Here is a 144,179-nt window from a genome sequence, read left to right on the forward strand (position 1 = left end):
GGCAGTAGGAAATAGACCATCCAGAAACAGTAATGGAGCTGATGGCCAGAGATAATGCATAGGCTGTCTGTAGGCACTGGCAAAAGAACATCATTGGAGCCTGATACAGCATTCATAGTAAATGTAGGCTCTAGTGGTTTCCATACTATGGAAGGATTATACCCCAATTTCTTCTTTTTAATGCTCTTTGGGGTTTCTGTTGAGGGTCTCTGCAGGAATACAGCCATCCTTCTCCCTGAGCTCCCAGAGCTTTTCCTATGTAGCATATACTGGCTCTGGAGTAGTTTGCCTTTCTCAAAAGGCAGGAAAAGCCAAACAGTTCCTAGGTGGTATTTTCTGGCTGTAAAAGGCCCTTGGACTGCAATTCTGGCTGAGCTGAGCAGAAGTCACTGGGCTGTGGCTCCTGAGGAGGCTGAGGAGCCCTGGTCCTTGGCAGCTGTGTGTGTCCATGAGCTTTCACTCGGCACTGAGGGGCAGCACTGCTGAGTGATGGCATTCTGCAACATCTGGCAGCCCTGTCCTCTGGGGTCACAGCCATGAGGGGCAGCACTGCCCAGCCCCCATGCAGTGCACAGCCAGCACACCCTGTGTCCCACTGGAACAAGGCACCCTTGGTTCTGCTGCAGCAGAACCAAAACCTCCACTGGACCCAAAATATCCACTGGAGCTGGCAGCCTGGCCCCACACATGCTCCTGGGCCCCACCGCAGGCATGGGACCTCAGAGGTGGGGCATCACTGTCCAGGGCAGCTTCTCCTGTGTCCATGAATGATGAACATTTTTCAACATAAGACAGGCAGGAATAATTTTTACCATGCTCTGATCTCATTTGAGAGTGAATAAATTATAAAGTTCCCAGTGTACAACATCCCAAAAAGTGTATGTGAAGACAGGCTTAGGGTCTATGCTCGAATAGTTCATATTGGCCCACATTAAAAGGTCTTTCAATTAATCATTCTGAATATTAATATGTGGTTTAGTAGTAATAATTGTCTTTAGCTGGTGACTAATGTCCCATTTCTCAATAGACAAACCTTTTCCCATGATTTCTTTTCCCCAGAGCTCACCTTGACTCTCCACAAGGCATCTTCCTCAACTCAACCCTAGGGTGTTCCAGCAGACAGGAAGAGATGAGAATAATATATAATATAAAATCCATTTATAATCTGAAAGGATTTTTCAACGACCCTTTTAACTATCTGGAGATTCCAACAGTTGTTTCATAAAATGAAGCAGGGCACCATCATTGCTAGTTCTGGGATATTTTTTCTCTTATATTTACATGCACACAAACAACAGGTCAGGACTGCTGGAGCAGCTGACTCGAAGCTTTATTCCGTCACAATCACTCTCATTTTAGGGAGCCAAGCACAGGAGATGGAAAAGCTTCAGCTGCTAACAACAGCAGATGAAGTTATCTTGTTACAAAGTCTTTTAACAACTTTCTAGCCAATAGCAAAATATTAAGAGCTGACCAGCAATTGCTCAGGCCAATTAATAAAGCTGCACGTACCTCTTGCTTTGAACAATGCTTGCTGTAATAGCTTAGAAACAATGGATAAAGCTTCATTATTAAGCTTACATATTTCCACTATCTTGCTTCGCATATTTTCCTGAGGCCTATCTCTACACAGCTCATAGCCCTATTGTTTCTTGTCCTTGCATCTGCAGCATTCTTGCATTTCTCCATCCCGAGATTTGCTTTCACACAGCTTTCTGAGAGTTTTATACCTTTCCTACTTCCCACATGTGAGGTGCTTGGAGATGGGACAGCAGAAGGAAGGGCTGGAAGAAGCGAACAGCTCAGCACAGATCTGAAAGGGGAACACAGTGACCTGTGGGTGAGTAAAGGGCTGTGGTGGTGGGGAAAGTGTTCAATTCTCCCCATCCTCAGGGACAGGACAAAATGAAGTGGGTTCCTCTGGGCTGGAAGTAAGAATGAAATTCTTGGTGAGGAAAGAAGGTGGAGCTTGAGAACAGAGCACCTGGGACCTGGTGGTGTTTCAGCTGCTGGAGGTTTCGAAGGAGTGCCTAAAACACGAGTCTGTCAAATCTGACACACGTGTGATGGGCTCCTCTCTTCCAGCAGGCACACGGGCCAGGCTGGCTCTTGAGAGGAATGATGGATTTGTCTTTACAGACAAGCTGTGAGTCTGCTGGTAGATAAAACTAGCACTGAGAGATAAAACAAACAATGGGAAGGATTCCACTGATTGATGAATAGAAAAAAGATACTTGCCTTTACAAACAAACTGTTGGTTTGCTGATAAATGAAACTGGATATTGAAAGATGCAAGAAACTATGGGGGAAAACCATGAATTCCATAAGAATTAAAAACTAAAAGGGAGGGTTATACATTAGCGGGAAATCTTAGGTATCAGATGTTCCAGGAAGTTTGTACCTCTCAAGTACCTCAGCCAATGGGGAAAGAGAGAGGGAAATGCGACCAGGAAATTAGGATAAAAAGGAGGCTGCGTCCTCCAAAAATTTGAGGAAACTCAGGGGAATGCCCCATGGCCTCTCCCTTTATTTGAATAAAGTAAAAGGACTCCTCTGTCTCCTTTGTAGACACAAACCTCTGGTGTTTGTGGATTAATTTTCCTGACACTCTTAATTCTCTTTCCCCTCTGCTCTCTGTCCATGGAAGTGCAAGCCAGAGGGAACAGAAATGCTGGGATTTGCACATGCATCTCCCCTAAAGATCAAAAATAAAAAAACACAGAATAAAGGTTTTGACACACACAAAAAAGAATAAAATCCGAAGACATCAATCATTTATGAAAAGAAGGATCAGTCAATAATTGCTTGTGGAAAATAAGATATTTACTTATATTTTAAATGACATCTTACAGATTTCTATTTTCTTTGCTTTATAGTTGTTTGTTGGGGAAACCATTAGTTTACTTTTTCCTAGCATTCCTTCAACCATTTTGGGATAAACTTTTTCATTAATGACAATGACTGTCTGCATTTCTTTTAGCATCTTGTCTGTGCCTTATTTTATCTTGTCAGAGGAAAATAGCACATAGATAGCAATTCTTTGGGTTTTCCTTGTCTACATGATTATCCAGACAGGATTTTGACAATTTCAGTACAATAGCTTCCTCTCAGGAAGTCTTTGCATGAAAGCATACACTGAAGTGCTAATTTCTTAACCTTCTAGAGTTCATCATTTGGACAGATAAAAATTGAGTTTAAAATGACCTATACAGGTCACCTTGCCAAGGTATAATCTAGTTAAAAATTTCTCAAATTAAATTAAGTGGGCTGTATACCATGTATTGATTTAAAAAAATCTTCTTAATGTAGTCATATTATAAGACTCCTGACATGATTTTTTTTTTCCTGCTTTGACACAGCTGTTTTTTACAGAAACTTCAGCATTTTGGTTTGTAAAACTGTCACCATCTTGATGGCTTCTCACTTGTATAAGAATTTGACCTCTGGACCAATCCTGTGCTTGGAGAAAACACAACTGCAAAATTATCTACTGCTTTGCCACTTGTGAATAAGTTTCTCATATTACATTGATATGAAGAAGCTGAAGGCTGCTTTGGATTATCTTCTGAAAGGCTGATGTTGTGGCCTTAATTCAAATGCATAATTTGCACTTTCAAAACAAAAATTTCTGTAAGTTCTGCTTCCAAATGTTCTTTTTGCCTAATAATTATTATTCTTAGCTCAGTTCTTTTTTAGCCTGGAACAAAACCAAAGAAAGAAATAGTTAAATACATGAGGAGACAACTTCAGCTGTGACTCATATTTCTGGAAGGTGGACAAAAGTCAGACAAGTTAAATTCAAGAGCTGCTCTGTGGTGTGGGATAAGGAGGAGGATCCCAATTTTATCATTATCTTATCCATTCCCATCTATGGCTTTCCTCTGCAAAATCCTTCTTTTGTGGATTTGGGAACTCTGCATCTGTAGCCTCCTGTTGGCCTTTATGTCCCTGGGCTGTTCAGTGACTTCTCATGGGAGAATAAGGAAAGGTCTGATTCCTCATCGATTAATTGCCAAAATATGTGGCAAAAGAGAAACAAAAGGAAAGTGGACTCTGGAAGTCTCTGCAGGGACAGTGTTTTAAGTCTTCCTGTGGACCTTAAAATGAAATTTGAATGTCCACAAGCATGGTGAGTATTTGAACTTTAACCTCCTCCAACTGGTTTGCTTTCAAAGAAGGTAATTTCAATAGTGATGCTGGTTTTCTGGTGGTGTTTGGCTCTTCTACAAAAACTGCTCATCTGAGTTGGTTGAGGAAGAAGGGAAAAGGTTGTTCGGGGGAGAGGGAGGGCTGTTAAAAAACACAAAAAAATTATTTAGTTTCATATCTTAAGTGTTGAAAATACCATACAAAAAGGCTTTTCTGGTATGCAGATTCTGGTCTTTTAAACAAGACAAAGATTTGGTTAAAAAAAAATAAATAAAAATACAGTTGTCCTTTCTTTAGAAAAATATATTTTGTGGCAAACCTGAAGTTGACAGTATTTGTTCAATTCACTGTAATTACTAGAAATGCTTCATCTATTCAAAAGTTTTCATGACACCCTCAGGGACTATTAGGCTTTAATATAAGCTGGTTTTCTCTCTAATTTTTCTCTCAGATGATTTCCCCTTTTGTTTTTTCAACATGTCTAGATTTTGTTATTATAGTGTTAATTTTTTGACTTGAAAAGCTAGCAGCAAAGCAACGGCGTTTCAGATCTTTTATCTAAATTCCTAGGGTCCAGTTCTTATGTAGAGCTAAGCTATTTCTTGCTAAAATAATGTTGCAGGTTTGCTAATGAACAAGCTCATTCAATCAATAGTTCCTGTTTGATAGACTAAATAAATGATGTTGTGCTATGTGATAATCTCTGAGTTTTCCCACCACCTGACAGAAGGCTCATACTGAAGTGGGAGTGCAGAAATGGAGGAATTGACAGGCCCAGACAAATGAACAATTAAGTTGGTGTACTGAGGTCTGTGGCAAGGCAATGGAATAAGATAGAATACGTGTCTGGAATATCAAAATCTCACACACTAGTTTAAAGTGTCCCAGGAGAGCTGCTGGACGGATACTGCATGAAAAGCAGATGATATTCCTGTTACAGCAGATTAGGTGCCTTATCAGCAGCCTAAAACTTGGAAATGTGGGAAAAAGAGGCCAGAACACTTTGGAAGAAGGACCCTATGTGTATCTATTTCTAAAGTAACAATCTGTTTATTTTCAGCAAATATGTTTTGAAGCAACCTCTGGTCAAAGAGGAAGAGGCCGAAGGTGTTGCATGGAGTGAAATGTGTGAGTTTTCAGCAGCAGGTCCCTTGTTCCCAGGCTGCAGCCTGGCTGGTGGTGCCAACAATCACACAAGTCACAGATTTCAAATGTCACCATTATCCAGTCACATCTGCAGTGTCACAAGTGGCAAAGTGACAATGAGAAGTGAGTATATTCAAGGTATCACTTGCTTCTGTCTTACATCCATACTGTAAAACGTTTGATATCCCACTTCAGAAAATGAAAATGTGTTACCAACAAAGTGCACTGCCTTGCACCTTTAGTTGGGACAGAAGAGATGCGTCAGCCGATGCCTGAGCAGATGTAAAAGCATTGCTAAAGAAATGGGTCCTTATGAGGATCTCATTTCAATTTGGGGATAAGTAAATGTGTTTGCTTTGGCATTACTTTTTTTCTTCTGCATGTATTTTTTCCCGTAAGTGCCAATAAACTGCAAATAGGATGATAGAAAAGAAACTGCATTGTGAGTCATAAATAGGATTATTGACTAAATAGCAGTTGTAGGATCTACAGTGTGCCAATGTGCAAGCCAGAAAGCATATCTTGACTGTACAATTTTATTTCTATTTTCATAGAAGCAGCAGTTAAAAAAATCATTATCGCATGCGTCTGAGCTAATCATGTTTGATTTGGATGTTACTGGGATGCAATAAACAGGAAGCCCCAGGGTGCCATTTTACTAAGACAGTTTTCAGAGAGGAACCACAGTTTCTGCAGCAAAGCACCGCTGATTTACATGGATTTTCTTGTCACATGTTTTGGCAAAATGTATCAGCTTGTGCTTCTTAGCATCAACAAATAATACTTGACTTGCAAACGAGCTCCTTGGCAAGTACCCAGCCACAGGAGGCTTGGAGACTTGACTGTATGAAAAAGACTTTCATTTCACCAATTTCCGAGCTGGCACTGTCACTGCCATGGCTGTCTGCAGCCGCTTGCTGATCCTTGCTCTTGATTCTTGGAATATTGAAGCTATTCAGCCTGTTAGCTTTTACCAAATTCCCAGCAATGAAAATTAAACATTTATTCTTTCAATTTCCATGTAAATGCCTTAAAGGGCTCTCAAGCTCATTTGTGCCCTCGTGTTTGAAATTAATCTTTTCTACCTTGTGACATTGGTATCTTTACCCTCACAATGTAGACCTTTCAAAATATTCACCTTTTAAAGAAAAGAGGCAGCTTACTTTGTATTTTTCTTGTGCAGCCTTCTTGTTCATAATGAGCTTAAATATAAGGAGCATAAACCCATCTGAAAATAAAATTATGCACTAGGTTCACTAAAAAAAGTAATTACATTATAATCAAACTGTCACTTTATGAGATAGTGGGAGATGAAATACACTACATGCTGACAAAAGAAGAGGATGGCTCGCTCTTTTAAACATCATCCACGGCACAAAGCAGTGAAGAAAATCTGAATTACATACAGTGTAACCAGGAAAGCACTTGGAGCCAGACAGGAAAACCTCAGCATTGGACCAGGGAGGCAGATGTTCTTTCTTCTGGTGGGATGGGGGAACCTTCAGATGATGCAGCCCAGTGCAGGTGCAGGCTACTCCTGCCAACAGACTGACAGCCCATAATGGCACTGACCTGTGATTAGGAAATGCACTCTATTCCTGTGTCATGTTTTGCACAGAACTTCAGCCTGTGCTGCTGTGGCAGCTCTTGCATTACCTCCCTTGTTTTCTTCACCCGAAGCAGCTGTGCCCCATCAGGCAGCCTGTACTCAGCAGAGACTGACCCTTGTCTCAGGTTAAACACCCGAGGGAATTGGGGCAGTCTGAATGTGTGAGGAGTTGTCTTTGTTCACGTTTTTCTGTATCTTATGGCCCTTTCTTCCTGCCCTACTGCGACTGGAAATGCCTTGGTTTAGGTGAAATCCATGGTCCTGTGTAGCCCCTAGGCAGACAGCATCATCCAGGAGTGATTTTCTTCAGATTCTTGTCATATGAGCTGTTGTTGAATTAAGTCCTTTTTCCCTTCTGCCTCAATTTCTTTAAGATCTGTTCCCTGCTTTCTGTTCTCTGCCAGCAATGGATCCTTTTCACGGGCACACCCTTCTCTGACTCTTGACAATGGGTAAGTGGCAAGAGGCGGGCATGGGAGTGGGGCACAGGAGAGACAGAGGAGCTAGTGATGGGGGTCTGGATGCCAGCCTTGTCATTCCTTCAGGAACCAGGGAGGGGACAGGTGGGGGCTGCAACTTTATCCTCCTGGATGGACCAAAGCTGGTGAAAGATTGGTGCACAGGAGAACTGCTCTTGCTGCCAGTAATGAGTCTAATAAAAGAGAAATTTGTTCTCAGATTGGGGCTTTCTGGCTTTCTTCTGGTAACTAAAAAAAAAAAAAAAAAAGCTTCAGAAATATGAGCAGGTTGAAATTCATGTTTTGTAGCCTGGGTTTTTTTCAGTTCTAGAGATAGAAATGGTGACACACTCAGAGGTCCGTGCTGTGTAAGTGGCACAGCTGATACCTTTATTCACTATCTTGCTTTTCATGCTATGAATACAGTGACAGAGCAGCACAGCTTGCTGTGCTGGCCGAGCATGGAATTACTTTCTCTACACAGTGGATAAAACCCACTTTGTATATTCATGGCACATCTACCTGGCAAGGTCATGAGAGCCTCAGGAAAACAGAATGTGGGGGAGCTCACTGGAGACTTCCTGATACTACACCTTGCTCTTTCAAATTTAAATCTCTAAATTGTTTAAGCACAATTAATTTTTATTTATTTTCTAAGAAAACTGGAAAGATTTCAGTTCCAAGAATAGGAACATGAAATAAAGCTTCATCAAAGAGAAATAATAATAAAACCTTGTCCCAATGCCTAGGTAACTGTGTAGCCTCTGTTTTGACAGAAATAGCAGCTTTTGTCAGAAACAGCTTTTGACAGCAGCTGTCCCCAGATAAAAGCAACTGTTTTAAAGCTACTGTTCTTAACTTAGGGCACCAAATCTCAGCACAGGCAACCCCACTTATGATCTGCCAACAAGGGTTTACTGATGAGCTGTTAACTTGTGAATTGAGGGCCTCATGGACTCAAATTTAGCATCCTCATTCCACATTTTGCTGCCGTTCCTGGCAAGTGACTTGGTTAAATTGCCACTGTCTTCTTTTCATTAAATTCATGCTTGTATAGCCACCTTTATCATGCAAGACATGTAAGAGATTTTGAATTAGAAAAAAACGAACCGAAACAAACAAAAAAACTCTAGCAAGCCTCAAACCAACTGAACAAAATAATCATTGTTCTCATGACAGAAGAGACAGGTAAGATTTTTCTCTGTCTGTGCAGATAGTTCCACAAGGCCACTGTGGCCTGTTGGGCATAACAAGGTGTTTGGAGCAGGAACTGCACTCATCCCAGTCTCAACTCTTGCTGTTTCTGTTCTGCTGCAAGGATGAAGGCAGGGGTGCTGGTTCATGCCCATGCCCATCTTGCTGCACACAGCAAGGCTCACTGTTCACCCCAAATTCCCAGCAGAGCCAAAGGTGGAATTTGTGCTCCCTGGTGGGTTTTAGTTCTTAAGAAAGTCAGAGGATTAACATCCACCACACATATTCACTATCCTTGGGACCCATTACCTTTCTGGCTCTTTCTGCTCCTATTTAAATTTACCTCAAGTTGCAACAAATGCTGCTAAAAAGGCTTCCAAATAGATTAGATGGTGTTCTTCTTTTGGTTTTTGCTGTTGTTGTTGTTGTTGTTATTATTACTAATATGGGGACATTCAGTTTGTTTGAGGGGGTTTTTTCTATAAAGCTGTTTAAACAGCTGTGGCTTGAGTTAAGCTGTAAGGGACTGTTTGTGGTACAGGTAAGCATCATTGCTTCTACAGGGAGAGCTGAATTGAAGAAGGGGTATAACCTTTTAGAAAACAAACACAACCTCTGGATCTAATCTTGCTTACCTCTAGCACAGAAATATGTAAGGCTTTTCCTTCTGCTCCTAGTCAGACACAGAGGTGTGTTGTTCAAAGCAGGCAAGCAGCTTGGGAAATGTTGTCAAAGAATTACCAATACACTGTACTCTCTGGCTTTTGATTTAACCTGAACATTAGTCATCATTAGAGTCTCATTTCTGTTACTGTATCTCCTTGCCCTGTGAAGATCATAGCAATGCAATAGTTTAGCTCAGTTAGATATAATAATTTAGACACTGTAAGGCTAAGCTCTTTGTTTTACCTGCCTGCAGTGGCTTCTGCCTAGCAATGTAAGCACCATGCATGATAAAGAAGAAAATTCAGTTTTTCTAAAAAATTAAGGTTTTAGGGTTTTTTATAAGTGAAGGCACAAAGGAAGACAAAATTACTCATTTGGGTCTGGAGTGATGTTCTTGGGATGTACCACAGCTCTGGATGGTAACAGGTGACATTGCTGACTCTTCTTCGCCTGAAAAAATAGTGGCAAAATTACTGTAGTAGGTTCATGACACTGCTGGTATTTAAGGATTCTGCACAAAAGTTATGAATTCTGGCCCTGGCTCAATGAGCTTGGTGTTAGATCTTGACAATGTTATTAGTTTCTTTTCTTTCTCTTTTTGTTCCCCCTCTGTGTTCCTTCCTTCAGCTACCATTCTGAGTGTAAAGCAGACACCTATGTATGAGCTGGTCTGTTAAGGTCTTTTCAGGGGCTGGTGATTTTTCCTGATCCTGAAAGGAAGAGAGATATTAGACCTTTTTATTCCTTCTCTGCAGGGGCCAGGGCACAAAGTCTCTGGCACAGCTTGACACCGAGGTATAGGGACTAGACGTGCTTAAAATGTACTAACAGAGCAGGATTATTTTCTAGTATCTGGATGCACTTTATCCATATTTTTGTTGGAAGTGCTATAGGTCCCTCAACTGTCACCAGAGGTCTGCACTTTTCCTTGTAAGCAGGCTTCCATGCAGTAGCCCTTTTGGGAGCTGAAACCTGCATCCTCATTTCTGAAATGGCTGAGCATCTCTGTGTCCTGAGATTATTTATGTTGGTCTCCCCTTCTCCCCCCACCCCAATGTTGAGGTGCATGGTGTGGGCAGGGCACTGTGGATCTGAAACTTTCACCATTCTCTTTACAACAGTGGTGTTGCTGATAAATAACTCACCTCACTTCTTTTTGGTTTTTCCTTCTTCAGGCATGCTGAGACTGAAGAAAATTAGTATCACACTTGTTATAAACCTGTTTTTGTGGCAGATGCAGACCCTTCTAAAAGCATGTCAAAACAACTTACTTAAGTGTGGCAATTTGCTAAAAAGTATTAGAATGGAAAACAGGACAGGATCATATGAAGATTTCGCAATTTCAAGATTTTAAATAGAATATCAGCTCAGAGGTGTGTGATGAGTCTTGATTGCAGAAAAAGCAAGGAGGTAGGTCTTAGGAATCAATCTCTGACACATTTAAAAAATCCATCTGTGCAGTGTCTGCCTGCAAGAAAGCAGCTTTCCATGTGATCCCTGCTCTTCAAGGAGAGGCAGCAAGGATTGTTGACCTGGATGAAAAAAATCACTGGCCTTAGTACAATATTGAATGAAACATCCTCTAAAATCTAACCTCCTTAGACTTAAAACAGCTTTCACTTGCTCAAGTGAGAAGCTGCTGACCTGCTTGCTTAGTTTTATGCTGTAATTATCCTTGTCTTCATAAAAATACGTTACTTCAGTTTTTACTCTGTAGACTAAAAAAATAATTGCTAATTTTAGTAAGTCAGGATTTTACCCTGATTTCTGTCTCATTATAAAATGCACATGACTTCATTAGAAACAATTTGGGCTATTTACACTCCTGATCTGACTTAAAGTGTGTGTGAAGCAAAACAAGAACAAGAGAAGGATTCTTCCACTCTCACTTAATGTGTTTGACAAAGAAGGAAAACCCATTCTTCGCAGCACGTAAAAATAAGTTCAACTAGAAACACAGAGGCTTGAAAAAGACCTTTCTTTACATGACTGCAAACTTTCTTGGTCCTTTTGGCCAGCATTGGTACCAAGTTCCCTCTAATGTAAATCCTGTAAATTACACAGCACTTCAGTTCTGGCGTTAGAGGTAAGTGGAAAGATGACCTCAAAAACATTTAATCAAATTTAGTTGGTTGGTTGTTTTTTGGGGTTTTTTGTTAGGACTAAACATACTTTTCCAATGGAGACATTGCACTGCAAGCAGGACCTAAATTTCCTAATGGAAAGAGGCACTGTCCCAGAGTTTGGCTTGTGTCTCCAACTCTATTCCGACTCCTGTGTTTACCCTGTCATTATTGCCATGCAAACTTCAGTTCTTTGTCTCCACAACCGTATCTGACCAAAGTGTGCAATTAGTTATCCATAACAATGCAAAGTCAAGAAATAAGTCCAAAATTGGAGACATAGACTAATGGCTATGTGGGTTTGTGGGGAGTTTTTTGTTTTGGATTTTCCTTCACTACAGTGCTATTAGTTTATTTGATTAACCTCACTGTTCAGTCTTGCCAAACTGCTTTCTTCAGTGCATGACACCCCCTTGTTACAAGCCTGATTTGCATTTGCATGTCCCAAGTGCAACCATTCCAAAAGGGGAAATAAGATAAATAGAAAGACAAAATCCAGGAGTAAAAAATAAAAGAGTTTATTCAGAGGCAAAGAGTCCCAAGGGAGACTTTATGTAGAGAACACAAATCCAGCAAGTCATGGTTGCTAAGACATGGATGTCAAGGCTCAGGAGGAGTGACTACCAAGACCATTAATGACAGAAGTAAATTGCACCCAGGTATGAAACTGAAAACACAGTCAGTGTTTATCCCTTAAAAATGTTTTGCACATTAGCATCATAACCTTGAAATTAATATTTCTTCCTTTAGCATTCTCTATTGCAAGTAAAGATGCTATACTTGCTGAGCCATCTTCATGCCAATGCTCTGTGGCAGCCATGCTGCAAAGATGCTGATGAAAAAAGAGAGTTCATTTTACGTGGAGCTGATGTTCCACATGAGTCTGGCTCTTGTCCAAAGGCTTGATTTTATGGAAGCTGCCAACAAACCTGGTTGAAAAAACACAGTGATGTGAAAGATAGCCTCGTCTTTCTCATGGTCTGCCTAATTAAAAAGCTAATAGAGTATCAGCTCAGCATGAGCTTTCTCCCTACAGACATGATCTTTGCTCAGACATCAAGTGATGCTTTTTCAAGCATCAGTATATGTAGCCAGTGGTCAGGGACCAAGTCTGAGAACACACAGCACCCATTTGAAGCCTCAGCAGGACACATTTGAGAATAAAAGCCTGGACTGATTTGGTCTTTATGTTTCCTAAAGGCTACTTGGAAACACAGAGCAGTTTATGACTTTTCCATCACTGAGACAGATCTGAAAGCCATTGACATGGAAATGAAATTTCAGGTTACAATAATGAGAAATATATCATGAGGACACGGTATGTACCCAGTAAAATTCATGAGCTTTTGAATGGGCCTCTGTAGGAAAGAAGCTGTCTTAGGCAAGCCATTGTGTCCTTAAGGCTCTGTACCAGTGAGGGTTCAAGCAGCAGCCAGAGAAAGGTAAGTGAGGTCAGATGGTAGAGCCAACATTTTTTATCATAAATGAGTGACAGAAGACAACCCATAAAGAAAGCAGTGTTGCTGTTGTTGCACAAATTTCCAAATGAATAATTGTGATGAAAATTACCCAAAGCCATGTCAGGCCACTTTCTGAAAGTCTCCCCAGGTTAGCAGCCTGAAGTCTGCAGTATTTCCTGTGAGCAATGTACCTTTTCACTCAGAGCTGCACCTACATGCAAAGTCTGTTTCAGAGCCACAAAAGGGATTGGGTCCAGGGCGGGGTTGGCCAAAACATCCTCATTAAAAGTTGTAGCTTATCCAGTAGGACTATGTATTTTTTTTTCTCCCAGCACAGAGCAGTGCTGCAGCATCTCCCTCATCTTTGTTCAGGATTTGAACCCTCCATCACAGACCCTACTTCAGGCAGGAGGCTGGACTGGAAACACTCAGGTTCCTCTCCAGCTTGATTTATCCTGTGGGTCTGTGTCAGATGCCACAGGAGAAATGTTGTCTTGAAGCCAGGTTGGCTTTGAAATCGGCACTTTTACTTGGTGAAGCTTAAACATGAAGCTTGTGTGGGATATCAGTAGCTAGAATAACCAGTTCTGTCAGGCTTGGTGGGTAAGAAGAAGGGATCTTGTCCTGAAGGAGAATGGAGGGGAAATAGCAACTCAGTTTTCTATGTGGAAAGTTGAAGGATGGAGAGGTGCAGCTGGTTCACCAGGCTTACCAAGCCTGCAGGAGCTGAGAACAGAGCTGGGGTATTTGGAGTCTGAAAAGTACCTCTGTGTTTCTTCTTATGTATGCAGAAAACAAAACTTCTTTCAGGAGTACAAGCTCCCTGGCTTGCTTGTGGCAGGACAAACTGTTTTCAGAAGCATGGAAAATACAACAGTGATTTGCAGCTGAACTTGCTAAAGATTGAGCTTGTTATCTGTTGGTTACCTTATTTAACATATTTTGGAAGTGCTGTCGTAATGTCTATGGAAGGAGCGATGCATAACAGTCACTCTGATTTATGCAAATTAGAAGTGGGAAAATGGGCTTAGGTAATGGGGATGTCATAAATATTGCTGAGTTATGAAGTGGTGTATTATCAGAAAGGTCAGGAGCAGGGCACAGTGATTGCTCACGACCTTATATTCATCACGAGTCCCTTCAATAATACCTTTGCATTGCTCTTTTTGTAGCTTTGAAAATCACACTGATAAGCAGATAGCAGGAAATGCTGTCTAGAGAGGATCACACCACAAGTTAAATTAACTCTACCAGAGGTGGATAACTCCAGTGGTAATTCTTCCCTGTGTGTTGGTGTTATGGTGTCAGGTACAGTGTACATTTAAATGCATTTCTCCAAGGAGAAATGAGGCCAATGAGTGATTGCTGCATCATAAAATCAAATAACTATTTTTCAGCAAGCTGCAGATTGGCTGCCAGGGGGCACTTGTACAGGGAAAGCAGCAGTGTGTGCATGAGAACCACCACAGCAAACCCGAGAGCTTACCCCAGGGTGGGGGATAAGGAGGAGGGGCTTTGTGACCAGCCCCAGCAAAAGCTTAGTGTTGTAACTTGCTTTAAGGGATTTTTGGGTTAGTCTTCTTGGGTCTGAGATCATACTCTGCCTCTCTCAGGAAAGTGGTGATGGCTGTGTTCCTTTCACTGTGTTTGGGTTAAGGTGATGGCTGTAAGGAACCAGTTATTAAAGGAGTAATTCTCACTTAAGGTGTCCCTGTAGGGAAGGAGTTCAGATGGGGAAGGTAAAGGGCAGAGATTCTGGCTGCATTTCACAAAAGGGCGCTGGGTCAGCAGAGCCCATCGGGATGTGTGCTTACACACATTCCTATCTGGAGAATGCATCTGGTATGTAAGGGCAATAGATCTGGATGCTCATAATGCCTATCACAGATGTCCAGTGATATCTGGCAAGTGTCTCAGGGTGAGAATGCATTTCTAATGTTTATAGCACAGACTGCAGAACTGGGGGGAGAAAAATACAATTATTACACACACTTAGAAATAGAAATGGCATATGATGTTTAATTGCCAATTGCGTTGTCAGTTTTTGCTGCAATGTGTTAATTAGTAGAATCTTTAATTGGAAATCCTTATATACAACAATATCTGTTCACTTCTTCTGAATTTTCCTTCATTGGCTTTTCCCAATTATTTTACAGCATAAAGTACTCAGAGAGCATCAAATAAACAAAAAAAAAATAAAATAGTGTGTGGATGGGCACATATATAAATAGCTCCGTATTTGAGAATGCATTTTGTGGACAAAATTGTTGAACTATTTAACCATGATTTCTGAATAACTTTGTTGTATTCGTGTTTTATTTTGCTCAGTTAAAATTTATCATAATTGAAAGCTATGCCTCAGATCTCACTGAGGGGCATAATGTTAATTATTAACTTTGTGTCAATGACAACTGAATCACTTCAGGAACCTCAACGTTTATTTTAGTGTTAAGAAAGGTAACAGTGTTCAGCTCAGGGATCATTTTGTTTCACATCAGTTATTAAACGATTAGGAAAGTGTAGATTGACTTCGAAAGGAAAAATTCTCTGGGCTTCTACTCAAGAAGCTGACCATGAAGATCTGGTGCCTAATGTTTAGCAGCTAATTCAATGACAAGAGTGATCTATCTTAGGCTATGGAGATTTTTTTTTAAGTTTAAATTAATAGGAAAGATTGACTCTCCAGGAAAGATTCTATTTGTGATTTTTGTCATTGTCTTGTTGACTGTAGCTTGCTCTGGAGTATGATTTATGATATGTAGATGTTGATACAGAGGTTGTGAAATAGAGGACCCTTCTGGTATGTCCCAATTCAACAAACCTGTTGCTTCACATTTCTCAGTTTTGTTTTCTAAAAAAACTGTGGTTTTCACGATCTTTTGTCCTTTTCTGACTAATAGAAAACTCTGCTTAACATAAGTTTTGTAGCACATGCACAGACTTTCTGATCCAGTGGAGGAACCACCCAGAGGAGAGCAGTTCAATCCTTTTGCACTCAGGTGATGCAGACGTGGACAGACTGCTTAAAAAGCCAGATCAAAACAAAACCAATTTTGAAAACTTATGGAATTGATAGGTGTGAAAACACTTTGGGTAAAGGTAATGGCTGAGGGGGACTCAAATCTCTTGAACAGGATGGTTGTTTGTAGTCTGGATGGCAACAGGACTCTCCACTCTCAACAGGAGATGGTAGATACTTGCCCCCAAGCTCACACATCAGGGACTCCCTCATTTCTACCATCACTAGCTAAAATAAGTCATTTGAACCACCAAACTGAAGCTCAGTATATCTGTATGCAAAATACTCTTGCACAAAGCACTGATTTCATATCCTTTGTTAATAGAAAAGACAGCTCCTTCTTAAGCTGTGGGTTGAATTTCAAGATCAATTAAGTAATAACAGCAACATGTTCCAGTTGTAGGCTTATAAACTTAATAGTAGCTACTTCACCTTTTGTGTTTTTTACTTGGGACACTTTAACTTCTGTAACATTAGTAGCTGTTTATAATAGTTAGGCTGGTGAATAAAAATAAAGTTAGAAGGGCTTTATTTCATAAGAAAACATCAGAAAGAATTATTGGAAATGTGACAATTAAAGCATCCAGCTTAAGATGCTTTGTAAAATGTGAGTAATCATTCAGTATTCTTGATCTGCACCTTCATGTGGCAAAGGAGTAAAAAGCCAAGCTAATGTTGAGCAGCCTTTGGCAAACATAAAAGAATGCATAGAAGCTACACAATTCAAATTGACATTTTCTACAAACAAAGGCAACTCTACACTGTTCAATAATTGAAAAATCCCTGTGGCATGAACATACATAATGATGGGCAGCAAAAATGCTTCATCTTCCTTGCAGTGCTTGCTGTGGGTTTCATGGCTGGAGCTCACTGAATTATTCATTGGAAAGAGTTAATAGTTCTTATTGTGGATATGGCTGCTTTTTGCATTCAGAAGTCAGGGATGCTATGGTTCAGTTAGAAGAGGATGTGATATGATACTCACTGGGTCATCTCCAGTGCTCACATGCATAACGTGGGGATGAGAGAATGAAAATGTCCTTTTGTAGAATCACAACTGGAGCTTTTCAAAACCCTATCACCCTATTTGTATGTAGTCAGTGGTTTATCACACAGTTAGGTGCCATTCTTTTTGTCCTATGTGCTGCACAGCTTCCTACCCAGATTTACTGCTCCCTGGAAGTGTGCTGTATCTGGATACACATTCATGGATCTTCACGTGCACATTTAGTGGTGTGAAGACACAAAAAAGACTGAGCCCAAGGTGTGAAGCTGCATCACCATCATGCTTTCCCAGACACCCTCCTGATTGTCAGCTATTAACAGAGACAGCGTCTCCATGGTTTGCACACATGAAGATGGTTTATTGATTCTACAAATCAGTTTCTATACTTTTCCAGCCATACCTACAAATAGCAACAATCACAGGACTGGTGTTTCTAAGTAACATTACTTAATCAGAGCCCTGCACAGAGCTTTTGCACAGACCTGCACAGGCACGTCCAGTCTTGCATGATTTATTTTAAACAAAGCATACCAAGCACACCTTTTGTTTCCTCGTTCAGGGTTCTGCCTTGACTTGCCAGGGCTTACAGCCCACAGACTTAGACTTAGACTTAGACTTAGCACATCCACTTCAGTCGTGAGTTGAGCAGTGCTCTGAGTCTTGTTCTCCAGCTGTATTCCCATACCTGACCAACTCAAGGCTTTCTTTGATAAGCTGAAAGACAGACAAATAATTCTTAAAAGTGTATAGGAAACCTGGTCTCACATAATCAGTCTCTATCTACCATGCCTGTTCCAGCTAATCATTGAGGAATTTTATTCTATCAGCCCACAGACAGTTTTGCTCAGGTTTCCAGCTGTAGAACCATAGCATCACTGAGGATGGAAATGTCTCTACATCCCTCCAGTCCAACCAGTAACCCAGTGCTGTTATGTTTACTACTAAAGCATATCTCTGTGTGCCACATCCAGACATTTTTCTGAATGCTTGTGGCGATGGAGATTCCACCATATCCCAGGACTGCCTAATCCAATGTCCCACCATATTTTAAGTGAAGAAATTTATTCTACTATCCAATCTAAAGCTTTCCTACCACAACTTGAGGTCTTTTTCTACTGTTCTGTCACTTCTTCCAGGAGAAGAGACCAACACCTTCCTCCCAGGTAGTTGTAGAGAGTGATAACGTCACCCCCAAACCTCCTTGTCTCCAGGCTGAACAACCCCAGTTCTCTCAGGTGCTCCTGACACAACCTGTGCTCCAGACCCTTCCCCAGCTCCACTGCCCTTCTCTGGACTCGCCCCAGCACCTCAATGCCCTTCTTGTAGTGATGGACCCAGGAGCGGACACAGCACACCAGGTGTGGCCTCAGCAGTGCCAAATACAGGGGGCAATCCCTGCCCTGGTCCTGCTGGCCACTGCTGCTGATACAGGCCAGGTGCCACTGCCCTTCTTGGACACCTGGGCAGATGCAGGCTCACATTCAGCTGGATGCCAACCAGCACCCCCAGGTCTGTGCTTTGGAGCACAAGTTCCTTGTGTCAAGGCAAAAGTTGCAGAAACTCCTCTAAAGAACATTGGCAGTGTTCTGCTGGTCATCAGGCAAGCTATCCCTGTCAACTACTGCACAGGCTCCAAAGCAAACAATCATCCAAAAACCTAGTTCCTTGTGGCTGTCATCATCTTTGATGAAGTATGACTACTTTGGGACTATCTCATATCTGCACAGCCCATTCAGTCAGTCAGCATTGTTACAGGGAAATGGAGGAAGGTCCAATTTTTGGTTACAATGTCAGCAAAGACCTTAAATATGAGCATCTCTTCCATTTTAATTTGTAAATAAATGGCCTACAAAAGCCAGATTCTTGTTTTGAGTAGAGTCTTGTAAATCACAAGCAAACTTGACAGAGACAAGCATTTTAATAATTCTTGTGTGTAACTACTTATCTTTTCCTAGCGAAATATTTCTAAAAAGGACATGAAACCTTCTATCATTAAACTTCACTGATCCCTATCTGCAACTTGTCTTTTTTAAATTGAAAATGCTTTTTTATTTTGACACATTATTGAAAGCAGGATTTTTTTTTAGTACATGCTAGAGTGTCTTGAGAACTGCATGCTAAACTACAGCAGTCTGCAAGGTACCTGAATTTTCAGAAGGGTTTTTGTGTTATTCTCATGCAATGTCAATGATTGTTTTCAATTTTTGGGATGTGGGGAGGGAGAACTCCATTTCTCCCAATTCTTTGTTTACAATTTGGTAAGCCATTTGAGGCTTGTTCTGTATTACAAGCAACAAAGTTTGATAGTTTAGGAGGGAAAGGAAGGTCAACACTAACAAATCTACACCCAGTAATTTTGAATGACAACTGTAAAAAATTATTTATATTCTCTAGGAGGGGAGGGGGACCACATCCTAGAAAAAAAAATTCTTAGTCCAAGGTATCTCTTTTTAAGCCCCAAACATTCAAATACATTCTTCACTGGTTGTCCTAAAATTTTCTGTGCTCAGTTTCTCAGTGCCCTATGTTGTGTGCTATTATTTTCCTTGCACCAAAAACCACAGATAGCTGCTCTTGTACACATTGGTCAGTGAACCTGGCAGGTACAAGATGTAAGGATTCAAATGAGAATATCAAATAAAGCTTTCTTAAATATCAATGTATTTATATATTCTTAATATATATACTGAGAATAGCAAATAAGTATTTCCTAAAAATAGGAAAGGGAAGGAGATTTACAGCACTTGGGACGTAAAAGACCTTTTTTTAAATGTCATTAAATGTTAGCAAAAGATTCATGAGGAGTTTCAAATAAATGTTTGAATAGACCAAGTAATTTAAAGATGACCAAAGTAATTGAGAAATCCAACTTTTAGTTTAATCTGAGGAGGGGAAATATTTGTACAACAGAATGTTACTTTTCAATATGTGAAAAAGAAAATTACCATATACTAGTTCAAGCTCAAGCTTCCTTTAGTATTTTAAGCCATCCTAAATAGAGAATTTTCTTTACATGAAGCAAAATTAGTTCCTTTTTCCCCTCCATTTGTGGATGAGATGGAGTAAAAGGGGAACCATTGTTTTCCAGACTTTACCAGCTAGCAAAAAAATGGTCTGGTCAGTTCTGATGCCTCATGTACCAAATCCAAGTGGAGCATAACTCTAGTCATGGTGGAGCAAACCTACTCACTGGTGCTTGTGTCATCTTGTCACTGTGAGAGGAACCACCAGGGCACAGCTCTGCCCCTGAAAAATTGTTCTGTAGCATACTTTTGATTTTTTCATGTGGCCATCCCTGCAAGTTCCCTCTGTCATGAACACCATGACCAAGGAGTGGGGGATGGCAGCTTGCTAGGGCTGCTTTTAAGAGTAGCTTGTCCTTGATGCTCTCTTGTCTTGGCATCCAGCTCTCAAATGTCTGTGAACTTTCCCTGTCCTCAGAGTATTGCTGCTGGCATGGAGGGAGGCCCTGGGACCAGCTTTCTGAAGTCAAACACCACCAAAAACCCAATAGGAAACCCCACGAGAGAGACCTGTATCCAAAACCAGTGGTGTGGTACCCTGCTGTATCAAGCAGACCCCCATGTACCTCCTAAGTCTTTTGTTCAATGGCAAAAAATCAAAGGTAAATAAGCAAATAGCACCATCCATATAAACTTGTGAGTGTAGCAGCTGAAATTGCCTCATAGGGGACCATAAATCCAACATTTACCACTGACATTTAAAAGAGCAAAAGCAGTAAGTTCCATTTGAAATAGCACTGTGTGCCAATACCAATGACTCTATGTATGTCAGGAATGGCATTTGAACACCATAAATCAATCCTCTAGATTGCTGGAAGGAGAGGACGTTTAGTCAGAAGATGTCAAGAGATACCAGGCTGTGTCTTGGTTTAGGTGTGTGTCTGTTTGTCTGTCTGTCTGTTTGTTTGTTTGTTTGTTTGTTCTGGGGGATGCTTCCATTTGTTTTTTCCCCAAGGAGCAGTAAAAGAGAGATGCTGCCTCTAGTGCTGCAGCCTGCTGTAAAGGCTGCTGGTGTTCAGTGCTTCAGACAGCACTTTTGAGCAGTAAGTTTCGTTGCTATGAAAAGGGAAATCTTCTCTCCCTCCACCACCACCACCCCAGGCAATGTGAGCACGCAGTAATCATCCAGACTTTCTTTACCATGCCCTTGCAGGATGTTTCAGCACTGCTTTTAGGCACCAAAGGCATCAGCTCCCATTAGTGTCATTTATCAAGAGGCAGAATACACTGAAAGGCGTGGATGCAGAATCCAATATTAGGGCACAGTGCAGGGGGTTGCCAAGTCTAAATGCTGGCCTGAGACATCTCCAAAAGAGTTCCAGTTGAACCCAAGGAGTAAAATGCAATAAATTGTCTTTTCTACCACAAAGTAAAACCTGCTGAAGCCTTTATGTGATAAATCGAGGATCTGGTGCAGTAAAATGCCACATTTTCAAAAGCAGGACTTTGCAAGTACCCAGCACAATCCAAACCTAAATTAAAGTGATGACCTTTCAGTGACTTAGATTTGGCTGTTATGAAATAAGTTTTTTTGGAGACAGGCACATCCCTTATAGAAAGAGACATGTTATTGAATTCTCATTGTACAGGAAATTCCATTGATCCTTTCAAGCACTCCCAGAGAGGTGTCATGAACTGGAGCAGGCCCTGGAGACTGTGTGTGCTCTGAACAGTCTTCAGAAGCAGTTCATTCAGGGTTAGGATACAAAGGCATGTTATTGCTTTTCTCCTGGTTTCTTGTAGGGTAAATGAATATTTCTTCACTTCAAAGCTGTCAGTCTAATGACCCCTGCCAGAATTAATATGTCTTTTATGGAAAATGTGATTTTGTTTAATTGCACCATGAGGAAAATGGGACAATAGAGAAAAGCAGAATGGTAAAATGATGCCTTCAGAGATATAAATGTAGCACATAGCATTTCTTAGCATTTCTGAGGGTGGGGGAAGCACGGGCAATTTTTGCTGACATTAGGATTAAAACACCTGATTACATTCGTGCAAGAGGCAGTTGTGGTTTCTCGAGTGAGGCTTCAATTGTTGCTTTAAACAAATGTTATTTAAAAAAAAAATCTTACAGGAAATGTCTCAGAAAAATGATATTTCAATGTTTTTTTCCCTGATGGGGGAAAATTTAATGTCAGGGAAACGGTTGGAGCTGTCGCTTTCCTGCTGTGGGAGAAAGCAGGCTGTCTGAGACATGCTCAGGTCAGCTGTTGAATTTACTTACTACTCAGATTTCTCATGAGTATTAATTCAAGTCTTAACATCCTGACTTTTTGCCACAGCCTTCTTTTTTATTTTTAGATTAATGGTGCCTTATAAGGACCTTTTGGGCTTTAAAGCAGAAGGGGGTGGGAATAAACAGGTTTTCCACAAATCTACAAATTTCACCCATATAAAGCATACATGGAACAAGAAAGTGAAGGTAGCATGTTTCTTTTCCCCAACACTACTGCAAATAAAATGATTGTTTATCAATAAATACATAAAGCACTTTATGACTGCATATAAACAGTGGGAGATGAATGAATTTCAATTATGCAGACCAACGATATTATGCCATTCATTATATAAATCAAACCTAGGCAGGGGCCTATAAGCTTTTGCTGCTTCACTGATTTTTATTGCCATACAAAATGATAACTGGAAACCATATAGAACAAGGCAAATTAAGAATCTATTGGGGGGAAAATGCAATTGGAAATTAACATCTTCCTGGAAGCTACATTCACGAGTCAAATGCCTCGTGAGATTTTATCATCCATGCAAAATGTGATGATATTCCTGGGTATATATGGTTAAATTAATTTTCCATTATCAGCATAAAAATGTAGCTGGCCAAAATAGATTAGAACTGCATAATACGTTGGATCACATTTTATTTAGGTGGAGAAGAGGAAAATATTTAATTTCAGCCTGGAATGAGATTGAGCAGAATAAATGATTGAGTTCAAACAAAGACATCACGCTTCCCGGGAATTTTTTCTTTTGTTGCATGAATGAAATGATCAGTAAATTCATGATAAGATGATGATTTTCTCAGTAGCAGAACAGTGACAAGAAAATAAAATTATTTCTCAAATCAAAGAGAAACTTCTGAATTTGCTGCAGTCCAGTTTCACTCTTTGAACGATTGTTCAGTTAGTTCAGGAATTATTATTGAGGAATTCAAGGTTTTAGCCAGTCAGTTTGTGCATTTTTAAGCTAAGGTGGGATGAGGTGACCTGTAACCTGTGTCCTGCAGGATTTTCCTGTAAATGAGCTCATCCTCTAAGCAGTTCACCTGTAACCAGTCTGAGCAAGTGGCATCAGGGCCATTGTCCCAGGGGTGCCAGGTTTGTCCCTCTGCTGAGCACATCCAGGCTGCCCTTGCACACAGCCCCACATAATCCTGAAATGGAAGACTATGTTGTTACAAGTTAGAAAAAAGAGTAGGAAGAGGGTGGTATTTTGGGGGAGGTTGTGGGGTTTTTTTTCCTAATTCTACTGTTTTACTTCTCCTTGCTATCTTGAGGTTGGTCAGGGGATTTTTTTGGTGGGGTTTTTTTTCTTTTTTTGCAGACACAATGCTGTGGAGAGTTATTCAGCCTTCAGCTATTTTTTTAATAAACTTTTGAAGAAGATATCTAGCACATGTCTTAGATTCACGTTTCAATGACAAAAGCACCTTCAAACACAACAGTCTGCCATAGAAGGTTTATTTTGATGGCTGCTTCTTGTGTCAGCCATATAGATATTATTTAATCCTATATTCACACATAATTGAACTGGTGATAATTTAACCCTAAGGTGAGACTTAATTGCTTTAAAAAAGAAAGTTTTACGTGTAATTTCTGTTTTTTGGTCTTAGATATTTTTACCTCACCTCTTCAGTGAGGCCAGATTTAATTTATGCCTGTTTTTACTTGATCATTGAGTAAAAAATACCTTGTCTGCTTTGGCCAATTTGCCCTTCTGTGGCCAGAACTGAGTTTTCTCTCTATCCTGTGTGGTAGAAACATCCCAACATCAGTCTGCATTCAGTCCCTCAGAGGCTGATGGCACAGCTCCCATGTTCCTGGCTTCCCACAGACCTGAATGGATATCTCAGCTGAGGGAGCCTGGGAGCCAATTCCTGCTCACACCACCTCATGAGGATGGAAAATAGTCTCTTGAAACTGTACTTAATAGGATAGGTTTAGCCTGAAAGTGCATTGAATAACTCCTGGGCTACTGTTCATTGTGCAGGAGTTCATGTAGTGAGTGTTTTGGGTGAGCGGAGCCTCCTGAGGAAATACACACCCCACCATCAACATGACGAAAAAGAGAGGCATTTTCTTAAGATGTTTCATCTCTGTGCAAGACCATCAAAGCAGTGACAAGAAGGCTTCTGAGCCATGCTAGAGCCTATTGATATGCAGGGAGATGGATGTCAAATGGCTTAAAAAAAGAAAAATAATTCCTTCACATTGTGGGGTTTTGCTGAAGCCGTAGAGGGAATAGATACTGCTTTGTTAAACTAGACTATGTTCATTAAACAACACATCTATTTGGCTGAATAAAATAAGCTAAGAATAATGAAATAGTGGCTTGTCCACTGTAATTTCATTCTTACATGTTTTGTGTATCATCATAATTAAAACTGTTCATAGCTTTGTATACTCCGTACCAGAAGTCTCAGGTGCTGAGCTGTGTGCCTGGTTCTTGTGTTTTCTGGGGTTTTTTTATTGTTTTATCATATGATTTTGTGAAAGGTATTCCTTTTCCTTGCAGGTCTCACTTATACCTATGGACTACAGTATTTCTAAGAAACAATAGTGCCTTCCTAAGTCAGATACATCCTATTTGGGCAACCAGATTCAACGAGAGACATTGGAACAAACAGTAAACAATGGTAATACACCTAATTTTACTAGTAACAGCAATGTCTTAGGGTGCTTTTAGTAAGTTAAATCTGATCGAAATAATTGTCAAAATAAATTTTTCAGTTTGAGTTCTTTCTGATATAAAGCAGGTATTTAAACAGCCAACACTTATTTTAGCAGAATTCTAAATGTCAGTTTAAAATGCATGATTCCTATATTTGAGGGACAAGAAATAATAAAACTCTTCAGGGCAGTAAGGATGTAGTATATAAAAGTAGAGTTAATTTGAAAATTAAATTTAAAATTCATGGACAAAATCCCCATTATTCTCCTTTCACCCCCCAGCTTATGCTCAAGTGGAAAGTGGAAGTGGCAGCTATTGTGGTAAAACATTCCTTGGTCCATCTATGTTGGAGTAAATGAAAAACCATTAAATGGATAATAGCAAAACAGTGCAATGAGATTCTCTGAGAATCCATCAATAAAAGGATGGCAAGCAATTGCTCAAGACAGCCCTTTCTAAATGTAGCTTTATTGCCAGAGGATGGAAAATTGAGAGAGAATGTGTGAACAATTGAATTTATGGTAATGGCATATCAGAGTATTGTGTCACCAAAGCAAAGCTCAGAGCAAACGTAAAAGACAAAATACACCAATGTCTCATGGAAACCCTGTGTTTCACCCATTATCTCTTGGTGCTGGAAACTAATATTCTGCTATTAAAACCTAATTCATTGCAAAGTGCTTTAGGAGGCAGTGAGGGTGATATTCTGCTCTGTTCCTGCTTTAAGGTGAATTGTTGGACTAAAAGCAATTCAAGGCACGAGCTACGAGCAGCTTGTTCCTGTGCACTCAAAAATAGCTTTATTCCTTTAACTTCAGTGATACCTGGACAGTCTGATGTTCTCACCTTGGCAGTTTATGGGTAAATTACCTTGAGATAATCTGAGTCAATTTGAATTTTAAACCTGTTTGAAAATGCACTGTCACTATTGAACCATCAGATGTGACTGCTAAATGAGAGGCAGGAAGAAAACAATTCACTGGTGGGCTCAGAGATGGAGCCTCCCAAAAGCCAGATAAACTGGAAAGGGCAAAACCAACTTCTGCTGCAGGTCACAGACACTTTCTCAGGACAAAGCCCCAGACAAAGACTGAATGAGCTAACCCTGTGGCTGCAAAACCACAGGCACCAGCAAACTTTAGCTTTGAGACAGTCTGCACTCGGCAGTCAGGCCAGCATTGAGGGAAGGATAGGGAAGGCTTTCCCGTAAGGCTTATTTTGATTTTTATGTGCAAAGAAATTGCTGGCACATTTCCAGAGGTTATTTATGTGTGAGTTTGGGTTTCTTTTACTCCACGTCCCCACCTCGTGGTGCCAACAGACTGTTTCAGGAGCTATGTGTCCCCTGGTGACCATGGGAGTTCCAGCTATCCCTGGACCAGGGAAATGCCCCAGCATTACAGGAAGTCTTGGATTTTTTGGTTGGTTGGTTGGTTGGTTTTTTTTGTTTTTTGCTTTTTATTGTTTGGTATTTGTTATATGTGTAGAGAACAATTACGATGTGTTTGGATGTACTCTGGATAGAGCAGTGGGTATAGATGGGGCTACCTGGCAGAGTTCCTACTAACCCTTGATGAGTTGAGAGTCTAGAGATAATTCTCTGCAAAGCACCGAGGGGATGCAGTGTTTGCTAGGTTTATCTTCTGTAGATTTTGGGTTGAGAATAATGCTTGAGAACATAACATATAGGAATAAAATATCCCAGGTCAGTACACATTATTCAGGAGCCTTTGCTCTCCTTAAATGGTCACAGACACTGCTGAGCCAAAATTCAGCTAAAGTGATTGTTGTCTAAGTCCTCTGCAAAAACTGAACCTGCAGACAAGTCTCCCATACTAAAAAGTCCTAGATTAGACAAACAGAGCAAATTCATCTTTGTGAAATAATAATTAAAAATCTAATTTCTGGGGGTTACTCCCCAGATTTCAATAGCAAGCACTAAGAATGGAAGATGGAGAGCTTTGAAAATGATAGAAGGTTGCTACGAGGTAACCAGCAGCGAGAAACTTGAGGTTTCAAAGCAGTATGGGCCCAAGGAGAGCCCAAAGAACTTAACTGGAGAAATGAAAGTAAGAAGCAGCAGCTGGTCTCAGCCTAGACTCATGGAGAGCTGAATGCCACTAAGTGTGAACAAAAACCCAAGAGTGTCCAGCTGATGGCCCTGCTGAGATAGTGGGATTAATTACCACCAGGCAAAATAGCTGTAAACCAAGCCTCTGTTTTAAAGGTAAAGCCTTGGATGTTAGTGGCTTGGGCTGTGGCACTGCCCTGTGTCTCTTTCCTGGAAAACATTCACTAAACATGTCATTAGCACATATTGCAGAGTTGTTGCTATTAATGATTCTACCCTTCTTGAAGGAAAATATTTCTGATTTATTAATAAGTTAGGTTTTTGGTTTTGTTTTACATGGTTTTGCCTGAAGCATAACAATTACTATATCTCTGAAAAGCCCATAAATGACAGAGGCACAGCAATGTGAGTTCTCTTGAAAGACTTAAGCCTGTCATTCCAAGAAGTGTAGTTGTCTTGGCAGCAAACAAGGATTTAAGTACCTTGGAGACATTTGCCTTTAATTGTAGAGGAACGGCATCGCCAGCTGCAAAAACGTTTAACCTTCAGAACTGCTTGTCTTACTCATTAGCATCTCATTGAGGCACTGATTACAAATATGAGGGCTGGGAGAGAGTCCTGTAGGATGGCTGCCTTGGCTGGGGGTAGGCAGAGCCACGGGGTTCAGCTGAGCCTGGCCTCAAGGGACCCCCAAAGAGTTGATATTTTTGAGTAGCCAAAGGTCTGAGCATGGTAGCATCATGTTACAAGCAGCAGATACCTGTACCTTCAGCTGAGAGGAGGAAAAGTCACAAGCCTGATAAAGCTGAAGAGCACCTGTGGGGATGTTGAGGTATGGGATGGTGTCTGGTCACGTCCCTTTTCAGGGCACAATGACTGTGTCACATTGTTTGCTCCATTTTCACCTTGGGCATGCAGGCGTTGGATGCATCTGGTGCCTCAGGTAAGTACATTAGAGCCCATGGGGAGTGAGGAGGAGGTACTTTGGCTTCAGCCAGAGCAGCTCAAGATCTTCCTGTGACCTTTTTCTGTACCACCAGAGCTTGTGTGATAAAAGGTATATTCCTGGAAATTACTTTTTATTTTAAATTCCATTTTCCCAGATTATTTTTCATAGTAAGAAGAAAAGATTGGGTAGCCTGTCTATTTTTTTTTTAAATCACGAACAGAAATTAAAGTGGATAAAAGCTTTATGACTGTGCAGCCTCTCTAATTATGAATGCTTCAAACCTTGCTTGTCAGGGAGTTGTGCTGGACTTTGCAAGTGCTGCTATGCAGGCTCAGCTGCTGCTTTCCCCCCAGAAACCACTTCCCCCCAGTCACCAGCAGCAGGGTGGTGATTTGATGAGCTCTGCCAGGCTGCCTGTGTGAAATCACAGGCTGGTCATGACGAGTGCTCAGCAGGCTGTCCTTGCCCCTTCTGCCCCCTCCAGCTCCCCAGCTAAGATTCCTCATTTACTCACAGGTTTGATTCAGTATTGTATCTGTCATCCCCAGCTTTCTTGATTCACTGGCTGAAAAGCAGCAAACACAACACTGCACCTGGTGGGCTCCAACACTGTAGAAATGCCTGTCTAAAGACTGGAGCTGGGCTTTCCTTTCATATAAATTGAGTAAGTTATTTACAGGGAATCTCTTCTTACAAAGAACACACAGAGTGTGTCTTGTGTGACAAGAACACACACTCTGTCTCCTTGTCAATCCCTGACTTCTGCCAAGTGCTCAGCTTTCATTCCATGTCTATTCACCATCAGCCCTGTCTTCAATTTGTTCCACATAAGTTGAGATGCTGTAATTGGAATTCTCCAAGTCTACACAGCCTTGTCTTAAAATATGCCAAATCAAAGTCTTATCCAGGCTTTGATTACTTCTCTGATGGACTACAGGCATCCTGTTTGCTTGTTTGTTTATTAGGCAGCTTCTTATCCCAGTTGTAGTCTTAGGAGGCTCCATCATTCCAGTTGCACAGCTCCAGCAATTAGGCTTCCTGCTTTTCTGGTCTGGCTCGTGCTACCTTACCCTGTATAAGGATCACAAGAAGGAGGTGTAAGAAAGAAAACCTCACTTTTGGGAGCAGTCAGCAGTATAAGGTAAGAACCCTGGTCATACACATCATATGCTGAATCCTATCAAGCTGGAGTGCTGAGCAGAACAGAAAGGTGCTAATATAAGGCCAGCAACCAAAATGATCAGTAACATAGATTACAATTTCACACGTTAAAAAAAAAAAAAAAAAGAAAAAAGTAAGTAATTTAGAATAAAATACTTTTTTTTTTTCTAGCAGGACAGGTTGAAGAGCAGAATGCCTCATTCCTGGGAAGTAAGTCTGGTTGGGTGAGGTGTTGAACAACCTGGCCTAGTAAAAAAATGTCCCTGCCCGTGGTAGGGGGTTTGACTAGAAGATCTTTGAAGGTCTCTCTCAACCCAAACCAGCCTGTGATTCCATGAAAACTGCTTATTGCCTTTTTCCATTGTCAACCCATACAAATTATATATTCACTGGAAGATGAGCTTGGCCTGGGGTTGCAGATGTACATCTGAATCTTCATCAAATGGCAACATACACCTAACAGGCTGCTAAAGTACAAATATCCTGATTTTTCACCTGCAAAGATACCAGAAGTTAGAAAAATATCGAGGATTTATAAATGCCATTTATCCCCTGGAGAAGGGAGCCTGACTTGAATGCATTTGAAGGCATTGCAAATTAGAAATGTTTTAATCATGTATTCCCATCGGTGAGCACACTTAACAGCAGCAAATATTTATCCAGATGGATGAATGCAAGAATCAGTTTTGGCCTCAAGCTGTCACTGCTCATAGCCAGTCACATATGTCACTGGTGGCTCTTCTGACATGCCATCTTCCTTGCTGAGAGCATCTGGGTGTCTTCAGCTGCTTGCCAGCCCTTCCTTCCTCTCACTGGGCTGCTCCCAGTCACTCTTCAGGCTGTGCCAAGTACATCAGCCACTGGAGAAGGTCCATCTGCCAGCTTCTCACAGGGGAACTATTTGGGGCTCTTTTTCTGGAGGTCAGCAGTACCACCAGGATCTTGTATGATTTCAACAGGCTGCAGGAGCCTGACAAAAAGGTTAAATCAGACACTTGCCTGGCACAGTTTTAATTGCCCAACAGGACAATGCAGGGTACTGCCTGCCAGTGCTGCTGTTCATTTAGTGCTGCCCTTAAATGTTGTTCAGGCCGTAAGGACTTTTAATAAATTATTGCTCGAGCATGGATACAGTGCTGTGTCATAGAAAAGGACATTTTTTAACCAATGTCAGCTTTTCTGGGTAACAGTTCAGCTTCTTTCCTTTGAACTCTTGAAGGGGAACACAATCTACACTCAGTGTTAAGTTCTCAGTTTTCTGAGCCCTTCTGACAGAGCTATGAATGTCTTAATTTTTCATATGGAGAGCCTGATCCTATGAAGGTAAAATGAGGAAGCTACCTCTTATAGGCATGGCATGAATCAGCAGAGGAAACTGGCCTTTATGTGCAGGGTCTGAGACCCAAAAAGTGTGACTTCCATATGTGGCTTCCATCCTCTTGATAAGTAAGATTAACTGTAGCTGACATAATTTTAAGGCTAAATCCTGAAGAATTTTGGAACAAGGCAGGTGAAGTTCTAGTGTTAAAAACGCAACAGGCTATTATAGAAGGGCATTTTGAGAATGATGATCATAATGGCAGCAAAATTGTATCAGGACTAAGTTGTCAGAGCAATTTCAGGGCGTTTTGTTCCTGCTTTCCAGTAGAAAAAAAAATCCTGTGTTCCTGAAAACTGGGCGCTTAAAATTCCTTGTGAGCTATGTAGTTATGGATTAAACCACACAGGCACAAAATGTTTCCTTCAGCTGATGCTCCATGCAAAGGGTGGGAGCTTTCTCACTTGAGAGTCGAGTAGCCAGCCCTTCTCCCCACACCACAGCAGGAGCACAACCTTGGTGGCCTACAAGGCGATAGCTTTAAAAAGCTCCCCCAACAGCAGCTGCATAATTCAGAGGTCTCTCCAATAATGACATCTCCTTAATGTACTCAGGAAAGATAGGGCACAAAGTCCCAAATATCTGGAAAGCAAGGAGACTGGGAAAAGTCCTGGTGTTGCTGGCCAGAGCAGGTGGCTGTTTGTACATGGCAGGGGCCAAATGTGCTGCATGAAGCTTGACCTGGCAGGCAGGGCAGTGCTCCTGCTCCTCAGCCTCTCCCTGGGTTTGCTGCTTTGGGCTGAAAATTAAAACAAGTTGTCATAAAAAATATGCACACTGACCATCCGTGTTAATAATTAACTTAATGAGGATCTAGCTGCCTCTAGCCCATCGCAGAGAAGTTAATTGAGGGGATTGTGTTTATAATCTGCCTTGAGAGTCCTAATCTTCTCTTCTGACTCTGCCAAGTCGTGGATTGATTGATTGATTTTGGTCTCTTGGAGCAAAATAACAACCTCCTGAGACAGACTTTGGCAGTTTCCCAGAGAGAAAGTACACAGCATGGGGAACCAGGAAAAAAAAAAACAAACTCAGGCTTCTCTGTGATGTTTAAATGTGGTTGCTAAATCCTGCTTCCTCTAAAATGTGAAGCGGTAAATGTCAAGCTTTTAGGTGCACTTCAGGTCCTATGGAAAAGTTGTTGCTTTTGGCAAGGAACTTGTGTTGTTTTGTACAGATGCTGGATGGTGAAGTTTTTTTCTGAGAATTGGTGTGGGGGATTAAATAAAACAAAAGAGAAGCTCATCCCTGCCTGTTGGGAGCTGGTGGGTGAGGTCTTGCAGAGGTAGCTCCCAAGCCTGGGAAGCTCCTCTCCAGAGGAATGGCCTGGCTGCTGGAGCTGTTCTACACAGAGCGAGTCAGGGGCTGGCAAAACTTGATTCTGGTGGGGGAAGGAAAGGTCAGCCATAGAGAAATACTGCTGAAAGTGGCAACTGAAAATGGGACATTGCAGGAAAACATGCTGGAGAGCCTGTCAAGAGATCTAATTCTTCATGTTTTGCCAAAGTCAGGCTAACTGCACCTAAGCTATTTTTGGTCAATATTTTTTAGAGGTAATAATATTCTGATAATAAGATAGCATTTAATATACTTGCTCTGTTCAATATTTTGTCCTTTTTGAAACAGCTAATTACTTCCCTGAAAAAAAAAATCCTAGCTCTTTGCTGTGGACAAGCAGTGTACCAATGCCATAAAGCTCAGCTTGAATTTTTTCTGTTCAGGAAAAGTAAGCATTCCTCCCTAGGATCTCAAGGCATATACTTGTTGCACCCAGTGTTTTCAGACCTGGGCAGCATCCACCCTGGTATAATAAAACTTACCTTCTGGGTGAATGGACCACATTCACAGATTGCTTCTTTCCCTTTTTGTTTCGTGTATGGGCTGTTAAAGGCTTCTATTGTACAAGTCACTGAACCATATATGAATTTTCTTTGAACTTACATTTCTTTCATTATTCACTTCGCTCTCTTCAGCTTCTTGGGAATGAGAGCCAGTGCAAAGCAGGAAGCCTGTCAGGGAAGTCCAATATCTGGGGATGTTATGAGATTACAGCCCCAATCTAATAAGGATAGATTAGTTTTATTTCCAATTTAGCCACGAGCATTTCTGTTTGAAGCAGATATTAAATCAGACTTCTAAAATTGTGCCTGTACTCAGAGCAGCTGGTCAGCTGTGCTGATCTCCAGGCTCAGTACTTGCTCTTGCATCTTGAAAGACCAGAGCCAGGACGGGGCAGAGGCACTGAGAGCCAAATGTGTCTCTGGTGTGTTCAGGTAAATCACCAACATGAGCCTCAAGCAATTTTGATCCAGCCTCCTGCAAACAGATCCGTGGCTTCCAAATCTGTGTTTTTCATGCAGTTCTGGGATGGCTTTTTTTATTCCTCCTTGACATGCTCTTTCACCATGTGAGTCAGTGCAATTTTATAGGGAGAAAGGGTGACCAATAATGGCCACAGCTGCCATAGTTTACATGATGTTTGGTGCTGCAGCTGCCATGCAGCTAAGCAGAGGACAGGGGAGGAAAGGGCTCTCTGGAGAGTCTGATTCACACAAGTCAACTTTGTTTAGTTTTGTAATGAGTGATTTTTTTTCTTATTTGCAATTAAAATGTCAAATAGACTATTTGATTTGTGCTCAGTCACAGTGCAATTCTCCATCTTCCTGACTTTCATAAGTCTTGCAGGATGCTGTTTTTTGGGGTTTTTTAAATCTAATTACAGTAACAGACTGAAATTCATTTACTGAAATCATTGATTTTCCAAGGGACAGAAGGAGCTTTCAGCCCTTTGGGAAAGAAGGCTTGGGTAACATGAGTGGCTTTCCTTGTCTACAGTCATGCTCTTTCTGGGATACAGTCTGGAAACATTCAGGAGCCACCCATCAACTTGGGCAGTCAAATCCACCGAGCCACTACATATTCATTTTGAAAATGGAGGCAATCATGCAAAATAGAAGTTAACTGCTCTGCTAGAGGTCTCAAATGATTTCATTGCCATTAGCAGCATGGCTAAGCTTAATCAGCTGTGGAGAAGTTAAAGCATAACCTCATTTCAGGCAGAGGAAGAGCGGTGCTCAGTCGAGTGGTGCCTGTGTGTCAGTGGGTCACAACCAGGCTCCTGGGAATGGTTAGGTAACACATCAGTGACTGGGATGGAAATAGTATTGAGGACAAGGGGTCAGGCTGGGAGCAGGGCTAGAGGAGATGACTACTAACCTACTCTTTGTTTACAGCCAAAATAGCAGTTCAGGTGGCACTCAGGGTTGATTTTCATTACTCCATTGTCCTTTCTCTGTTTTATGAAAAAAAAAAAGTGTGAGCGATGGCTTTTTTAAATTCCCATTAGCTGAGATATGAAGTATCACTAAAAGAAGCAGCAGCAGTGCAGGGCCTGGTTAGTATTGTTTTGGGAGGTGACAGATTCAGCTAGAAACTGAACATGTATTTTACATGGACAGTGACCCTTACAGATCAACCTAAAAGTGGGAGTCTTTCTTAATTTTAGTGGTGGTTGTAACCTTAGTAAGTCATATTGAATGTTAAAAACCATCTTAATTCTCCATCCTTTTCTTCATCTACTTGGCCAGGAGTGCTCTGGAAGGACTCTGGTGTTCAGTGCACGTTGCCACACTAAACAGTCCCTGCAGGCTCCTCAGGGCACGTTCAAGTTCTGCCTTCGAGCACAGAGTGAACCAGAAGGATTCACATCTGCAGTAGCTGCATGCTACTCTGCTTATGGTGTGGAAAATAACATTGTGCAGAAACATCCAAGAAGTTTCCTACTCTCCATTTTGGCTCCTAGCTGCTGCTGTGCTGTGTGTATCTCACCTGACTGCAGGCTGCTAGCTCTGTTGAGATACCCAGATTCAGGAATGTTTTGTCCCATGCTGTGCTCATACAAGGAGCATTCAGCTCTGCACTGCATCCTGGAGATGACCCTGCTCTTCCCAGGACCTGGGTGAGGTGTCCTGCTATGCAAGGCTCCAGGCTAAGGCACCTCAAGAGTCCAAACACAGGCTCCACTGAGACACACTTCCTTCTCTGCAGAGTCAGGTTCAACATGAGAAACAACCTCTGCTTTGCTTTTTTGATTGTACTTCACCACCTTTTCTAAAGACACAGGGAATTATGGTATAGTGGACAATTTAATAGATGATGGATGTGATGGGAGTAATACCTCATTTTCCTATGGTTGCTTCTGACATGCTGGTAATATGAAAGGAATTTATAGGCTACAAAGATACTGCATGCAAACAAATTCATTAACATCTGATGCTTTCATAATAGTCTGTCAAAAAATATCCAAGTTATGGTTCTCAGTGTCACTTTGTTGTTGTAAACTATTTTATTTCTTTTCTAATCAAGACAGCTGTGCTTCCCTCAAATTGTCACTGCTACTGTATCTGAAGTTAACTTTCACACCTTTAATCTTTCTATTTGTTCACACCTTTAATCTTTTCTATTTGATGTGTTTCCTCAGTGGTGAATTCTAACCAGTGTGCCATGTTGTGCCCTGGCCAGGTGCCTGTGTGCCTTCAAGACTGTATTTCTATACAATAGTATGGATGGATTTAAATTAGTTGGGGAACACAGTCCATTGGAGATAATCTGCATGGTGAAATGAGCTGTACAGCCTGTCTAGGTTTATATCACTTCAGAAGTGAACTTAAACTTTTCAGTTCTGACCAAGTGGTCTGTTGCTTGTCTTATTAACTCCCTCTGTCACGCACCACACAAAATAAAGCCCCACAAGCTGTGTCTGAGAAAAGTCCTTTCACAAGCAAGCTCCTCTTGCTGGAGTGATTCACAAAAGCTGCTCCAAGTCTCTGAAGCTGCTGCCGAAGTGACCAGGGGATGACACGGCCCTTCTAGGAGCTTTCAGTGGAATCTTAACCTTGTAGCCTCACATGAGCAGCTGTTTCCCAGCACTGGCAGTGGGTTATCCTTTCCAAACAAATGCTTTTTTCAAAGCTATGGGTGCCAGTACATTTTGTTACACAGTTCTTAATCTACTTTGAAACATTTTCTTACAAAACCTGGAAGATGAGATGTACAAAAGAAGAGTCTTTAGCTGATGTTGTTGAAGACAGTGGGGAAACACAGCTTCTTCTGTATCTAGAAAAGAGAAAGTACCAAAGAAAGCAGGGCTGGTCTCAAGTGTGCCTTCCTTTTCATTTTAAAAGTAATGGCTGTGTACAGTCTTTAATTTTAATGGAAATACCCAGCTGGCTTTCACACGGTGGTATTTCATTCGTGTGTAATTGTTGGGTCAATGTGCCTGTCATTTGTTTTGTTTTGCTCATTGGTTGCATTTTTTTATACTCTGCTTTTTCAACAACTTGCATTTTGCACAACAAAATGCTCTAGCTTACCCCAACAGAACACCCGTAGTCAGAAATGGCATTAAATGGGAGCAGAGGACCACAGGCACCTGTGGCTGGAATGACAGAGAAGGTGAAGGGAGCTCATTCTCCTCCATTTGTCCCCAAAACATATGCTCTCTTACTCTGAAACATGACCTGTAAGTTAGGCCTTCTAATTAGAAAAAGTAATTAGAAAGCTGAAGGAGGAAGGCACCTAGGGCTGAGCTGTTCCGGGTCTTCTCCTGTACTCTGACCTGTCAGTGAGCTAATAGGGAACAAAAAATTCATGCAGAGCACTAAACACTTTTCAGATGGAGAGGCTGGTGGTGAGAGGGAAGTGTGTGCCTTGCCATGCTGGAAGTGGGGCTGGATTGTGTCCCACACAGAGTGTAGGTGTGCACATGCAGCTGTGAGGGAGGAGGAGGAGTACAAGGAGCAAGCAGAGGAAGAAACCCCCTTCCCTCTCGTTCCCCACATGCAGAAGACGCAGTGCTGTGAGTAGGAGAGAGGCACCAGAGCTAGGGGTGGGAAGGGGTGACAGAAAAGCCCAGTGGGTGTCCCACTGCCAACTCAGCGTCCTGTCCCCTGCAAAGCTGTCCCCCCAGCCCATGCCACCCACTCATCCAAGCCCCTGTGAGGTGCTGTGGTCAAAGGGGCTCGCTGGCTGTGGAGTCATTAGTGCAGGTTTCAAAGAAGTTCAAAACCAAAACACAGTGATGAAGTGGGAGTTTCTGTGCCAAGTGCCAAGCGAACCTGAAAGGTTAGTTTAGTCTTTAATGAAATTCCTGCTTCAAAGTCTCCCTCTCTTTTCCACCAGGGACCTGTGCTTTCTTTAAGCAATGTTTAGAGGACACCAGTCTGCAAGGGTAATCATCCTCGCCTCTGGCAGGAACGGCTCGTGCACTAGCATTTCTAAAAAGGCTCTCTTTGTGAATAATTGAATTTGTCTCTGGAGTTCAAGATTTCTTTTTCTGTGGGACTGACTGTAGCTGTGCTTCCTCCTTAGGTACAGCTGACTGTAATTGAAGCAGAAGAAATTATATTGCAGTGGAAGGTTTTTTGAGCATGACACATAATAGGGTGATTGCCATGGAAAGAGTCATTTGTAGCATTTAAAATACTTCCTCCAGTGGTGAACAGATCTGCAGAAAATAATTAAAGGATCTCCCACTGCCACTCTCTACTCCCACAGGAATGGTAAAAAATTAACGCTGCATGAGATGTCCCTGTGCAGTGGGACAGGGACCCATCCTCAATGATATTCAGAGCCCATCTGTTCCTGACATCACCTGGGACACCAGGGACTATCAACCAGGTCAAATGCTTGTCCAGCCTAAAAGAGAACACTGTGGTTCACATATCCACTGACAAGGTGTGTCACTTTCTCGGGCACAGCTTCTTCTCCTCTGAAACCTCCCAGCCTTGCAGCAATTTCTGGGTGTCTCTGGGATGGCAGGAAAAACCTGCACATCCCAGCTCTGAGACAATCATCCCTGTAGCTTCCCCACCAAGCACAAGCCGAACACAGATGAGTCCTCCCTCCAGCTACCAATGAGGTCCACTCTCCCTGGATATGTTTCAGGACCTCCTTGCATCCTGGCCATCCATAACTTGGTGTGTAACTTCCAGCTGTGGCATTTGCAGAGCTGCCTGTAAGTAACTTTCCAGGGAAGGGGTAGTGGGGGAAGAAACTCTCATAGCAATTTGCTGTGAGCTGGATCTCAAGTCTGGCTCCAGGGAAGAGCTGTCTCCCTGCCAGTAGGTGAGGTAAGTGGCATGTCCCAGAATGGGGCTTGCTGTCATTTGCAGAGGCAGAACTATGCTGCTCATGCACATGAATGTCAGCAGCAGGGTGGCTATTTCAGGATCTGGGCTTAAGGTAGGAATTGGGGCAAAACCCAGCTCTGAATGGAACAAAACTCCATCATGCTGGGAGGTTTCTTTCTTGTTTGCCTTTAATCACGGAGCACAGCAACAGAGCTGGGTGGCTGCATTCAGCCAACACAATGAAACATGGCAGCAGTATATTTTTAGGATGTTATTTTAGGGGGGGGAAACAAATTCTAAGGACAAGAGACAGTGATCTAGCAACTCAAACAAGCTGCTCAGGGATTTCTTTGTCTCTTGAATGCGCCACACGGCACTTGGGCTGTCTTGTCAATCTGTGATGTGTGTTTCAGATCAATAAATAAGCTCATTTAAGACAAAATGGTACATTCTCTCATGATACAAAGCTTACATGATCTGATCAGCAGAGAAGCTAAGGTAACTGCAATCATAAATGAAAATCCAAGTTTTAGACTGAAGTGAGACTTTCTTGGACTCTAGTATCTGCAGGTAATCTCTGTGCTCTTTGCGGTCTTTGCTCTGAAGTGGAAACCAGAACACATCTCTTTAGTATTTTTACTCCCTTCTGTGGCTGCCAATGACAATGCCTTGAATATTCTGTTCATCCTCAGCTTCAGGACTTCTGGGACAGATCTTTCTCTGTCAGGTTTTTGAGTGACAAGCAGAGATTTCATCCCCAGGGAAAATTCCTTTAGCAGTAAACTGGGCATCCAGTGCATTTGCTACAAGTGCTCTTAGTGCATTTCCTCAGGTAGAAGAGCAAAGCAAACAAAAAAAGGACTGTGCAGCAGCATTTATTCTCCAAGACATGTGGAGTCCTGACGTAGCCCTGCCAGCACTACTAGCTCCAGATGGAGCCTATTTAAATGTGACACCAAAAGTTTGCATATGCACAAATTAGGGAAGTGGCATAGAGGTTGTTAACACCTGGCAGGTCGCCAAATAGGAAAATGACCAGAGAGTCTTTCTCTTTCACCTTTAATTTGTACCTTGCATGCTGGAGATATGGGGAGCTCCGTGGTTAGCAAAAGTTGGCAGTCAGGAAAGGACATGTCAGGACTCAGCTCAGGCAAGGACTCCCTCCTGAGGGAGGGCACTGCTGGCAGAGAGAGGTGCCTGTTTAAGGGACTGTGACACTTTCTCTTCCCTGAGGAATGGGCTGTAACAGGCTCTGTCCCAAAGTCCAAATGGTGGGTTGTTGTCCTTGGGCCCCTGAGGATGGAGCTATCAGGACAGCAAGTGTCCTACCCATCCATACTGCCAACCATCCACACTGTGAGGAGCCAGCACATGACACATCCACGCTGTGTACATGAGCTGTCCTGCCCTCCTCTTTCTGGCTTGGGGGAAAGAAGTGTGATAAGCAAGACCTCAAACCTGTTTCTTTCTGAAAAGCTGCCAACAGCAGCAAATTTGCATGACCTGCCTGCAATGAGATGCTTTGCTGGCAGGTGTGTGCCTAGCTCATGGAAATGCAGTCTGTCCTGGAAATTCCAGGACAGCCCAGAAGGATGTACAGGTGACCTGCAATAAAGACAGGTGACAGGACTGCCAGGAACCATGCTCCTCCACCTGAGAGTGCTGCTATTACCAAAACTGACAGCTGAAGGACACTACAGGGATTAACCACACCAAGGGACATTGTCACATGCGATATTGGAATTCATCAAACTGTGGAAAATAATTCCTGCTCTTCTTAGGAAGAAAAAGGAGGGGGAAAAGTGAATGTAGAAAATCTTACTTCAATCTGTTTTAATTTCTGGAGATTGTTTTTGATGTTTTGCTGTGTTTTTTAAAGATACTGAGTAGAGAGTATAGAAATAGTACATGTGAGACTAGCACATGAAGGAAATGAAGAAAGAAAATCAGCTTTTTTGTATGCTAGCTACCATATAGTACACAGAACATACAGAATCATCAGGGTTGGAAGAAACCTTCAATAACAATTCCAACAGCTAGCCTGGCACCACCATAATTACCCTTAAACCAGATCCCCAAAAGTTATATATTCAAACTTAGGTACTTGGCATGTTTTTGATAGTGTGTAAACCAGTAAACTGCTTACCCTGAGTTAATCTGAAAAGACAAAGGAAAAATAATTAATTTTCAACATGGGCTAAAATGTAGGTAATGTTTGTATCTTAAAGCTTTCACAAGATGTACTTATTTTATCACCGTGACAGGAAACTGAGGCTTTCAGTTTAATGAAGCATTTCTTTGAAGTCATGCTGAGTGACTGTGCTGCACATCTGCCTGGCTGCACGGGGCAGGCCACTTCAACTTCCTTTGCTGAGAGAGCACCAAGAGAGCTACGTAGTCACCAGAACTTCATCAGCTGAAGATGAAAGCAAGGTGGCTCTTCTCTCTCCTTTGCTTGCTCTCAGTGCCCAGTGTCACAGGTAAGAGTGTCACCTTGACTCAGTTTAGGGTGGAGGGTGATGAGGGGATTAGTGGATCTCACTCGGGAGAGCTGTAGCTACCGGGGATGGTTTTCCATTTCCTGACAACTCTCTAATAACCCTGGTTAGAATGTGCAGCTAGTAAGGAGTAAATGGCTTGTGCTGAGTAGCAGATTACTTAATGCAATATGCCTAACCTGCCAGAATAATCACTGGAATGAGCTCACTTGAAGTTAGGGCAATGTGTGCTCCTCTCAAATGGCCCAAAAGGAAAACTGCTTTCAATGGGAAAATAAAAAAATACCTCTCTGTCTTACATACCTGTGTATGCAGAGAGAGAAAGAATTGAAACACTTCAAGGCAAGGCTAAATTGTACAGGTGCAACCCCTTAAACAGATTCTTCCCTTCCCCTTCTCCACCTAGCCACATGTGCTAATGTCTGGAGAAACAAGTTTGTCATTCAAGTAAAACACTCAGAAAAGTTGACTAAGGAGGGCTGCATCTTTGTCAGAGGGAATTTAAGCCAAAAGCAATCTGAGAAAAACCAAGAAAAAGTATGATCACAAGCCCCCACCCCTTCAAAATTCTGACCATGATAAATACAGGAATACTTATTACCAGAATTTTGTAGGATACAAAATTTTCCAGTTAAGAAGGGAAAAACTGTGTGTATTTGACTAGCATGGATTATGCTAATCAAATATATGGATATCTTACAATCTGCAATAGGCTGTTCTTTTTTCTACATCACTGAGGCAAACTGGTTCCTAAAAAAAAAATTCACATGTGTATTCATAGAAAATAGAAAATCCTAAGTGCAAAGAAAGGAATAGAAGCCTGAAAACACGCACATGTAAGAAATAAATAGTAGTTACAGAAAAATAGGAACTGGGGTTTTTTTCCCCTGAAGATGAAATCCTCACTGAAATCACCCAAAGGTGAGAGTGGAGGCCTCTGTGCCCTTTGTGGAAATCAGACACCTAAATGTCTGGGAGATACTCTAAGAAATTACAGTTGGACCACAGGTATGCACTAATGGACACTATTAGATTTTGAAAAATAAAATTGACATAAAATGAGATTACTTATATTTGGATGCTAGCAAAAAGTTAAGAACATTTTGCACAAAATGTTTTCAGTTAAAATAATCTAATGTGCTAGGCTACTAAGAAATAATGCTAATTAAAATTATATTTCTACATATATAACATTTTAACTCAATGTAAATTACTCAAGTGGTTCTTCATAGGCATTCTTTATATAATCCTTAGGCCTAAGGCAGCATCAGCATGAATATAAGAGAAAAAATGCTGTGTCTTTTGCTTGATAGTCTGATTGCAACATTCTTAATTGCTCTTTCCTTAACTTTTACTGATGCAAAACTTGTGGTGGAATCAGAGAGCATTTCCTAGAATAAGCTCCTTAGACTAACAAAAATAATTTTAGTAATTTTTCTCACAGCACAAGGCTGTGAGACTTGTCATTCAGGCTTATTTTTATTTACCCTCTTACATCATCGCATCTTTTAGAATAAAAGATGAGCTGAACATGTGCAGCAATGAAACAGCAGAGGTTAATGCTGGCCATGGCCATTCAGTAGCTTTGTTCTCCACACATCTAATCTCCAGGTGTCCATGTCACCCTTCAGTGGACAGGTACCAAATTGGAGCCATGTGCCACACAGCAGAGCAAATGTCATAGCAAAGGAATTGGTACCCAGCTTCTTCAAGTAAAGGAGGTGAGCTGGCAGGACTGCAGGGCAAATTCCCAAAGCAAACATACAGGGATGTTACGATATACAGGGAGGATAAAACAGAATGAAAATGAGGGGCAACAAGTCTGTACCTGAGGACAACTGCAAAACTCATTTTGTTTCTGTGGACCCACATGTCCTTTTAGAAACGGGACTTTTTGTGTACAGCTCCATGAGAGTGATTGATTACTCGTCTCACTGCAACAACCCCCTCCATAAATTCTTCATCTCCTTGAGTTTGTCAGTGCCCTGCATTCAGGGGTTTGGGGACTGCAAGACTCTTACTCATAGGAGGGAGAAAAGGATATAAATCAATTCTACTACAACAACAGCTAAACCAAGTGGTACAGGCTCCTGCTGAAAGCCCCTTCATTTCATCGATCCATTACTCCTTTATATGGCACACTAAGGACTGCCACCTGCTTTATGAAATTAATTGAGGAAGAAGCCACACACAGCAGTGCAGCTCTCTCTGACACTGAGACAGGCACTCCTTTAGGACATGCACGAGCTGTTTAATAACAGGGAGAAGAGCTTTCTCTGCTGAAGCCACAAAGGCAATGGTCAGGGGGATGGTGCAAGGAATTAGCCAGAGGGGATAGCTCATTTGTTCTTGCAAAAAGAACTGGGGAATAACTGCACCCAGCTTCTGCTTTATTTATATTACTTGAAAGATTTTCATTTTTGCAGAGGCCCTCAGAGCTCTCATTTCTTTCCCAAAAGTGTGACAGGACCTCCCCAGCCTCTTTCAGACACGCATGCATTTGCTCTCACAGTTTTCTCTTTGCAGTCTGTACTGGTGGAGATTTGCTGTCTTGCTGGGAAGCCTGTGGTTACAGTTGTAGGGTCTTCATAGTTATCTGTGGCTAAGGCTCCAAATCAAAGATGGACTAGGAAAAGCTTTGTTTAAACATTACTTGCACTGAAAATTATCCTGTTTGTTTTTCAGGCCAGACTGCAGATGTGATTACCCAGACAGAAGTGGTCCATGCTCTGCCAGGTACTGACGTGACCCTGGTGTGCATGTTCCCAAAACTGCACACCACCCACATCATCCAGACACAGTGGACCAAGACTGATGGCAGCCCATCTACCAAAATAGCTGTGCATCACCCCACCTATGGCACCCATTACTTCACGTTTCCTGAGGCTCCTTACAGTTTTTCAGTGTTCTTCAGCACAAGGAGGTGCTGCACAGGGTCCTTGTGTTCCACCAAGCCAAATGCCACGTCTGAATGCAATTGGTGGGCTCTGCATCTGGAAAATGTTACCATGTCCCTCAGTGGGCAGTATGAATGCACTTTTGCTACTTACCCATATGGGACAAAGGCTGCAAAAATTCAGCTTACTGTCAAGGCAGAAGGTAAGTGATTGTGAATGAGAATTTGCTGTTTCCTGATGGGATGGGGGGAAATATCAGGATAGATGAACACTTCTTGGTTGGTGATGGTGACTTGTTTGGGATTTACAGTGAATGTTGCTTATACAGTTTCCTATTTACCAGGCACTCTTTAGCTGTTTTATCTCGTGATTAGGAAACCTTATTTGTTTGGTGGAATAAAAAGTCAGATAGTAAAGTTAAAAAAGGTGGTGAGGTGGGCAGTTGTTGCATTTTCATTTTGGAGAAATGTTGTGGAGAAGACTGGATGAGCAGCTCAGGATATGGTGGGACTAAGGATGTTGGATTTCCAAACCATGCTGTGCTGCTGCTGTGGGCTTGCAGCACTGGGCAGCAGAAAGAGAAAACATCCTTGTCTGATTGAGGCTGAGGGCTGGCATCTGCAGGGCATGCTGGTGTTAGCCCCATGGAAGGATACGTGTCTCCTCATCCTGGAGTAAGCAGGGAATTGCTTAGGAGAATCACAGCAATGGAGATTTGGATGCTTCTGTCAGGCCAAAGGAAGCTGGAAAGCAGCATGGCTGCTCTCAGTAAGTAAGCCTCAGGGGAGAGGGTGAACTCCAGGGAGGATATTTAAATTATCCTGGCAAAGGAACAAATTTATTTAAATCTGAGGAGAATGGATTTGACAACAACTTTAACAGCAGTGACAACTGTCAGTGTTGCAATTTTGGGAACAGCTATTTAATGTCAGCAGTGAGGGCAAAAGCCCAAACTGCTGTGAAGATGGAACTTGGCAGGGGTGTTGAGCAAGCTTGTTGTTGTGCACATGGGGAACTGGGTTGATGACCCCAGAACCTCTTTCTGACCCAGGTTTCTGCTAACTCAAGGAGGATTAAAGCAAATACAACAAACCTGGCACTGTTTAATTTCAGAGCTGCAGGGCCAACGTGCTCACTCTGCTTGTGCCCAGGGCTGTAGATACAGCAGACATGCAAGAGTTAGGAGCAGGGTGGTGCAGGTTATTTTAGGGGTATTTTGGTGTGCTCCCACTGCCCTACATCACAAGGCCAGGCTGGTAGTCCCCACGCTGGGCCCTGTTGCCCCTGCAGCAAGAGGAGGTCCTGCAAGATCCATACTCAGGGATGTTTAACACTGATGGCCCCTGCATGGCAATGGCTCCATGCATTTTGGTGCTGTTATCCTGGAGACACTTCTGGGGCAGCCCTGCAGCACCTGCCTGCCCTGATGAGCTCGCAGAGGCAGAGTGAGAGCCAGCACCTCTGCCCAGCCCACGGAGCATGGATGGGTGTGTTTAAACAGTACACACTGAATAATTGTGCCAAAGCTGAGACTGCCACTCTACCCACTGTATGGGGGTGCGTTGTGGTAGGCTACCCTTTTGGAATTTCCCTGTGCTCCACAGGGCAGAGGGATCAAGGGGAGTGCAGTGAGGTACAAACTGTGCTGGTAACCCTGTGAAACTCTCCCACACTTTCTGTTCTTCATGCAAAGTTTCTCTGTCTCTTCCTTAGTACAGTAACTGTGCTAATCAGGCATCGCCTCTTTTCTCTGGCCCTTGGTTGATACAGACAGGTTTCAATGCTGTTATGGCTGTCTACAGCGTGGGCAGTCCTTGTTCATATCACCATCATTGTGGCTTTTCTCAGTAACTACAAGATGTAGCAAGCTGTGCTACTGACGACTGCTTGCTAGAGAGAACTAAAAATTGACTTTGCTACCTTTCACAGGTTTGTGTTTTAGGGTAACCAGATCTTTTGCAATAAACCACTTTGACTCAAAAATGGCAAAAAAATCTTACTCCAGTCTATGAGTGGGATGATAAAGGTGATAGTCCATGATCAAGTACAGTTTTAATTTACATACAAGTGAAGTGAATCCAGATGCACTCAGCTTGTAGAAAGCTCTCAGAGCAGCAGGCCTTCATGGGGCAGACAGACAGACAGACACAGAGGACCTTAGCCAACAGGCTGTCTATGGAGATGGGAGGGGAAAGCAAGCAGCTGGGACATGTGAGAGTAGGCAGAAGCTGTTTCCAGGCTGGACTCCTGGGGTCACTACTCATCTCCACGCTTGTTGTATTCTGCACAGCACTTTTGCATGGTGGTTTGTCCCAGCAAAATCTTCTGTACAGTTTTGTTCCTGGAGAAACTATAGATTTACTTGCTTTGTCCTTTCATTATCCTCTCTGCACTGTCCAGCCTTGTTAGGGATTCTGTACTCTGTGTCCTGCTGCAAGAGCTGGCTCCTGATGTTCTTCACTCTCAGGGACAGTGGAGGGAAGCTGCTTCTGCTGCTGGCTCTCCTAGGCACAGCTCAGGGCACTGCCTTTCTTCACATCTCTGTGGCACAGGCTGCGTGCTGGCACCACTGCTCTGTGCTTGGGTGCCAGGTACAGAGAAAGTTACAGCCACCAGAAAGTCCCCACTGACAAAAAACGTGGCAGTCTGGGACAGCTGAATATTCTCACTCCCCTCAAGATCAGAAATAAATGAAATACATGTCTGTTCTATCTCAACATGCAAGCCAGCTACCAGGGGAGCAGAGCTGAGGGGTTTCCCTGTGTGTGTGCTGGTGCTTTGCCTCCAAGGGAGAGGGAAGGCAGGTCTGAGGGCAGGGAGGATGGCAGGATGTGCCACGAGGGTCAGAGAGGTCAGTGCTGGCCATGGCACTCACAGCATCTCCCACCCACCAGCGCTGCTCTTCCTGCTCAAATACACACATGCACACTCACAGACCCAACATCTGGACCACAGCAGTGCACTGTTCACTCTGCCCAGCCTCCACAGCTGCATGGAGCCCTGGATTGGGAATGGGTAGGGTAGGAGGTGGTGAAATGGCTTTTGAAATGGACGAGAAGGGAAAGAGTGACAAGTTTTGTGGCAGTGGGAAGGTTGGAGAATAACAAAGGAAGCACTTACACTGAAAAACAGGGTTAATCTTAACCTAACTGACATGCTGAATAGCTTGCTTAGTGAAAAGAAAGTCTGCAGATATCTTCAGAGAAAAGGAAATAGAGGTGCACAAAATTGATGTGAAGGTTTATTGCCACAGGAAAAAAAGATTGTAAGATAAAAATTGAGGCTTCAAATTATTCTCAGCTCCAAAAGGAGACATCGTGATCCTTCAGTTAAAAAAAGCTTTTTTAAGAATTGCCAAAAAATTCGGGTAATTCTGTGAATTGAGTCATGAAACTGCAACTAGAATCAGATGCAGGGCTTTCACTTTAAAAATGTGTCTGGGGCTAATGGTTGAAAATTACAGTTCCCTTCTAAACCAAAAAGTGCCTGTTCCTTGAATAGGAGACTAGTCTGCATTGGTTTTCAAAGCACAATGAACATCATGTTTCTGATTTTCCTTCTTGGGTTTTGTTGTTGTTCCAATGGTAAAAGAGGAGAGGCACTACCTGAAGAAAGTGTGGCTAAAGCAGACTTTAGAAATCCCATGCCTTGAGGACGCGACCTCAGAAAATTTGTCCACTTATCCTTTGAAATGGCTAGTGGTAAGTATTTTTCATCTCAAATATAAAGTTCAGAAAGAACTACAGGGTATTTTTGCAGATTGAAATGAAAATGTTCTACTCTACTGTGTCCTGCCTGCAGAATCTGCTAAAAAATTTATCAGTCATATTGGACTGTGATAATAAAGGGGAAAAATATAACCATAGCTGATATATGTTTTTATATATATATAATATATATAGCTGTTATGGAAACAAAGAGGAAAAATTCCATCTTAATTGCTTTGAATTTTTCAGGAGCACTAGAGAGCAGGTCTAGGGAAAGTGGCTAGTATAACAAAACAAAAATATTTCTTGTGTTGGAAAGCTGTAGTGAAGCTTTAGTATCTGAGAAATATATGGTTACTGTGAAGGATAGTGAGATATCAGACTGCTTTGACTAGAAAAGCAAGGTACTAGCTAATGTTTTTGGTTTTGTGAACCTCTGAATCACAGATGCTACTGAAGACATGCAAAGCCAGTTATCAAGCTAACCACATGAAAAACTATTTTTAAGCAATTTTCTCTCTGATATTAAGGTTGCTGCACTTTTGTACTTTATCTCACCTTCTGGATAAATATTTATATGCATATTTTAATGTAATATTTTAGCATTCATTTCAGTGTGTACAGATAAGTATCAGTGAGCAGCGTCCTTGAGCTTTGCCTGTTCATTTATATAAGTTGTCACTGAGAAGCTGTAACGTTGAGGATTTCCTTAAAGGTGACTTTCAAATAGTTTAGGTTTTTTAACCTTCTGTCCTGGTTCCATTATCTATTTAGATCTCCCTTATACAGGTCATTCTTAATATTAAAATTTTAAATCCTTTTGTAGGGAACACCCTTACCTTTACTTTGCCAGTTCACTCTACAAAGTAGCAGAGGAAAGGGAAAAAAAAACCCAGAGGTCAGCACAATGATATATGTGCATTGCCATGCATCATACAGAGTAAAGTTTGCATATATGTATTGAGGCACAGATCTCCAGGATATGCTGGCTGTACTTATGGACAAGGCTGGTTGCCACACAGACAATAAGAGAGATAAATTTTAGTTGTTATTATCAGGTTTTTCTAGTTAAGATTCTAAAAGAGCAAAATTTTCCTTGAAATTTCAGTGGTATTTAATATGTATGGGATGTTCAGCATAACTTAAAGACTAGTACAGTGAGAAAGCACCTCTGTTGCTCTCTCTGCAGGCTACAGAGATCAGGACTCACAAGACACAGCTATTTATTCCATATTTTATTGTCAAGATAATGACTGCTCTTGGTATTGAAGTTCTGACAGAATATATTTGGGAAAAAAACCTTAGATGTTGCAAATGTCCACTTACTACACAATGTGCAAGGGAAGCTTTTCATTGTGGGAATAGAGCTGGCTTACAAAAATATTTCTCTGTGTGTGTGTCCAGACTTCACAATTTTGTGGGTTTTTCTGTACACAGGGTGAAAATGGGAGGAAAGAGGAACTTGTGACCAAGGAGCCCTCCTGTCCTGCTGTGTACAGGAACAGCAGCTTGCTGCACGGGCAAAGAGTCCTCCTGGGTTTGAACAACTCCCTAAAGGTTTTCCCCACCAAAATCACTGATGATGGCAGAGTCTTTTCCTGCCACGTGCTGTACCACCCAGAGAGAGTCCAGAAGAGCAGCACCACTGTGAGAGTATTTGGTAAGGGGCTCATGCCAACTGCCTGCTGCCTTGCACTTGCAAAGGTGACACTCCTGTCTGGTTCTGAAACCAATAACTTTTGACAGATACTGGGTTTTTTAAAATATAAACATATTTACCTTGTCATTTTTTTTCATCTGCAATGATGTAAAGTGTTAGTAAATAACCCTGGAGTTCTTAGAAGAATTTGAGCTCATTCCTTCAATTTCTAGCAGGAAAAAATAGGAGATTCATTGCACATATATCAGTCTCACAGACATGCACATGGCAAGAATCTTACCCTGATGTGTAGGCTTATGTTGGGATTTTGTGGGATACAGGGAAGCACACTGGTCATCAAGATCTCTGTGTCCCAATGACCATGCTGTCTGCAGTCAGGAAATCATGCCCAAAATTTAGTAAGCAGTTTGGGACTACAGCTGTAGCAAAATCACATCCTTAAAGGCATGTGACATTTAACTGCTGCCAAAGGCTTTGGCTCTGGGAATGAGGGTCCTGGTGGGGGTCTCAAACTGGTCAGGAGTGGCAAACATATGGGCTGGTATTTTATTTTGTAAGCCTTCTCCATCTTTAGTTACTTGCCTTGTTCCCTTTCAAGTGGCTTAGCTACTGCTCTATTATTACTAAGGTACAGCTGAATCAGAAAATTGCTGCCCACTTGAAAACCAGGCTTTATTTTCTCCTTAGAGATCAGCTGGTCTGGAAAACGTATTTCCAAAGCTCTGGAAGTAAATGAGTATTAAACACTGGGCCTGTCAACAGTCCCTTGACTGTAGCTGATTGTCCAAGGAAGCCCACAGCTTGAGGATGGCATGGCCATTCAAGGCTGATGCTCTGAATTCAAAGAAAGGTTCAACAGGGAGCAGCTGAAAAAAAGCAAAATGTGTCTGGGGGCTGTTGGTCACTCACTGATGTAAAAGAAATAACAATAGAAGTTCGTGATCTGCAACCTCCTCTTGCGTTTGCATGATTCAGACACTTTTTAAAAGCAACATTTCTCAAATAGCAACAGTGTTACCTGGGTAAATATTCAAGGTAAACGTTCAAGGATGCCAATGTACTTGAACTCTCTCTCTTCCATCACTGCTGATGCTCTTGCCTAGGTTTGCGTGTCTCTTACTAAGAGGGTGCTTTATTTGGCTTTTTCTCTGAACTACTGTGAGATGTGAGCTTAGCTGTGCATGAACCCACATCAGAATATCAGTACAGCAGGGTAGAGAGGCAAACCAGAGAGAGCAGCTGTGTCCCTTGGTGAACAGTCTGCATTTCCCAGTAAGTGCTGGCTGGCTTTGGAGCAGGGTGCTGTGCCACCAGCCTCTCTCACGGGGGTGCCAAGGGCAGAGCTGGGGCTCCCTGAGAGCCCTGAGGTTTGCAGTGGGTGCTGAGGAGAGCCTCAGACCCAGGTAAGTAAAGTCCACCACTCAGAGGAAGTGTGCTTTTGTGCTCCTAGCCCTTTCATGTCAATTTTGCAGGTGAAATAACTATTTTGCATCCTGTCTCACTCTTTACTGTTACCATTTGCTGAAGTCATGCCACTTATGCCTGCACCATGCCAGCCTTTCTCCATTTACTCTCTTGTGCTGCAGCAGGGGGAGAGACCAAGAGCAGAGGGCTTAGAGCCAGCCCACATCCCTGTGCAGCACTGGCAGAGACACTGCCCACAATAATCCAGCACTCTCTAGGTGACATCTGGGGACAAAGAGCCCTTTCATATGGCAGCACCTCTCTTGCTCCTTGTGCTGACCAGAGAATAAAGAAATGAGTATTTGTGTTCTGGCAGTCAGATGCAGCTTCAAATGGGTGGGACAGGACCTGAAGATAGTATATGCATACAAATTCAATAGCACCTTATGTTGGTTATATCTGTCATCCTGGCCATTAGCAAGGACACTGGAGGGAAAAAAGCCAGTTGAAACCTGGGGGGGGTCCCCATCTTGGTAAGACAGCATCTCCCCTGTCACCCAAACGCACGCAGTCAAACCCCTCGGGCTGGGTGGCTTAAAAATAGGGCAGGGAGGGCAGGCAGCTATTGCAGCACTGAGCTGTAAAGGACAGGAGGAGGAGAGGGAAACTCCTCATGTAGGATCCCTCTGAAAAATACTTCAGGCAGGGCTAAACACAGCAGAGACAGGCCAAGTCTGAGGGGCTCCAAGTAGTGTTCCCTCACTTTAGTTGGTCGAGGTGGCCCAAGCGGGGCTCAAAATTGGACCAGAGAGGATGGAGAAGGCATGAAAAGATCTGCAAGGAAGTTGAGAGTCTTGGTATGTTGGGTAAAAACAGATATTCAATCAAGATAGCTCTTTTTAAGAGGGTGCTTTTGGATTGAAATACTTTAAAATATTTCTCTCCCATAGTAGAGGTTTTTTAGATACAAGTTTCCCTGAAAAGGTATGGCCTTTTCATGTCTAACTCTACCAAATATTGATTTCTCCTTTTTGTAAGACTAAAAGCTCAGCAGCAGAAACTACTGAACTAAATATTGAATTTCTGCTAGATCCAAAACATTGGTAAATATCCTAGCAAGACAAATGAATGTCAAAGTGTTAACAGGGTCTGAAATGTTAATTGGAAAAGATCTATTAGACCATTCAGACTTATGCATGAGAGCTGCCTGCCAGAACAGCCATCCAGCAAACACATCTGAGAAAGCAGAGGACAGAGCTCAGTACAGGTGTGGAAAAGCATATCCATTTTCCTCAAAAAAACAAAAGGAAGAGCCTGTACTAGACCAGACATCATTTAGCCTCCCAGCCAACTTCTGCAGTGATTAGAGGATCCAGTTTACCAGACTTTCTCTTGTATCTGAAAAAGTCTGTCTGTCTTCTGCCAGCTCCACTGCCATCTGTATAGTTTTGGCAAAGAAGAAAGAATGAAATCTTAGGACACTCATTTCCTGATAGGAAGAATCTATAACCCCTGCCCCACCCCACCCTCTAAAAAGCAGAAAAACCCAAAACCCTGAAGAGAGTAAAAAAACCAGGAAATTCCACTCAAAAAAAGTACCAAAAGTCCAGAAAACCATAAGGCCATGATAATTAAATGTAAGTCATGCCCAGACAGAATCCATCAGTAACATCAGGCAGAAAAAAAATGGAAATTAAAAATAAAGTCAGGAGAGTCCTTGGTGCATTAGCCATATAAAACAACAGGGAAACCTGAATAGTTCACCTCAGGGGGGAATTGTAATTAACTGCGGTGGTCCTATACCAATTATCATGGTAAGAAAAAGAGAAAATTATATTAATGGTAGAGATTAAAGTGTGGCTTATGTTGGAAAGAGAAAGAATTTTGGGTCTCCTAAGTAATTCAGGGAGACCATTGTTTCCAATCCAGTTTCGGGTCTCAGAAAAGGCCAGAAGCAAAATTTATCTGAGGCTTTTGAGATTTGTTATATATTAACACAGTTTCAATAGTCCTTACTTAACAAGTCAGTCAATATTGCTCCAAAACAGGCATCCCAATGGTCAATTTAGAAATGTAGTTTAGAGAGGCTTACCTGATAGCTTTAACTTATACAACTATAAATATAAATATACAGCTGTGCCCAAAACCAAAATGTTGCAAAACCAGAAGAAAACAGTATTTTGTTTCATGTGGATGTGGTCACCAGTGCCCTGCTGTGAGGGTGGGCTCTGGGTTTCCTGGCAAGGCAGGAAGCATCTGTGGGGGACACTGTCACACGTCTGCCCAGGCAACAGAATGTGGGTAGCTGGCACTCAAAACCCATCAACATTTTGGGGGGTGGCTAATGCCTTTGGAGATGCCTTTGGAAGGCATGCAAAGGAACCAGCAACTTGTGTTTGATTTCATGGCAAGGGTGGCTCTGCTGCCAGAGCTGTGACTGCAGGATGGTTTCAGTTTGTTTCCCCAGCAAAGCCACCCAAGCCTAGTTTTGGTAGGTGGTGAAATGCATCCTGGATCCTGTGGCAACAGCTGCTGATACAGGCTTGTAAACCACTTCCTTGACCTCAAATTGCAGTTGTGCACGCTTTTATCTTGCTTGATGTGTGGCTGGAGGTAGGATTTAATTTCCACTCTTCTTATGAAACAAGGCTGTTGAGTGCTATTAGAAGCAGTTACTGTGATTTGCAGTATCCATTTCACTAATACATTTATGTTTGCTTTCCAGCTTATCCTGAGATCTTCATTAGCCTGCAGGAGGGCTCAGCCAGCACCTTGCAGAAGGTGAGCAATTTTGGAGCAAAGAGTGATGCCTGTAACTGCCACCATGCCACCCCAGCAGGGCCAAGGCAAGCTGGGCTGAATCAGGCACAGGAGGAACCTCCAAAGTGACTGAGCTCAAGGGCAGCAGGCAAGGCATTGAGTTAACTGAGGTGCTTATGCCCTCTGCTCTGCACAGCAGTGAGTACAAACCAGAGCTAGCTGAGGACTTCTCTGTTGTGCAGGCCTCTGTTTTAGTTTTGATAATGGCAAAACCTAAAAGTCTGCTGAATTGCATTGGTCATGCTTGGCATAAAACATATTTATGGCTCATATGACTCACTAGCTCATATGAGTTAGCCTCTCTGGCTATTTGCTATGGTACTTAGCTTCCTGTTCCATCTCTCCAAGTTAAAGCTTTTGATCTGCAAGTATCTCAAATCAATAGAGTTTTCCTTGGAAACAGAGCTCGTGGGCAGGTAGAACCTTGCACAATCCATAACCACCCACTTCACACAATCCATGAGTCAGTGGGTTCTGCAAACTGGTATAACCTTCCTAGTGACCTGTTTCTGGGTGTTTAGTCCAAGCTTTTGTCTGCATTGTCCTGTTGAACAGAGCAAGGAGTGCTGCTATCACAGGACTGAGAAATAGAAACTCCCCCAAGAGCCTCTGTTCTTCACCTCCAAACAAACGCCAACTTCTTTACTTCTCTTTTCTGCCATTTTTTTACAGCACTTAAATCTAGTGAGGATTTGTATTTCTTCATAGGAAGACTTTATAAAGTATTATGACCTAAAAGTGCCTGGAAAATAAGGGACTAATGAAGAGGAAAATAGGAGAAAGCAATTACACTACAAGCTCAGGTGCTGTTTACCATGGCAGGGAAAGAGTTTCCGCTGGATACTTTCAGTCTTCCTACTGAATGATTGACTTCTGCTGGCTTCAATACATCAAGCTTGCTTTCAACTAAATGTGGGAACCACTTCCTTTGAATGAGGCAGCAAGAGAGGTTTAGCACATGCTTTTTTCTTCTGTTGAAAAGAACAAGGCCATTTCTCTTATAACAGTGTTTAGTACTTAGCAGTGTCACAACCTGATAAATAAACATACTTGGGAACGTCTGGGCTGCATGAGGATGAGACTTCTCACCCTGCTAGTGCCCAACCCTTCATCTAGCCTTGATTTTGAGGTCCTGCCCATCTATTGTTTGCTGAGAAATCAAACTGAGCACAATCACACAAATTGTTCTTTGGAACAGTTGGCATAGAACCATAGGACTACCACGTCTAAAGTATCCAATTCCTTGTGATTTCTGGAAGTCTCTTACATATTGTGTCTGCTACAAAGGTATCCAATTTTGTATATTCAACATATCATTGGGCTAGGCAGCTTTTTCATGGGAATTGTCTGTCTCTTTATCTGCCTAATGAAGAAAGGATTTACATGGCAATCAGAAAGTGTCTCATTCTCCTCATACACGTTGTGCCCATTACCAGTTCAGTGCTCTTCCATGTGAGTGTTTGCAGCTGGGAGCAGGAGAGTGGGGGTCACTCTACATCTCTCCAGCCACAGCACAGAGCTGGAGGGGGTTGGAGTCCTGACACCCTGGGCAACAGGGGTGTCCCTGGGCTCTCATACAACAGTGTCTGCAATCAGGAAAATGAGGAGAGTGGGCAAGAAACACAGTAAAGAGGAAGCAAGTGCTTCCTTCCAGAGCAGGACTGTGAGTGAACAAGCACTGTCCATACAAGAGTTTGGAAGCTGGCAGCCAGGAGGGAAATGTCAGAAGCTCACCTAAGATACATACATATAAATTATGTGTGTGTATAAATACATATATATGTAACCTAACTAGAGTCTTGTGTTGCCCCACAGCCCAATGTGAGCTGTGTCGTGAGGAAGGCATTTCCCAAGCCAAGGCTCCTGTGGTACATGGACAGAGCAGACCTGATGGAGCAGCCTGGAGGTAAAGCAACCTGTGCACAGGGAACCAGCACAGCTGCAGGAGTGGTGCCCAGGGAAAGTCATGACTGTTACCCATTCCTGCCACAGGGAACATGCAGGGGTCTATCTGGCTGAAGATATGGTTTGGCATGACCACACCATTCTTGCCAAATCTTTGACAGTGTCTCAGCAAAGAAACCTGCATCTATATGAGCCTGCTTTCCAGTACCTATATTTTGCACAGCTCTGACTTATAGTTTGGAGTGTAACAAGAGGGTCTTTTCTTTTCTTTTCTTCTTCCTCTCCCCAAGAAATTTCTGTGGTACAAGAAGACTTGCAAGACAGTGAAGGTTTCTATGAGTTGAGATCAACACTGATGCTGCAAAGGACCCATGAGACACATAAGACATTCTCGTGTGTGTGTCTGTTTCCCTTCCTGGGAAATGAAACAAGGAATATTTCATCAGAAGAAATATTTGTTTCCTTCGGTAGGTTTTTCATAGATAGGTCACATCTAAAATGTTAAGAACACCAAACATATGTATTATCTTGTTATTTAAAATACTGAAGAAATGCCAGCAGTATAGGAGCTTTATTGTACAAGTTCATCATGCAGCTTGAACTCTCTGGCAGGTTTTTTGGCTCAAATCTTTGCTCAAGCTTCTGAATGAGCTAAGAAAACTCCTGCACAAACAGAAGACACTTGTTTGTTTGGGCAGAATCTTGCTGCACTTCCCATACCCAAAAATACTCTAGCACAGCCACATGGCACCAGTGAGCTATTAAAATAATGTGTTTCTCATGGAGCACTTGTGAGAAACTCAACTCAGACTCAGAGCTTTGTTAGACATCTTCAGTAAAACATGCAAAAGGCTGCACCTCTGTGGATAATGGAGAAACCCCCCATAAACTGTGCTGTAAGAATTAGCCATATGATCAGGGAAGTGGGGAGAAATACTGTCCTACTTTTTTGGTGGAAGCAGGAGACGTGGCAGTGCAGTTTTCAGCGCCTCTGAGGATGCAGGGTGGCTGGTGAGAAGGGCACACAGATTTCCTTTAGCACCCTCTTGTGTACGTCTCCTCTTCGGGTGCAAATGCATATTTATATCTTCTTAGATTTTTAAAATTATGTATGCTACCTGCTGCACAGACAATACAAGTGAGCTGCTGACCCCTTAGCAGCATCTAGGGGCACGTCACCTACTGTGGCAACTACTTGCAGCTTACCCGGGTTCTCTTGTGGCTCTGTATATTCCTATTGATATGTTTTTCCACAAAGTGAGACTGCAGCAAAAGCCACAGCTTACTCCTCTGGAAACACAGCTTCACGTGGGAGGGAGATAAATAATAATTTTTTTCTCTAAAATTACTAATTTCCCCCAGTTTGCAGTTTTCTAGAAATGTATTCATATCCAAGAGCTGTCAATTAAAGCAGTCTGTGTTCTTGCCTGCAGACTATGCTAATGCTAAGATACATCCACTCTGTATAAAAATGTTAAAGTATTTAGATGTGACAGAAAGGAAAGGATTACATTCTCAGCCATACCTTGCCATACCTTGCGAAGGTGCACAGTATGACACAAGCCTAAACTAAATTTTCAGCCTTTATAGCTACTTTTAAGAACTGTTTTAATCTTTCTCTTTTTTTTTTCCTTTACAGACAATCAGTCTAATGAAGCCTCAGCTGAAGTTTTTACTACCACGGTTTTAGATGGTAGGATAAATTAGAGAATAAAATAACTTTGGTTGTGTTTGAGGTGCATTTATAGCATCCTAAAGTTGTTTTAGCATTTACTACTCTAAATGGGTAGTAATGAACCCCTTTCTGCAGCTTTGACTTCAGAGAAAATACTATAAACCAATATTTTGGTGATGTAATCTATTCTAATTAAAACCAAGCATAATTGAACTCCAGCCTTGAGGGGCACTTAATGTTATTTCTGATGCTTCAGCTGGCATTTGAATATAGCTCTTTCAGTACTGAACTAATAATTAAAAATAACAGCCCTGCTAATGGTTCTACCTTCTGCTTAAGTACAGAGCCAAGATCCTCAACAATTTTGCCATGTTAAAGAACTGAAGGGATGTTTCTTAATTTGTGTAAACTTGGTAAATCCCTGCTCTTCCCCTGCAAGTTTGTCTTATTATCAGCTTACTGCAGACAGATAAATGTTCTCCCCACACCTCAGCTGAAGTCCTTTGGAAACATCTCTCCTGGGGCAGTTTGCTTTGCTCTGCTCTGCACTGGAGGCAGCTGTGCTTTAGCAGGGGGCTACATGAGTGTGTCAGAGAAATGCTGTAAGTAGGTGGCATGAAAAAAGTATGCGTTTTGTGGGAAAAACTTCTGCAAGAGCAGGTTGTGGCAGGCCCTGGGGGCTCAGCCAATACCCCACTGGGCACCAGGAAACCATCCCAGGTATTGGGAGATCCTGAGAGAGGGAGGCTTTTTGCTCTGCAAGGTGCACTCTCAAGGGAAGCCTAGCAGCTTGCATCAGGTCACCACCCTGCCTCACCTGCACACTCTGCAGAGCTCTCTGGGAGCCAGGCACATCTCAAAGAGCCCCACTGCTCTGATTTTCAGACCTGTTGCATCTTTGGTAAGGAGTCCTTTATGTCACCCAGCTGCTGTGAAATCCCTGTGAGCACAGGCAGGGCTAAGCTGGAATGCAAATGGAAGAGCAGCAGCCAAAGGAGGTACAAGTGTTAGCCCAGAAAAGCAGCTGCAGGGTGGATGGTTCCCTGTCTGTGCTAAGATCCAGTCCCACTCAACACCCTCCACATGTGCCTGACCAGAGGTACTTTCTGCCTGCCTTCCCAGATATGTTTTGCTAATTAAATTTGTGAGCTTTAGTAGCTCACTTCCTTCATGGACCTCTTTGGGGAGATGGAATCCATCCTCCTGACCTACTCAGGGAGTACTTTGCCTCTCCTGCTGGGAAAAAAAAAAAAAGAAAGAAAACAGACATCTCAGGACATATGTGCTGCTTGGGCAGGATGGTGTTTCTGCTGAGCTTGTCTGTGTGGTTAATAGTTTTTAATTAGAAGGAATAATTCCCCCTCCTCTTCTCTGAGGACTAAGTGAGCACTTTTCAGTGCAGAGTGCCTCTGAAATTTCCTCTCAGAGTTGCAGCCTCTGAAGTGCATGGATGAAACTGTGCAGGTGCCACCACCAGATCATACATGTTATCTCAGTATCTGTGCTAATACAGTGCACCTCTTCGTATGCAATAAACCCACGTGATTCATTTCTGGTTTTTAAGGTGAGGTGCCAGGGGCTCCAAAGTTTTTCCCCCAAAACCTTTGTTTCCCTAGGGATTTCTCAGCACAGTTACCTCAGGTACTTCATGTTTCCTTCTGGACTACTTGGCTGAGTTGTGCATGGAAAGATTATTTGGAAATTAGGTGTGATACACTTTCTTGTTCCTGAACCTTTTCAATCACCCATTTCCTTTCTCATGCTGAATGTTTGCTTTGATCTGTTATAGACTTCGGTAATTCAACACTTACATCAGCTGTTATGACAGCCTCAGGTAAAGGGAAAAATACTTTATTACATATTCAATATATGTAGGATCTCTGCTTGACCACTGCCTAAATGTCATGCACACAGAGTCGGAGGTGTGACAGGCAAAGGTCAGTGTACTCTGGTACTGACAGCACCAGTATGCTGCTGCTTGGGAATTTGTGAGCTGTGAGGTTACCCAAGCAGAGATCTGACAAAAATCTTGCTAAAATCTTTGCTGACACTGCCCTGTTAGGACAGCACGTAAAATGGCATGCTGAATATTAGATATCATTCTGATGTATTTTTATAAAATGAAATAATATGCCTATAAAACTAAATAAATTTGTCCTATGGTGACAGAGAGGTGCATGTGATAGCAAAGTTAAAGCCATCACTTTTCCTCGACCCAACAGCAGGGCATCATTCCCATTCATTAATTATATAACTAACTCTGTTTTACTAGAGCATGGATATGGATAATTACATAAAACTATCTTCAGCAACTGAGAGGAAAACTCACACGAGCAGGTGATCTCCTGGGGTGATATGGCTGTGGCCTCTTGTCAAGGACCATTTTTGGCTTAGCTGGGGAGCACACATTCAAGTGCATGATCCACCCCACAGCAGTCAAACTGAACCCTGTGTATAAAAGCACAAATAAACAATGCCTGCAGCCAGCCAGCAGGAAAGGGTCAGCATTGATAACATCAGCTGCCTGCAAGTGCCCACTGGAGTTGTGAAATGTGTTTTGAGTGTTTAGCCTTAACTCCCACAGCAGGATTTCTGCTGCACAGCCTGCATTTACCCAACAGCTACTGTAAGCTCTTTGATCTAGGTTGTTTTGTGATTTATTAACATTATTTTCTAGAGAACCTATCGACTAAATGTGATACCATGTAAACTGTCTTTAGAGCACCAGTCGACATCTGTGGCCTCTCTGGATTTCACAAGTCAAGCAAATTTGGCTCCTGCTTCCACAACACAAGGTAATCAATTGAATCAAACTGTTTTCTCTATTGCTTCAACAATGCAGAAGAAAGAAACATAAACACAATAACCATCTTACTTCTTTTGAAGCAAGAAATTTAATGTCCACTGAAGCTATTTTCCTAGTGCTTTACGCATTAGGAAGTACACTAGCCACTGTCAGTGTAACCACAGTTCAGGAATAAATCTATGAGAAAATACTGTCTTGATTTTATCTTTTTTTAATGCTCTGTTTAGGATACAGTCATTAATTTTGGCAACTGAGCAGACATTGAGTGTTATTAGTGTTTACAAAGTTAATTAGTGTTATTACAGTGTTTACAAAGAATACCTATTGTCTTTAGCTAAATATGATACCTAAACAGAATACTGGAGGAAGACACTAAACACAAGGCTTTGGCCTGCCCCAGGAGAGCTCTCTGGGAGCTGAACCACTCAACATAAAGCCCAGGGGCTTGCAGAGGCTTGACTGAGATATGCCAAGGCAGGAGCACAGATTGCAGCAATGCTGAAATGAAAGTTTGCTGCTTCTCACGCTGCCTTTTCCATCCCCAAAACAGAAACACTTGCCTGGCTGACAGCAGAGCAGCAAAGTTGCTTTTCCAAGTGGACTGAAAGCCCTTCTGTCTCAACAAAAAATTCACAACAAAAGCTATAAATATTCAATGTGAAGAGAGAGGATTCTCCTCGCTGAATTATACATTTTCTCTGGCTGAGGTGGTACGAGGTCAAACTCATAATGTAAGATGGATCTGAGCCATTTTTCTTCTGCAAGTAGCCCGGGAAGCAATTGCCTTTTAACCAGTGGTCCTAACATGTGCCAGTCATGGCATGAGAACCCTGGGTTAGCACTTCTCCTCTCTGGCTCACTGCTGGTCCTCACACTGGTGCCACCATCAGCTTCTTGAGCAAATCCTCTGGGCTACAGCCAAGACTGGACATCAAGCCCAAGCCTTCAGTTTTAGTCTACTAGTTTGGTTCAGTTCCTGTTATTTTGCAAGTTTTTAATGAAAATCTAAGAGAGAGCTGAGAATAGATATGAGAGAATAGTGCACCTATATAGGCAAGAGGAGGAAGAGGGGAAGTAAAACCAAGGCTGCTAAAACTGTAGCCTGGTCTTGCTTAGCTTCCACAGCACTCCAGCACTGTGCTTAGGCTTTGAGTGATCAGTAACAGCTGCAGTTCACCTTCGCAGGTTTGTTCAGATGGCTTGATATTTTTCCAAAAAATGAAACAGTTGTTAAGAAATATGGATTCTTTTTAGTAAATGTGAAATAGTTATCTTGGGAAAATGAAGGTCTATGTGCTAGCCTCCATCTGTCTGTGTTTGAATACCAGATAAATAGCTAGCTGAGCTCTAGAGATCTTAGCACTTAAAAAATGCTTAAAGGAAAATATTAAATCAGTTGGTATTTGGCATCAAACATTGCAGGTGTGACTCTTTTATTCTAATGTTTTCAAAACTTCCTTTTGCTAGTTGGGAAAAGTTTTGTTTCACTGGAGCTGGTCTAAATTCTGATTTATGTATGTTTGTTCATTGCTCTACTGATCTCAGGTCGAAACAAGCCAGTGAGCTCAAGCTCCTGAGGTTCACTTGAAACTTAGCTGAAATCTAAAAATGCTTCAAATGTTTTGTCTAAGTTTATTTACCTATATCAGTAAAACTCCTCTTGAGTTTCTAGCTTTTTACAGGCTTTCAAACCAGACACAGCTTTGTGTAGTGCCTGTCTGAGGAAAGCCAGCATCACGAGTAGTGGGCTACACCTGTTTGTCAGAAAACAGGGAAGAAAGAGGGGGAAAATGAAAATCTAGTGATACGGTTCCCTACAGCAATTTTTACATGCTGGTGTGGTTTTCAGCAGGAGCACTGACTTCCACCACAGAGGCAAAAGGCTACAGCAGTGCCACAGCATTCAGTGAGCCTTTGGCAACAGCATGTGAGGAGACAAGACTCCTGTTGTCCTGCACAGGACTGCAACAGAGGAGTTAAGAAGCCAGAGTGCAAATGTTGCACCAGCTTAGTGAATGTTGGGTTGCAAATCTACAGTAATCTGGAGCATCTGGCAAAAACCACAGCAGCAGGTCCTCAGGTCCTCCATTTGTGATGGGTTTTCACAGAGCATTAGCTCTGAGGTGCTTACTTTCAGCTGCTAGTTGAGAGTGAAAAAATTATTCCTAAGCATGGAAAAGTTGTGTCTGAGTAGAGGGCAAAGTCATGTGGAGTAACATGTACCAAATTTTCAATACTTCACAGAAGCAATTTCCCTGTCGAGTTCCACTGAGTTAGAAGATAAAGGCTTGAGTCTCCAAGCTGTCAAGGATTTGCAGTGGCAAAAGAGGAACGAAAAAATATTTGAGTATCTTGGTTTCGTTAGACATATTTATTTTAATAATATTACAATTGAGATAGTTGCTAGGCAAATGTAGTGAGTGATGAAGGTAGTTTATAGACGAAATAAACTGTCGGAGAAGCTAAATAAAATTGCAGAGCAGCAGTGAAATAATGAGATAATGTGCAGTAATAAAGGCTGGCTAATAGAACATTGAAAGACAGCCTCATTAAAGATCAATAAATCAATAAAAAAGCCCCTAGGGTGAACATTTTTTCACTAGTCTTTCCCTTTAGAAAACCTCTGCTCAGCAGTATAAAGCCCAAAGTGACTTCCTTTTTTAACATCTTGGTTTGCCTTTGTGCTTTTGGAACAGGCAGGACCTGTCAATGTGCTTTTGCATTTGCATGGGAGTTGTCTTTTGGCTAAGGCACAAATGTAGCAGCCGCTTTCCATGTTGTGAATGTATTTTTGGTATCACTCTGGTGCTTATCTACCCTCCTACAACCCAGAGCTATGCATTTAAACCCCAACCTTGTGACAGCTTCTAATGCTTCACAATTCTGCTCTTGCACAGCTTGCTGGTTGGGATTTTTGCTAAAAGCGTGCTGAATTACTCTACTATTTGCAGGGGATACCATGTGTTGCTCCATTCATCCATCCCACATCCCTGCTTCCCTAAACCTGTGCCTGCCTGAACACCAGCTAAGAGATAATGGCCTCAAAGGGTCCTTGGGTCCAGCAGCTGTAATTGAGGGCAGTTTCAGAGCACATAGGCACCAGTGAGCCTGCTGAGGCATACACACATATCCCTGTGCCATCCCAGGGCCACTGGGCTCCTACAACAGTGACTACCATTATCATTTCGGTCCTGGGATGCTCTGTTATGTAGATAAGAATAAATAGTGCTCATCAATGTGCTGTGCAGAGCACAGTGCTATCGGATCTCTAAGTGTATGTCCTTTTTTTCTGTATACAACTTTGTAAAATGCCATGCATTTTACAAATGCGAGATGTGTCGTGCCTGTTCACATAAAATCAAACTCTTAATAAGCAAGGAGAAAAGAATTGAATTAATATCCAAAAATTCCAGTGAATTTTTAGAGTGCCCTAAAATTGGACTGATTTTCATACATCTTTTTAATGCACACATACATATACACACACATACACACACTCGAACTTTCAATTTCAGTCAAAGCCAGCAAGTGTCTCACAATAAAGAGACTTTCTTGGTTCTGTCTGGTTAGTCATTAACATCATTTAAAGCAGGGGTTTTTGTCTTGGATTTATAAATCAGCAGTTATATCAGAGACTCTCAGGTTCCTCTGTTATTTCATTTGTTGTTTGCATCAGAGAAAGTCAAAGAGTACAAAATAGCCACAGTAGACCCTAATGAAGTAGTCATGTACGGGCTTGTAAGATAATTGAAGGTCATTATTTCTTTTTGTACAAATTTGAATGATTCCACCACTGAATCCCCACATCAGAAGTGCCATGGGTGCTCTGGAAATGTTTTGCCATTGTCTAGTTGAGTATTTTAGCATTGTCTAGTTTAGTATTTCAGGGGCTGTGAATGTGGAGAAAAAACAGAAATATATCCTTATGGAGCACTGTTCTTAAACATCAGTAGCTTAACTGTATTAGGAAGGGAAAACACTTTCTATAAACAGATGATAGATCATTTTTGTGGTTCAGACAGTACTTGACAGAGGAGACTGAGGTTTTGCTCACTCATGACAAAGGCAGACTCTTTATGTTGCTGCTAAGCCACTTAATATCTTTATGTTTCTCATTACCATCAAAGAGGTAAAAAGCTTATCATTCTCCCAGAGGGCTGTGCAGCTAAAGCTGGCTCAATGCTGTCTTGCTGGAACATCTTAACAGGTTTTGTCTTCCTTCCTTCCTTCCTTCCTTCCTTCCTTCCTTCCTTCCTTCCTTCCTTCCTTCCTTCCTTCCTTCCTTCCTTCCTTCCTTCCTTCCTTCCTTCCTTCCTTCCTTCCTTCCTTCCTTCCTTCCTTCCTTCCTTCCTTCCTTCCTTCCTTCCTTCCTTCCTTCCTTCCTTCCTTCCTTCCTTCCTTCCTTCCTTCCTTCCTTCCTTCCTTCCTTCCTTCCCTCCTTCCCTCCTTCCTTCCCTCCTTTCTTTCTTTCTTCCCTCCTTCCTTTCCTCCTTTCTTTCCTTCCTTTCCTCCTTCTTTTCCTTCCTTTCCTTTCTTTCTTTCTTTCTCTTTTTTCCCTTCCCTTCTTATAATATTTAATTTGATAAAACCACGTTTTTTATCCAACACCAGGTTGTAGGCCAAAAATGTAGACATTTTGCCAAGTGAATTTTTACACCCTGATTCTGGAATTTGATTTCCTGCTTTCAGTTAGGTGAATAACAGAGGGTTCAAAAGACAACCTTAATTTTTTAAAAAACAAATAAGTTACTAAAAATGTTCTGTGCCCATATCTTTACAGGTAACCTGTCCTACAGCATCACAGACCAGACAGCTTCAGTTACCAGAGGAAAAGATTTCTTTCCTACCAGCAGCCTGCTGAACAGTACTGGTGAGACATTATCCTACAAATCCTGTTCTTTCAGCATGCCACTGCAGGAGCACAAAACCTGGAGCATCATGTCCATTTGACCAGGGAATTTCAAAAAAAGGGAAAAGAGATGAAAAGAGGAGCCACAGCTGTTGTGTCCTCATACCACAGGTTATCACAGGCTTTTGGCATCCCAGCCTTCTCCCTCCATCTGCAAGCAAAGCTCCAGTGCATGCTTTCTTCCAGCACCAAAGTTTGGCCAGTGACACTCTTGCTCCCCAGGGATATCTCGTGGCTCATGCAGAGTGGTGGACTGGCCACAGTGCTGGTTGCCATGGTGGGTAAGACCCAGCCTGGTGACACACCAGTGTGGCCAGCCTTGCACAGGGGGAGGTGACACCGAGGCACATCACCCATGGAAATCTCTGGCACCCAGACACTGCTGCACCCTCTGGCAGCTGGAGTGGGATTGTGCTCCATCTCTCCTTCTTATCCATACCCAGGACCTGAGGGCACCTCTGTCAGCACCCCCAAGGGTGGCTGTGCAGAAGGGGAAGGGGAGGGGAATCCCAGCACTGCAGTGGGGAGAGGCAGCTGGAACGGGACTGGGATGTTGTGCTGCCGACAAGAGCTCACCTCAAAAGGCAGCTGAGCCCTTGGCCAGACATTTTGGCAGGGTCTGGCATCAGTGGTGTGAAAAATCAGCCACTGGGAAGGAGGGCTGGGGTGGGCAGATGTGCCTGCCTGCCCTGTGACATGCAGCTTCTCGCAGAGCAGCTCACAGGGGAACAGAGAAAGCCAATGGGTTTTGGATTAAATGCACTCTGGGCTGTGCCTAAATAATCTTGTCAAGTGAGCCAGTGGGTGGCTGAAATCAGCTCACACACCCAGTCAGAACAAAAGTGGGCCAAGTCCATGAATCAGAGCCACAATGCTCGGAGTTTGGGATCCTCAGCCTGGTGATGGGGGGCTGCACTGATACCAGTGCTGAGCCACAGGCAGCAAGCCTGGATCTCCCTCCTCTCTGAGGACACAGATGAGCTCTGTGTGTCCCTTACAGGTGATGGGAGGAACACCAAAGCCAGTCGCTTCCCCTGGCCAACAGTGGTGGCTGTCCTGCTCCTCTTCTGCAGCTTTCTGGTAGCTTTAGGCATCAGGAAATGGTGTCAGTACCAGAAAGAGATGTAAGTACCAGTGAATAGAGCCACAGGGGTGGGAGGGGTGGCACAGAGGGCAGCACCAACTCTGATCCAGCTGTTTGGGTTTACATCTTTCCATTTGAAACAACCCGTAGCACACAAGGCCTTTAAGTACATGGATCACTAATGCCATTTTTTCCATACAGCAATATGTAAAGTGTTCTCAGTCCTTCCATCTGTTCTGTGGGTTATCCTTAAAATAAACTTTAAGAAAAAAGCTGCAGTGCAGCTTCAGGGTGTAAGGGAAGAATAACAGTCAATTTTTGTCCCCAGAGCCCCCCATTTCTATTAGCCTCCCTGCCAGCTGCTTTTGCTGTCTCATTTTCTATGGTTACTTGGGGACATGTTTTAATGAAATTGTACTTCGAGGGCAGCTTTATTTGAGTTTTGAATAATATATGTGAAAGTAGGCTACCCGAAACTCAATCCCAGTCAAAGAAGCATTGAGCTTGTAATTATTACCAAAGTTAGAGTCCCTACTAAAGCACTCCAAGATCTACTGGTGAAAGCAATATCTAAGAGACAATTATTTTAAATCATACTAACATTACTCAAATACTCAAAAAATCACAGTTATAATTAATCACCTATTATTCTAGAAAACTCTCTTGAAACACAACTGCAAATCCTGTATATCAAAGGTAAAAACAGGATTGATTTTTTAAACTGACTTGAGATGGGACCTTTATTTATAAATTCATCCCCAAAAAAGTTGCAAGTCTTTAAATATACTTTCAGAGAGCAGTGTGAGCAAAAGGCCTGTGCGAGGGTTTTGAATGGTTCATCAGGACCATATTCTGTTCTTTTAAAACATGAATGAAGTAAAACTGTGAGGTGGGAGCTAAGAAAGCCAAATGAATGGCAGGAGGTGTGCTGGAGTTATAAAACAGACTCAGGGAAGTCACAGTATGTAAGAGCTAATGTCAGGTACTCTCATAATGACTTAGTGCCAATCCACCTCCTCCTGTGAACATTTTACAACTGTCTTTTAAAAATGCTACTTCTGTGTGATAGAGCATTTTCTCTCTTCTGTTTCAGTATGAACAGACCTCCATCTTTCAAGCCACCGCCACCTCCAATAAAGTACACCTCCATGGTGGAGTGTGATGGGACTCCCCCACCCTGCCACGAGCTGGAAAACCTCTAACACCACCTGCACCCCTTGTGTAGCACACAGAACACTGACACGGCTAAAAGGCTCTGCCTTTAGAACAGGAGCCTGGTGTTAATGACCCATATTAAAATTCACAGCTCCTGCATGACATTAATTTTGGAAGCGGAGCACTCCTTGGGACACTCCTTTCACCCTGGGTATCTCTGTGTATGCACTACGTTAACAGCACTGTGAGTGTCACTGGGAGATTACATCTGCTTAATTTGAATTGGGTGATCAGATGGGAATTTGCCATCACTCTGCCAGCTTGACTGAAGAGTGTTGAAGCTTGTCCATCTATTAAATGTATAGAAATGACAGCTCTGCATTATGAACACCATGGTTAAACAGGAAACAGTGGATAAACACAGGATTTTGCGAGCTGTTCTTGCAATTTTTTATTCTTACTCTGGACTAACATAACCCAACATGTAATTTTCTATCACTGTGAAACCAAAAGAAAGAATCAGCACCATACTCAGAAAGAAAATAACCTGCATCTCTTGGCACAGGATTATGGAGGGTGGTTGGTGAGATTGAAGATCGTGGTGCAGGCCTGGTGTAAGTGTATGCAAAGAAGTCCCAGTTGTTATTGGTGAAGTCACAAGAAAGTCAGTTTTGGGCCAGAGACTTAAGGACTGAAGCAAGCCTAAAGATAATGGAAAATTATTGTCCTTTTGGAAGTGCTATGCCTTTGAAATAATACTTATTTTAAAGTCTGCTTTTTTAGAATTATATATACAGTATATGTAAAGAAAAAAATATCTTTCTTTTTCTTTGGTCTTAATGAGCTTCCATCATTAGCTATCTTCACATTTTCCAAGACCTCAGGGGTAGTTTTCCAGGTGGCTTAAGCCTGTGAAAGAGATCATCCAGTCTTCCCCCTGTCCTGCCCAAGCTACAGATTTCCTCATATTGGCACTAATGAATAAATGACGGTGCAGAGGCTGGGCTGGGCCCTCTGCACAGTTCTCAGCCAGGTCAGCAGCTGTGTGATCACCAATGCAAGGCACCAGAGCTGCAGGAGGAGCACTGCTTTTGGCAGCAATTACAGTACCTTCAGGCAGCCAAGAAACCATCCCTCTAAGCTCGTTTGGAAATGTATTGTTACCACAATGGTGTTTCTATAATTAATGCAAATCAGCTAAAATTCAATCATGTCAAAATTGATATTCTGATTTAGGAATGGGATTTGCTTTATTTACTGCTAAACACTGGTCGATGAGTGTCAGGGTTCAGAGCACTGTATTTCCCAGGACTTTAGATTAAATGAATGGCTTACTGGAAAGAATGAGCTAACAAACCTTTTTAGAGTATTTCATTGTATTATTTACGTTATAGCGCAAGCAGTTCTAAATCCATCATCTGTGCTGACCAGAAAACACTTTGTTTCCTACAAAACTGTGCCGACCTTCAGTGCACGGAATGGTCAATGTTAATTTGAGCATTTCTTGTCTGTGTTGTAGAAGCACAGTAGTTTAACTTTTGTCATACTGTCCATCGCTGCAAAAAAAGGCAGATTGTTGCTCTTAAAAAATAAGTTTTAAACCCATAAACAAACAAACAAACAACAACAAAAACCCCAAACAGACGGATAACAATTTTCTAAGGAGTGTGGAGTTTTTCTACAATAATATGCACCAGTGGGTGTGGATTATTCTACAGTACAGACCTCCTCCTTGTCATTAGACGAGGATGACTGTCCATACCATGCATGCCGAAGGAGGATATTTTATTTTATTATCTCGGGTATCCCGATCCCCATGGGTGCTTCTGGCCGGAGATGTTCCCTCTGACCGTGAGCAGCGCTCATGGGTGTCACCTGCTCCCCGACCGCCCATCCCCGAAGGCTGCAGCTGCTGTATCCGCAAGCGCTGCTCCGCAGGGCAGCGATGCCCGGCAGAGCCGCCCGGGCTGGGCTCTTCCAGCCTGTCCCGAGGGTTTTCCTCTCTGATCCCTGCGTCGGGACAAACGGGAGGGCACAGCGCCCGCGCTCCCGCCGCTCACCAGCAGGTGGAGCCGCAGCACCGCGCCCGGCGGCCAGCGGCGCCGCTCCCGCCTCTCGTCCCGCCCCGTCCTTCCCGTCCTTCCCGTCCCTTCCCTCTTCCCGCCCCGTCCTTCCCGTCCCTTCCCTCTTCCCGCCCCGTCCTTCCTCCTTCCCGCCCCGTCTTTCCTTTGCATTTCCTCTCGTCCGTTCCCGTCCTTTCGTACCTCTCCCTTCTCTTCCCGTCCCTTCCCCGTTCCCACTCAACCGCAGCGTCTTCAGCTGCCCCATCCCTGGAGGGACTCAGGGCCAGGCTGGATAGGGCACTGAGCAGCCTTGTCTAGTGGTAGGTGTTGCCCATGGTAGAGGGGTTGGAACTAGACGATAACTTCGGGATTTCTTTAAATCCAGACCATTCTACAATTTAGTGATTATTTTTGGCAGCTGCTGCCCCGCTGTGTAAACTGGAATCATTGGCTCGGACTTGGGTTCTGCCGACTCTGGAATTACTTGGCCCAGAACAAGTCACCAGATGCTTGAAGGTGGCTATGGGAGTATTAGATAAAAGCATTTCTTTAAGTGGAAAATGTTCAAAGCTTGCTGTGTGAGTATAGTAAAGATTTTTTAAGAGTCTTAAATGTGGTTTAACCCTGGCTGGCAGATCACTTCCACCAGTAGGATGGAGAGAGAACCGGAAGAGTAAAAGTGAGTAAAATCATGCCCTGAGATAAACACGGTTTAACGGGGAAAACAAAAGCTGCACACTATCAGAGAAACGAGGAATTTATCCATTATTTCCTACCGGCAGGCATGTGTTCAGTCAACATCAGGAAAGCCAGACTCCAAGTGTAATGGTGAATTGGGAAGGCAAAACACCATTGCTCTGAATGTCCCCCTCTTCCTTCTTCTTTCCCAGTTTTATGTGCCAAACACAATACCATACGGTGTGGGACATCCCCGTGGTCACTTGGGGCCAGCTGTCCCAGCTGTGTCCCCTCAAAATTCAGCCCACTCAGTGGTGCAGTGAGAGGCAGAAAAGGCTTTGACATTGTGTAAGAGCTGCTCAGCAGTAATGGAAATATCTCTGCATTATCATAAATCCAAAACACCAGCTCATAAATCCTCATACCAGATACTGTGAAGAGAATGAACTCTACCCCAGCCAAAACCACATTGCTAAATGCAAATCCATGACACAATAAAACCTTTAAAGCAGACCCAAGTCAGAATCTGAGGTCATGTAATAACATGTAATGTCATGCTGTGAAATTAGCTGGGCCTGCTGTATGTGGTCTTTAATACCTGCATTACACAGCTGTAAAAGCAACACACTGGAAAGCTAAGCAGCTAGGTGGTTTTATGCACAAGTGGTTTTCATGCTCCTGAGGAGATGGTGAATGCTGCAGGGTGAGAGGAAAAAAATGACAAAAGGAAGGAATTCGTTCTCAGTATTTGTTTGCAGTTGCTAATGTTGCTAATGTGCCTTGTAAAGTGAGTGGTGAGGTCTGGGGATTTCAGTGGAGCGAGTGACCCTTCCCAGCACTCTGTGGTTTGTATTCCTGCCTGTTGCATCCAGGTGGTGCTGATGGAGGGCCAGGAAAGGCTGTCAGCCCCAAGACCGTAGGGTGCGAGGAGCAGACAGGTGTCCTCAGCCTGGTTTCCACCTCTCTAACAACAGAGAGGACAGCTCTGAGCTTCGACGGTGCCTTCCTCCCGGCACACCTGACAGCCATCCCAAGCCTTAATCCCCCTGAATTACCTTTTGCCTCACTCTGAATCACACATCCTTTTTAAGCAGTATTGCAGCGACTTCTCTTACGAAGCACCCTTTGGTCCTGCAAATTAATTAAGCTTGGCTTGTTTATTTAAGAAGCACCCCTGTAGTTTGCACGGTGTGCTCCAGTACTTGGAATGCAGGCAGAGGTGTGGCAGTGCCTGGGAGCAGGCTGGGAGAGCACAGGCTCCCTGGCCATCCCAGTGCCACACTCATTAGATAACTGGCTGATAATAGGCTTTGCCACTCGGAATTTCCTGGGATGGGCTGTTTCCCCCATCTTAATACAGACTATGGAGTTTTCTCTTTTCAGGAATGTTCTCCTTGCAGCTGTGTTGAAAGCCTTCAGAAGTGCTCCACCTTTGTTTCAGTGACTGTGTTTGCTTTACAAAGCTGAGCCCACAAATTATACCTGTTAACTAGCACAGGGTATTGGTTACTTTGCATGGTCTTTGCTGGATTTAAGGCAATCACGTGGTAGAGGTGGCAAACATTAGAAAGATCTGTGTATGCTTTGACTCCAGAAGAAGCAGGATACAAAAGAGAAATTTTGTTTTATTTATTCTGTTAGTAAGCAGTTCTTCCTGACTTTGCAATTAACTTTTGAGCAATAAACCAATGGAAAGCTCCTAAAAAGCTCTGTAGGGGGATAATGATTGCTTAATCCTGTCTAAGGAGATTTTAATAGAAATAATATGAAATCATATTATATTTGAAATTATTCCTTAAGGACAAGACAAAGCTCAGGGAAGTCCACAGTAAAGATTATTTGATTTCAGGGAACATCCGATTATGTGTTTAAAATTCCTCTTCTATCTGTTTTCTAGTTTATGATGTTTCATCTTTTTCCTTTCAAAGTCTCCTGTACCAGTTTGCCCTGATAAAACTTTTAATCGGTGGAAAAATAATATATCTGTTTGCCCCTTGGTTCCTTTCCAAACGGGATGACTTCCAGATTGATTCTGGCATCCTGCACAGCCTGAAACACCCTCGTGTGGTGTAAACGAGGAATTGAATAGCTCGCTATTGTCAAACATATGGCTCGCAGATGCCAGGGCTTGGCTTACAGCAAACAAAGGGGGAGAGAGAAGGAGGCAATATATTGATAGAACTGATACTGAGGCTATGAGTGGTGGGCAGAAAAGGGACGGGAAATCGCTATTACATAGGGTATATTGTATGGTAGAAATATAAGTATTTACAATGGGCTTAGGAAGTGCAAAAACTGCTGTGATAGTAACGGTGGCTTTCTGACTTGATGTAAAATGGAAAATGAACACCACTACTTGTGATGCACTTGAAAGAAGTGGTGTTTTAAATGCAATGATATCTGCAGAGCTTTGTGATTGAGCGTATCTGATGGTTTGAAATGTTAAATAATTCCATTGCAGTCAGGGTAAAAATGGTAATGAACAGCTTGGAAGAGTCTGAGTATACTTACATGAAATGTTGAGCAATTAGATTCTCTGTCTGTGAATGAATCCTGCAGTTTTCTTCTCATCAGCAGCAAAGTGACCTTTCAAATACATGGAAGACACAGAAGCCGTTCCAATAACTTATTTGATCTCTTGCCTTCTGATAAATTATATTGTAAGGATTTGGAATTTACATGGCACTGTAGACTTTGGGCTGAAAAGGAAGATTTTTAAAACATTTACAGAAAGCTATCTAACAGTAGAAATATAGCCTGTTTAAGAATGAGACATGTTATTAGGATATTCGATGTGGTAAGAAGAAAGAGGCTAAGCTCCCTGTAGCACCTGATATTATCAGCTTTTTTTCAGTTCTTTTAAAGCTGTTTTAAAAGTTCATTGTTCTGGATTTATATTCTGTATATGGCAGCCCACGTGTTAAAATTGAAATAAACCACGTTTGTGTGTTTGGAATTGGCTAACAGTGAAAACCATATGCCTCTTGGTGTTTAAATAGCATCAGCCTGATCTGCACAGCTAATCTTTTTATTATGCATTTGAAACAGGAGGGTTAGGAGGATGGGAACGGGATTTGAGCTGCTAGATTGTCTGGGCTGCCTGTGACATTGGCTTGTGCTCTGCACCTAGGCAAAAGGGGACAGCTGAGCTATCAATAAATCCACATAAGACATAAATGTGACTATATAAACTGTGGGGAAAATTGACAGTAAAGTTTTAGTCAGGCTATCCTCATTGCTGAATGTGATTCATATGGGAATGTTCCAGCAACATGGAAAAATATAACTACCTACTGACTTTGATACAGAATTTAAAAATGTCAATAATGTGATGTTTTCCCTGTCTGCTTAGGCATTCATTTTTGCAGCCACTTAAATGCTTGCTTGAAGTGGGGCATTTGAATGGTCTCAAGCGACAAGACCCTATATAATTTGTGAGTCTAGTCTGTGGAAAATAAAACTGTATTATTAATGCAATTTGTTCCCTCTGGCTATCTCAATTAATGATCATGATTGCAAGGTTTGATACTGAATACAGAGGAAAATTACAAAGTTTGGTGTAGATGGAAAGAGGTTAAGGTTTTGTGGATGGAACAGGTAGTTTAATACTCTTCTTTCTTAGAAAAGGAAGGATTTTTTGGACCATAAGAAAGTTTTGCTAGTGGTTACTGCTGGCAAGTGTCTGTATATCACATCTGATGCTCACAGATGAAGTCTCACTCCACAGTGCTGAACAGATGCATTACCTTACCATGCCATTACTCCTTCCCTTACCATTCTGGTTGTGAGCTGGTGGTGTCCCACACAGTCTAAATGTCCTTTGCAGGTTGGACATCTAGACACCATCTTAACCACAAGAGCCAAGGTGTGCTCATCCTGCACGTCATAGCCCAGGGGTGCTGAAACTACCTGTGCACAAGTCACTGCGCTGTGGAAGCACAGAAGTACCCAATGCTTTCCCATTCTCCAGTACCATGAAAGAGCAATGGCAAATGCTCAGAGGTTTTGGGGAGGCTGTGAAGGGAGAAGGCTTGAGACTCTTCTTGCTTCAGCTGTAGCCCCCTCTTTTCTAGCTGATCTGAAGGCAGAGGACTCTGTGGGAGTGTAGTTGGCTTCAGATCCTTTGTAGCTTCTGCTCCAGAATCCCAGTGGTCAGCCCCGAGTCTCACCAGGCACCTTCTGCCACAGGCTCCAGGACAGACCATGGTTCCCGGCTGCAGAGTAGAGCACGTTCTTCACATCTGGTCCCATCCTGACTGGGCCAAGTCTACTGCATGAGCAATCTCCTGCTTGATCTGGGCAAAGGCTTGCTGTGTTCAGGGCCCCAGTGGAAATCGTTCTTCTTGCGGGTGACCAGGTAAAGAGGGCTCACAATCTGGCTGTACTCAGGAATGTGCATTCTCCAAAAGCCTATGGCACCTAGGAAGGCTTGTGTTTCCTTCTTGCTGATTGGTGGAAACATTGCAATGACCTCAGATGACCTCAGTGGGAATCTGGCGCTGTCTGTCTTGCCACTTTACTCCCAGGAACTGGATCTCTCGGACAGGTCCTTTGACTTTGCTCTTCTTGATGGCAAAGCTGGCTCCCAGCAGAATCTGGATGATCCTCTCTCCTTTCTGAAATACCTCCATTGCCATGTCCCCCCACACAATGATGTCATCAATGTACTGCAGATGTTCTGGAGCTTCACCCTTTTCCAGTGCAGCCTGGATCAATCCATGACAGATGGTGGGACTGTGCTTCCACCCCTGGGGCAGACGATTCCAGGTGTACTGCACGCCCCTCCAGGTGAAAGCGAACTGAGGCCTGCACTCTGCTGCCAGAGGAATGGAGAAGAATGCATTGGCGATATCGATAGTGGCGTACCACTTTGCTGCCTTGGACTCCAGCTCGTACTGCAGTTCCAGCATGTCTGGCACAGCAGCGCTCAGCGGTGGAGTCACATCATTCAATGCACGGTAGTCTACGGTCAGTCTCCATTCTCCTTCAGATTTATGCACAGGCCAGATGGGGCTGTTGAAGGGTGAGTGGGTTTTGCTGACCACCCCTTGGCTCTCCAGTTTAGGGATCATTTCATGGATGGGAATCACTGAGTCTCTGTCAGTACGGTATTGCCGGCGGTGTACTGTTGTTCTGGCGATTGGTACCTGTTGCTCTTCAACTCTCAGTAGTCCCACAGCAGAGGGGTCATCTGCAAGACCAAGCAAGGTGCTCAGTTTTCTAATGCCGTCTGTCTCTACAGCAGCTATCCCGAAATCCCAGCGATATCCTTTTGGGTCTTTGAAGTATCCATTTCTAAGATAGTCTATGCCAAGGATGCATGGGGCCTCTGGGCCAGTCACGATGGGGTGTTTCTGCCACCTGTTCCCAGTTAAACTCACTTCGGCCTCCACTCCAGTCAGCTGCTGGGATCCTCCTGTTACCCCAGAAATAGAGATGGATTCTTCTCCTACATACCTTGATGGCATCAGAATACACTGGGCGCCGGTGTCAACCAAAGCCTTATGTTTTTGTGGGTCAGATGTGCCAGGCCATTGGATCCACACAGTCCAATAGATCCAATTATCCCTCTCCTCCACCTGGCTAGAGGCAGGGCTCCTCTATTCCTGATCTTGGTACACGTTGCTCTCTTCCTGTAAATAGGTTCTTGAGGTTCCTTCAAGAGGATCAGTCATATCATCATTCTGATACTGTCTGGAGTTCTGTGCACAAGAGATTGAAGCAGCATTGACTCTAGATGAGCTTCTTGTGGTAGGTGTCCCTCTTTTCAGCTCACGTACCCGGGCTGCTAAGGAGGAGGTGGGTTTTCCATCCCACTTCCTCATGTCTTCTCCATGCTCCTGAAGGAAGAACCAGAGGTTACCTCGTGGAGTGTGTCCTCTCTCCCTGCCTGAGGCACACCGGCTCCTAATGGCAGAAACTCTTGTTGGTTCAGGAGAGATCTGGTAGTTGTTTTCCTTAAGTTCTTTTTTTAGTTTCTGATGGCCCTCTTCAATCAGGCTTCGGACTTGCTCCACCAGCCGTGTTTCCACGGATGAGACATGGGTACGAAATGGGGTTGTGACAGTGTCCTCATAAATTCTTAGTTTATTGGCCAAGACGCCTACCATGTCCTCACCTTCCCTCCACTGCAGCGTTGCCAGGTAACGGGAATACATCTCTGGTCCAAGTCGTGTGAATCTCAACCACATCTGTGACGTGCACCGGACACAGTCTGGGCTCTTAGGAAATCTCTCATCTTCTGAGAAAATGATCTCCAGCACGGCCAATTCCCTCAGGCATTGGATACCTTGTTCTATTGTGCTCCATTTTCCTTGGTGTACCTGGAGATCTTCTTTACAAAGGTATCTCCTTCACACTTGTCAGCAGTCGCCGCCAGAGGCTGAGAGTTTCTTGGGTTCTCCCAATCCCCTGGTCAATGACCACATCCCGGGACAGAGATCCCAGTTGCCTGGCCTCACATCCATCCAGAATGGTGTCATTGGCTGCAGCGTCCCAGATGCGGAGCAGCCAGGTCAAGATGGACTCATTCGTCTGGCGGGTGAATTCCCTCCGCAGGTCACGCAGCTCACCCAGGGATAGAGAGCGAGTGATGATCTCTGGCTCTGTCACTTCTGCTGGGTGCGAAGGTCCTGCCACATCCTCGTCAGTCACTATGCGAACTGATTTGCTCTTTGATTTCTTCTTCTGAATGGGGGCAACTGCTACTGGTCTAGGCTGTTCTGGCTCAGTGATGGTTTGTGTGGAGATGCTGATGGCGCTTCTGGCTTTTTCCTCCTCTGTGACAGTCTGCATAGACACGGACACTGTTGCTTTGTGTTTGGTTCTTCTCTTCTTTGTGACATTCTGTGCAGACATGGACAAAGTTGATTTGTTTCTTTTTTCTCTTCCTCAAGAATACGCTGCAGTACATCATGTAGTGTTCTGTTTCTAAGCATGTTGTAGGCTGTGCAGAGGAGACAAAGCAGAACTAACAACAATATTATGCTGTCCTTAGCATCCAGCGGGAACTCAACATTTCCAAAAACTGCTGTGTCAGGCCGGAAAGATTGGAAAAAATCATCCTTTACCCCTCCCCCTAAGGGCTGGGTGTGATTGTTAAAACCCCGGATGTAGCAACCTAGACTAGGACAAGCAAACAAAGTCGAGTATATATTCCGAATTATGTTCATTGCCTCAGAGGTTATCATGCAGTAGACATAATAGGCCAATTAAGCAATTTTTATACCATACCGTGGTCTACACAGGAGCATTACAGCCGGCAGATGGTTCCCCATGTGTGGAAAAATATAGAGAGCAAGATATAAAACCCATGTAAGCATGGTGAGAATCATGGTGAATACAAAATTGTAATACTGACTTTTCTCAGTACCCTTCATGCCCCACGTTGGGCACCAATAAATGTGTTGGTTTGAAAGTAAAACCAGTGAGAGACTCCAAGTCAGTAATACAATTTAATAAGAAAAAAGAGAAAAATAAAATACATGCAATAATTCAAAAGAAAAACCACCGACAGAGTCAGAATACAACTTGTCACCCTGTCAGTCAGGGTGTTGGTAGCAGGCCCATTAAATGGTGGCTGCAGTCCTCCTGGATGACAGATGTGATTCAGTTGAAGCAGTGCTCCTGTAGAAGATACAGTTTTCCTCTGAAGGTCCAGTGATGATGTGGAAAAGGTCCGACTTTCCTCTGGGATCCAGTGGAAAGGTCTGCCTTCGTGTCCCAAACCCCAGTTTTTTATCTAGGTAGGAAAGGCTTGGCTCCTGCCCCTGGTTGGGGCATCTTCCAATGGGATGATGTAATCTTATCAGTCACACAATAGGACTTAATGGCCCATTAACGGAATATATCTTCTGGAGGAAGGATGGGTTGTGAATAGATAACGATGATCATCCCCCGATCTTATCAGATGGCACATCAGCAGAGGATATCTCCCACAGAGATAAGGATCACCACCCCTCCTACATTTTAACAGATGGTGATAGAATACACATTTTTGCATTGTACCCCAGGACACAGGGGTAGAGATTGTTTGGAGGTCCTACATTACATAATATAACCACTCTCTTAATCGAATATATAAATGTATTTAGAAGAGAAAATGTTCACGATCTCATACACATGGCTTTGAAGAGCGTACCCTGCTGTCTCCTACATCGAGGCAAGTGTGGTCTTAATGGGAAGGGGGAGCAGGGCTGCAGGACAATGGAATGCATGCTAAACCTACCCTCCATGTTCTTCTTCGAGTGTGAGGGTCAGGAGTGCCTTGTGAAAATTTATACTACAAATTACACTGGGTTTAAGGTTCTTCAGTATCAAAGATCTAAAAGAAAAATGTTTTTGTTGGCTTCCTTTAGAAGGAAAATGCTGACTCATGGAAGGAGATAGATTCTGGTTGTATTCTATGAAAATATATAGTTAATGTGTATTTACAAATACAGTAAGTTTATGAATAGTTTAAATATACACTTCAATCAGCAGTTTCACTGTATATCAATTAAGGCATTCTGTGAATAATGTGCAAGCTGTAATATACCAAATTAAAAATTACCTGCTTAATTAAAAAATACTTCCTTACTGACAAAATACATACCTTTGGTATTTTGTATTCAGCCTTTAGTAATTTGACAGTGAAAAATTATCTTTCAGAATTATATTTGTGGGTTTGTTTGGTTTTTTTCACTAACATGATGGAGTAGGTCTCAGTCTTGTATACCTGGTCATCTCTATATCCTATGGGAAGAGAATGGAAATAGTATCTTTGTACATGATTTTAAGGAGCAGTTAAGAGAAGTTGCTCACAAGGCATTATCCTTCAGAGACACAAGGGAGGAAAAGTGTATCTTAGAGGATCAATTTTGTGTGTCAGGGCAAATCCAGAAAGTATTTTGGCAAAAATTCTCTCCCCAACAACCAAATGAAGTGAAAGGTCAAGTGTGAGATTGTCGGGGAAAGGGAGTTGTGGAAAAGCAGGTGGTGGGGGATTGAGTCTGTGCTACCTTGCTCCCTAAACCTTCTGCTGGCTCTTGCCAGGCATAGTGTGTGAATCTCTCCAGATAATACACTTGACTCACCAGCCACCATCAAACCAAGGCGCTGGCCCTCTGTCAGGGGAAGCTTCTCTGGTGTTATGGTGGAGGGAATGGAGGAATTTTAGGGGACTGGTGTCTCTGATGTGGAGCAGCTGAGGGAGCTGAACCTGTTTGGCCTGGAGAAGCCTGAGGGGACTCGACCATGACTGTCAGTATGTGAGGGAAGGTGTCACAGGATGGACCAGGCTCTGCTCGGTGATGCCCAGCAATGGGACAACAGGCCATGGGCAGAAATGGATGCCCAGGAAGATCCACCTGAACATGAGGAAGAACTTCTTTGCTGTGCAGTGACCGGGCACTAGAACAGATTGCGCACACGGGCTGTGGAGTCTCCCCCGCGGCAGGCATACCAGCCCCGTCTGCACGCAATTCTGTGCCATGTGCCGCGGGCTGACCCTGCTGGGGCAGGGCGGTGGCGGCAGGGCCCGCGGTGTCTCCGCGGCCGCCGCGTCCCGCCGGGATGCCATGGATGGATGCCGGGATGCCGCGGATGGATGCCGCGATCCCAGCCCACCGACCCCACCTGGGGGCGGGGCCGGGGGGCGGGGCGAGGAGGGGCGCCAATGGTGAGCCGCCGTGCGCCGTGACGTCACCCCGGTTACATAAGGGCAGCGGGCGCCGGTGCTGCTCCGGCGGTGCCGGCCGGGCCGCCCGCCATGAGGGAGCGTCGGCGCGGCGGCGCCGTGGGGGCCATGGCCGACGGCAACGCCGACTGGATGGGCTCGCTGCCGCCCGCGCTGCGCTCCCTGCCGCTCTCCAACCTCGCCATCCCGGGTAGGGCGGCGGGACGGGGTGTGCGGGGCCGGGGCTGCCGGGGTGGTGGTGGGGGGGGTCGCCTTGGCCGCGGCGTCGCGTTCCGCCCCCCCCCCAACAAAATGCTGAGGCGGTGCTGGGGCTGAGAGGAGCCTCTGTCCATCGCAGCAGAGAATGGAGGGCTTAATCTCCCGTAAATACCGCTGTGAGGCTCTAACCATTGACCTGCTGCTTTCACTGCCTGTAGGAAAGGCAGCTGTGACCGCTGGCGGCCTCCTGAGCGTCTGCAAGTATTTTAAGCAAAGCTGAAATCGGGTAGGGAGAAAGGCTCGGCTGCGTTGACCCCATAGCTGAGGTTTATCAAATGGAAGGCCTGCTGGGATGGGGGCTTGAGCAGCCTGCTCTGGTCAAAAGTGTTCTGCCAGGGGCCTTGGAACTACTTGGTCTTCAGGCTCCCTCCCGACCCAGACCATTCTATTGTATGTCTTTTGTAGGCTGCTTTACAGATAGATAAACTTAGGACTACAACAAGAGATGACCTGAAATTTACTTAGGCTGACATTTCAAATGTAAAGGGCAAAAATTGCTCTTCCTTGCAAATATCAATAGGGAAGGTTTTAGAGGTGGTTGCTGTAGTTCCTGATGCTGATGTTACACTCTGGTCCAGGCTTGATTTTCATTTTAGTGCTTTGGGTATGTGTTGTAGCATACATACAGTCTCAAGCCATGCCTGGGGAGGTTCAGGATGGGCATTAGGAGAAGTTTCTTCACAAAAAGGGTGATTAGGTATTGGATGGGGCTGCCCAGGGAGGTGGTGGGGTCACTGTCCCTGGAGGTCTTTAAGGAAAGACTGCATGTGGTGCTCAGTGCCACGGTCCGGCTGGCAAGGTGGTGTTAGGGCTTAGCTTGGACTCTCTGATTTCAGCGGTGTCTTCCAATCTAAATGATTCTGATTCTATATAGCATTGAGATACTTCCCTAGTAACAGAGTAACTTTTTGTGTCGGAAGAATGTAGCCATTTCTCTACGTACTCAAATGCCCGTGGACCATGTAGAGAAAGGGCTGCGCACCTCCTATGCGCTGACTGCTGTGTTACCTGAATCAGAGCAGTTAAAATGCCAGGTTTCAATCAGAAATGGTGCCCTTTCCTATCCTGACAGTAGCAAAAACAATTTATGTGACCTTGTTCTATTGAACAGGGCAATGAGACAAAAAAGAAATTAAATGTTCATATAAAATTCAAATGCCAGCAGACTTTGAAACATCTGGTAAAGAGAGGCTTCTCGGTTTTAGTGAACTCATAAATCAACTTCTTGTTGTTTAAGCCACTTAAAGACTGTGAAACCATGCAGAATGTTATGATTTAGATTGCATTAGCTGCAATGCTTCTATCACTTGCAAACATCATGCAACCAGTGTTGCAACAAAGAAACCAAGTAAATGGGTGATTTTTTCAGTAATGTACTTTTAAAATGGGCAATGTTGTTTTGGGTTTTTTTTAAATGCTTGCAGTATATGTTTATTTGTGATCAAGATTGGTGTATCTCCCCACCACTTTCCTGTAAATATATACCTCATTCAACCTGCAAGCAGGCAACAGATATTTTGGGTAGATTTTTGTCGTTTTTTATTACTATTAGTTTAGTCCAGGGATTATTTTGCTGAAGTAGGGTTTTGATGTTGTGCTTGACAGAGTGACATTTTTGAGAGCCAGGGGTGTTCCTAGCAGTGTGCAATCCAGGTCCGAGTTGAGGAATCTTCACAGACCCTGAGCAGCAATGGAGATCAGTGTTACCTTCAAAAGAGAGGTGAAAGGTCAAATGAGAAGCAGTTTTGTCTGTGCTTAATGCCAGTGTGTGCCTATGATAGGAGTGGCCAGCTTTTGTCCATCTCAGGATACATTTGTTTTCTGCCTGAAATGATGGACTCAAGTGGTTTTGATTTGGGGAGTTTGTTTGTTTCCCCCCCCACACTCTTTGTTATCCTTTGTACATAGGAACAGAGATAGAGCTCCAGAAGTGGAGCTCCTTAAAACTTTTTTTTTAACCTGAAATAAAATCAGCACTCAAAGTCATGAAACTGTTGTTGTTTTAAACGTTTTGCACTTTGAAGAACTGCAGCATTTTAAAAAAATTACCCTTTTTTTTTTTTTTAAGAAAAGAACAAAATGATGGTATCATGGGGCTATTTAAAGTGAAAGAATTTAGAGTGTATACACAAAAGAAATTCTTAGATTTAATTTATTGTATACTACTGTGAGTGGGAAGCTCTCTTATATATTGCCCAATATGTCTTCATAGAGTTTTCCTGCTTCATTTGTTGCAAACCTTTTGCTTTTGGAGCTGCTTTTTTCCACTGGCTTTAGAAAAGTTGGCTGTGACATCTGGGGGTCCTTTTAAAGCCACATTATTTTATGATTCCATGAGCTATTAAATAATGAGATACTTGAGAAGGTAGAGAAGGTCATTCTTTCCTCAGGCCTTAGAACCAATTGGGTGTTCATGAGGTATGTGGGGTGTTTACATGATTATTTAACTCTGCTCAAAATGAAGAGAGAATTTGAAAAAGTTGAGGCCCTTCTCCAAAGCTTGTGTGTGATCAGTTCCCACGTTTGGGCTTTTCTGTTACTTCTGTTGGGAAAAACTCTAGCCAAAATGCTAAACCAGTCGTATACAAGAAAAAGAGATGAGGTTTCCTGTGCAATGTCATGAGAGGAGGGGCCTTTTGCAATGAAAAATTGCCAAATATCCAGTAACTAAAATGTCATCAACTTTATAGGCATGCAATATAGTCAACAAAAATAACTACCCTCAAAGAGCAGTGACCTTGTGTGAAAGTCTAGAGGGTTTTCCCTTAATTATATTCCAGTAATCCTCTTAGGATGTGGGTTTAAAAAAGAACCCTTAAACATTTTGATTGTGGACGTGACCTTTGACAGGGTATTGTAATAGTGCTTGTTTAATCTCAAGCTGGTTTACAGTACAGAATTTTATGAAATCACAACTGTGATACTAACTAATTTCCTTGGTCATCTTTTCATCTGCATCTGCTACTTTTCTTATTTCACCATGCAGAAATGGAGCACAAAAATCTGGAATGCTCTCACTGATCAGCTTTCAAAGTAAATCAGCTGTTTAAACAATTAGCTGGAGAGCCTAGTTGTTCCTTGTTTGTACTTGCATCCTGATAGTTGATAGCACCATGGTATGTCCAGTTTGTACTGCTTCATTTGAACTGCTGCAGAAACTTTTACAAGGGCAAGTATCTTGATTACCTTGGTGCTAGAGTCTGAAGTCTCTGCATCTGAAGGTATGGCACCGTTTTCCTGTTTCATTAAACTTTTACGTGAATACTTATATTAGAACAGGTGAAACACTTTGTCTGTCTCAATCTCCACTGGGGGAGGTCATGATAAGCTCGTGCCTTTTGGTTTGAGACAGAATGGCAGTCTAGCAGATGTTCACTGCCAGCTATCAGTGTCTGTTTGTTGAGTGTTTCATTAATCCAGCCTCCAAGGTGCTGGATGAATGTAATGAGGAGAAGATCCGGCAATTCTGTTTTCCTTTGAGTCTTGGTAATAATATATTTACTTAATCCTGTCTGGACTATTCCAACTTGAAATATGTAAGAGCCATGATGTAACAAGTCTACTTAGAGTTTTGGATCAGATCAATCTGTAGCCCTTGATTGGCTCCCAGTTCTGGTCAGGACAACTAGCTGTGAGTTTTTCCATGCTCCTAATTTTCTTTCTTTGTCTTCCAGAGAAAACATAGGATGGCTTAGATAGGGATCCACTGCTGCTTGCAGGAGCACCCAGAAGAGTTATGGGTGCCTTTTTGTAAATAAAGTAAGGTAATCAAAAGTCTCTTCTGTCCCCTGCCTTTCCTTCTCTCCCCCTCCAAGTGCAAATGAGTGTGTTCCCCGAGTTAACCTGGTGGGAAGGTTTTTGTAGTGGTGATGGTTTAGATGGATTTTTTTTATTTTGAGAAGTGGTTCTTGTCAGAAAAGCTGCTTGCAACAACTGCTCACAGAGCTGGGCAAGCCCCAGGGTGAGTGCTGGACTGTGTGGGTGTCCCAAGGGAACACAAAGGTGAACCTGATGTGTCATGGCACTGCAGATACAGACAGGAAAGAACAACAGGTGGAATGGCTGTATGTAGAATAAATGGGTGATTGTTTTCTTTCACATAGCTTTTACTAATAGCCTTTGTTTCAGCCAAACTAAGCTTAGTTGGGGGACAGTTAATTTGAATCTGAACTAAGTTGTTTGACAGGAGTCACTGAAGAAGAGAGATAAAAGATGGAAAATTTTGGACAAGTAAAATGTTTTACTTTAGCACTTTGAAGTGTGATATTAAAAAAGCCAACCTTACACCAATGGTTTTCTCCTGGAGCATAAGATTTCTTTTGTAGAATTTTGAAGTGAAGGTGTTTGTGTTGTAGTCAAACTTGGTATATCTAAGGCTAATTGGAAATGGTAAGGAAGCTTTTGCCACCAGACATCAGTTTTTCAGCCACTGGTACACCTAGAGCCAAATGTCACATTCAGCAGAGTGCTCTGGTGCTGCGGAACGTGCAGGCTGCCTGTCCAGGGAGAGGTGTGGCAGCTCTCCACCTGTGGCTTCTGGTAGTGTATAGGGCCTCTTCTGTCATCTTCTAGGTGTGTTCTTGCTTCCTTAGAAAGCATGTGGAAGGCTGGCCAGAATCTCATTTCTAAGTCATGCAGAGCATTTGGAATGTGAAGCCATTCCTGTCTGCATCAGGTTGGACAACTGCTGAGGAGTTTTCTGGGTTGTAGCTAGAGCTTGTTGTAGAGCTGACAGAAAAAATGGGGTTTACAGTTCCAGAAACTTTTTTTTAACAGATAAAATAGTATTGACCTGAATATGTCCAGAACAAGACTGTATTGGAGACTCAGAGCAGTTGGTAAAGTGTCTTCAACTTGACTGTTCACTGATTCCCCAAGGAGAGATATGTCCTTGCTCTTCTAAAATAATAAATCTTTGCTGCTCCAAACTATAGCATAGTCAAGCTGCCTAATTTCCCCCCTATGACACACACACACTCTTGACTTTCTAGCCAACTTTTAATGTAATAACTTTGCACAGTTTGTTCATGATAGTGTCAGTATGACTAGCCCAAAACTTGCCACAATACAGTATGCCACTGTTTCTGCCCTTCTCTGAGAAGTTCATCCCAAGAGCCTCAGTAAGAAGCCTCCTGATTTTTATTTAAATGATCAAAGTACTATGAAATCATTATCCCTGGAAAACAAAGCTTTGCAAATATAACTAGTAGGCAGTCTTAACAAGGAGCAACCCTGCTGGCCAAGCCCATGGTTCAGCTTAAAGGGGGACAGAAGACATGGAGTAGTGTTTCTTGTGTTGATAACCTGCTGTGGGTGACTGAGTTGGTGCAGTAGGGTGACTGTCTTCATGTGCCAGGTTCACAAGGAACACTTGGAAGTGCTGGGGCCCTGAGCTTCTTCTGTACAGGATACCGTCTTCCCATTCACCAGCTGGCCAACTCTGCTGTCCTGACAGTGCAACTGTACCCCAAAAACCCAAGAGCTGCTTGATTTGGAGTTGGCCAAACAGAACCAAAATGGTTCTGAAAAGAAGCAACAGCACTGTCGAGTTGAGAGCTGGCCACTAGGCTCTGACTGGATTGGGTGGTTTTTGTCTGCATGACCCTGAGGTGTGCTGCTGAGCTTGCTAATGCTGTGATTTTCTTGTTTATTATGTGGACGTGTGTGCTGAGAGGAGTGGTAGTGACCTTGAGGCTGGATCCTTCTCCCAAACAGTTTTCCTTTGGAGTTCTAATTAAAAGGATCATTTAATCAGCTGAACCGGCCATCTGTTGGGTTGAAGTTCAAAGGGAAGAAATAAAAGATTTATGTTTTGATTCACCAAGCTTTATTTTCCTTCTCAATTTAGTTTGCATCTACCAATGAATCAGGTGGTAACCACTAGAAGAAAGTATCTGCATAAGTATAGTGATGTTGAGTATGATTTCTAAACGTAGAATTTTCTGAAAGGACAAGTTATTTTATTACCTTGTAGACTATTTGATTGTAACAACAACTCTGTAATATTTTTAGAGAGTCTATTAAACTATCTGGACTGTTAGACTGCTGAGAACATTTGATGGCAGTTGTTCCACTATTCCTAAGCAATGAAGTATTACATTTGTGTGTCCCTCTGTGAGGAACTGGTCTGGCAGACACTGGGTCTGTGCAGGAGTTCCCCTGAAAAGCCAGTTTAGGGCTTCCCTTTTTAAAGGGCTAATGTCATTTGTTTAGCCAAAACCAAATTACTCTTAAAATGCCACAAAATTTTTTAGACAGTATACGAAGGTCTGTTTTTTTTAATCTGGAAAAATTTTCTTCCTGTTGCTTATTAAGATCTGTACCCTAGAGAGGGACTTAAGTGTATCTGGTAAAGTCTCTTCAACTTGACTGTTCACTGATCTCCAAGGAGAGAGGTAAATGAGTGCAGAACATGCCGAAGTTCTACTTCAAGTAGAGAAAATTAGTTGTAATGTTGACATAAATGGTTGTTGTTCTCCTTCCATGTTGTGAAAGTTTGTTTTCCTGCTTTTCCAGCCAAGTTGCTTAAAGAGAGAAAATTACCATGTAATAAAAGTCTCTGGAGCCTTCTCAGAAGAGAATGAACCCTTGGTCAGTTCTGAGTGGTCACAAAAGAGGCGTTTAGGACACTAAGCTCAAGGGCTTTTTCCTTTTTGAACATGTGGATTCAGTCAGGCTTTGAAATGGTAGAGACATGCTGTGTCTTTCTTGCATTCCCATTGCAGACAGCTGAGATTGTTGATAAATGGGAAATCATTGCTAAATGACCTTAAACTTCAATGGCAAACTTCATTGGCAACTCCAGCCAGTGCCAGAAGGATTTCTTTTGTCTGGAAAGAAAAGCAAACTGCTCTGTGACATTGTGTCTGACATTTTTAGGTTGTCTTTAAGCTCTTGCATCCCATTGCACTGCCTGAAAGGGGCAGTGGGGGAAATGAGGGTAGTTCTTGGATAGAGAGAGGGAGTTTTCCTAAGAGGATTTGGTCTGTACTAGGATTTGTCTTTCTTAATGGAACTGCATTAAGGCTATCTAAAGGATTCTTGTAGGTTTCTTAAAATATATTCAGCTATATAGTTTTAGATAATTGATTATCAATAGGATGCTTCTTATTTCTGCCTCATCTCCTTTTGCTAGACAAGTTAGTATGAACTATTTGATTTGCTTTTCATTAGTAATGAACTTTTAAGATGTTAATCGTCTAATAAGAAAATCTGGATTGTTAATGACCTGAATCCTGAGGACTTCTAGACTTTGAGAGGCACTTTTGCTTATTCTGTTTTTCCCTCAGTTTTGGCACACACAGGACATCTGGCTTAAAAGAACACTAGTGGGATAGCCTTGACTCACTAGCACTTACATCCTGTGTTTTTGGAACTTGATTACTGTTCTTCTGCCCATCTTGGATGTGTAATGCCTGCTACGCTGTGCCATGTGCAGTGGTTTGTAATGGATAAGGAATGTACTTTGGCGAGCAAAGCTTGTGCTAAGAAGTTTAGTGTCACTGCAGCTGGGGTGATTCTTTGGTCATAAGTGACCCTATAATGCTTTTCAAGGACAGGTATATTTTTTTTTACATTGCTTCTTAGTTTCAAGTTATGTTAAATATTTGTTTCTTGCAATTCTCATCTCCTGTTAGTGTTCTATTCATATAAAGGTCAGTCCAGCTTATTCAGATCTAATTAAGCTTACTGACAGCACACTCATCTGCCCTTGTACTTTCATGTATTACTTCTTGGTTGGCCAAATGTTTGCAGAAAGTGTCTTGAGCTGCTGCTTCTGACTAGTCCACAGCCTTGGAACCAGGAAGGCTTGAAATATGCTAGGAGACATGCTTGCATCTGAAAAAACCCAAGAGTTTGTCTTGTTTTTCAGTGATTGGCGGTGCACAAGTAATGTTCTATGTTGGAAGATCTGTGTTTTGCATGCTGTATATGTCATATGTTTATGTCTCCATATGTTTCCAGTCATATGTTTCATTTTCCCTGAATGTAAATTTACAAGGGGTTGGTGACATGATGCTAATCCCTGTCTCTCTGCTGCAACTGTATTTGCAGGAAGTATGATGTGGAATCAAAAGATAATACCAAATGACATAGAATCAGAGAATATGTTGAGTTGGAAGGGGCCTACAGGATCATCAAGTCCAACTGCTGGCCCTGCACAGGACACTCCCAAGAGTCACACCCTGTGCCTGAGAGCATTGTCCAAACACTCCTTCAACTTGGACAGGCTTGGTGCTGTGACCACTTCCCTATTCCAGTGTTCAGCCACCATACGGGTGAAGAACCTTTTCCCAAGATCCAATATAAGCCTCGGCTTTGTGCTGTTTCCTCAAGTCCTGTCACTGGCCATGAGACTGAAGATCTGTAGCTGGTATTTGTTGACATTGGAGGCTTGATAACATTCTGTTGATGAGTGTCATCTGTTTCAGCTCCACCGTGGGTTACTTTAGCTATCTGTGAGTAATTAGCATGACAAATAAACACACTGGGAAGTTAGATTTTACCGCAGATGTGATGATTAAAGGCTGCTGTCTAACAATTAGCACAAGGCCTTCAACAAAAAGTCATCCTGAACAGTGAAATACAATTTTTTTAGCGTATAAATTGAATTGAAAAGTGAGCTGTTTAACATACAGTTAACTCGAGGAATTAGTATAAGCAGAAAAAAAGGATGTTTAAAGATATGAATGAAATTTAGTCCACAGTTGCAATTATTGGGATAAAATTAGGAGGTTTATCCATAATTTTAAGTCTGGCATCTGGAAGATACCAATGTAATACTATTCCAACTCTAACACACCCTTTGTTATATATTTGTTAAATATCTGGGCGTTTGATGGCATGTTTTTCCTTGAAGCTGCCAGCCTTTGTCAGATGAAAGAAGTGAAACTGAAATAAAGCTGCCAGCTGATTAGCTGTCCCCTAATTTTTGTCTTTGAATATGCAGTCTCTTTCCTGATTAAACTTAATGCTTGCTGCTTCCTGCTGCACATCTTCACCCAGTGGGAAGCAACTGGCAAATCGTCATCTCTTCTTTGTGTTTCCTGTGCCTGACTTGGTTTTGGGAAGGGCTGAGCACCAGACTGATGCCATGTCACCAGAGCAGCTCAGTAGGGTTTGCAGTCTGAACACTAATCCGGTCTCATCTACAGTAAGTCTGTGTCCTGCACGTGCAGGAGCATGCTTCTGAGGCAGTTCAGGCTGGGGTTCTGGTCTTTCCTTGCCTAGAGGACAATGAAGACACAGTTTCTTGGCTTTTCTCTGCCTTTTAACTTTTCAGTGGGTGAGGTAGAGGTTATAAATACCTAGTTTTGTTAATTGCTTTGTCCACCATCAGCAGGTTTAAGGAATAGCTTTACTGAATAGGGTGTTATTTATATTTAAGTTGTTAATTACCATGTGAAATGTCTTGCTTCAATAATTCTTGAGGTTGTTTTTTTTCCCAAGAAAAGTACTCAGCATAATTTGAGGCACATTATTTGTGTGGTGGGGAACAACAGATGGTGAGGGATTTTTTTTACACATGGAAAAGACTTTACACTGTAATGTATGAGAGTTTTGTGGTTCTTGCTCTGTCCAGGAACTGCCAGCCTTGCTGCTGTCGCTGGGCAGTGTCCAAATACCTTCACACATCCTTGTGTTAGACATGAATTGAGAATCTGCTTAGCAGCTCTTACACTGAGCTCCTGACAAAATGAGGCTGGTCTGCTCCATTCTTGTGGTGTAGCCTCTGCCCTTTGCCTTTGAAGTTTTACAGATTTGGGTTGGTTTAGGTTATGCTTTTTCAAAAGGAAATCATGCTGTATCACATGTATCAGCAGCCAGCTTGGCTGCTGCCATAGCAACCGAATGGCAAGACTTTTTATGAGTTTAGGGATAGAGTGAAGGACAGCAGGGATTATTTTGACATCGTGATGGAATCAGCTTAGCATGTACTTAACATTGCAGCTAAGCAATATTAAAAGGCAGTGCCTGAGCTGGTAGTAGATCCCAGTGATCTGAAATTAAAGAAGAGCCTGGTGGATGATGTGGTCTTTACCTTGCTGTTACCCCACAGCCCCACAAGTATCCAGTGCTGTTGCTGCAGGGGTTCAGTTTGGGTTTTTTTCCTCTTACCAGAGTCAAAACATTGTGGGTCGAGATTTGGCCTAGATATTGGTGACTGGCCTTTTTAAATGACCATTGAAGACCTAATTGAACTTCTGCTGTCTTTCCAGCCTCAGTATTGATCACAGAATGATCAACAGAATTGGTGATGCTTCTCTGCCCTCCTTAGAAGGTGATGTGCTACCAGCAGTGCAAAGGAGGAGATGTTTTGCAAATGCTCCAGCTCATGTTCTGCTTGGTTATATCTAAGTACACATGTTGACTTCGATGTAGGAGGGAAACTCAATTTCCTAGGCTTTTAGCAGAGCCATGGGGCAGGAGTTAATAGGATCTTCTCCAACTATAGAAGAATGTCACACATAGTTCAGTTTGCTGGTAAGGACTGCAGTTTTTAAACTATGTGTCGAAAAAGTTGCAATGTGCTGACTTGTTTGGTTTTTTTATATTGCTAGGCTGTAAATAGAATTTGGTTTGTGATAGTGCAAGGAGAAAATTTGTTCTTTGTGTCCTTAAAAGTACCTTGTAAGTGACAAGCTGCAAAGGAAAAACTTTTGTATCTGTAAAGTGACTGATCAGAATTAGGAAAACAAGTTGTTTTTTGATTAAGATTTACTTGCACAACTCTCAGGTGACAACAATATATATATTGGTGGCCAGATAAAATTCTCATTCCTTTGTAAGGCAGATTTATCAGTCGGAGGGAGCATAATGGTGCGAGTGACTCCTATAGGTCTCAAGGCTGCTGCACTGTCTTAGATAAAATGAAAATATTTCTTATGTCATTATTCTGTGATGTTACACAGTCTTCTATAGTGACCTAAACAGAAGAAAAAATAAGAATTGATCTAATTAAGAACTAGGAATAAACTGAACAAAGAACACAACCAAATGAAAAATTTCTTTGTGTAGAGCTATTAATTCCAAGATAGAAGACAAGCTCCTTGTGATTAAAGTCTACTTTCCAAATATTCTAGAAGCTGGAATGATTCATTCTGCTGTACAGGGAGGTAGATGAAACTCAAATATCTGTAAACTGCAGTTTGAAGTATCATATGGCTTCTGAAATGTCTTCAGTAGATGTTTGCTCCTGGGTTTTGTTTGAGGTTGCATGTTTGGAGATGAGGAAAAAAATCTGGGTGTTGCTCCACAACTGATAGCCACTTTGTGATGTAGTTTACTGGGACAGGTACTAAAAAGCTGCTTAAGCTGACATCTTTGGCACTTCTCACTTCTGTCTGGAGAGCCATTACAGAGACCCGCTTATAGAAATGCTGTGAAGAATTCATGGGGAGTTGGTAAAAATTAGTTTTAGTGTTCATTTGTGAAGCTTGAAAACTAGCCATCACACTACCTGTTCACTAGTTTTGAACTAGTTTGAAATCCATGGAAACAGAGTGCATTTAAGGTTATTGAGAAGTGATGTTTAGTTTATGCACAGTCTGTTCTTTCATCTGGATTGAAAATGCCGACAAGATAATCCAGTTGAGATCATAATCTTGTTTGTAGCTCTGATCTTGCATCACAGGAAATGCATCAGTGTTCAAGTGAGCACTGGTACACAAATAAAAGGTTCAGATAAAGGAGGCTATGAATGCCTCAAATGTTATCTTGAGATTGAATATGACATATTGGGATTTTAAAGAGTTGCAGACTGAGGTAGAGGAGGAAAAAGAAAAAGAGGAGAAAAGCATAGTCCTAGAAGCAGGACAAGCATGCAGGAATGTAAAACAGGTGCCAGCAGCATGGTGCAGGGTCACTGTACCCTGGGGCAGCTGGAAAATGAACTGCTTGTGTGAAGATGCTTTCTCTGCACTTCAGCAAATGGGTCCACAGATGGCAGATGGGGTTTGGCTTAATGGGCAAACTCTTCTCCTGTCCTGAAGAAAAAGGGCAACGTGTTGTTAGAGCTCCTAATAGTGTCTTTGCTGGCTGGAGCTTCACAAGGAAGGTGAGCCTGGAGCAGCTACAGCTTTTTGGCTAGATTGCTGGTGCCTGGTGGAAATGATGAGAAATCCATGGTAAACCTCAGGCTGTAGTGGATCAGCTTCTGCCAGTCTTTGTTTTGTGCTATTGTATCTTGGTCTGCACTGTACCACAAATACACTGCCTTTTCACTCTTTGTTCTGTTACTGACTTGGCTAAGATAGGGATATTTCATTGATTGAAACATTTATTTTGGAGTTTTGTTACTTCTCAGGGTTTTTTTTCCCATTTACTACTGAATTTCCAATTGGAAGTAATTATAATAAGCAAAAATTTTATATTGGAGATGCAGTTTCTCTGCCAAGGTACAGATTGTGTTACGGGAGCTTTTTTGGATGTGTATTATATTGGTAGGGACTGGTGATTTTGATTGTTGGTTGTGGTTTTTTTGATTAATTTTCCCTTCACCATGCCTTTAGTCACTCAAAAGCATGCCAAGTAAAAGACATGTTCGTGAACTTGTTTAACATGAGCTTGGTATCTATTCACACTGTAACTGGTGGTATGTTCAATTGTTCCACCTCTAAGTCCAGCCAGTCATTGCCCACTGTTCTAACTACGAATCATTTATCTGCCATCTCAGGGCTAAAGTGAGATGTGCTGGTAAGGCATGTGCAGGTGCAGATCCCTCAGTCCATTACATAAATAAAGAGACCCGTTCCAAGATGTTTGGCGTATGAGGTTATGGTTGGATTTGCCAGGTAGAAATAAAGTCTCAGATTCTTAAAATTAATCTGAAGTCTCATCTTACATCAGTCTTGTACCAGGCTCTGGGGAAGCTTTGGGCATTGATTTGTAGTTTGTAAAGGAAGGAAAGAAGGGAGGTTAGAAGGAAGTTTCTCTTTACCACAGATGTTTGTTTTGTGATGTTCAGAGAGCATTGAAATTGGGAGCTCATGCAAGAAAGCAGTTCAAACTGAGAAACTTATGCTTAACTCTTATTATATTGTCAGGGAAAAGTAATGTGTAAAGGATAGTTTGAAAGACTCACATGTGAGCTTAACGCTTCTGTATCCCTGTCATACATGTAGGACTTTGTTCAGTTTTCAAGGCATGTGGTTATATGTGTTTTGGGAGAGTCACTTTTCCTAAAATTAATTTTTCTTGGCTTTTTTTCTAGGATCACATGATTCTTTCAGCTACTGGGTTGATGAGAAATCTCCTGTGGGACCAGACCAAGCTACAGCCATCAAACGTTTGGCCAGAATTTCCTTGGTTAGAAAGATCATGAAGAAATGGTCAGTGACTCAAAATTTGACTTTCAAAGAGCAGTTGGAAGGTGGGATCCGCTACTTTGATCTTCGTGTATCTTCCAAACCTGGGGAAATAGGAAAAGAGACTTACTTCATACATGGCTTGTTTGGCATCAAAGTATGGGATGGGCTGAAGGAGATGAATAGTTTTCTTGAGCAGCACCCTAAGGAAGTAATCTTCTTGGATTTCAATCATTTCTATGCCATGGATGATAGCCATCACCACTTCTTGATCAACAGGATCCGCTCAGCATTTGAATCCAAACTTTGTTGTGTTGAATGTGTAGAATATGTGACATTACTGTACATGTGGGAGAAGAAACACCAGGTAGGGAAAGGATGTTTAATGTTTTTCAAACCCAAAATGTTAAGATTTTCAAAAGGCAAGCTGGGTGTAGCTCCTACTCACAGGTATTGGACCAAGGATGCTAGGCTCATATTAGAGCCCACTAGGGCCTCCTCTGTGTAGTGTGCATGTTTTTCTCCATTTATATGCAGCTGTGTATTCCTTCATCCATGGTGTGGCCAGTCTGTCCTTCTACCAAACACATTTGTTAAATAATTAAGCCATCGTGTCCTTGGAGCCTTGTGCTTCTCAAAGTGTTTTCTCCCTGAAGGGGCACATAGTGCAGACTTGTCTTGGTGAGGGTTTGATTAACTCTTGTCCTTCTGGCCAGTGCAAAGCATATGAGCTTTAGCATGACTAAGGTGTGGACTGAATCTCTTACCTCCTTTGCAGCCATCCATATCTGCAGAGGTGAGGTTAATGCCTCTTCTCTGTGGTAACTGCACCCATTGGCGCACAAAAACTGAGAGCAGAAAAGCTGCAGCATGTAATTCTTAGACTGGAAATGAGGCTTTGAGAAAATGTTCTGAACTGGTGCTGTCAATGCTAGGGTTCAAAATGAATTTGATGTAAACGTGGGTGTTAGTAAAAAGCATTGCCTCTGTGCTGTAGAGAATCACCTTACAAGGTATAAAATACTAACTTTGGATTTGATGGTTTTGCTGACAGCAAGAGTGGCTTTCATTTCTCGTGCAAGTGCAAGCACAATGCCAGTATGTCAGTCATGTGCCAATCAGCCCAGCACACTTTACCCTCTTAGTAGGAGGTATTCAGGAGATGGCAAAGACTGCCAAAATCCTTAACTTCAAGTACAGATACAGTATTTTCTGGCAGTAAGAAGTTGCAATGCGTTTAAGCTGAGTTCTCTAAATGACAGAGGCAACTGTGTCATTTTAAACTGATGACCCATAAAGCCTGAAGCAATCCTGTCCTCAAAGCTGAACAAAATGATCTCCATCTCCTTTGGCAATAGTGCAACAAATACACTGACATTCATAACACAAGAGCAACTTCTTTTTGCTTGATCCTCTTCACTGCTATGCTAGCAACAACAGTACTGTATGAGCATAAACCAATGCAGCAGCCTGTTCAAATAAAAATATAGTAATTGTGAATTTTTTGTTTTATTTTTTTGTTTGTTTGCTTTTTTTAAATTTTGATCTGTTTTTGTTTTTTGTTTGTTCTGTTAGGTTCTCATATTTTACCACCACCCTTTGTATCAGGAATATCCCTTCCTGTGGCCAGGTAATAAAATGCCAGCACCATGGGCTAATACAACTAATGTGCACAAACTGCTGCAGTTCCTGGAGACCACACTTGGGGAACGAAGTCGTTATGGGACTTTCCATGTATCTCAAGCAATTCTCACACCCCGAGTGAAAACGATTGCAAGGCATCTAATCCGTGGTCTGAAGAACACACTTGTTCATAGGTAAGGACTTGTCTTGATTTTCTCAGTTCTTGACTTAACATGTCTCATGTTGAAAGAGGCACTGAGCAAGGAAGAAACTAGGAAATGTTTGCTTAGGCTTGCTGAAAGCATGTAGTTTCGCTCAGTGCTGTTGTTCATGAGAGAGATTTGCAATCATTAAAAATAAGGAATTAGCACACATAATGAGGTAACAGGGTATATATGTGTTTCCTGGTAACTGAAACTTTTTCTGAATGTGATATGATTTTGTAAAGTGTAGGATGGATGTGTGGCTTCAAACCAATAATTCATTTCAAATTGGCTAAAGTTGAATTTAGGGGGGTGAGAAAAGCTTGTGCCATGGGGGAAAATTACTTGTTTTGGGACTTAGTTTTGCATTAATCCATACAAATGTCTCAGTAATTTCAGTAATGGCCAGAGATGTATGACCTAGGGCAGTATTTTACCTTGTATTTTTTTTTGGGGGGGGTAAGGTGGGCAGGTTTCCAAAAGTTAGATTCACCATTTGACTTTAATATCACTGACCATTATACAATTAATTTTCCTATAAAATGGTTTTGCTTTGATTAGCGCAGAGTGCCAGTGATTTTTAATAGTGTTAACAGCATGACCAGGATAGTTCCATAGGATTTATTTTATGGAATTTTCACCTATTACCAGAACTGTGAAAGTCATCTTGGATATTAGAAAGAAACTCCTTAGTGTGAGAGTGCTGAGGCCCTGGTACAGGCTGCCCCGTAAGAGAAGTTGTGGATGCCCATTCCCTGTAAGTGTTCAAGGCTGCGTTGGGTTGGGCTCTGACCAACCTGAAGGAAGGTGTCCCTGCAAACGGCAGGCGCTGTTGGAATACGATGGGGTATTTAAGGTCCTTTCCAACCCAGGCCGTTCAGTGGTTCTGTGAATAAAAAAGTGGCAGGTCGGGTGTCAATCCCGGTGTTTCCAGTCCCGTTCCTGTTCGTGGCGTTAGTCCGGCACAGCGCGGTCAAGCCCCGCTGCTGTCGGGGCCGCGCTCGGCACCAGGGGGCGCTGCGGGCCCGCGAGCGCCGCGCCCTGCGGAGCATCAGCGCCACGGCCAGGCGGAATTCCTGGGGAAAAATACCGAGGGATCGCTGCGCTTCGTGGGGTGGGCGAGCAACTCTGCTTCTCCTGGCACGGATCTGTGCTCTAAGCCACTGTTAGCGGGAAGCCTGCCTTCAGTCCATCGCTTTCCCTCATCCCTGACCACTTGTTTGCAACTAAACCGAGCGTTGCAAATAGGTGCTGCTGTTTGCATAAGCATGATTTCTTGTGTGCATTTGCACAAGCTAGCTGATATGCAAATCTGTCTTTGCAGTTTTATGTAGATGCCTGCCTTCTTGTATGGAAATTTTGCCCTGAATTTGATTATTTAAGTGTTCCCGAGCTCTTGCAACAAGTCACACTTAGCTGGCTGAAGTCTGCTGTGTCCTCTGGCAGTAATTATGCCTTAACTCATAGTTCTTGATAAGTTTTTTTGTAATTGTCCTGATGCAGCAGAAGTGGAGAGGTTTTAAGGTTTTTGGGTTTGCTTTCTTTCTCTTCATCATCCTGTTAGTTAATTTGCTAGCCTCTAATCTTCTCAAATAACGTATACATGTTACAGCATTAATCTAAATAATGCTAACATATTTAGCCATTTGTGTCTAACTGCTGAAAAGCGTTATGTTTCATGTTAGAGTGCAAGAAAGCTGGTGCAGACTCTTGACTTGGATTGTGTCCAAGCAATGACCTGAAGTTTTTCTCCATGGTAGAATTTCTAACTCAGTTCCTGATACACCTCTCCTTTATCCAGTTATAGTAATGTATAGCAGGATTCCACCCCTATGGAGCTGACAGCTTTGTTCTAGGTTTGGTTTCCCTGACCCCACTGCTCTGAGTGAGTCTGGAGCCTGGAGAGAGTTTGGGAGAAATGCAATGCACTGCCTCCAACAATTTATTTGCTGCCCACCCTGAGGCAGAGAAGGGCAAGGGAGCATCTTGGGTCAGGTATAGCCTTGCTTTGTGTTACACTGGTCTGCTGTGAAATTGAGTGTTTGACTTGAAAGGTGAAAACTAACCACAGTGGAGAAAATTGTAGTGCAGTGTTAAATCCTAAAGCACAGACTGCCCAGTGAATATAGAGGGGTTTTGTATGCCTGCTAGTTTAGATTGATGACTGACCAATATGTCTGTTGTGTTAAGCACTCATCTCATCAGCCAGTTGCATTTAGGGTGACAGCCAGGCTCTGATCACAAATGTGAGATAATATATCTTGTAAACAGCACATGTTGTGTTTGAAATCAGTAAAGTATGCCGATTTTAAAGTGTTTAATTGTCTTTATTTCAATTTCTTTAGGAACCTGCCGATGATTTTGAATTGGGTGAAAGCACAGAAGCCCGGTGTTATGGGTGTTAACATAATTACATCAGACTTTGTGGAGCTGGTTGATTTTGCTGCTACAGTTATTGCACTGAACGACCTCCTTTTGGAAGAGGACGAATCTGCAACTTAAATCCTGATAGCTGTGTCCCACCTGTGCTCCGTAGTGGACATGTTTGAACTATGCTAAAAGTTTTACTTGTCAAGTGAAACCTATTGTAACCTCTCTTTATGAAAAAAAGTTTCCTAGAGGGAACGTGGTTAAACATCCGTCCAGCCAGGTCCCTTCTCCTGGAGTCATGTGGACCTGAGTGAGCCGAGTGCTGTGTGAGTGCTGCTGGTCTGTCTGTGTGTGTGTGCTCTGTTTGGCTGAGCTGTGCACACATCTGCTGCCGACAGGGGCTGGCCTCTGGAGCAGATGTACCCCTTTGTGGTGCACATTTCCCTGGGGACCGTGCTGCCAGCCCCTGTGTGTGCATCCTGCCCCCTTCCCATGGCCAGGACTCACTCCAGGCATCGCTGCTGATACCATGGCAGTGTGACCAGGCTGGCCTGGGTGGCATTGTTCTTGGGCCACCTCTGGCATAGCTGGGCTCAGCTGGAGGCTGCTGCTCTGTTCATTATGCTGTTTTAGACACTACCTCTGACTTACTTGAAGCGACAATACTGCTGTTGTTCAGGGGGAAGCTGTTAACATTGTGTTAAATATGCAAACTGTCCTGTGGGCCTGAGAGGTGAAGACATGGCACAATCTTTCTTCTCGACCTATTTATTTTACTTTATTACTTCAATGCATTAATTGCAACCGTATTTAAGTGTATTTCTTTTGGCATTAATTTGGAGACTATTTCAGTCTTCAGATTTTGAGACTTATAACTCAAGTCTGAATTCCTGTTTCCTGTGACATATGGGAAACATTCGTTTTCCTGAATTCCTTGACATTTAGGAAACTTTTTCTTTTTCTTTTACCTGTTGGTCACTTGAGGTTTTTTAATCCATCATATTTTCTTTGGGGAAAGGCTGCCTGGGTGAGAAACTCTCTCTGGGAGGAGGTGAGCCAAGTGGGGGCTTGCTTGCTGACAGGGACTGCTCAAAGCCCAGATACTGAATCACTGTGATTTGTGACGGGACAGTGAATTCTGCAGTCAGACCTGAAAGCTGTGCTTGTAGACAGAGAGCCACACCTATTAAGGGAGAAATTTTTCCCGTCTTCACCTGCTTGTGACAATAAGCAAAAATCCCACAAGCACAGGCAGGTGTTAGTACTGTTTCTTTCTTTAGTCATACTTTTGTCTTTCACAATGAAATGTGACCATATATGTTTGAGCCAATGCAATCATATGTTGGTACTTATCAGCACTTAATATTCTAGCTGATAGTATCATGTGGTCTGATATATCTTCATTGTTAATTTTTTTTTAAAAGCACAAAAAGGACTGATTAGCAGATACTTCCGCACTCAATCATCTTCCTGAAGCAACTGTTGGTGCACTAATTATTCACTGATTGTGAGTTTGTATTTATCACTAAGCTTATTTATTGTAGAAGAATTGTCTTTATATGTATTTAATTCAAAGGAAAAATTAATCTCATTATTTATTATTTATTTTCTTGTTTTGTCCAGTGTCTTCCGTCATGGTCTGACAGCTGTGAAAAATCCTAACCTTCTTTGTTTGTTTGTCACAACTCAGGAGAAATGTAAAGGTTTGCAAACCTTCCATGTGAACCTTGGCCGAGTTCAGAGCAGACTGTAATCTGATTTATCTGTTGTTTGCATGGCTTTCATTAGAGTTCCTTGAATTTTTTAACTGAATCGTTTCTTGAAAGGAGTTGGGGGTGGGGGAAGTGCCTGTCACTCATTGTCTTTCTCCTTTCCACTTCTGTCTCACTTATAGGGGGACAAGTCATAAAAATCAGTTTGGGAGCTGTGTTCAAATTTCTAGTTTAATACTTCCTTTTAAAACCAGAGCAGAAGGTTTTTATTTGATTTAGTATTTTTTTTGGTTGATGAAACTGTCAGAACCTGTTTTGAACAGTTCTGTTCAGTCTGCAAATTTAAAATACCTGGATTTTCCTTAACTGAATTTTATGTTTACTTTACTACTACTACTTTACTCATGGCCCAAACTGAAATTCCATGTGGATTTGGTTTCAGTGGTTTTCTTCTGCAAATTGTCTTGGTGCTCAGAGCTCAGCTGGGTGTTAACACCAAGGTTGTGGGTTTGATCCCTGCATGGGCCATTCATTTAAGAACTGGATTCATGACTCTTATGGGTCCCTTCCAACCTATAATATTCTGTGATTCTGTAACTTGGCTCAAATGCCAGGGAGGCAGAAATAATACCTTTGCAAGGTTCCCTGCAGAACCAGAGACAAAGGAAGGTGAAGTATGGTGCTTGTATTTGACCCTTAATATATTTTGTACTGTGTATATATATCTGCCTCAAAGGAGATTTGTTGGGCTTAACCAATATTTGTATTGTGTGTGCACAGTAATGACTGTTACTAGCCCTTCTGCTGTATTTATTTGAATAGAGATGGGATGGACTCAGGGCTTTGGTTAGACATTTTTAAGTGCAAACTAGAAGTTTCCCTAGCATATTTGCTGTTAATTCTTGCCTCTTTAAGCATGCTGCGTGTTAAGGGTGTTAGCAGAGGGAAAAGAAATGGAAAATAGATTTGATATTAATGGTTAAGTATGTGTGGGAGAAAACATTTCTGCAGGTTTGGCCTGTTAGAAGAGACTTGTGTGTCATTTCAGAGCAGTGCTTGGTGGTGTGCTTCCAATGTGAGGAACTTGACAGTCTTAAATGATGAGTCGGGCAATTGGCAGGTAACACTTGTCTATAACATGACATCTCCCTTGGCTACTCTGGGCAGTGTTCATGCTGGAGTTTAGAATTGGTCCTAAGGTTGTCTGTACCATCCTAAGCAATATGAGCTACCTTTCATCTATTCTGTTACACAGAGAAAAACTATCCATATAATGGGCTTATCTTGCTTATTAAATACCAAAACATACCCAGACTTCCTCATGCTTTGCAAAATTGAGCTCATCTAGGCTTGGACTTTAGGCTCTGGACTCTGTTTTCCAGCATTACAAAATTAAAAGGTGAGTTGGGCAGGAAGGGAGGATCAAGGAAGTGGGTCAGTAGTTTGCATCCAGTGCCCACATGGAAGGTGTGGCAGTGCTTAGCCCAGTTCTGGGCAGCAGGGTGGAGCAGGTCTGGCAGGTGAGTGACAGTGCTGCAGCTCGTACCGGGGCACTTGGCCAAGTCTGGCCCCTGAGAGCAGCAAATAACAGCCTGCAAGGTCAGGATGGGTGAGCTTGAGGAGAATCAAGACGGGCATAAGCACAGGAGAAGGCAGAGGGTTCTTACTGTTGATGGAGAGGCACATCTGGTGAATACAGTGGTTTTAGTCTTGCTTGTATATCTCCAAAGCAGCAAGTTCACTTTTAAACAGGCTGGGAAGAAAACCTCCCCAGAAGAATTGTTCTGATCTCTTGACCATTTGGTAGGTGCTGGGAGAGGAGAAGCCAGAAAACAAGCAGCTGCTTAAGGCAAAGTATTTAAATTGTGTATTCTTGAATAATTACACATCTGGTTTGTTATTACAGATTCAGCTTAGTTATACACTGTTTTATGGCTGTTATTTATCTTCCTGATGTGCAGTCCCTGAATGCCAGGCACACTGGAGGCATTCCTCTCCTCACACTAATTGCTGCTATGTGCATATTTGAGGCACAGTAGACCTCTGTGTATCCCTGATGGGAAGCAGTAGATGTTTGTTATGGAGCATCTATGAGTTTTTAGTTTTAGCCCCTTGCTGTGTCCTGTAGTTGAAAACAGAAAGGCGTTAGTACTAGATTATGCAGACTGACAATCTGTTGGCTTTTTTTTGGGGACTACTGTCATAATACATTGAACTGCATAGGGAAACGGTGATGTTGCCATCTCTGGAAGTGTTCAAAATGTGTGGCTATGGCACTTGAGGATATAGTGTAGTAATGAAAACAGCAGTGATGGACTTGATAGTCTTGTCCAACCCTAACAATTCTGTGATTCAGAGCAGAAATGCTGATTGCAAGAAGACCCATTTTTTGTTAAACAGCCACTTGGGAGGAAAGAATAATAGGGGTCTTTGCTCCTAACACATGCGGGGTTTTGGTGTTGTTGGTACTGACATAACTGAATGTTGGAGTTTAAAAAGCACCCAAATTCAAACACTTTTGAGCAGGGATTTTGGCTCAAACAGGCGTAGGGCTTCTGCCAAGATGCTCATCTATTCTCATCTGGCTAAGCCTTTAGAAATACTTTCTTTGCATACTTGTCTCAGGTGTCAGAGTTCATTGATGCATCATTTAGAAGACCAGGGTTTAGGACTTAACTAGATAGAGGACATGGATATTTTGATTTAGAATTGGATTGCCTATGGAAGTCTGAGAGTGTGTGACTTGAGATTTACTTGAATATGCAGTATTTAACATGACATCCATATGCTGTTTTCATAAGACTTTCATCTTGACTTGAACACGTAATTGCCAATCCCGAATAAGCAATTTTTTTGGTCAGAGGACCATTGTTTGGGACAAAACTTCAGGCAAATTTTCAACGCTTTTTAAAGCACGGATAAATTATCTAATGTGGGAAACAGAACTGACTAAAAAACTTATTTGAAGTACAGATCAGGTCTAAATGCAGAACTTTTGGCAGTGAAAAATAAGATTTTTTTTTTCCGTCTTTGACAAATTCTCCTTCCAGCTTTGTTTTTTAGCTCAACAGATGGGTAGAAGAGCCAGAGCATATGGTGAAGAGCAAATAAATTTTATGCTAAGGACATATATGTAGGACTAACTGTGGTAAGAGTATGGTGATTTACTTAATGACACCTTTAATGGTAATCCTATCAGCTCTTTGATTTAGGCTGTTAAATCAGTCTCTATTTTGCATTAAAATAATCAGTCCCACTAATTCAATACATCTGTTCTGTTGAAGTGTGTTTACTTCTATATGTATATTTATTTCTCTGCAAGTATTACCAAGTAAACTGTTAATTGTAGGGACTGGAATAGGAATGTCAACTTTAGAACTGTGTACTGAATCTGCTTATATTTTATATACCTGAATATTTATGCATTGTGTGTTGTCCATATGAACAGTACTTCTCTTACTCTTTGTTAGACCTGTCATACCATCTACATTGAACTGCAGAGTATTTTTAATTTTAAAAGACGTGTTGGTCAGCACATCCTTTATAAAAATAATTTAGGTGGTTTTTTGATTTTTTTTTTCAATGTCAAATGTATTTTCCAGATGGATTTCTTTTTTTTAACTTTATACTGTGGAAGGGTGCAGAGGGGATCAAGTGAAGAGGAGTTATTCAGTATTTATTTTGTGCAGTTTATCTTATTTTGGCAGTTTGTGCTTTACCCACCTGTCTGATTCAGTTTTGTGAAACCAGGATGCCTCATCTGAACTGCAGATAAATTTGGGGTTTACATCTGTTTCTTCTGCTTTATATCATTGGGGTTTTTAATCCTGAAAATAAAAAGTACAACTTGAGCTAATCATCTTTGCCATGTGTTCTGTACTACTGACTGTTTTGATACACGATGATGACGTGAGTCAGCTAACATCTGTTGAGCTCAGTAGCTTCTCTGATGCAGAATGGTGTCATTGAAGGTTGGTTTGGGATATTTTTTTTTTAGGTGCTACATCTTGCTGAACTTGTGTCCCCTGAGTAGGCAGCCCCCAGACAATATCCTCATTTTTAGGATATGCTGACAACTTCTCAGTGCAAGTAGTAGTGCAAAGTGATTCTAAATCAGTGTGTGCTTGCACTTGTGTGTACACACAGCTAACATCTTTGCCTGACTGCACTGGGACCAAAGCTTGCTGCTCCATGGATCCAGTTCTGTCCTGGAAGGCAAGTACAACTTCTGTGCAGTCTCTACTGCTGTAATAGAGGTAGTGAAGCTCCATTGTAATATTTGATTAGGAAACAAAGCATTGATAATGATTCCTGGAGCCTGGGCTAAAGTCGGATGCTTGTAACCCAGTGAGAGCAGGCACACCCTTCTTTTGGGTTGCTTGCAGCGTGCCTGTCTTGAAGATGTGGGAGTACTGGAGCTGGGGAGAGAATGGATGGCCCTAATTCCCTCATGTTTTCAGACAGCGGTGACTGAGGAGGAGCTATCTGTAGATATTTTTAAAATCCCAAAGTTAGAGCTGGGAATTCTGAGCTTAATCACAGTGTTGTCTCAGACCTCGAAGTAGGTGTTTGCACACCAGCCTTCATTAGCAGTGACTCACACAAAGCTAACCATTGGTGTCAGTAATGCCTACAATGTGCTGAAGGCAGGGAGTGTGCCACTAGTTGTTTTTTTTCAGAATATACCTATGCAGCACGAATCTAAAGTGACTGGCATAAGCTGCCTGTGTGTAAAAAGTTGCTTGGAGTGGCACTGTGGCTTCCACCCCCCCATACACTGTTTCTCCAGGCCAGGAAAATTATGTACCTTAGAGGGGACTTCAGGTGCACGAGTGAGCATGATTTCATCATATTGTTTCCCCAGGGGATTTAATGGATTTTCTTTTTTTTTTTTTTTTAGTCTGTGTGCCTTTAGAAATGCTGGACAAGGTCATACATGCATATATACAGGCACATATATGCATGAAGTAAATTGTTATTTTGAAGCATGCAATGGGACTGCAAAAACTAGAAGCATGTTCTGTGACAAATTTATGCACGCCCTTTTTACCAAGTTTCGCTGTTGCCACAAACCTGTGATTATCTGTTCAAACAGAATCATTCCTGAATTGCATGTGTGCTATTTACCTCTTAGGGGATGCTGCTGAACCTGCCTGCAGTTTTTTGAGCTGTGGAGGATAAACTCCTCCACACGGTCTGCAGCACAGCCGGTTTGGAACCTGGTGTATGCTGCCAGCAGTTCTCATTCCACGTCTAGCTAGAAGGTGAGCAAAATATGCTGGCAGGCTCTGGAACTGAGTAATACTAATGTCACTGATTCCTCTCATCAGTTAGGTGACATACCAGGCACTTGCATTAGACTAGAAGAGCATTTGACCAAAAAGCCTCTCTCCAATTTAAATGTGCTAAGTGGGGTCAGTTTGTCATGCTCTTGGGTGAGCAGGTGTTGGAAAAAGAAACCAAGTGGATTTTAAACTACTGCTGTTAGTGAGCCCAGTTGCTCTTCTTGGGGATCAGAGTTTGATCCACTCAGTTGATTGTGCCACTGCCTGAAGTCAAGACCAAGTGGATTCTTCTGGAAAAGATGGTGAGTGTGACCAGAATCATTAACAGGTAACTTATGGTGTATGGATAAGCTGTTAATATAATCATACTGAAAATCAACTTTCTCTCAGTTTAGGGATTTGTTTAAATTAAAAGCAAAATTTGCTTAGAGTAGAAAATGGCTTGTTGTTCTTGTTCTTTCTTGTATGTCTCTTATCTGCAGTAGAAATAAAAATACCTTGGGGGAAGAACTTTTGGAATGGTGCAGAGTCTGCTCAAGGGAGAAGCTAATATTGTACACATCTGTGTAGGTTTATATCTGCAGGTTCAACAAAAATTTGGCCTCAGTCACTACTCTTCCTTTCAGCAACCAGTGGGAATGCATGCCCATGGCAGAAGTGCTTACATGGCCAAATTTGTGGATTAAAGTTTCCAATATAATCTGTGGGCTGAAATTGCATATGGCTGTAAATTGGGTAGTACTGCAGAGAGGTGAATGCTTCTCCTGTCTGCTTTGAGATTATTTTTGGTTCTCTATAGTTTAAAAGTAAAACAACCCCATTTGTTGCAAGATATTATTTCTTAGCCTGCTTCTAACCTAAAATTGATGCAAGGGTAACTTTCTCCTGCCTTATCTGTAGTGGGAAGTTTCTTGGTGGAAGAAATAAAGTAACTGGCAGTACCTTAAGCACTAGAGCATCAAGGTAGCTTAGCTGGTAGCTGCATAAAGTGGGAAATGTATGGTACAATGCCAGCACAGACTGTCCCTTTATGATTGAGGCAGATGGACGAACCTTAAAAGGGTTCTGGTAGCTCAGGAGATGCTGGACAATGTGCAAAGGCTTGCAAGTTTCAGTGAAATGGCATAAAAGCTTGGCTGGTGTGTGCAAAGGCCAGATGGTATCTCATGCTTGGGTTTGAAGGGGTATTTTCTGTTTGATCAGAGTTGAAGGTGCCACTGTTTTTTCATCTCTGTTATAATCATGAAGTTTTGATACAGTTTGTGCAGATGCTGTTTGGGTGGCTCAGCAGAGGGGCAGGCAAATGGCTGGCCTGGCCATGTCCTCCCAACCCCTCCCTTTATACTGTGGGACAGCACCTTGGCAGTTGAGGTATGTTTGCAGCTCTAATATCAAATTCCTCTTGGATTGGACATTTGTGAATGTAAAATATAGAAGAAATTGAGAGCTGAGTTATTTCTATCGTGTTGCTTCTTGCAAATACTTTCTAAGAAAAGGAAAACAAAACACTGCCTAAGAGGTGTTTCTCCCTGCACCAAAGTCATCCTTTGGCAGATTAGGTGGAGAAGAACACATTGTTTATTTGGTGAGGTCTGTGTAAATGAGAATTAAAGGTGGTAAAAATATTTTTCTTTTTTCTTTTTTACTGAACATTCACTTTTCATTTTGCTCATAGCAACTGAGCAAAGGGCTGGGTTTTGGTATTCCTGGGTTTTCTTCCACCTTGGAATTGCAAAACCTAAAATCACAAATGCAGGAAAGAAACAAAAACCATCCAGAGAGGCTGGAGCAGTGGAAAGGGAGGAGGAAAGGTATGCAGCAGTGATAGTGCTGTAACTTGCCCTTTGGAACAGAAAATAAAGCTCTTGGTTTGGAACGCTTTTTTTTTGAGACAGAACAAATTATTACACCAAGCTCAGTCTTTGAACCACATCCAGTACAAAGTTCATTTGATACATTAAATGCAGTTCCACGTTTGCAAATAAGCTCAATATGTTTTGATTGTATCTTTTGAAAGGCTACACTGGCAGCAAGTAAAATACGTGCCAGGCATTTCTCCTGAGAAAAATAACAATTGCTAGTATTTCAGCCTAAATATCTCAAATGTCAACAGTTTTGGTTCTTTATTTCTGCTTTTCTTGAAAAATCATAACTTGAACTCTGAAGCATTAGAAGCAGCCAACTCATCCTGTGTGATAGTGGATAGTGCTGGAAAATGTGCTTTGGTCATTGCCAAAACAAAAAATAAAGTGTGTAGTGCAAAGATAATCCTGTTCTGGCCCTCCATCAATCTGTCTTGAAAATTGCCCTTAGTAACAGGGTTGTCTGAGGATCAATGACACAGGCTGTCTCACCAGGCTGACTCCTTTGCTGTGCACCACAACCACATACAGGGAGTGATGAACTCATATTTCTCAGAGCTGGTTTTCCCCCTGTCTGCTGGGTATGCTCACTGTGCAGGCATGCACAATGCTGGCAAAAGCACTTGAAGCCAGACATCTCCTTCCAGGCGTTAAGATCCAGAATTAATCTGAAACTCAGTGTAGGTTTCCTGGAATATGTCCACAAAGGAAGAGCAAGGCAAGTTTACATTAGCAGAGTCTATGTAATTTGGGGAATCCTAGCAATTCCTACCAGATAACTGCTTGTTTACACAGTACTAGTTCTGGAAAAAGTTTTGGTGGTGCCAAATTGGGGGAGACAACTGGGATTGTTCAGCCTGGAAACAAGAAGGCTTGGGGTGACCTAATTGTGGCTTTCCAGTACTTGAAGGGAATATCTGAGAAAGATGGAGAGGGACTTTCTACAAGAACATGTAGTGACAGGACAAGGGGGCAATGACTTGGAAGTTGCCAGTAGGTTTACATTAGATGCTAGGAAGGAATTCTTTACTGTGAGGGTGGTGAGGCTCCTGAGAGAATCTGTATCTGCCCCATCCCTGAAAGTGTTCAAGGCCAAGTTCAATGAGGCTTTGAGCAGGCTGGTCTAGTGGAAGGTGTCCCTGCCTGTGGTAGGGGGACTCGGAACTAAATGTGTTTTAAGGTCCCTTTTACCCCAAGCCATTCTATGGTTTTATCACCTGGATTTTGTGCACAAAGGAGATTGCTTTCTCAGATGGTTATTTGACAGTCATCTCCTGGAAAAATTTACTGAAATCTAAGCTACTAAAAAATTTGCTTGTTTATAGCAATAAGCTAGATAATTACAATCTTGTCTTCTCGCATTTATTGCCAAGAACTCTTAAGTAGCTTAATTTCCCTTCCACATGTTCCTTCCTCCTGTCTTGAGGCTAAGTTTGTCCCCTTTCCAAGGCTGAAGGATAATGTAGGCAGCATTAATAAATGTACCAGGGAACTGGCTTCTCAAGATCAGGATTATAGTGCAATTCTGAAATGAGATTCTTGGCCAGTGAATTTGTTCTCTGCTCTGTTACTATTCTTTGACTCTTGCAGCAGAAGAGGCTGTTAGAGCAAGGTTTTTAGCAAAGACTGAGGAAAACCAAGCTTCCAGAGAACATTGGAGTACCCACTAAACCTGTGTGCTTTTGTAGATGGGTAACAAGCAATCTGCTTAAAATCCTTGGTTTTGTGCCCTACCAGCTGTGAGTGGTTGGTTAGAGCACTTTAGAAGATGAGAAGCAAAATCCTTCTCATTGTCCTTATACCTACTGAAATGCAATATTTAGTACTCAGATCTGTGCTGTTGTCCCCGCCTCTGCTTCCCAGGGGCCGTGGGCTGGCAGATTCCCAGTTCACCAGTGTGTCCCAGGTGCCTGCCATGTGTTCTGTTGTTGATGTGCAGTTGCCCTGCCCTGTTCCTTGCTTTGGGGGCCAGTATGGCTTTAGCAGTTCTCACACACCCTTTGTGCCTGTGGAATGGATGGGCAGGATTTCTTTCATGGGTCTCAAGCCTTGCCAAAACGACAAAAAGTTTTGGAAGTGGCAAACTGAAAAACCTGTGTTATTATGTTTGTTTAGAAGAAACTAGTGACTGCCTTCTCATATGCTGAAAATGACAGTGGTGATTATTATACCTGCTGAGATGACAGAAGTGTTACACTGCATTCATTAAAGCCTGAGGACCACTCCTGCTCTAGTGCTGACTGCAAATCCACAGCCTGACACAGGGACTAGTCTGAGCAGACCGAAACCAAACTCCCACATATAGACTCAAGAACACCCTCTGTGAACTGCTGGGGTGCTGTCTCACCTGGCTCTTCCTGTGACACACCTCCCTGGGGAATTCAGACCTCCAGGGTCAAACTTGGGCTCAAGCATGTGTTTTGAGATACTATCTAACATTTAAGGGCACCACACCTTATTCTTCTTTTCCTTAAGACTCCTGGATGTGGTAGGACAGGAGAAGAATGGGCAGACACAACCTGCTGTCTCATTTCTGTCTATCAGAGTCAATCTGCTCTGTCTAGCAAGTCTCATCATTAATGCTGGTGCAGTTCCTTTCCTAACTCTAAGGTAGCTGTCACATGTAACTGTGTCCTACAGGAGTTTAATGAGGTACGGCTTTCTGGCTCCAAGGTAATATTGTACTTGGACTTACTGAGTTTTTTTTTCCAGATCTGATTGGTCTAGGAATAGTGTTGGAAGAGTGTAAGAATAATGTTGAAAGCTGCTCTTTAGTTTCAAAACACTTAACCATCCTACTAAATTATTAGCATTGGCAAGATGCCACCAAGCGGGACAGAGTCCAGTTTGGGCAAGGTGGTAGAACTGTTCTCTTGCTTAGGTGTTTTTTATTGAATAACAACCACAAAAGATCACCTAATACTCTTCCAGTTTTTCCTCCTGATCTGATGGGAGCAGGATGTATAAATAGCATTGAGACTGAGGGAAATGTGGGATCTTCTCTCCCATGCTTTTCTTTTTTGTGTGTGCCAAGTTAAGGAAGAGGAGAATTCAGAAAATGCAAGGAATTCTCATTTTACTTTTCTCCTTACTTGTTTTAAAGTGCCAGAGTGAGAAGCCTGTACCTTAACAGGTCTTCTATTTATTACTCTATGACACACTTCTTTGTGGTTTTGATATCTGGAGAGGGAACATCCTCTTCCAGGGGTATTTTGGACTCCTGTTATTGTATTTGCTGATGTTTGTAAAACTCCATTTGCTGTCCTGTCTGTTAGTTGTTCTGTTTCAACACACCTTTAGCTGACCTATGCTCCAGAGAACTGTTAAACATTGCAGGCATACTTGAGGAAGGAAACTAATCTTTCTTTCAACGTGGAGTGCAGCACTTAAACGCACTGGTGTGGCAGAAGGAGCAGTAGATGTGCTGTGGGTGGTGCTAAACTGGTTTGGAGAGAGCTGGGAACGGCATGAAGTGTGGAACAAAAAACTTTAAGCTGTGATGGGATGGAGAAGTTAGCATCTATGTGCTAGTAGACAGCAGACTTTGTTATGTGGGGGTGTTAGAGTTTTAACAGCATCGTGGGCTATAGAAGGAGCATTTTGGAAAGTCTTTGAGCCCTGGCACTGCCTTTGCCTAGGAGAAGGTCACCAGAGATGGTTAATAAAGCTTTAGCTGCTGAGCTCACTAAACATTCTTCCAGTTCAATGGCCTATGCAGAATGATGTGTTTAGTCAATGTTTAATTCCTAAGCAACAAATGGTGATTGTCATACTAGAAGGCACTTGTGGTGTTGACTGAAGCAATGGAGGCCAAGGATTAAAAAGGTCGTGCAGGGAGATCACTTTGGCAGCCTCAAAGCTCTCACCTCTAGGTCAGGTCCCTTCTCAGCAGGAGAAAACAAGGAGAAGTTCATGCTGCCTTAAGGCCAAAAAAGGTTTTCCAATAAGAAAATAAGCCAGCAGTTAAAAAAAAATTGGCTGTAGGAAACAAAACAAAGGGAAGTGTGAACTTGGATAGCTGAGGGAAGGCAGGAAATTAAGAGGCATTTATTCTTTCCCTGTTGATGGGAGAGCAGGAGTGGAGCAGGTCAGCAGAGGCAGGCTGTGAGTGACAGCAGCTGCTGAGGAGGTTGAGGGCTGTTTGAACTGCTCAGGTCTGGAGAAGAGGTGAGAGAGGACTGCAAGCAATGCCTTCACGGAGCAGAAGACCTGGATGGAATGTCAGGCAGAAAACTCAAGAAACTTCCTTGTTGAATGAGTCAGAAATGAGAAGAGCCCTCTCAGCTGAGAGCCTCTAACCCTGTCTCACCTTCAGCCTTCTCCAAGATCTTATTGTCAAGAGCAGAGCTCTGAGCAGCCACCAGGGCTGTTTATCTCCAAGCCTGGCCTGGTTTTGTCTGAAGCTGCTTTATCCAAGGATTCTGATAACTCCAGCTTGAAGGGGAGGTTGGGGAGATAGGCATGTGACATTCCTGACTCCTATGAAATTAACTCAAAGCATGTGAAGTTTACAAATCTGTTTATAAAGTTTGGCCCAGGCCAATGGGACTGGCTTGGCTGTTTCCTACACAGAGCATTTCACTTTTGTACCAGTGCTAGGAGGATTGGGATGATTTGTCCTTTGTTGTTCTTTATTTTCCATGTTTTATACATCAACATGCATAATAGCAATTATTTTGTGCTTTTCCAACTCTGCTGGGTAAAGTACATGGGGATTTTGTGATACAGACAGACAAAGAGAAAGTGCTGTTCAAACCACTGTACTTTCCAGGTTGTGACTCAGTCTTTGGGATTGCTTTGTCTTAAAGACAGATAGAGCTATAACCTTTTTTTTTCTGTGTTAGGCTGTTCCTGTGTCTGGACATGTATAATGCAGACCAGAGTTCTGCTTCAGTTTTAGGAGATTAAGGCAAGATAGAGTAGATTTTCTTGATCTACCAAGACTTCCATTGCTGATCTACTAAGAGAGGGCAAGACTGCAAGCTAATGTAAGGGCTTACTTGTGGCCAGGACACACTACTTCTTCCCTACTGATATTGACTCCAGCACTTATTTACTGGGCACCAGGAATAGGTTTTCACCTGTGCAATTTCTATCTGCAAGATGGGTTTAATTCTAAATTACTGATCTGTGATGATTTCACTCATGGTGATGATTAATTTTGCTGATGAGTTGATGGTTTTGTGTTTACACAAACATGTAGGGCAGCTCTGCAAAAGTCATTGTTTATGAGGTATTTGCTGCTTTTCCTTTTCAAATTTCATGCTACTTACCTTGAGAATGAAGAATGAATGCTGTATAAAGAGTGACATGGCCTATGAGCCAGTATTGCTTTGCTCAGTGTTAGCAGGGCTGAGCTGTTCCAGCAGCAAGGGTGCACATTCCAAAGCAATTAGAACAGTTTCATAAGTAAATACTGCTCAGCAGCTGATAAAATGCCTTTCAAATGTCTTCGTAAAAAATAGATTCAGGTGACCAGTAAAGACCTACTTTCTTTAATCTTTGCAGCCAAATGTGAAAATACTTATTTTGATTCTTAACAGCTTTTCATTTAAAAATTGCTGTGAATTGAAAGTAGCTTATTTGTCTTGTTGAAATAGCCTGCAACTGAGTCACAGGGAAAAGAAATGATGACAATCATGGATTCCCCACCCTTTGTGCTTCATCAGGGTCTCTGCCCTCTCTGAGTGTAACCACACATTGAAATCATTTGATGCCTGGCTTGCTGTGAATATAAAAACTTCTAGGGAGGAGGAAGAACAAGTGGGAGGGTGGAAACAAAAAAGGATTTCCTCTGCCTATAAAGTGGTGTACAAAATTGCAATTCATCTGGGAAGCTCTGCAAACTGAAGCATGCCTGTTTTCTGCTCAGAGCAAGCATGGCTTCAAGCTGCAGCACTGATTCCCAAAATTCTTGAACCAGCTATTGCTCATATTGTCCCTTGTCACAGAGCTTTGAATTCCCAACTTCAGAATAGAGGTGTGGTCTCCAGGCTCACCAGCTCTCTGCATTCCCAGATGTAAGAACCCCTGTCCTAGGGCATTCTTGGGGTAGGTGCATAGGATGTTGGCTGTTATGTCTTCCAAGACCAAAGCTAAAGATCTTTTTCCAGAAGCATTCTTTCAGAAACTAAACAAAAAACAGTCTTTTAGATGTGGGTTTGCTTTTTACTTTTGTTACCCCATTTTCCTGATTTTCTTTCTTTATTATCTTTTATACCTCTTGGCTGGTGCTGCTTTCTGGGGATTGGTTCCTTTTGTTGAATCTTAAAATAGTGTGAGTTGGAAGGGACCTTTAAAGGCCATCTAGTCAAAACCCCCTGGAATAAGCAGGGATATTTTCAACCAGACCAGGTTGCTCAGAGGCCTGTCTAGACTAACTTTGAATGTTTCAAAGAATGAGGCATCCACCACCTTTCAGGGTAATCTAATCCAGTGTTTTATTACACTCATTACAAAACAATTGCTCTTTATAGCTAATCTAAATCAGTCTTCATATCCTTTAAAACCATCACTCCTCATCCTATAACAACAGGCCCTGCTGAAAAGTTTGTCTTTATTTTTCTTATAATCAGAGAATCATCAAGGCTGGAAGAGACCTGTGAGATGATAAAATCCAATCATTAACCCAGCCCTGCAAAGACCCCTTTAAGTACTGAAAGGCTGCTCTAAGGCTTCCCCAGAGCTTTCTTCTCCCAGGAAGAACAACCATGACTCTTTGCTTATCCTCACAGGAGATGTGCTCCAGCCCTTAGATCATCCTTATAGCTCCTCTGGATCCACTCCAACAGGCCCATGTTGTTTTTGTGCTGAAGTCCCCATGGCTGCTTTGTGAAGGATGAATAGAGTCCTGTGGAGGGATAGGCTTTTTCAAACACTTTCATGTCTGGAGAGGGTTGCTGTGGTGAGTTGCACAAGAAGGCAGGCAGGGGGAAGGCAGGATACTCACTGGAAATTCCAGCTGCAAGGATGAAGGAGGCCAAACGTGAAGGGTGAGTGGGGCTGAGTGCTGAGGAGCTGCAGAGAGTGGAGCCTCAAGCAAAGACGGCTGAAGTTCAGCCTGGACAGTGCATGAGCCAAACCCTAAATCTGTTTGCTTTGACTGAGTAACTTAAGACCTGCACTTGGACACTGTGGTCCAGGCCCCAGCCAAGCATATGAAGCATTAGCCTGTGTGAGTATGAGGAAGAAATAATCAGTTTTGGCAGTCCAAGTCCCAAGCCTGTCATATAAGCTCACTCTGAACTTTAAACCTATCTGTAGCCCTATTTCTAGTACAGCATTTGAAAATGTGTCCTCACTCCAATCCTTCACTCTGAAAACAGAATTTATAAAGAAGTTTTTAAGCATAAAGTTTCCTTTTCTTCTCTGTTGTACTGGGGCACATAGATTGTAATCAAAGATTTATTTAATTTCATATACTCCAGTTAGCAGAACTAGAACTAGCATTTTGTGTGTGTGTTTGTGTGTCTTGTTCTGTTTTGATGTGGTTTTCCTGGATGGTTGATTGTGATGTGGTGGCATGAGAGTTGCCAGTCAAAGAACTGGCTTGGCAGTTTTCTGTGCATATCCAGGAGATTGCTGATGGCATGTGTCTGGCGAGGTTCCAGAAGTGATCAACTGTCAGAAGATATTCCTCCTGACTCTTGCCCAGACTCTTTCCTCCCCTTGCTACCCCTTCAAGCTTTCTTCCAGAACAGCACCTCATATTATACTTGGTAAAGCCCATATCTGCTGGAAACCTTGCCCAGCTCTGCAGAGTATCTGCCTGATGTGATATCCAGGTAAGTCAAATCCACTTTTTATCTTCCTGCCTCCCAAGTCTAAATATAAAAATCTGTGTTTCCTTGTGGTCTTTCTTTTATAATGCCAAGTTCAACTAAATAGGGAATCCTGTTGATTATGCCATATAGTGATATTTATGGCATGATTGTCTTCCTCAGCTAGACTCAGCTTTTTAAAAATAAAATACAACAAACCAAATATTTCCAGGATGAGGTGACTCAAGTTTTCCAACACCTCTGGGACCTTCAGTTCATAAGGAGTGTCCTGATCCTGGTTTGCAGTGAGTCAAAACCTAAACGAAACCATTAGGTCTACCTTACTTCCACTGCTGACCTCTACTGCATTAGGGACAAAGGTACAAATTTTACCTGGATTATTTACCTGGAAGAGTTTTAAAGGACCTTCCTCAGTTTGGAAACTTTGTGGAAAATGTAAGAGGAAACGTCCATAATTTTACATTTAGTTTCAAGCAGGATTCAAAGCCTTCATAGTATTTTCTGGCTTTGGTTTGGAAAAGGAGCTGCTTTGGCCATCAGCCAGCTGGCTGGGGTAGCTTTCAGCCCTCCCTGTGGAGCCCTGCTCTCTGCAGGTCAGCAGCTGAGCCACAGAGTCTGGCCACAGGCAGGAGAGTTGGGTTCTGGCCAAGCTGGCATGCTGCAGCCCTGCTGGGTAAGGATGCAGCAGCCAAGAACTGAACCTCTGGGAATCAGGGAGAGGGCCTGTAAGGAGCCTACCTCTGCCTCCCTTGGGAGGGTGCTGCTGCTTCATACCAGCATCAGCATGGCAGGAAGGAGGTGTCTCCATCATTCAGGACTGGGTGGGAGAATTTTTATATCTCTGCTTCCTAATCCCACATTAAGTGGAACAGAGTTGAAACCTGCAACAAAATTAGCTCTGAGTCCTAAAACTTTAAGTGATATTCAGACTGTTAAAAACATTTTAAAGTCCTGTCACGGTTCTTAAAATCCATGTGTTCTTACGTATTTCAAAGCTCAAGAGTTTGAGCATGACCAGCAGAAGTCCTATACGTGGTCCCATGTGATGAGCAATGGGATTCACCCACAGAGGAGGAACTTCCAAAGTCCTCTTATGCCATAGAAACATATCATAGAATGGCTCAGGTTGGAAGGGACCTTTAGAGATAATTTAGCTTCAATATCTGTGCTATGAGTAGGGATGCCACCCACTAGACCTTGTTGCTCAGGACCCCATCCAAGGTGGCCTTGAACACCTCAGTAGATGGGATCATTTCCCTAGGCATCCTGTTCCAGTGCCTCACCACTCTCACAGGAAACAATTTCCTCTTAATGTCTAATCTAAACTTTCCCTCTTTCAATTTAAGCCATTGCCCTTGTCCTGTCACTGTCTGCCCATATAAAAACTTTCTCCTTTTTATAAGCCTCCATAAGGTACTGGAAGGCTGCAAGTAGGTGTCCCTTTGATGCCTTCTTTTCTCCAGGCAAAACAGCCCCAGCTCTCTCAGCCTGTCTTTGTAGGAGAGATGCTCCATCCTTATGCTCATCTTCATGACCGTCCTCTGGATTTGCTCCAACAGCCCAATGCCTTTTCTGTGCTGGGACCCCAGAGCTGGATGCTCCATCCCCAGGTGGGGTCTCAAAAGAGGAGAATTCTCTCCCTTGACCTGCTGGCCAGGCTGCTTTAGATACAGGATGTGTTTGGCTTTCTGGGCTCTGAAAGCACATGACCAGGTCATGTCCAGTTTTTTTGTCCATGAGAACCCCCAAGTCCTTCTCCACAGGGCTGCTGTCAGTGATTGCTTCTTCCAGTCTGTGCTTTTGTCTGGGATTGCCCAATATTCCATCACTTGAAATCTGGAAGGTCCTGCTGGATCAATGTTTTGTTCTTTGCTATGGCCACAGTCTTGACCTCAAGTAGAAAAGTGTGTGGTGAGATCTGCAGCTTTGGAAATCTGAATGTGGTCACCTGGGATAAGGTGTTCCTTGTGCCTTGAATGCAAAAGGTAAATCTTTCTCACTTTTAAACTTGTTGGCTTGTTTTTAAACTTGTTGGCTTTCCACTTTGGTATGTTTCTGTTTGAAATGTTCCCTGGGAAAGAGAATGTTAAAAGCTGCTCTTTCACTTTTAATTTGGTAAAGCAGGCTGAGTGCTGCTAATATGACAATGCTTAAAGGGATTAGTTAGCACATTAACAGTTTCAGTTGCTAATCTCCTGTAGAACACAGAGGTTTGGAAGGGAATAACTGCTTCTCCCTAGTGACTTTCAATTGCTTGTTCTGCATGGATACAGGTAATTCCTCAGTCTCTGCAGAAGGCTGGCAAGCAGTGTGCTGAGGTAACAAATGGTGTGATGCTTCCACAAAAATTGCTAGTCGGCTGAGGTGCTGAGTTAGCATTTAAATCATCCTATGGAAGACCACTCACTGGTCATGATCAAAAATATAAAATGCTTCAAGAGCAGCTTCTCATTCACACAAGGCCCATGATGCCTAATCACTTCTCATTACTAAGTTAGAACAAATAGCAAAAATCAATTTCTTCCGAGTTTCTGCTTTCACTTCCAGCTTGTTGAAAAATCTGTGCTTCCCACACCCCTTTGAATTTGGTCTATGCATGCATGATCTGCATGGTGTTACTTTGCACTTGCTGTATGTAAAGCTACATAACTTCTGCATACACCTTTTTTCAGCTGAGATGGTAGGAAACTGCTCACTTTTCCCGGTATCCCAGATGCTTTTAGTTTCAATGCACAATGATAATGAGGATCTTGAATGTCTGGGTTCCTGTGGGTTCTTACTGCTCAGATGTGGCAAAAGGTGACAAAGAGTGCTGGAGGGCAGGATACATTTGTGGTGGAAGATGGACAGAGAAAAATGAAGTCAGAATTTCCTCCTGAAGGAAGCCTTTGCAAAGGTGTTTACATATAGACACAAATTATTCAGCCTATCTCTTCTGCCTCAAATGTGTAATGTTTTTTTCCGTTAGGGAAGCAGGCATCTCTGGCTACTCCTTCAGAAGGAAGGTAGTGAAGTTCAGTGGGAAGCCAGAATTCAAATCCCCTTGAGATGTGCAATGTGTTATGTAACCTACTGGATTCCCTCTCACTTCATTTCAGAAGAGTGTTTGCCTGTAAGGCAGAGAATGTCCAATCAGTATCTCCTAGTGAACTGCACCATTTTTATTCTGGGTGAAACTTCAACACTGTTTTCTTCAGTTTTGTTTTTTGTTGCTGCTCTCAGCCATGGTCTCCTACTACTTCATCTCCTTAAAGCTCAGTTGTGTTCCAAAATACTTAATTGGAAATTAAGTATTTGGGAAAAAGTGATAAAATAAAGGCCTTGCAGCACCTTGTGATGTTTAACAAAAGGTTAACAAATGCAAAAATGGCTCCTGAAAGCTGTGGGCAATTTCAGGCCAGGTTTGCATTTTTCAAATTCTTGCTTTACCTTATTTGGCCATGCAAAATGGGATCCAGAGGTCCCCAGGGATTTGGCTGTGCAGAGATCAGGCATGATGTGTTTTTTCCTTGGGAGACACATGGCTAAATATGGGCTGTGCTAATAACAAATGAGTCTGTTTGCTGGCAGAGTTACAGATTCCCAATGTCCTCCAAGTTAAAAAGGCAAGCACAGAGCAGCTCTCCAGCATCAAGCTTTGACTTTGACTGTGAGTGTATTGAAGGGTGGGGGGAGTGGAGGGATGTGCCAACATCCACAGTCATGGACCTTGGGAAGTAGTTTGGGAACAGGACAGCTACAGTTGTCTAAAAAAACTTGAAATGAAACCAAACAGGTCAGAGAATCAGAGCTGAGTGATTATTGTGAGCTGAGACTATATTTAATCTTTTCTTCTTTTTTCGCAAAATTTTTCTTTTTTTTTGATAGTCTTTCCTGTGAACAACAATTCATCTGAAAAATGCAAGTAGATAAAACAAGCTGACCAAATAATATGCATAGTTCTAGGGAATAAATATTGAGTTAGCACCTGATATAAGTTAAGTGATATGTTTGAGGTGTGCCCTACAAAATGTAGCTCTTGGGACAGGAGTGGTATCAGATCAAAAACCTCTTCTGACTTCAGGCTTTATTTACCTATTCACAAGGGTTCACCTCAGGGCTTTGTTAGGCATGAAACCTTCTGATGCTTGGGCTGAGGTGAAGAGTGTAAGGTGGACAGCAGTGGAGAAGTATTGATGTATTAAAGTATGTGCTGCATAAAGCAGGAACTATATAACCACTTTTTTAAAATCTAACAAAAGGTTGAAGAACTCTTGCAGGAGCAGAGGGAGTCATAGGCAGTCAAGGAACTATCAGGACCAAGGCAGATGTTAGGACAAAGGTGTAAGTAGTTAAACAGCTCCTACTGCTTAGATCCTCTTGCTAGTTAAGCAGTTTTAGCTCTTCAGAAATGATTACAGGCCAAAATCGTTATAGATTATTCTCTGCTCACAAAAACAAAGCCCAGGCCAACCCAGCTTAGAAAAAAAAAAAAAAGAAAAAATGCCAAAAAAAAACAGTGAAACTCTAACTTTTCTATTAGGTGCAACTTGAGCTGAATCATGGAGGAAAGGCAGAGAGGGTAGGTCTCACTGAGACCCTGATTAGGAAACACACTACGTTTCAAGCTCAGTCACTTCACAAGCCCAGGGGATAAAAACATGAATTATCTAAAATGCTCTTTGAAGATGTTGGGAACAGGACAGCCCTCTCTTGATATCTGTTCTTTGTAAAGTAATTCTAAACCTGCTGCATTCTCCTCATGTGTTTATGTATTGCCACCTGGGTTGTTTTCACTACAGCTGGTTGAAATTTTCTTGTTGGAAAAAGCCTTGCAGAAAAGGATTTTATGGAGAAATAAAAATTTCACAGGGAAAAGGAATACTTTTCCTGGGACATTGCTTTGGATTGTTATTGCTATCTCCATTCAAAATGTTTTCTGTGAAAAGAGAAGAATTTTAAAGTTGAGTCTTGCTTCCAGACTTCCTGTGAATATTTGTACTTTGTGGTAGGATGGAGGGGAATATCGGTTCTTATAAGTGTTGTGTGGTTTAAAGACTTGGCAGACCTTTCAACATGTGAATTATTACAAAACTTTTTATTTTTGATGTGAATAACATTCTCGGTTGTCTTGCAAATGGTTTTGAAAGCCAGAGAGCAAAGAACTCCAAAAAATCCAAGTGTATTTGCATGTCCAAGGGCAATGTAACTACTGACCACTGATTTGTTTGATTTTTGGTGCTCAGGTTTGTACCTGAATATTTGTAATAGTGAATGACTCGTTGGAGTTGAAGGTGGTTCAGGATTATCTCAAGTTGTGCTTGAGGCATCCCAGGCTCCACACCAGGACTGGGGATATTGCTCTGGAAGTTTTGCTGCAATTTTTCCTCACAGCTGGCACTGGTTTTTTTACATCACTGTTGCATGATGGTGAGCTGATATTTGGAGATGACTGTGTTGGCTGAGGACTGATTTCACTAGGCTGTATGACTGTTATAATTAGGAAATGTGTGACCAGTTCAGGAGTCTGCTCTGGACTGAGGTCCTGTGGTATCTGGAGAATGGGTGAATGAAGGACTGAACTGAGGACAGTAAAGTCCCCTTAAAATGGTGGCTTGTTTTACTCCTGGCCTGTACTCAAGGCTAATGAATTTAATTATTTCTTCTGCATTCTTTCTATGGACAAGGCATAGGCTTTTGATAAATTCCATCTTCTCATGCCCTTGGAGACTGTCAAGGAACTAAATCCCTGTGCAAAAGTGGGGATGCAGCAGGCTTGTGGCTTTTCACGAGAGCCAATCTATTCCTCTAGCTCAGGCAAGATGTGGTACAGGAATGAACCCACTCCTGCAGCCCCTGTGGGCTTTTTAGTAAGGCTCAGGCAGGCAGTTATCAGATTTCTGTACTACCGATGTTATCACTGCTCGCCTGCCTCTGTTTTGATTCCGAGCGCCGCCCACGTTCTCAGAGATGGTTTGTGAGGCTTTCAGCACCAGCTGCCTGTGCCCACATTCTGGGGTGCCTTGGGACAAGGCTGGGATTCGTGTCTGAAATGCCTGGTGCATACCAACAAACCCACTCCCACTGCCTGTCTCTTTGGAGGAGGCACTGGCAGACCAAAGGGCTCTCGTGGCCTCCGATAAGTTAATTACTGGTGGCTTAAATGTTTACGGGGTGGAATGTGCCTCCCATTCAGCATCTGACCTATGCTGAGAAGCTGCCTTTGAAATATGTTGTTTCATGGGTGAATGGTTTAAAAGTGTCTGTGCAAAGTTGAAAGTCGTTTGAATGATGTGTTATCAGTGTTCCTTTGTAACACTGAAGCTTCTTTTCTATCTGATGTAAAATATGAAAAAGCCCAGTACACTGGAGCTGGGGTTGTAAGCTCATCTGGCACAAGGGTTTCTCTGAAGCAGTCGTGTAGCCCCTTCACAAACCCAGTAGTTTTTGTGTGTAATTGTGTTGTTGCTAATTACAAGGTAGTCATTGTTTATATCCTCATCTACCCTTCCTGCTTCCTCTTGGAAGAACAGGCACAGCTCCAATCTCCCTGAGGCAACTGGAGGCTGTGGCTGATGGTGGTTGGCGGCACCAGCCAAAGCGTGATGATGCTTGCCAGGGGAATGTCTGAGCTGGGACACAGCAGTTGCCCTCCAGATCATCCTAACCCAGAGCAGGACACAGAGAGAGGAACAGCCCCCCGTGGAAGGGGAGGCTTCCAGTAGCCTTAGGGAATGAGATCTTGTGCAATGTACAAAAACTCCCTTATTCTGCAGTAAAGTAGAATGTGAACGCCATCAGAACAGTTCATTTGAGACAGCCTTGTGGATAATTGATTTGAATTCTTAAATCAGGGAATGGTTTCGATTTTAGTTTTCCTAAAAAAAATTTTGTTTTTAAGGAAATAAAAAGAAAGAAGGAAAGCATGCATTTCCTTTGGAAACAATAATGAGAGATTTGGATTATCAAATAGCAGCTGTGTTGCTGCAGACACAATAGCTGTCTGTCAAGAGCATGCAGACAGCTTACAGATGAAATTGCTGTGCTTCCAGCTCCCAGCAAACACTGGTATCCACTATGGGAGAAACTGATGATGCCATGGATGAGGCACTTCCTTAGTAGGTTTCTCCAGCATTATAGCTTAACATGCTAGGAAAAATTTTGATGAAAAGATTTTCTGTAGAATAAAGAATGTAGTTTTGTCAAAACTAAATTACCTTCTATGACACTATGGATCCTGGAAAAAATTATTTGGGGAAAAAAAGAGTGATTAGTTTCCTTTGTTTGGTGAAAGTGAAATGTCTATACTTAATCAACTGTGTTTTGGGAAAGTAGTGTGTTTCATTTGGTTTGTTGAAGAGTATACTCAACCCAGACTGCATTGGGTATCATAAGGTGGATTTGAAAGTGAAGAAAGAATGTTTGTCACAAGGTTTTGCTTAACTGAAATGAGAAATGTGAATCTAAAATATTTTTATTCATCTTAGAATTAGGAATTTTTCAGCCTTTTTTGCTTATTAAGACTGAATTACTCCCGAACATCGCAATGATTTTCAGGAACAAAACCTGATTCTTGACTGGCTTATCCACAGCAAAGCATTTCATTCAAGTAGCTACCTAACTGCTAAACAGCCTTCAGGACACTAGTGTTTTAATTATTTCATTTAGGCTGCTAGCCTCTTCACTTGAAATAACACTGCCTCTCCAGTCACAGTGTTTTGCCAGGAGCTTTTTGTACCACATGGAGCAGGCAGAGAAGACACAACCAGCCCAGCATCACATCTGAGCTTGACTTGCTTTAGATTCTTGGAAGAAAAAGCCCAGATGCTGCTGCCCTAGCAAGCTATACAAAATCAAACCTCCCACCTGTGTTAGTGTGACTAGGACTGCCTTTTAGTAGCATCCTGCAACACAAGGGAACTTAAAAAGCATCACATTTGTGGGCACCTCTTTCTATACTTGATATGCTCGTGGATGCAGGTCTTCTGTTGTGCTGCACTGGTCCTGGAGGATGCCACAGTCAGATGGAAAAGCCATGAGAAGAAAAGATTCCAAGTATGTTTGTGATGGGGAAATGAAGTGAGAGAGACAAGGCAGGAGGGGAAAGAAGTCCCTGACCAGCATACATGGCTTTAGAAGGAGTCAGCAGAGACTCCCTGGCAGCAGAACCACTGGCTGCCAGTAGATTGGAAAATTATTATGGACTGAGCAAAACACAAGGCCTGGGAAAGGGCATATTCTTCAGAAGGGTTTGGGACAGTTATTTCCCTCTGTCTATTCCTGTCTTGCATAAATACTTTAAACTGGCACCAGTCTGTAGCCAGTTGCAGCCAATGTTGCATATTTTTCATGTACCACATTTTGAAAATGTGACTCAGAACTGCCTCCATCTGAAAATGTAAGTTTAATTTTAAAACTGGGAGGAATGGCTTATAAGCCTTTGTGTAAAAGGAAATGTTGTAGCACACTCTTATTTTTAAACATGTTATGGCATTGCAAAGTAGTGAGAATCAAATGCTAATTCTCATGCTGTACTTAGGAAGAGGAAAGTCCATATTGAAGAGTCAAATAACACTGAAATTTAGAAGGTTAAACTAGGAGCAAAAAGGAGGTTAATGCAAGTTTAAAAAGTACATGATTTCTAAGGATGCAGAGCTGTTTAATCAGACCTGCTATTGTATCTGCATGTCTTTTTCTGTCTGAAAACTCTTTATCTATTGTCCTACTTTAGGTGTGATAGTGCAAGTAAGATATTCAAAGATTAATTTTTATCAATGAAATGCAGTGAAAGGGTGGAGAAGATACTGCTGCTCCCCAGAGAGAACTTAGAGATGATTACAATCTTGCATAGACACCAGAGAATCCATGCGGAGGAGCCCTTGTGGCAGGGAAAGCCACTTTGGGATGTTGGAGATGTTCCACAGGTCCCACCTTTTTTCTTGGGCTAGGCTCTACTCTTTGAGGATTTTTGTGGAAATAGTTTTAGTAGGATAGTCACAGAGTGATGTGCTGAGCAAAGCCCTGTCTGCTAGAGGATGGACATGGTAGAGTGTAGCAATGGTGATGGGCACTGACATTTCCATGCAAGCCCAAAGATATTACAGACCCAAAGTACTATAAACATAGAGCTGGAATTGCACCTCTAGCAATGAATGTGAAGTCAAGATGTGCAAATTCCCACCCTGGGAATTGTTGTTTTAGAGTATGGGGTGGGTATTAAATTGCAGAGATTAAAGGCTACCTCTGTGTTTAAAAGTTGTGTAAATATGTAAAAAACTGAAAAAGATGGTGCAAAAGAGTGGGTGGCTTTTATAAGGCTGCATTTCACAGATGCAAAATGTAACACATTTTTGCAGGTTTTTCCTAGTACTACTTTCCCATTTCTAGATGGTGGAGTTAGTCATGGACCTGCTAAGGAGAGGTGCAGTTTAAATGTCCTGCATTTAAGTTGATTCTCAAGCATTACATTGCAGGGCTCAGTTTCAGAGCACTGAATTCTTCTTGCCATGAGGATTGGCCATGGCTGCTTTCAGGTGACAGGTGTGACAGCAGTGTGGAGTGCTGGGTGATGAGCCTGGTGTTGATACTGAGTCTTCCTCACAGCTGGTCTAAGTCTCATCTTTGTGCTTGCAGGGAAACCTGCTCCAAAGTGTCCTACAGACTGTGAGAGGGCAGGATGTGACAGTGCTGGGACAACACTGAACAAGACTGAACTTCAGGTATTGCACAGTGTGATGGCCAATATTGAAGTGGCATAAAGCCTGTTCTTCAGCAAACAGAGCTCGCCTATGCCTGGTGAAGGCCAAAATAGGAATATTTTGCAATGGCAGGAAATCCTGCTGAAGCGATGGTGCAGTGTAAATGGCAGTCTTGCTGCTGACACTTCTCACTGTGGAAAAGCTGTGCTCTCTTTAGATTCTCAAACAGATCAAGTTACTACTTTATGGTCTATTTCCTACACTGTGGAAGTGATGTGCTCACCATATTATTTTATGGAGCAATATGTAATGATGTTAAACATTTTGGCTTTAGCAGAATCGTAAGATTTATGAAACACTGAAGTTTACAAGTGAAAGGAAAAATCTCAGGGAATAGCAGTAGACAGTTTTTAAATTTCTTTGAAACTGTAAGGTTTTAGAACTTTTTATGACTAAGTGTGTCTTGATTTCCAGCTTTAAATGCCTTTTGCAGTCAAAGATAATTGTTTTCTCATGCAAATCAATGAGGACCATGCTTTCTTTGATCCACAAAGTGAGAGATCCAATGACTAGTGTTTATGAGAAATGATGCTATTAGAGTCAACAAGGAATAGTTTCTGTAATGCCATACTTGACTATGGAAGAGAATAGTACAACTGTGAGCAGTAAAATAAAAAAAAATGCTGCAAAAGAGTTTAACTTAGCAGTTCTGGAAATCTGGAAATTTTGAGATTCTGTGAGACTCAGATAATGGAATGTTTTGTGTGTGTCAAATAATACTTTTAGATCCAGACCTCTTAGAACTCTGGTTTTATTGTGCTATTATATTTCCCTTGGAAGTAAATGGGAAATAAAACCAAGCATGTGCAGACCATGTTGATCATGGACACTATCAGCTGATGTTTTTCAACTTGAGCTGCACTGTATTTTTGGTACTGTTCTTTTCCTATTCTTATGTTCTTTTTGGATCCTGGCTTTGTTGAAACTGGTCAGACCTTAAGCTTTTGCCCTCATGAATGCAATTCTTACATTTTGACTTTTGCAGGGTGCAGCAAGCAAAAATGTTTTTGTTCCACCCAGCACAAACACCAGACACAGCCTGGCTGCGCATGTGGGAAAGGGAGCAGGATCTTAGTGCCAAGGAGCAGTGACTGCCTGCGAGGTGGGCTTGGTCCTTGTGAGCACTGCAGGCATATTCTTGCTCTGCAGTTACTGTGGGCTGGGCTGTCAGCCAAAATTCCTTGAACTGGAGGGGAAAAAAGAGTTTTGTATGATGCATTACAAGCAGTAAGTGAAACCTCTGTGGTCTCTGGAAGAATGGCAATTGTGATGAGGCACAAGCATGGGTTCCCCCAAGATGTTGTGGATGCCTCATCATTGAAAGTGTTCAAGGCCAGGTTGGATGGGGGTTTGAGCAACCTTGTCTAGTGAAAGGTGTCCCTGCTCATGGCAGAGCAGCTGGAAGTAGATGATTTTTTGAAGTTCCATTCAATTCAAGCCATTCTATAATCCTGTAAAGAGCCTCTTGGGATCTGTCTTTCAAGGGAATGGTGGAAATAGATGAGCAGTGGCTAACCCCCTCTGCTGCAGAGAGCAGCAGGAAGAGATATTAGGAGATCAGCTTTTGGAAGAGAGGGCAAAAGGTGTCTGTGTCCTCTGAGAGGGAACATGGGATAATTGTCACTTCCTCTTCTGCTTGGTAAATTCATGCTTGCTGAAATTGTTTTAATCTGCAAGTTTTCTGTCAGAACTCTGCAGGAAAAAGGACTTTGATTGTCCCTTTTCAATACCACAGTAGTTTACATCAGTCTTTAAAAGATGATACAGCCAAATGTGGATGGGACCTATGTTAATCAAACATTCTAACTAAATGTTGGTATTGTTGTGCTTGATATGTCTAGGGAACTATGATCTAATCAAACAGCAGATCAGGGAAGTGTTCTTCAAGTACTAGCTGGGATCATCATCCAAATGAGACTATTCATCAGAGAGACCTGAAGTCAGTATTTTCCCTAATGATTTGATGACAGAACAGTGATTCATGATTAAATATATCTGATAAAAGAATATTTGGGCTGGAAGTGGGGTTCAGAATTTCTAGGCAATGTGTTTCTGGTTCAAAATAACTGAAAGAAATTGAAAAAATTATTTGAAAACAGATTATGTAGGCCAGGGAAGACAAATGTGAATTTCTTCAATGTAACAAGCAATAATTGGTCAGTTGGTCACAAGGTGGGAAACAAATTAACAGCTTTCAATTCTGCAGAAAAAGATCTTAAAATGTCAGTCACTGAGATAATATATATATTTTTTCTCAGTAACATATCCATATTTATCAGTGACGTATATTGTCAGTTATTCCACAAGGTTAAACCGACAGAGGTGGTAATACATGCAAAGGGATCCTACTCCCTCTAAAACCAACTGGGCAGGCTTGGGAGGAATAAGAAAAAACACAGACCCTACACAGTGAAGAGAAAGACATGGGTTGTGGAATTTAAGGAAAGTAAAGCTGAAAGAAACCAAAAGAGTTGTTTGCAAAGACAAAAGTAATGCTCTGTTCTCTGGTCCATGGTGGCCAAAAGGGGCATTAAGATGGCCTTGCTGAAAGGAACAGAGGCTGGAAGAGGCAAGTTGCAGATTCTCTGTTCAAACCGTGCAGGTGACATCTGTCGGGGTGGTGTGTACTCGGCTGATTCTGCCTGGGAACTGTGTGGTGTGAATTCAGGGTCCTGCTTGGTCTTGTGCTTCTGATCGTGCTGGGAGGTGATGGGGGAGGGAGGAACCCTTAACCTGGGGCAGTCTAACTTTTTGGCCAGTTTGCTTCTGCCTTTTTCAACCTCATGCTTCTAATTCCTGAACTCAGACTCTGCTCTGCCTGCTTGTTGACATAAACTATGCAGCCAGTCCTTTCAGGCAGGGGCTGTGTTTACCTGCCTATTTATCTGGCATCAGTGGGGCTCCAGTGTTGATTGGTGCTCCGAGCATAAACAATAACCATTGTCAGAGCAGATTATTCAGAGCAGAGCCATCTGAAGTCATTTGGTTATGAAAAGCTCCCCAGAGCATGACTGCTCGCCATGACCCAGAAATGTTGGCACAAAAATCGATTACATGGTAGGATTTATGTGGCAAACTTGTGGCTCTTCCTTGTGCAGACAGCACATGGTGTCATGGAGATGGCACCTATTGTGTGAAATGTATGTGCAGCCTTCCTAAAGGGAGCAAACTCCAGCCATGGGAAGGATGGCTGAAAGAGCCCATTTGTTTGGAAAAGGGGTGATGAAAAGAGAGGCTTTGGAGTTTCCAAAGTGAGATGATATGAACAATAGTTGCTGGGGAGGGAGTGAGATACGGGGGCCAAAGATGCAGGGTATGAAGCCAAGTGGCTCCCGTTGGATGTGGTCTCCAAAGGAATGGCAGCTCTGCTGCTTGAGAGCTGATTACACAAAGCACTGAAGAATCCAGAGCTGTTTGACATGGGCCAAAAGCCCTTTTCTTTTTCCATTTCTCTGCCCTGCTGCTTTCTACCTCTGATGAATGTTCCTGCCATATTCTGCTTGCTTTTTGGCTGGTGGGGAGAAACTGGGAAAAATTACTCCACTCACCTGCCCTGTTTCAGAGAGCTTTGCTGCTGAAACATCTCTTGAATGGGGATTCAGGCCCTGGAAACTGCTGTTATATTCCCCACCAAAACTGTGGAAACTGCTAAGGTCCTCAGCTGTGGGTTTCTCAGAGCTGTAGAGGACAGTCACCTGGGCAGGCAGACTGCAGGTGCACTATGCAAAAAAAAAAAAACAAAAACAAGCAAAAAAAAAAGTTTCTAAAATTTGGATTTCTCTAAAACAGCTTTAAAATGCAAAACCTGTACCAACCAAAACCCCCCAAAACCAAAACACCCCAAAATTGAGACTGTGTTAAATCTTAATCTGAAATATCTGAAATGATTAATCTGCCCCAAGGACTAAATCCATCTGAAGATGATCAAAGCCATTCTTCCAGTGCATTCTAACTAGCAGAGCAAGGGAATTTCCTAGCAAGGCATTATTGGTATGTGAAAGTGCAATGTGTTAAATATCTAAAAGGTATGCTCAGCTCAGAGCAATGAAACTTGTCTTAATTTCTGCTCTGGACAAGTTTCAGAAGCACAGAGACACAGAGCTAGAAAAGGAAAGCAGCAAGAAGATATGCATGTCCAGAATTCACATCTCCCTCTGGGGTAAATACCCAATTCTTGAGCCTACAGAAAAGAAACCCCTTACAGAGCTACGAACTTGTGTCATAGTTTCATATGCAGTGAGACACAGTTTCTTTCCTAATCCATATGGTGATCAGTTTAAACCATGAAGTGTGAAATGTGATTACCCTTGTCCAGAGTTTGAATTAGGGGGCTGCAAGGAAAGGCTCGTTGCTCCAGCTTGCTTGACAGAGGGGAGAACAGGCACAGAGACTGAGCTGCTTCTACATGTCTCTGTGAGGCAGGGCAGAAATATTCCTCTCCCATTTATTCCTTGAGATTCAAGTATGGTGAAATAGATAACATTCCCTCAGGAGGGCTTTAACACAGATCTGCCATGCAGATGCAATGTACTGACTTGGAGCATTTTCTCCTACCCTGTCCTGAAAGGTTCTCTAGTAGAAAAGTTAGTGTGCTTTGCTGTTGATCTAACACTGGTACTTTTCACACCACAAGGCTGAGAAATTCACTTTAGGGCTGCATAAGCTTTCTTTTGAATCTGTGCTGCCATTGGAGCTGTCAGCTTCATAAAGAAACACCACGAAACTGTATGTAAATCTAGATTGTGTAAATGAGAACAGCTGAAAACCAGTGGTGTTTTTATTGAAACACCTAGTGTAATTTTCTGTAGCTTCTTCACTTTCTTTGCTTTTGGAGGCTGAATTTCCTTTTTTTTAAAAAACCAGTTACAGTAGCCTTCTAGAATCAGAAGAGTCACTGCCCTGCTCTGGAAGCAGCTGTGTGAAATGCTTTGGTTTTAAGTGTGGTTCCAGCTTAGGTCACTGGCATCCCGTGGTTGCATTTAGAGAGACAAATCCCATCATAGCTCTGTGCTGTAATCTCCTGCTTGCAAGTACTCGACTCTGCAGTTGCTTGGACTTGGGCATGTTATAATATTCATGAGATGTTGATGGTCTGTATCAAAGGAAAAGAATTCATTTTGCTAGCCAAGTCTGGAAGCTAGACTTTAGGAAATCCACCCAGTACAAAAATCTCAGCTTCAGTTTGGTGGGCTGCTAATACATGATTGGTTTATCTGAGGACAGAATGGTATTCTTTACCTGCCTTTAGAATGCAACACAGCAAATACACTAGAACAGTAAAGATTAATAATCTTTATGCTTATTCTCTCTTAGAGGCTTTCTACTGGCCTTTGAAAACAAGCTTATTTTCAATATTTCAGTATATTTCATGCAAGCTATTGTGTAGACTATTGGCAAGCTACCTACAAAGAAATTCCAATCTGGTTGCCCGTTTCCTTTTTCTGTCACATTATTATGTATTAATATCTTTCCAAGCATAAGTCTGTGCACTGAGTTTTTTTTCATTCAAGGCATTTTCCCCCCGATCTGCTGTGTCCCTGAGGAAATTCTGGAGGGATGCTGGAGAGCTTTTGTCATGCTGGGTGAGTCTCACTGCTGAGTGCAGGGATTTTCATTCGTGAGATGGAGCCTCAGACCTGCCAACTTGACCCAGTTCTCTGACTTTGCTGCTCAATCAGAAAAGATGTTGGGACAAACAGAGTGGCTTTGGCCTGAGATCCAGGAAAGATGGGGAGATCCCTGTGTTTGGCCTGCTGGGAATTTGGCTGGGGTTTTGGGATGCCTTTTAGTGAGCCTCCCTGTTCAGCAACGACAGTGTTTTCTTCATTCATGCTTTGTCCTAGGCTTGAACAGCCAGCATGTGGCCCAAGCTGTGGATCCCATGCTAATTAGAATATAAAAAGTCTATTGTTTATTATGAAATAAGCAAGTACAGATAGGAATGATATATCTTAAGCTATGAATCACGTCTGGCTCACTTAAAGGTTGCAAGTCCAATTCTACTCTCATCTGTATCAAGTGCTGCTCTGCTATTAGTGCTAATGCATGCAAAAACAGGCGTTAGTACAAGAAAGTGTTTAATGTGAGGCATTCATCTTATCTTGTTTCAGACTAGGTATTTCCACTGTGTCATCACTTGTATTTAGCAGTTGTCAAAACAGTTGAATATGGCAGAGGGGTTCTTTCTCACCAGCAGACTTTGCAGCCTGTCTGACTTCAGATAATAAATCCCTTCAGAGCATAAAGTATTCTCCTATGGAGAAACCAGTTATTAACTTTTGCCTTCCTCAAAGTTTTAATAATATGCTGCATACAGGAGATATCTGTGGTTTGGATAGGATAGAGATGAGAAGAAATATAGCACTTTATTTTTACATATTAGGCAATATGTCTGGATGATGGGGGATGTGATAGAATTAATTATGTAGAACTGCAGTGACAGCTAAAAAATGGAGCATACAAATATGGATGTATCTTTTGACTATTGCTAGTTCTAGCCACCACAAATAATAGAGACTATAAAGCTGGCCCTGCTTGGTTTTGTTCATTATTTCCAATTAGATCTAATTTCTTCCAGATGTATGTGGCATTAGCCATTTTTGTATGGTGTATATATATGGTTTGCTTCATTTTTTTCAGATTATTTTCTATTTGTACTCTGGGCTTGGTTTAGTAATCCCGATCATGCTATTTCTATTTCCTCACTACATGACCAAAATGCACTGGCAGAAGAGCATTAAAGAAAGAAAGGAAATGCACTTAGACATCCTAAATTTCATAATCTTGTTAATATTGATCACTCTTTTAGGTGCCATGAACAGTCTTACAAATACTTGGTAATCTCCAAACATTTTCAAGCCTTTAATATTCTGGTCTGATAAACGAAAACAAATTAAGCTATGGGTTTAATTTCTTTTTAAAGGCATGCTGTATTTTAAGCTTTCTTTTCCCATGCTACTGTATTTGATGAAACTGCTGCTAGCCACAGGGGTTTGTGTTTGTCACAGGCTATCATTTTCCACAGAAAGCCAAGGCCTTGGGGTTCCTTGGAGCTCTCTTGCTGTATTTCTGTGCTTTGTCTCTGCCATATGCATAGCCCCACTCACCACTGCTGCCCTGGCTGCTTTTCTCTTTCCTTGCTGTGGCAGGAACTCGACTCTATTGGGTTTGCATGGCAAGGGTTTGGTAGCAGGGGGGCTACAGGGGGGGCTTCTCTGAGAAGCTGCCAGAAGCCTCTCCCATGTCTGATGGAGCCACAGGGCCCCAGGATGGACCTGCCATGGATCAAAGCTGAGCCTGTCAGTGGCAATAGTAATGCCTCTGTTACAACATGTGTAAGAAAAGGAAAAAGCATATTGTGCAGAAGCAAATTGGAGCCAGAGAAAAGCGGAGTGAGAACATGTGAGAGAAACATCTCTGCAGACAACAAGGTCAGTGCAGAAGGAGGGGCAGGAGGTGCTCCAGGCATTGGAGCAGAGCAGACCTCACCCTGCAGCCCATGGTGAGGCAGGTTGTGCCCCTGCAGCCCATGGAGGTCCATGGTGGAGCAGATATTCACCTGCAGCCCATGGAGCAGGCCATGCCAGAGTGGGTGGATGGCCAAAGCAAGCTGTCACCCCGTGCTAAGCTTGTACCTTTTGCTGTATTTTCTCTCCCCTGGCCAGCAGAGGAGGGGAGTGATAGAGCAGCTTTAATGGGCACCTGGTGTCTATCCAGGATTCAACCCACCATACCAACTTAGTCCAAGAAATGCACCTTTTGGCACTGGCAGTCACTCTTATGGTCCTTGTGCCAACTGGCTGGTGCACACAGCACAGAAAGCTCCTGACCTGTGCCTCCAGGCAGCTCTCATGACTGGTATCAGCAACTACCACCTTCCCACATAAATCCTTATCTCCTTCTGCCCTCCACCAGCTCCTAATTGTTTGCTGATACATCTTCATTTAGAAGCATGGTTCCTAAAATTAGTTTTCACCACTACTGAGGCTGGTAACAGCAGCAGCTCTGTGCTTTGTGCATGAGCAGTAAGAGATGGTTGTTGGTTCAGGCAGAGCTTTTGTAACATCTGACATGCAGCTTGTCTAGAAAACCCTAATGGAGATCATTGTTCATCTACAGCTGGATGTAGAAATGAGGAGCTGTCATGGAGCCTCAGCTGTGAGCCCCTCATTTTTGGTATCAGGATTCCATTTTCTGCTTTCCTTGAATCCATGAAAGAAAGTTGAAAAACAACTGACATCTGTCTTGCACATCTCTTCACATGTGAGTAATGGACCTCATGACTACCAAAGGAGACCTTGAGTGGAACAGGAAATAGAGGGGCATAGGCTCAAAACTTTGCAAAGATTTTAAATGTCTAGCTCCTTGGGATGTTAGTTTTATTTGTATGGCTCCTAAATTTAAGGGTTCATTATTTTAAATACAAGCTGAGCAGGATAGGTAATTACGTGAGTCCCTTAGCATCCTCTGGAAATAAAAATAATTTTGCTGCTAGATCCCATGAACTTCAGGAGCAAAATAAAGCTTTATAATATCAAGCAATAAAATTAAGCTTTACCCTAGAAGAGACTTCTGGATATTTCTACAATTTTTCATGATGTCTTAGAAATGTCTGATGTATGCATCAGACAATAAACCTCCTGCAGTGTCTCAGCTGTAGGCAAATGGCTTCATCTCTGAATGGTCCATGCAAGTGGTTTTCTATATAATTTGAGGGCCAAATTGTATGTTTAGGCAATTAATAGTAAAAACTTTGCTCTTCTCCAATGGAGTGCAGCAACATTTAGCTGAATGTATTGCTTATTTGTTCCTTGTAGTTTGTTTTTCCTTCTTAAACAGCCAGCACTGGTTGAGTAATCATTTTTTCATATGAGAAGACAGGTCCGATTGCAGAGTCATCCCTCTCCGAAGTCCTGTACTGAATACATCTCACATTCATTTCTCCTTTTGAACCTACCTGTAGAGGAGTCATCCATGTAAGATACTTGCAATTACCTCTTCTTGTTCAGAGAAGGCAATTAAGTACGTGATTCTTCATCTTGTAAAGTGATGCTTTGTCTTAATGGGCCATTATGCAAACAAATTCTGGTGATCCACTGAGCACACAGGCTCACATGCTGCAGTCTCATGCTAATACTGCTGCAGCCATAGGTGGTAAATAGGGCAAAGGGATTTATGGGCAGTAGCAGTCTTTCCATAAGGGCATATGATGTTGCTGAGGGAGAAGATATTACCACTGAGTCTTCCATTCTTCACTGAGTCACTGATATCCAGAAGTAAATAATTCACTGTCTCAGTCTTTCCAGTGTCATCACTTCTGATAATATGGGCCTGTCTGTAAGAAGCAGTAGAGCTTGCCTAAACAGACTATGCTTTTGGCAAGGGATTTCTTCTCCTTAGAAAGCATTAATTGTATTTGCTGACTTATTTGTCATAGATACTTGATTACTGTACTTTGTTAGACAGTATTTACAATTGGTTTTTTGAGACTATTTGGTTTGTGAGTTTAAATATTCTTTTCATTGGTGAAGGGAATAAATAATCTGGAGGAGGATGTTTAATCTGTCATCATTCTTCATTGATAAAGCAAAATCAAAAGAAAAGAGTGAGGATGGACCTTAGTACGGCTGCATTTGATCTGGTCCTGTGAGGTATTGCCTGCTTAGGCTATCTAGCTTAAGTTTCTCTTGCAAGCAGAACCCCTGCCCAGTGGTCCCCAGCCTCTAGGAATGGCTGCTTCTGATCAATTAAAAAAGATATTTTTGTCAAGATTAAAGAGTTAGTCAGCAAACCAGTCTTTTCAATTTTATAAGAACTGGAGATACACCTGCATAAAGCTTGCAGACAACTTAGAGTTTGAATCTATAGGAACATTCCTTAGGCTATTTCTGTTGATAGATGATTTTTGTGTAGGTACTTCTTAGCTTATAGAACATTGGTTTTTAGTTTTGAATATTTTTTTAGCCAGCTTTAAACACTAACACTTCTAACACATTTATCTTCTTAATATAAGTCTTCTCACTCCACCTCCTTTTCTCTGCACCACTAGAAGATATTCCAGCATGTCTGACTAAATTATTTGGGCTCGTGAATGATGTCATTGAACATGAGCACCTCTGGTAAATGGGGGAAATAGAAAGGGAGGTGGTTGAACTCCCCTTTCACAGGAGTTTAGAGGAGAGGGATGGTCTGAAGCTGGGAGAAGGCAGCACGTGTGTGCACACCCATCACTTTTCCTGGCTTCTCTGTAGTTGCTCTGTCACTTTTAGGGACATGAGCATGCAAGAACTGCGTGTGAGGACAGAAAGGCAGAACATGAGGGGTGGTGGGAGAGCCTGAGGCACTTTGTAAACCCCTGTGCACTTTGGATGCTGTCAAGGTCAGTGACTACACTCCTGAAAGTGAATGTCAGCTGCCAAAAAATCCAGGGCTTGGCCGGGATGTCTGCAGATGTTTTGTATCTCCCCAGTAAGTGCCAAGGGCACTTGGTCCACTTAAATAGTGGGGAAAGGCTGAGAGAGCTTCCTCAGGCAGGCAGCTTGGAGCAGGAGCGTTGCTTCCGAGAAGCACTTGGCCATCCCTTACATCTGAGATGTCAGGGACCATCAGTGGGTGCTGTACACACAACAGGGCTTTGTTTGCCCACAGCAGCCCCGTGGGGCTCACACTTAGGGCTCATTGCTGCCCCAAGCAACCTGCCTGTGCCAGGGGTGATTGCAGAAGCAGCTGCTTCATTCACACTGTCACTTCCCCCAGGGAATTAAAATTCCCCTTCAACCAAAGTTATTCCATGGCAGGGGAGGGGTATCTGGCAGCTCACAAAGGAAACAAAAAGGGATTTTCCTGACACAGCTCTTGCATGTTATATTGTCCCTTCTTCAAAGATGTGTCACCGTTTGCTATTATATCCTGGATAGAAAGATCAAAGATGAAAGGGAGGTGCATGAGGAGACTGGTCCTGTAATGTAACCTAGAAATTACCCTATCCTTCCCTTGGCCATGAAAATAGCTGTTTACAATTTACTTTGAGTATTGTGACTGAAAACTGCATGTGGATCATGTGTAATCCACAACGAAGCCACTGCTGCAGGTACGGGTGAAAATTGCCTGGTGTAATTTTCTGAAGTGACAATTGGTGGTGTCTTCTTAAAACACACTCTAGGATCTGGGTTTTCAGAGGGGAAGTTTTCAATGCTGTCTGAAAAACAAAACCATCTGAGCAGTTCTATGTGTTGTATATGCCAAATCAGAGATCTGACCTCACAAGTACTTTAGAAAACATGGACTAAAATATATGAAAGTTTATTCTTCATTTTATTTCCAGGGTTAATTCTCTCGCGATCACCACTGACACAGATGTTGTCAGTCTTTCAATTTCATTCCTGTTGCTCTGGGTACCTAAGCAATGGGAGTGTTGTAAGACTTCAAATTCTTGTAGTGCAAAGAAAATCACAGCCTTTTTTATAAGATTTGTTTGTTCTGACTGAATTCAGAGAAAAATCATAGCCTTTGGTTTAAAAATTTGGTTTTACATGGTGACTTTTGGAGTCTTTTTCACTGAATCAGCCACGGAACCAATTAGGTTGGAAAAGACCTCTGAGAATGAGGCCAACCTTTGGCTGAGCACCTCCATGTGAACTAGACCGTGGAACTAAATTTTCGTAGATTTTCCTGATTTTCTTCTCCCCAAATCTAGATTTTTCTTGTACATCACAAATCGAAACCTAAGTGAAGTGTAGCAAGACTTTGAAAATACTAGTTTTTCCAGATGTGACACTTGAACACAAAATGTTCAAAGAAAAAGCCTCTGCCTTTCTACCAAAATGTCAATGACATTTGTGATGAATTAAAATAAATTTTGTGAGTTGCCAAAAACTATTGGGGAAAAAAGAAAGCATTTGCAGCTATAGAAAATTATTCTGACTCCTTTCCATTACACTGGATGATAAGGTCTAAATTCCCTACTCAGACTGATGCAGATCCACAATAATTACTTCAAAATCAGTATCTAGCTCAAATTTACATATTTACAGGCAAGTGAACAGAATATTGCTCAGGTAATTTCTGCAGCTTTGATAAAGATTCCAGTTTACTCAAATCACCTCAGATTAAACTTTTTAGATGTTTACAAAGGTCTTAAAATGTATATTTATATTTTCATAATTTCAAATTGACAGTACAGAGCATTCTGTTTGTGGAAAATAAAGCCATGGTTTAATTGATAATGGCTATATCCTGTTAAAATATTTTCTGAAATGTAATAATAAGTAGAACTATATACTTAATAAAAAGCTGCTTATTAAGAGTTACAGGGATGTATAATATACTGTGAATTAAATTTTAACAGCCTCGCTGCAGGCATTGAGCATTAGGAGTAGTAACCAACAAATAGGCAGACCTTAAAATGGTAATAGTGAAATTTAATTTTGGATTAATTCTGAAAGGACAACCTTCTAGTTAAAAACAGAATACTGGATGTCTGTCCCCTTAGAGCTTTACAATGGTTCCTAGAAAATGTGAGTCGTTTATAGCTTTAAATACCCATATTAATACTTTACCAAATTTCCCAGGCTCAGCAGGACACACCTTGAGCTCACCTGCTGAGATAAAAGCCAACATTTGAAATTCCCCTTAACCATGTCACTCACCTTTGTGAGCAGCAGTGGCACAGCTGCCTGGGTGCCCTGTGACTGTGCTCCTGTCCAAATGGTTCCTGCTTAGAGATAACAAAAATCACAGAGGTTGGCTGCTGGAGATACTGATGGAGAACTGCATCCTTCTGAAACGTGACAGTAACAGGCTCTGAATGAGCTCGGCAGTAAAAGTGGCATTAATTCGCCTTCAAAAAGATTTCACTGGTTGGATTTTTTTCCAATAGGATGCATTTGTAGCCCACCAAGAGGAGCACACAAAGCTAACTTGATGGCCCTTGTGCTCTTTTATATTTGGCCTAAACTGGTTTAGCAAATTTTATCTGAATTTGTACTTTTGGTTTGAATAAATTTCTCACTATATTGTGCTAATGCTTGTTTCTCTTGCTAATGCTGAATAAGAAAATAATTTTATTTATGCATCAAATTTCATGATGCAGTGTAGAGGATGCTCTGGGATTAAATTATTAAATATAATGTATAATATAAGTGATAGAACTGGCAGAGTATATTTATATATAGTATTTATTGTATACTAAACAAGGAAAAACACTTCAGCCATTACTAGAGAGTAAAATCAGAAAGCAGAAGAAAAAGGGACACAAGACTAGGTTTTTAAACATTAGTTTAAATTAATGGTTAAACACCCAAATATCAGTAGGATAGGTTATGGTGGGAGAAGAAACCAAATGATGACAAATCAGTGGCTGATGTAGCCTTAAGACTTGGAATCTGTGGCTCCTGGCTCCCAAAACTCATCTTTGGAAGGAATGAGAAGGGGGCCCTTCAGTGAAGCTGTGCTTCACAGGGTCCTACTGGCTTGAGACCTTCTGGAAATGTTTCCTGCTTTAGTGAGTGCCATTTGGGTGCCTGCTACTCTTTATTAGGTTTCCAGACCACTTTGGTGTTTTGCAGAAATTTGAGAATAAAAAACAAATACTTCATCTTTTGGCTTTTTCCACTTGATTTTTTTTTTTTTTTTTAATAGCGACCAAAGGCTCCGTTTTTCAGTTTTAGCTGTGAAAGAAGCTGGACTTCTCTGAGGGAGAAAACAGGATAGCATGAGAAATGGCATATTTTAGTATTTGTGTGTTTTGCACCAGATGAAGATGACAGATATCACCTGTTTTCATTTAGAAGGCTTTACCCTTATGCAGCAACTTACTGAGTAAAATTAGTTAATTTAAAATATATGGTTTGTATTAAGGCCACAGAGGACAGTTTTTAACCTGAATCTTCAGAGTCTTTGACCTGAGCAATCTCTCTCTTTCTTCTCCTTTATATTCAATCCAGTGTTCATTCCATTTACCTCACTGCCTTATCCAGATACTGAAAGACATACTATTCTTGTTTATCTTGGGCTGTAATTTCTGTACCTCTGCAGGGTTTTTTTCCCCACCCAGGCAGGAAACAAAAGACAGGGTGTGCTTTTAAAGGCAGGAAAGTAGCTTTAAATATCCTGATAGAAGGGCTGTGAGATTTTTTTTTTTTTTTTAAAGATATAATTTTCTTGAAGACTTTCTAAATCTGTGCCTTTGTGAAACGTTTATTTTTGAGTCTCTTTCAGAGTCTAGAAGTGAAGATTCTTCTAACAACATAAGCAGGACTTCCTTTACTCCTCTCATCCCCCTGCCTTCCTGGGGCCTTTAAAAGAGCATTTTTCCTGTAGAATAAATAACTTCACCAAAATAGATATACAAACCCACTGTAGAACTCAGTCTGTTTATAGCTGAAACCCAAATGTTATTTTGCAGCTGGTCTCTGTAGTTTATGTTGAAGTTCACAGAAAGTTGTCAGCTTCTCTGAGATCTTTGTTTTACATGTTAGTTCCTTTAAAATGAGAAATCAGCCTTTGTTCTGACCTTTCTTAATGCAAAGTTCTACAAGCAATAGGTGCAGGAAGGCTGAATATTTTGTGAATACTTAAAATGTGTTCACCATGTACACTTTCCTAATTGGAAGTTGCACCAGAGGCAGGAACTGGAGTCAGGGCTGGATGCAGCTCTGGCAGCCATGGAGGCAAGTAGAGGAAGGTGATGAAGAGGAAGGTGACCAACGTGGTTATGTCCTAAAATAGACAAAGAAAAAGCTCCACATAATTATCATTATTCCTGCTCTACTAAGCCATGCTGCTTTGCTTTTTTGCATTTTTGTGGTGGGAGAGGAGAGACAGAGACAAGATTTACAAATTAATCTGTGCCTTTTGTGGGTGAATTCAGGACAGAGCTAGCATCTTCATTTTGTAACAGACTGTAGTTTCTAAGCTAGAGGTCATGGCCATAAAAGGTTCATGATCCTGGAGGTGATGTTATGTGCCTAGAAGCATGAATAAGAAATGTATTTACAGAGCAAAAATTTTTGGAAGCAGCCCTCTCTTTTTGCCAGAGCTACTTTTAGGTTCCTGACCACAAGAAAGCAAAGTGTGGAGACAACTGGAAAATAATGTTGCTGTTCCAGTTCAGGTGGTGTTGTCAGAATATACAAGACCTAACAAGATTAGAGTGGTTTTGCCCTTTAATTTGAACAGTTGCAAGTTGAAGTTACTAGTAGATCTACATCATCACTCTAGTTCTACCCTGAGTCATGGGATTATTTCATTCTGCTATGCTCATTTTTGATGAACCACTTTGCTCCTTTTTTTTTTGTTTTGTGAGGGTGGGTTAAACAAATGCTAATTCCTCAGCAAAATATTTCTCCCCTGTTGCAACTTGAATGGGATATTACAGATTGCAAGATCAGAAACCACCCTTCATGCAATAGCTGTGCCAGAAATGGCTCACTAGGAAAAGAGATTGCCAAGGGGTGGGAAATGTGAATGAGAGGGACAAGGAGGGGCTTTTCAAGGGCTACTTATATTTTGATGTTTCTTGTCTTGTGATATTAGGTTTTTTTTTTTTTTTGCACTGATTCAAGTTGGATGTCACATATTTCTTTAATCCAAGTTGTTAAAATTCCCAGCTCTTGCTCAAGCTCGCTGTCATTTCTGCTTTTCATTAAGGTTGTTTGACTATTTCATGGCATGGGAAAAGAGTTTATTCACATCACAGCTTTCCTGGTAGTGAGGAGCAGATGGGACCGTATCTACCTGACTGCCAGAGCAAGTCCAGGACCAGGTCATGACTTTGGATTTTTACAGGAACCCACATGCTCAGGTTCCTACCAGGCCAGATGGGTAGGAGTGCAGAGACACAGCACTCATCTCACCCCACTGAGGAGGAGGCCCAGGGGCATTTGCAGAGTGTGATTCATCTGTGCAGCTCCAGAGTGCAGCTGCTACAGCATGATAGGAAAGCACTGAACTGAAGCTTGGAAAAGAGGGGAAGGGACAAAGTCAGTGGAGAAAGAAACTGTAAGTTAGTTGAAGGATGCCAAGAGGATTTTAACAGAGCCTTCTAAGAGTTTCTTGTAACTTCTACCCTTTAATGAAGGGAAGCATTTTTCCCAGGATGGGGAACAACATGCAGCTATGTGTATAGTCAGAGTGGTCTTGACCGTGGTTGCTAATGCAAATGGAGAATGGATTTCTTTTTTTTCAAGGCACTATATTTAAACTAGAGTTTAAAGTATGAAGAGAAATACCATTCTTGCCCAGCACTGATCTTCCCTTTGCATTTTACCTACATTTAAATCTATCTTGCTTTCTCTCCTGGAAATTCAATTCTCCCCAAAGCAGACCATGTAGTTATAAGAGTAAGACTGCACTACTGGAAAAATCTGCATACCTTTGTGCTTAGATTCCCCTGCTTTTGCGTCTGAGCTGAGCCTCTGACAACTGAAAATATTTAAAGAAGAAAAACTAAACCCTAATGCATGTGAAAGGCATCTGGACAAAAACACAAGCCTTCTTTCTTCTGTCTCAGTTGAAACACATTTGAAGGCTTGTGTAGGCTATAAAAGTAAACATGGCTACTCATTCCCTCTCTGCTGTTGTGCATCAGTTTTGAAGGTCTTTGATACTGTTTTTGTATCCTTATTCTTTACCTTATAAAGATCCCTAAATAAAATTTCTGTCTGTGCTAAGCTCAGCAGCTACGTGGTCACATCTCTCTGTATCATTTTTCCTGTGAACTTTCCATTCCTTCTCCTTTACTTGGAGTAAAATCAAGCATTCTGCTAATGGCCAGGAGCCTGCAGTGGGAGGGATGTACCACAGCTCATCTGGGCCTGTGGATGCAATAGGTGAAATGCTATCAGTCTTCTTCTTTCCTATAGCAGAAACTTAGTTTAAGAGCTGGAAAAGCGTTGGTCTCCTTCATGACTTCTCAAGACCTGCTTTTTGCCACGTAAAGTCAATTGGCTGTAAGCTCTGGACCCAGCTTGGCTTCAAAGTGTGCCTGGCTCTTCATTCACAAACTAAATGCTCTAGAGAGCTGCCAAACTGGGGAGGTTATTTTGTCTCATTTTCTGGCAAGCTGCGACTGCGTGTACCACTTCATTTATATGCTAATTGAGGCCAAGCCTCCAAATAGGCTCCCTACAATATCAGTGTGACTTGGCTCTGACTGTATGGTTATTCTGCCTTCAGCAGCCTCAGTGTGTGTGTGCTCTGAGCTGGACAGGGTTTAATATGTCTCCATCAATGAAGTCTTGGGTCCTGACCCTGCCTTTTGGAGAGTGATGACTGAACTTGAGGAGTCACTCACACTGAGGATCAGCACGTCTCTGTGAAGGTGAGCTCACACCATTTCTTGACTGGGACTCTACACTTTTCAGGTCTGAGGAGATGTTGATGTTTCTTGGGTCAGCTAGTGTAATAAGGGGTTGCAGAGGGCACGGCTAATTATGGGGACAGCGTGTTGACAAGCCAGCTAAGTTGAACAGCAGGTTTTGTTGCCTCCTCTTGAGCGTGGCAAAAGCTCACTCTCTCCCAGACTGCCCATTTTAGAAGCACAGTAAGCATCCTTACTCTGTCAGCCATTCCTTGAGTATTGTTACAGAAAGAGCAGATACAAATATATATATAAAGGGTTCCATGTGACTGTTTTGGATGTTGTGAATTCCCAAAGTCAAGCATGGACTATTCAGTAAGTGGACACTTGGCTCACGCTGACTATTCACTATGACTATGGACATTTCACTGAGGATCTCTGAGCTTAGGCTGGGAAATGTACATACCTTTTCAGAGAGGAGTAGAAGTACCTCATGCTTTAAGGCAGAGATGTGACATGTACTTTGCCATTAACCCTGGAGATCAGGGGTTCACACTAAGTTCTGAAATTTCTATGTGATATAATTTCCACGCTTGTTTAAACTTTCATTTAGAAACATATCAGGGTGTGTTTTTAGAATCTCATTAAAAGAGAACTAAGTGCTCGAATATTAGAAAATTCCCAGCTGTCAGTCACCTGTGTGATTCCTCTATGGGTCTACTCTGCAGCACATGCTGTTTTGGACAACAGCAGAAAGGGAGCATGGAGTTGCAGCATGTCTAACTTCTAAAAACCGAGGGCTTGGGATGCATTTCCAAGTCCTGGTCCAAGTGTCCAAAATGGGGCTACTAGATACAGCCTACTGGAGAGAGCAAACAGCCAAGGAAAGGCTGTTGACGAGAACAAAAATGTGCCAAAAATTCCTGTGCTCTCCCAACCTGATTGCATGCTCACAGCTTTGAAATAAGGGATTATTTGAAGTCAAGATTCATGGCTTGGGCTCAGGCACTTGCATTGTCACTTTACATATCGGGGGACTTGCTGTTCTCTTTGGAGTTGTGTCAGTACTCATCTCTCACCCAGGAAGCAGGAGAATCAGTTCAGTATGAGCTTCCTCTCCTTCCTGAGGCAGCTCAAACTTACACTCTCTGTGCAGAATAATTGGCTTTTCCAGGTAAAGGATTGACACACAGAGGCTCTTCACTTCACCTGTGGATGTGAAGTCATGATTTCACCAGAAAAGGAAGACTCATCAGGCCACAGAGCAAAAAGCTAGAGGCAGCATGACTGCTCTGCCTTGTGATGAGGCAATTTCCTGGGATGGAGCAGTTATGGGATCAGGTACTTCCCAGAAGTATCTAAGTGTTTTTGCAATCTGCTTTGCATTCATCGTGTAAACCTTCCATGGGATTTCCAAAGCCCGCCCCAAGCATTCACTTTTCATTGTTCCTATGAACAGCTTGTGCCTGTTCACAACAGAGTGTTGCCTCTGGGTTATGACTGGTTGGTTGACAAAAATAGGTGCCAGGTGAGGCTCCTGCCAGGGCATGGCTGCCAGGCTGAAGAATTCCAAGGAGGTGGCTCATTTATTTCCATGACACTGTGCTCCTTTGTGTGCTCCGTGGAGCAGGTCTTGGCAAGCAGCATTGAAGCGAGTCTCTGTTTAAAGTGGAAAAGCTCCAAAGCTGATAAATTTCCTCTGTCTAATGGGTCAGAGAAAGGACATCCCTGCTCTAGGCCAGGCTGGTGTCATTAGGTAAACGAGGGCTGTTCCTCAGCCTTGGAAGTGGCCCAACACAGAGCTGAGCATTGGGAAGCTGTGCTAAAGGGGACTATTGCAAAGGGCAGGATGAGGGTGGAGGATCTGCAGAGCTTGCTGCTGCACTCAGAGCACTGTCCTGTGCTTTGGGGAGCTCTGCAAGGGGCAGCAGTCTTTGTTCCATCAGGTGTCAGCTTTTGCCCAGAAAGCAAAGGCAGCAAAGAAGCCTGGACAAGCTGGGGAGAGCCAAGTTGGCACAATTTGGCTTCTAGGAGACTCATATCTGAAGAACCACCCAAAAATCTGAAAACACCCTATGAACAGTGGAATCTTAAAAGTTTCTCTACCCAAACCCCATTGCTACCAGTGCTGCAGTTCTGTTACTGCTGGAGTACAATGCTTGCTCCTCAGCAGCGTTGGAAGTTTGACATTTGTTTATTCAATGCTGGAGTGAAAAGAGAACTGTTTGAAATGTTCTCTTTTTTTTTAACATTTATATTTTTCTTGTTAACTCAGTTGCACTAATGTTTGCTTTTGGATGCTAATGGGATGTTTTAATTCATGAATGTTTGTTTTGTGGTATCAGGCACTGACCTGATACAGGATCCCACTTAAAAGTTCTGCTTAAGCTGCACCAGAGGTTTTTACTCCATACCCACTCAGATGAACAAAGCAGGAACGTGAATGTGGGTGTCCCAATATCAAAAGCTTTCCAGAGAACAAAGCCAGCTTCTACTCATTGCCATAAATGCCAGTTTTGACTGAAAGGTAAACATTTCTTTATTCTGGCTATGCTGTATCTTACCACATTAAGGCTAGCTGACAATACAGGTTAATTTTGAAATGCGTGGAGTTGTGTTTCATAAAGTTATAAATCCTTAGTTAAGGCAAAATCCAGATCATTCAGGAAAGAGAACAGACATATTTAACTTTATTTGGCATATTTAACTGGAAAATAGATTTAGCTGGGGATAGGAAAATGATTTATAGAGCAAGAGGTAGAGTGGTACAGGCCATTTTCCTGTAGTACTCCTGTAGTCTAGTTTTGTCCAAAAAAAGGGAGCACCGCATTTAAATACAGACTTTCACTGTGGGAATGTAGAGGAAGGTGGTCTGCAGCTCTAGAAGTTCTCTGGGAAGAGATCTGTGTGTCTGAGCAAACTTGCTGTCCATTTAATGTCCTGCTGAGCAGTTCTGAGGGACATAAACACAGTGGCTTGTCTGGGTACTAAAAATGCACATCTCGTGATGCTGGCAGTTGCTGAAGGTAGTGGGTGTAACAACCACCCTTCATTTAAATCAACTGCAGAGAGCAATTAGGCTTTAGGGAACAGATAGCTGAAACAATAGGAGCCACCACCCCAAAAATGAGGGTATATACAAAGCTGTTTAAGAATGTGTTGTGTAGGTGGAGGGTTTGACAACAGGCTGAATTAACATGCAGGTTGCTGAACGCTGTTCATGTGGAAGAGAAACCAGACAGACATCAGGGCAGCATGCAGAGAAGGCATAAAGAAAGTCACAGCCAAATAAATACTTTCTCTCTGACTGAGTAAAAGCTGAGTTTTCAGAAGTCAGGCACCTGCAGCTTCAAGCAAGTAAGGTGTTATCTGCTCTGAAGTTCTCAGTGGTATGTGAGAACTCGTGTTTAAGGAGTTGCTCTGAAATCAGAAAGCTTTGTATCAGAAAAATGCAGTACCAGATTCCAACATTTGTCCAACTGCAAGAGATAAATAACGAAAAAGTATTGACCAGTTAGAATGTGGCAATGCTCTGATGGATCTCCTCATTATTGCAGTGGCAAAGAAGCAGGTATCTTGGCTTTTAACTGTAGTTAAGCAAGTGAACCTTTTATTTGGAATGCTACTTTAGATTCCAGTGTGGAAAATATAAATTAGCATCAATTAGAAGGAAAAGGGCAGGTCAGAACAAAACACAAATCAGACCCACCTGGCCTAAGTCAATTCTACTGGAGCTTTCCACATAGCAATATTTAGTTGCTACAGAGTTGAATTTGGCAAAGTGAGAGTTGCACTTGGAGGTTTGCTTCTTTTCTATATTGTACAGTCGGCATGATCACAGTTCAGTTTTACTCTTTGATTACTACAGTGTCCAGCACAGTCTCTCCTTTGAATGAGCTTTCCTTGGTTATTCACCTACCTCACTGCCTAGAAGGTTTTTTGCACAATATTTGTTTTGTTGACAAACACTAGATTTAGCATGTGAATGGATTGTCTGCTGTGACAGAAAGGTTGTTCCTTATGTCTTTACTTTAAAAAAAAAAAAAAAAGAAAAAGTCTTTTGACTGTCTATTTATATGCCTGACCTTAAGAGGTTTCTAAGATTATGAGTTTGTGAGACAAAGTTCAGGACTCTCTGAACTGTGCCTTTCACAGATAGTTCCTCTGGTTTGAAAGTGTCTGCAGGCTCCACACAATTTCCCCTGCAACCGAGTCTGACTTTTATTAAAGCACTGTCTGCATCAGCCTTTCATTAGTCCCATGACTGATCACTACGTGTAGATTTAGATTATTCTTACACTTACATTGAAGAAAATGAAAAGCAAGTGGGTTCAAGGTAAGACTGAAGCAAGGCT

General features: G+C 42.4%; 2 protein-coding genes across 3 annotated transcripts; both read left to right on the forward strand.

Moving 5' to 3' along the window:
• The first annotated feature begins 3,363 nt into the window (after positions 1-3,363).
• On the forward strand, positions 3,364-67,327 carry CD96 (CD96 molecule). 2 transcript variants are annotated; one of them, XM_014882111.2, is made up of 17 exons: positions 3,364-4,129; positions 5,210-5,418; positions 7,309-7,356; positions 24,606-24,726; positions 39,715-39,930; positions 42,634-43,047; positions 46,437-46,546; positions 47,990-48,212; positions 52,342-52,397; positions 54,252-54,342; positions 54,632-54,808; positions 55,981-56,034; positions 57,806-57,850; positions 58,737-58,811; positions 63,603-63,692; positions 64,732-64,855; positions 65,909-67,327. In XM_014882111.2, exons 5-17 carry the CDS (start codon positions 39,873-39,875, stop codon positions 66,015-66,017), a joined length of 1,626 nt encoding a protein of 541 aa, XP_014737597.2. In that variant the 5' UTR covers positions 3,364-4,129; positions 5,210-5,418; positions 7,309-7,356; positions 24,606-24,726; positions 39,715-39,872; the 3' UTR covers positions 66,018-67,327. The 2 variants fall into 2 exon arrangements, with proteins under 2 accessions (XP_014737597.2, XP_088012978.1); XM_088156852.1 differs by lacking the exons at positions 7,309-7,356; positions 57,806-57,850.
• An 11,147-nt stretch (positions 67,328-78,474) lies between these two features.
• PLCXD2 (phosphatidylinositol specific phospholipase C X domain containing 2) lies at positions 78,475-101,716 on the forward strand. The gene is made up of 4 exons (XM_014882094.2): positions 78,475-78,577; positions 91,859-92,319; positions 93,528-93,769; positions 96,124-101,716. The coding sequence occupies exons 1-4, from the start codon at positions 78,496-78,498 to the stop codon at positions 96,278-96,280; spliced, it is 942 nt and encodes a 313-aa protein (XP_014737580.1). The 5' UTR covers positions 78,475-78,495; the 3' UTR covers positions 96,281-101,716.
• Positions 101,717-144,179: the final 42,463 nt, after the last annotated feature.

This window comes from Sturnus vulgaris, chromosome 2 (genome assembly GCF_052056855.1).
Source record: "Sturnus vulgaris isolate bStuVul1 chromosome 2, bStuVul1.hap1, whole genome shotgun sequence".
In the NCBI taxonomy this organism is placed as follows: Eukaryota; Metazoa; Chordata; class Aves; order Passeriformes; family Sturnidae; genus Sturnus; species Sturnus vulgaris.

Coding starts and splice junctions, on each gene's coding strand:
- CD96 (XM_014882111.2), top strand. CDS start 39,873: ATGAAAGCAAGGTGGCTCTTCTCTCTCCTTTGCTTGCTCTCAGTGCCC. Junction 46,547..47,989: donor ATCCTTTGAAATGGCTAGTG/GTAAGTATTTTT, acceptor TTCTGTACACAG/GGTGAAAATGGGAGGAAAGA. Junction 48,213..52,341: donor CACCACTGTGAGAGTATTTG/GTAAGGGGCTCA, acceptor TTTGCTTTCCAG/CTTATCCTGAGATCTTCATT.
- PLCXD2 (XM_014882094.2), top strand. CDS start 78,496: ATGGCCGACGGCAACGCCGACTGGATGGGCTCGCTGCCGCCCGCGCTG. Junction 92,320..93,527: donor TGTGGGAGAAGAAACACCAG/GTAGGGAAAGGA, acceptor TTGTTCTGTTAG/GTTCTCATATTTTACCACCA. Junction 93,770..96,123: donor AAGAACACACTTGTTCATAG/GTAAGGACTTGT, acceptor CAATTTCTTTAG/GAACCTGCCGATGATTTTGA.